At 56.1% G+C, this 138,656-nt stretch overlaps 5 protein-coding genes across 6 annotated transcripts in view; 3 read left to right on the top strand and 2 right to left on the bottom strand.

Annotated features, from left to right (window-relative positions):
• RHBDD2 (rhomboid domain containing 2) overlaps positions 1–2,195 on the top strand; it is an 8,555-nt gene extending 6,360 nt beyond the window's left edge. Inside the window, exon 4 of the mRNA XM_004586987.4 lies at positions 1,802–2,195. Coding sequence (XP_004587044.2) covers positions 1,802–2,159 — 358 coding nt within the window. The 3' untranslated portion in view covers positions 2,160–2,195. The remainder of the gene's footprint in view (positions 1–1,801) is intronic.
• A 22,067-nt stretch (positions 2,196–24,262) lies between these two features.
• On the top strand, positions 24,263–59,711 carry LOC101518551 (NADPH--cytochrome P450 reductase). Its single transcript, XM_058680825.1, has 16 exons — positions 24,263–24,388; positions 47,829–48,020; positions 53,936–53,984; positions 55,714–55,842; positions 55,938–56,087; positions 56,253–56,377; positions 56,542–56,631; positions 56,765–56,863; positions 57,514–57,630; positions 57,714–57,832; positions 58,255–58,436; positions 58,522–58,671; positions 58,760–59,030; positions 59,122–59,267; positions 59,353–59,438; positions 59,531–59,711. The coding sequence occupies exons 2-16, from the start codon at positions 47,833–47,835 to the stop codon at positions 59,673–59,675; spliced, it is 2,046 nt and encodes a 681-aa protein (XP_058536808.1). The 5' UTR covers positions 24,263–24,388; positions 47,829–47,832; the 3' UTR covers positions 59,676–59,711.
• Positions 59,712–60,060: 349 nt separating this feature from the next.
• On the bottom strand, positions 60,061–64,104 carry TMEM120A (transmembrane protein 120A). 2 transcript variants are annotated; one of them, XM_004586985.3, is made up of 12 exons: positions 63,906–64,101; positions 62,684–62,802; positions 62,464–62,580; positions 61,401–61,460; positions 61,199–61,294; positions 61,026–61,115; positions 60,880–60,945; positions 60,740–60,801; positions 60,564–60,656; positions 60,419–60,483; positions 60,264–60,332; positions 60,061–60,183 (listed from the first exon to the last, which is right to left on the bottom strand). In XM_004586985.3, the coding sequence occupies exons 1-12, from the start codon at positions 63,984–63,986 to the stop codon at positions 60,070–60,072; spliced, it is 1,032 nt and encodes a 343-aa protein (XP_004587042.1). In that variant the 5' UTR covers positions 63,987–64,101; the 3' UTR covers positions 60,061–60,069. The 2 variants fall into 2 exon arrangements, with proteins under 2 accessions (XP_004587042.1, XP_058536809.1); XM_058680826.1 differs by lacking the exon at positions 61,199–61,294 and having other exon boundaries at positions 63,906–64,104.
• A 912-nt stretch (positions 64,105–65,016) lies between these two features.
• On the bottom strand, positions 65,017–95,851 carry STYXL1 (serine/threonine/tyrosine interacting like 1). Its single transcript, XM_012927554.2, has 9 exons — positions 95,760–95,851; positions 86,924–87,110; positions 83,744–83,805; positions 80,323–80,494; positions 76,496–76,641; positions 72,776–72,921; positions 71,546–71,643; positions 70,402–70,514; positions 65,017–65,207 (listed from the first exon to the last, which is right to left on the bottom strand). The coding sequence occupies exons 2-9, from the start codon at positions 87,024–87,026 to the stop codon at positions 65,076–65,078; spliced, it is 972 nt and encodes a 323-aa protein (XP_012783008.1). The 5' UTR covers positions 87,027–87,110; positions 95,760–95,851; the 3' UTR covers positions 65,017–65,075.
• Positions 95,852–95,979: 128 nt separating this feature from the next.
• Positions 95,980–105,628, top strand: MDH2 (malate dehydrogenase 2). The gene is made up of 9 exons (XM_004586983.3): positions 95,980–96,193; positions 99,333–99,501; positions 100,291–100,374; positions 100,731–100,840; positions 102,712–102,837; positions 103,722–103,799; positions 104,401–104,500; positions 104,727–104,878; positions 105,327–105,628. Exons 1-9 carry the CDS (start codon positions 96,128–96,130, stop codon positions 105,456–105,458), a joined length of 1,017 nt encoding a protein of 338 aa, XP_004587040.2. The 5' UTR covers positions 95,980–96,127; the 3' UTR covers positions 105,459–105,628.
• Positions 105,629–138,656: the final 33,028 nt, after the last annotated feature.

Raw genomic sequence — 138,656 nt, 5'->3', positions numbered from 1 at the left:
TGTGGGCCCTGAGTCCTACCCAGTGTGGGGAAGGACGGGCACTCGATGCAGTTAGGAGAGCCCCGGCTCACGTTCTACCACACCTCAGCATGTTGACCCAGCGCAGGCATTCAGCTGCTACTGTGTCCTGTGTTGGGGTGTCTGGGTTTGAGTCCCCACTCAGCTTCCTGTAAGGGTGTGGTTACCTGGGTTTCCTGCAGACTGCACACTAGGACCCAGAGCACCTGCTGGCCGGCACGCCTGCCCGTCCCCTGAGCTGTGCCCTGCTGTGCCCTCTGTCCTGGGTCCCTCCCTGGGGAGGGGCATTTCCCAGGATGTGGTCCCCACCCCTGGTCTGGAGTTAAGCCTTCTTGGGGCTTGTCTAGAGGGAAGGGCTGGAGTTCTTAAGAAAAGCAGAAACGGAAGCCTATCCGAACAACTCCCTCCAGATGTGCGGGACACTGTATTGAGGCTGAGTTTTGAGGGGGCTTCAGGAGTATTAGGCACAAAGGCTCAGTGTGGGATCCCCTCGCTGGAACTGACAGTGCAGTGTCAGGGTTGATGCTTGAGACACCCACATCCCATCCCAGGGCATCTGGTTCAAGTCCTTGCTGCTGTGCTTCTGGTCCAGCAGGGAACAGGTGGTGGCTCAAGGCCTGAGTCCCTGGCCCACCATGTGGGAGTCCAAGGTGGCGTTCTGGGATCCTGGGTGTGGCCTGGCCCCAGCCCAGGTGTTGGGGGTCTGTCTGTCTCTCCTCCCTTTCCAGATAAGTAAAAATAAATGTTCTTTTAAAAATTTTTTTTAATTAAATTTTAAAGAGCCAGTCAGTAGCCATAGCCCGGACAACCTTGTAGACTGGTGTGTACTTGCTGGGGCAGTCTGTAGCCAGAAAGTTCTCTGCTTGGCTTTAAAGTCTGAGTGACAGAGACACAGGAATCTCCCATCCTTTGGTTCATTCCCCAGGTGGCTGCCAACAGCCAAGGCTGGGGCAGACCAAAGCCAGAAGCTTCATCCAGGCCTCTTGCATGGGCGGCAGGGGCCCAAACCCTTGGCCATCTTCTGCTGCTTTTCACAGACTGTTAGGGAGCTGGACCAGAGCCGAGCAGCCTACTGCCATGCTGGGGCCCGCGCAGGCACCCAGAACAGAACACACTGCTTGGGACAGGCCACATAATGACACCCCGGTTTTGCGCTGACAGTGAGTTGGTCAGCTGGATTTTCCCACATGCACTTGTCTCTGAGACATGTTTCCCAACATCACTCAAGTGTCACCCGCAGTGTCCCATCCCCGGGCTCCAGCCACTGACCCGTCAGGCCAGGCTGTAGTCCACATGTGTGCAAGTTCCATCATGTTGTCGACCACAGCCCCGCATGACTTGGCACGCCCTCTGTGTCTTCAACTCTGCCAGGAGATCAGAGGACAAAACCCCTCAAGTGTGCCTCCCTTCCTGGTCCCAGCCACATGTGTCCATGGTGGGTTGCGAGCCACCACGTACGTGGATAGACTGGCCTATCTGGTGCCCACAGAAAGGCCTTGCTGTCCCAGTGGGGTTTCAGTGTTGTGTGCACTCCCGACCACTCCGTATGAGGACAGTTGATTGTCCTCATGCACAGGTGCACCCCCAGTGGGGTGACTAAGAGTCCAGGCCCCTGTGCGCCCGTCCCCACCACTGGAGAAGCCATCAGGAGGAGGTCCCAGTGGTGGTCAGTGCCCCCTCCTTCTCTGGTACCAACAGCCAGCAGCCTTGCAGTCCTCGCACATGCCGGCAGGGGGCGCTGTGACATTGACTGAGTGACTGTATTCCCGCTGTTCCATTACAGGTTGAACCCTGTACCTGGCTCCTATCCCACCCAGAGCTGCCACCCTCATCTGTCCCCCAACCGCCCTGTCACCCAGATGCAGCACACCAACAGCCAGAAGCTAGCCGCCTGGCCAGCCTGCACCCCAGGACACATGCCCGGCCTGCCCCCCTACCAGCCCACCTCCGGCCCGTGCTATGTGCAGAACTACTTCGGTCCAATCCCCAACTCCTCGGCCGTCGACCCAACCTCCACGGGGATCTCCTTGGGGATCCAGCTCCCCACCCCCGCCACTGGCCCTGGCTCAGTATATTCTGGGGCTCTGGGCCCCACAGGGGTTGCAAGCACCAAGGAGTCCTCCAGGGTCCCAGTGCCCTGAGAGAGTGAGGGGAGCTGTTCCTTAGCACTGACTGACCGCCTCTCCGTGCCAGGTAGTGTGCGATACTTGAACTGGTGTCCTCGTTTCAGTGTCGTGTGCGCTGCCGACCACTCCGTGTGAGGAGGACAGTTGATCGTCCTCATGCACAGGGATGTGTCCCGGCGTTACTTGAGAGGTGCCTGGCCCTGTGGCTGCTCAGCCCCTGGCCCCAGGCTCCCCCAGGGGCACACATGGGAGAAGAGAGCACGCTGGCGGTCGTTGGCTGCAGCTCCGCCTTTCTCCTGTCCTCATCGTTATCTCATCGTTGTCATTTGTGGTGACTCTATGTCTGTCAGTGACCCTGCCCTCTGGGAGTGACCAGCTGTGTCATGTGTCACACCCCGGCATCCCGGTGGACCGTGGTGTTGCTCACGTTTGAATAAAGAAATAGGCTCCAACCTACCTGTGGCCTGCGACTGCTTCATGGTCTGAGAAGGCAGGACAAGCCAGGGCCACCAGCCCGGGCCCAGTGCATCAAGTGGGGGTAGAGTTTAATGCAGTGAATGGCAAAGACCCTGGGAGGACTGGGTGGTGAGCCGGCAGAGTGGGTAACCTGGAGGTGGGTGAAAGGGGTGGGAATGGGGGTGTCAGCAGAGCAGAGGTCACGAGGTGGCACAGGCATGGTGGAAGTGTCATCAGGAGCCAGAAGCTCCTGGTCCACATCAGTGGGGGCTTGCAGTGGGCCCAGATCATTCAGGCCAGCTAGTGGCCTAAGCCTTGAGGCCTTTCTTTTTGCCCGGAGCTGAATGCCCACCGCCGACTGGCCATGTGGGAGCTTCTAGGTGTCCAGGAGTGGGTATAACAGAACTGCAAACTCCCAGCATGGCGAGGGTAGGCTCACAGCAGACCCCTACACAGGCAGCCTGAGCCGTGAGCTAGAAGATGCCTGCCCTGCGGGGAGAGGGACTGAGGAGTTCATGGCCTGGAGGCAGCTGAGGTCAACCTGAGTCACAGGGTAAGTGACAGGGCTCAGCCTGCAGCTCCTGGCTCCAGCCACACCAGGTGGCACCCACAGAGCAGCCCTGGCGACTGTAAGTGGCTGAGTTGCTAGATGCTTCCTCAACTCCAGCCCTAGACCTGGACCAGACCTGGTGCACGGGGCAGCCTGCTCCCCATGGGGGCATAAACACATCCCTTCTTTATCTGGCCTTCCTAAGGGCACCGTCAGGCTCAAGTTGGCAAAGGCTGCGGGAAGCAGAGCTGTGAGGGTCCCCAGTGGTGGGGCTGATGGGGCCCTAGGGAGGCAGGCCTAGGATCTCTTGGTAAGCCTAGAACCTCCCAGAAGGGAGGGGGACCATTTCTCAGCCCCATCTGCATCTCAGTGGACTTCTCCCCTCTCGCTGGCTGCTGTCAGACTGCCCACCAGCGCATCCCATGTCCACAAACTGTCACTCACACCCCACCTCTGGTTGGGGCTAAAGAGTGGCCACAAAGACAAACACTGCTCTGCCAAGGAAACATCTGTTGAATGAACCAACAGGGAGGGAATGGGAGCCATCTCAAGGTTGGAATGGACCGGTAAATAACTTCTGTCCAGTGAACAATGAAAAGCTAAGCTTGAGGAGCTCAGAGGAGGCCCCAGCTTGACAGGCCTGGGCTTCCGCCTCCCCAGTGTTCTGCCTTCCCTGACCCTCCTAGGACCAGGCCCCCACTGTACTTTATACACACGTCACTCTTGCTCTTTGCCCTAGATTAGATGGCCGGTCTGGCCTCACTCAGAAGACATCCCATACTCCTACCCGCAGCAAGCCAGAAGCCATCCTGTGCATCCAACCAGCAGGCCAGCAGTGTGAGAAGCTGCCAGGTTTGGTCCATTTCCCCACGTCTCCAGCTGGGGGCAGCAGAGTTGGGCTGACTCCCCAACCAGGGCCAGCGGCACTGGGTCCCAGGAAGAGAGTGCCTGGGACCCACCCAGAAGCCCAGGCGGGTGATATCTCTCCTTCCTGCTTGAATCTGGCCATCTTGCCATCTTGCCCTGGGCAGTAGGCTTTATTACTGCTCCTTAATGGTCTCATCCCGGAGACTGGGGAGAGCAAGGTGACAAGGCCAGCACCCAGCCTGGGGATGGACACCCACAGGAAGCCTGAGAGACCCAAGCCCTGAGAGCAGCCAACCCCATGGGACTCCCCTGAACCTGACCAGAAGAGGAGGAGGCATTCTAGGAGATGGTGGCGTGGGAGCCAGCATGATTGTGTCAAACCTGGTGGGAACAGAAAGGGGGTGAGGGTGCTAGAGTCACCCAGGGTGGACAGGAACGCAGGGAGTAGGGTCATCAGCATGGCAAAGGGTTGGGATTTGAGCCTGTGGCTGGTGGGTGCCACGGAAGGTTTCCCAGTCTATCTTCCTGCACGCAGACCTGTGCACCATAGGAGAGGTAAACCCAGCATCTTCTGCAGTTCCTGGCCAGTCACGTGATGGCCGCAGCTGGGCCCTGTGCCCAGCCAGCGGCATTCCTGTGGCCACTGGCTGGGAAGGCAACCCAACACCCTCGGCCCTCCTGTTTGTTCTGGGCCATCCTTGACTCCCAGGTGGGGCCATGCTTTCATGTTAAGAGTAGGTCTCCAGGTGCATGGGAAAGTTACCAGCCATGCCAGGTGCAGGGCAGGGTGGAACAGGGTCGGGGGAGAGGAGGAGAGCCCACCAACCTCACACTGTTCCTCTCTCCGTCTTCCTGAGGGTGTGAGCAGACAGGGACTTCCCCTGGGCCAGGGCACCCTCCTGGCTGCCGCTGGACCCTGGCAGGTGTCCACACCATAATCCAGTGGCCCCCTCTTTCTCCCTGGGGGAGAGGAGAGGGCAAGATCCTTTCTACCCAAGGCCCTGGAGGAGCAGAATGGTGTATCCGATCATAGCGCCTCCCCCTCCCCATCAGCCTTCCTGCCCTGGGAGACCTGGAGTTCTGGTGAGTGTGGCAGCTTAAACAGGTGCCAGGTTGTACACCACTGTGTGCATGCTCCACATGGGAGGAGGTGGACAAGTGTGAGCTCCCAGGGTACCAGCAACCTGATGCCCACAGCTCCCTCCCAGTGATCCCTGCCTGCAGTCTTACCCCAAGCCCAGATGGTGTCCCAGGTCCTATTAGAAGGCGGTGGGTCAGAGACAGGCCTGGGCACCTCACCTCCATTTCCCCAGAGCTCACCCTGGGAGCCACTCTGACGAGAGCCTGGGGCTGGTCGGCTCAAGTTGCAGAACCAGGGAGAAGAGGACTGGAGTCAGGTTGCTGTCACCCAGGAAGCCCAAGCCTACCAGTCCTTCCTGTTATCCTGTTAGGTAACAAGAGTTGGCCTTGGTAGGCCTCAGCTCCGGGAGCCAGCCCCACCACTGCCCCATCCTGGAAGGGGGAGTCACGGAGTCCACGGGGCACTGTTGAGGTGCAGGAAAGGAGGAACCTGGGCCTTGGCTGGTAAAGGCGGTCTTGCTGAACATCCAGGTCTTTTTTTTTTTTTAAGATTTTATTATTATTGGAAAGCCGGATATACACAGAGGAGGAGAGACAGAGAGGAAGATCTTCCATCCAATGTTTCACTCCCCAAGTGAGCCGCAACGGGCCGGTGCTGCGCAGATCCGATGCCGGGAACCAGGAACCTCTTCCGGGTCTCCCACACGGGTGCAGGGTCCCAAAGCTTTGGGCCGTCCTCGACTGCTTTCCCAGGCCACAAGCAGGGAGCTGGATGGGAAGTGGAGCTGCCGGGATTAGAACCGGCGCCCGTATGGGATCCCGGGGCGTTTAAGGCGAGGACTTTAGCCGCTAGGCCATGGCGCCAGGCCCGAACATCCAGATCTTTATCGCTGGGCACCTGCCATGCTCTTGTCACCACCCTGGCTGGTCCGCACTGGGGAGAGGGGCTGGCAGAACCTGAATGTCAGAATGGCTCTGCCGCAGGCCGTCCACTGGCTGAGCTGTCACAGAGCTCTGCGTGCTGTTTGTGCATAGATGTGTGTCATGTGCACTTGTGCACAGATGGGCATGGTGTGCAGATCTGAGTGTGTAACTGCATGTGTCTGTCATGTGTGTCCAAGGTTTGTCACATGTATATGTGCATGCATGTGAGTGTGCCATGTTTGTATGTGCATATCCACATCATGTGTGCCACACAAACATGCATGTGTGCATAAATGTGTAGTGCTGTGTGTCGTGCATGTGTGCACGTGGGTTGTGTTACATACATGAATGTATTGTGTGTTGTGTTCATGTGTGTTTATTGTGTCACACATTTAAGCTTGTGTGTATGTGTATTGTATACACATGTGTGTTTATGCATGCTTGCACACATGTAGGTGTGTGTTGTGTGCATAGGTGTCACATACCCGTGTGCTGTCACATATAAGCCTTGTGCAGTGTGTGTGTTTGTGTGTGTGTGTGTGCTGTTCAGTGTGTTCATGTGGGTATACGTGAAGGAGTATTGGAGGACGGAATTCCTGAACCCCGACCCTCGACCATCTGTGTCTGTGTCCTTGTCACATCTCCTCCAGGAACCCCTTCCCTGCCTGCAGCCCCCTCCCCTTCCCTCTCAGGCACCTGTGCTGCCCACCCCCCTCTCCATTAGGAAGATCCTCTCCCCACTGGGACACATTTGCAGTCCCTGCCCCCTGCTCTGTTCCTCCTCCTCCCTCTTCCCTCTGCTCCCTCCTCCCACCTCCCCCTTTTCTTCCTTTTTCTTTCCCTTCTCACGCTTCATTTGTGTATTTGAAAGGGAGAGACAGATCTTCCAAGCCACTGGTTCACTCTCCAAGTTACTGCTACAGTCTAAAGTTCCAGGCTGAAGCCAGGAACCAGCAGCCTCGAACTCCACCAGGGTCTCCCTCAGGAGCACAGGGGCCCAAGCACTTGGGCCGTCCTCTGCTGCTTTCCCAGGTGCACCCACAGGGAGCTGGGTCAGAAGCACAGCAGCCAGGACTCAAACTGATGCTCAGATACAGGATGCCGGCGTCTTGAACAAAAGCTTAACCCACTGTGCCACAATGTCCAGCCCTGATCTCTGCTCCTCCCCAGGACTCAGAGCTGACTTGGAGCCTGGGCGTGGACTAGGGACTGCAGTAACCACCACCCCCCAGTGCTTCTGAGAAAGAACCCCTTGTCAGGGTGTCCACCCACAGACTGGTGGCGGAGGGAGTGCCCAGAGTGTGACCGTGACACCTACTTGATCTGAGCAAGCAGGAGGAGGTCCCCAGGGTACAAGATAGACAGGTCAGGGGAAAGAGAAAAAGAGAAGAGTGGCCTCCCAGGCCCACTCCAGAGGCTCTGGCACAGGACTTTGAGGCTCAAGGATGTGAACTAACTTGGCCTTCCAGTCTGTCATGAGAGCCCAGCAATCTGTTGAACAATCTGAACAATCTGCTGTCACGTGTTGGCTCCGTTGTGATTTTTATATACTTGGTGAAAGGTGCCAAGGAATCTGTGGGAGTTCTCTTGCCCCAAGTGCTGCAAGGGCCGGAGACTAGCGAACCCACATGTGCAGACGTGTGTTTCTCTGCATGTGTGTGAACATATGTTTCACATGTGTGTATGTGTTGCTTGTGTGTATGTGTGTGAATGTGCGTGTCTGGATTGTATGGATGTGTGCATGTCATGTCTGCCTCATGTGAATGTGTGTGCATGTTGTGTGTGCTGTGTGTCACGTGTGTACATGTGTGGGTGGGTATGTCATACATGCTTGTGTATGTGCACAAACGTGTGTCTGTGGCTAAGAAGAGAAGGCAAACCCAAGAAAGGCTGATCAGTGTGAGAAACGAGGCCCAGGCACTGCCATCCATGGTGGAGACCCTGGCGTGGGCATCAACAGGGCACCCTGCTTTGCTGGGTGACTTTGGACAAGGTCCACAGCGGGCCACCCCACCTCAGTTTGCTCAGTTTGGAAATGGGACTCACATTGCCCACATCCAAGGCCTTTTCTGGGTATGCCAGTCCTGGTGCCTGGCAGAGGTGAGGACCCTTCTAAGGAGAATGAGGCAGAGGTCCTAAGAGAGCTGACTTCAAGGACCTCTATGGTCCCAGCCAGGCCGATGTCCCAATCTCTCCTGCAGTGCTGTCAGACAGATGGAGGGCAGGTGTCGCTGGTCAAGGCTCCCTGCCCTCCTCATCACACATGCAGTGTGGGGGTCAGGGCCAGTGGGAATGGTGATTGGTGGCCAGCAGATAGGGGACTGTTCTGCTGTCTAGCTTAAAGCCCTGGACTTGGTCATCACCCTCATGTCTGCTGGATGGGCTGAGTGTGGCCCTGCTGTCCCAGGAGGCATCCTAGGGCCTCCTTCCCACCCAGTGCCCCTCAAACCCCATCCTGGTCCCTCCTATCTGTGCCTATAACAGTTAATTTTATGCACTACTCCTACCCAGGTGCTGGATGTAATATTGTTGTAGATGTTTCTAAGATTTACATTCGTGCACCTGCTTTATCACATATTCTGTTTTTTCCTCCTTATTCTAGAGACAGAACACTCCCAGCCACTACTTCACACTCCCCCAAATGCCTGCAACAACCAGGGCTGAGCCAGCCTGCAAGCAAGGAACTCCATCTAGGCCTTCCTCAGGGGTGGCAGGCACCAAAGGACCTGAACCATCACCTGCTACTCCCAAAAGGTGCACAGATAGGAAGCTGGAGCCAGGAGCCAGAGCCAAGAACCAAACCCAGGATCACTGATAGGGTGTGTGGGCCAAACGTCTGCTTCTAAATCATTGGTCTTAGAATGAAATAGGGTGGGTGGACCACGTTCCAGCTGTTAAAGGCCTTCACATGGAAAAGCTGATGTTCCCCCAGAAGACAGGAAGTCCTGCCAGCAAATGCCTTTGGACTTGAACTCTTCTCAAAACTAAAAATCTTTTAATTTTCCAGTCTCGTGATTGCATAAGCCAATTCCCTACTATAAACACACACACTCTCTATTTCTCTCACACATGTGTTTACATGTATAAGAAGGTCTTGCCTAAATCAAGGACATCTGAATGAAAAGATAAATTATTTGTTTAAAGGCCCAGCACAGCAGCCTAGCTGCTAAAGTCCTTACCTTGCACATGCCAGGATACAATATGGGCGCCGGTTCATATCCCGGTAGCCCTGCTTCCCATCCAGCTCCCTGCTTGTGGCCTGGGAAAGTAGTCAAGGAAGGCCCAAAACCTTGGGACCCTGCACCCGCATGGGAGACCTGGAAGAGGCTCCTGGCTCCTGACTTCAGGTCAGCTCAGCTCTGTCCATTGCAGCCACTTGGGGAGTGAATCAGTGGACGGTAGCTCTGTCTCTCCTCCTCTCTATATATCTGACTTTGCAATTTAAAAAATCTTTTAAAAAATATGTATTTGTTTGCAATCCATGCCATTTTCCACCACCTTCCAGACAATTGCACCTTGTTCCTCCCTGGCCTGTCTGTCTCCCTGGGGAATGCCAATTGGCACTACAGCCAGCATGTTGACTAGAGAGGGGGGAGGCAGGCTGGCATAGTCCCCTTCGGACACACTCTCGTGCCTCTGCCTGCTCTCCTAGGATGTGGCCAAGGGTTGGGGGAGGGCCAGAGCCAGCCTTCAGGGCCAGTGTGGAACAAGGCAGTAATCTAACAGTCACACAAGTGAATGTCAAAGTACCTCCATGCCTTCCTGCCTGAGGTTGCCTTGCCCCCTGTGATTTCCTGGAAAATGCCCAATCACACCGTTCAACCTCAGTTCTCAAGCCACCTCCTCCTTGGAAGTCCACCTCGCATGCCCAGCCCAACCATCAGCTCTCAGAAAGAGCTGCTACATCCTTGGGATTTTCACAGTGCACTTTGCACGCTTGTGTCACAGCTGGGCCTGACCTCTGGCCACGACCGACCACCGTGTGACTGTCCTGCTAAAACAAACAAACAAAACCCTCTGATTTTCTTTGAAATAGCAATATCCCGGGCCCAGCTCGATAATCTAGTAACTAAATCCTCACCTTGCATGCCTGGGATTCTCATATGAGCTGGTTTGTATCCCAGCTGCCCCACTTCCCATCCAGCTCCCTGCTTGTGGCCTGGGTAAGCAGTAGAGGATGGCCCAAAGCCTTGGGACCCTGCACCCATGTGGGAGACTCAGAAGAAGTGCCTGATTCCTGGCGTCAGATCAGCTCAGTCCTGGCTGTTGCAGCCACTTGGCAAGTGAACCAGCAGATGGAAGAGCTATGTCTCTCCTCTCTGTAAATCTGCCTTTCCAATAAAAATAAATCAATATCCCCAGCTCCAGTGAATGGGAGCGGCTTGATCCCCTTGTGACTGTCCTTGTCTGGCCTCCTTGGCAGGTTAGAGGTGACCCTGGACGCAGTTTTCTGCAGGAATCGTGGGACTAAAGGTAAGATTGGAAAGCTTTGGGCTTTCACCCTCTATTCTACCTTCAAAAAATGAAATGGGTTATCTGTTTATTTTGTTGAAAGGCAGAATTACAGACAGAAAGAGACACAAAAAGAGGTTTTCCATCTACTTATTCATTCTTTAAATGGCACCCATGGCCAAGGCTGGGCCAGGCCAAAGTAAGGAGCCACGCGTTCAAGGTGAGGACTTTAGCCGCTAGGCCACTGCGTTGGGCCCGCAGATGGTAGTTTTACCTACTACACTCCTATGCTGGCCCCCTGGCCTCTGTTTTTATTAGGCCACCAGGATTCAGTCATTAACTCATCCTTCTCACCCCCTAAAAGACCCATCCTCTATACCCCCACCCCATGGGTTAAGTCTCCAGCCCACTAATGCCCATCTCCTCCCTTACCATGGAGCATGGGCGCTGGGAGAAGACGTCCAAACATGCCAAGGCTATGACTGACTCCATCCGGCTGGAACTGGCACAAGGAATGAGGACTGACACCCTCCCCCGTGGAGACAAGTGGCCTGGCCACCCTGGCGTGACCCCCGGGAATGCAGTCAAGAACATTCCGCTCTGTAGTCCTCACCATTGGCTTCAGCCCCACAGGCTGGCCAGTTCTGCATGGGGCTCCCAGACAGCTGAGCAAATTCCAGGAGTCACATCTGGATATGGCAATGTCCCGAGGGCAGAGAGGTGGCCCGTTTCTGATACCCTTCTTCCAGGAGTTCTTCCTTGGCCGGTGCCCAGCAGGACATCCTTTCCCTCCCTGGCCCCTGTCTTTAGCTACACCCAGGGCCACAGGTCACGTTCCAGCCAGTTGCTATCTAGGAGCAGGGACCTCATCTGGGCCCTGTGGGTCACAGCCCACAGTGAGGGAAGGGGCTTGGGGAGGGATCTACACCCACTCCCCCGCACTTCTTCATCCTCATCGCCTTTCTGTTCATTTTGCCTTCATTCATTCCTCCCCTCAAGTAATGAGCACCTGCTATGTGTCAAGTCCCATGTCAATCCTGCAAGATAAAAATTCTTACCAATTCTTAAACATTTATTTGGAGGCTTGTACAGTGGCATCACAGCCTAATCCTCCACGTACAGTGCCAGAATCCCATATGCGCATCAGTTCAAGTCCTGGCTACTCTACTTCCCCATTCAGCTCCATTTATGGCCTGGAGAAGCAGCAGAGAATGGGTCAAATCCTTGGGCCCCTGCACGCACTTGGGAAACCCAAGGAGTTTCCTGGCTTCAGATCAGCTCAGCTCTGGCCATGACAGCTATTTGAGAAGCGAATCAATGGATGGAAGATCTCTCTGTCTCTGCCTCTCCTCCTCTCTCTCTGTAAAGTCTGCCTTTCAAGTTAAATAAATCTGGGGCCTGGCATGGTAGCCTAGTGGTTCAAGTCCTCACCTCACTCGTGCCAGGATCCCATATGAGTGCCAGTTCTAATCCTGGCAGCCCTGCTTCCCATCCAGCTTCCTGCTTGTGGCCTGGGAAAGCAGTTGAGGACAGCCCCAAAGCTTGGGACCCTGCACCCGCGTGGGAGATCCAGGAAGAGGCTCCTGGCTTTGGATTAGCTCAGCTCCAGCCATTGAGGCTTCTTGGGGAGTGAACCATCAGAAAGAAAATCTTTCTGTCTCTCCTCTTCTCTGTATATCTGACTTTCCAATTAAAAAAAAAAAAGTTAAATCTTTTTAAAAATTATTTATTTGAAAGGCAGAGTGGCTCAGAAAGAAAGGAAGAACTCTTCATCTACTGGTTCCTTCCCAGATGCCCACAACAACCAGGGTTGGGCCCAGGCTGAAGACTGGAGCTCCATCTGAGTCTCTCACCTGAGTTCAGGGGCCCAAGCACTTGGGCTGTCTTCTGCTGCCTTCCCAGGTGCATTAGCAAAGAGCTGGATCAGAAGCAGAGGCAGGACTCGAACTGCTGCTCCTATGGGCTGCCCTAGCTTCACCCACTGCACCCTGATGCCGGGCCCTGAGCCCCATTGTCTCTGCTTTGAGACAATGATTAATCTCTGAGGTCCAGGGGTGGGTGGGGCTCAGTAGTTGCTGGTGGCTCCAGAGGCACCCGCTCCCCACACCCCCATTCCTGCTCCCAAGTCCCCACTGGAGGGCTTGCAAGCAAGCTGGGAAGTCCTTTGTTCCAGGGGGCTCTTTCCTGGGGGACCCCCATCCTTACGGCTTCTGTGCTGTGGTGTGAACAGGGCACAGCCCCTCCTAGAAGCTGACCTGGCCTAAGCGGCTGCCTGCAAAACCTCACACACACACACACTCAGGTACCTGCACTTCCCAGGTGTGGTGAACTACACCCTTAATCCGTCCAGCCATGTCACACCCCTCACCCATAAAGAGCCTCAAGCCCTGGGAAGCGGGGACAGCCCTGGGCACGGCACTTGCCCTGCTGGGTCAGCCCTGCGTGGAACCTCCACAGCCCTGGCTTGCCCAGGTGAGTCCCTGTTCAGCAAGGAGACAGGCAGAACCCTGGGGTGGAGGCGGGGATGGGCCGCAGGGAAGAAGGGCAAGGTGCAGGCTGGCCCATACCTGGCAGGTGAGCTGGAACTGAGGGCCCACAAGCCTGGGGCTGGGGTGCTGCTGCTCCTGGCCCTCAAGGCTCTGCCAAGCCTCCCCTCTTGGCCTAGCCGCAGGGGCGGAGGGCCTCACACCCGGAAGCCAAGCCAAGGGCACCTGATGTAGTCTGACCTTTGTTCTTCCGTGTGACCTGTGACCATGGGGAGGAGGAGGTGGCTGGGAGGACCTGAGAGCTGCTGTGCTCAGCTGGAGTCAGGACCATGTGTTGGTCCTCCCACTACTAGTGCACCTGATCCTGCCTGGCCTGAAGTCATCAGTCACTCTCAGCCGTGAGAGACCCCGCCTCCCCCCACAACAGCCATAGGCAAGGGTCACTCAGTTTCTGGCCTGCAGGCAGCCCAGCAGACATTGTCAGCTGGAGGAAGTGGAACTGGAGGGTGAAGGCCACATAACTGGGGACATGCCTGCTTCCTACACAACCGCGTTGGGTCAGGGGCTTCTCAATCAGCTGCAGGTGCTCCTGGGACCCTCTGCAGGGTGAAAAGACTTATAAATTATAAAAATGCCTGTGCGGATTCCCTGCCCTTGGCCTTGTGGGCAGGGCACTCTCCACCTGGGGAAAACTGGAAGCAGCTGTGAGGGGGCAGGGAGAGACACATGGAAGACCCCACTGGCAGCCTGGGAGACCTGGCTCCAGGGCTTTCCATGGGGTGGGCCTGGACCTGGAGACCACCCCCCCCTGCATCCCCACAACCAGGCCAGGGAGTGGGCTCTACGGCAGGGGAAGACCCCTGGGAAGGGGATGCCACTGTCTTGCATCCAAGGGCGTGGGCAGGCTTGCACCTGCCGCCAGCCCAAGGCTGGAAAAACACGTTCTGGGGAATGAGGCCAGGGCTAGCTCCTTCCTGAATTTCAGCCTTGTCTTTTCCTCTTGGCAGAACTCGCAGAGCCCTCCCACCCCCCCACCCCCGTTGCCAAAAAAAAAACGAGATTACAGTAATCCTGGGAGGGTCCGCATGGGGCCAGGAGGAGGGGCCCGGATCGGGTTTCTTTCCTTGTGGGGTGTGATCCCCACCCACTGCACTACCCCCCAAAGCAAAGTGTTCCTCCTCCTGGGCTAGGGAACCCTCTTGGAGCCCAAAAGTGGGCACAGCCCCCCACTCCTTTCCCCAAGAAATTCACCTAGAGCCACCTGGGGAAGAGACTTGCCAAAGACTTTTTTTTTTTTTAATCTATTTTATTGTGTTGTTGTTGACAATCTTTACAGACTTTTTTTTTTAAACTTAAGACCCGAAATCCGCTACTTTGCTTAGCTTTTTTTTCAGATTTTTCTTTTTTTTTTTTTAAGATTTATTTATTTTGTTACAAAGTCGGATATACAGAGAGGAGGAGAGACAGAGAGGAAGCTCTTCCATCTGATGATTCACTCTCCAAGTGAGCGCAACGGCCGGTGCTGCGCCGATTCGAAGCCAGGAACCAGGAACCTCCTCCAGGTCTCCCACACGGGCGCAGGGTCCCAATGCATTGGGCCGTCCTCAACTGCTTTCCCAGGCCACAGGCAGGGATCTGGATGGGAAATGGAGCTGCCGGGATTAGAACCGGCACCCATATGGGATCCCGGGGCGTTCAAGGCGAGGACTTTTAGCCACTAGGCCACGCCGCCGGGCCCGCCAAAGACTTTTGCTTGAAGTTTTTTTTGTTATTGTTTTTGGTTTTGGTTTTTTGGTTTTTGCTTTTGTTTTTTTGTTTTTACTTTAAAGAATTATTTGAGAGGTAGAGAGAAAGAAATCTCCATTCATTGGTACACTCCCCAAATGCCCACAACAGGTTTCCCCACGGTGGTGCCAAGGACCCAAGTATTTGAACCGTCATCTGCTCCCTGCCAAGGTGTGCCTTAGCTGGAAGCAGGGAACCCTGACTTGAACCATAAGCCAACAGGTCAGCTCCAAAGGCCCTCACCCTTGTTTCAGTTAGTTGGATAATGAGTTGACCCACTTCTTCCCTCACACCCAGACTCTAAAAATCCATCTTTAGAAATCAGAGAGTGTCAGGAAAGCCTGGCAGGTTCACTGAATCCTCCACTGGGCTTTGGGAAGTGGGTAGCAGCGGTCACCTGCTCCCCACTCCTTTTCCCAGGCAGGGATTAGAGGCCCATTGAGGGTCAGGGAGCATCTGATCCAGGACCCCAGCCCTCTGAATCTGCAGTTCCTGTGTCCATGGCTTCCCCCAATGGCAATTAAGAAAGCATCTGGGGAGAGGAGATTGCGTTCATAGGGACACACCTGGCAGCATCTTCCCCCTCACCCCCCCACCACCCTAGTCACAGGACTGACTCAACCTTTATGGGGAATCCAGTGAGCTGAATCAACCGGAGGGGGAGGGGAGAGGGGAGGAGGAGTCCAGTCCACACTGGATCTGGTGTGCCAAGTCATGTCCGTAGGAGGACTGGAGGGCTCCAGGCAAACGCTGTGTCCTGATCTGTTCAGGGATTTGAGCCCCCAAGGGATTTGGAGAGGAGGGGTCCTTAGGGAAGGTCTCACACCTACTCTCATGCAGACTAGAAAAGGGTGAGTGAACCCCCAGCGCTTCGCCCATCATCACAACCCCATGCCTTAGCTGTAAGATCATTGTCTTGAGGGAGCCCCCTCCCCTGGAGGCATCAGGTCCCACAAAATGACACTGATAGCCTCTTGGGGAGGACTCGGCCTCTCCCTGTCCTGCTCTCTAATCCCCCACTCCCCACTCCCTAACACCCCACTCCGCCTGGCCTAGAGGTCAGGTTTGAGTGGGTCGGTTCAACCCGCTTCTCTTATCTTTGCTACTTGGCAGAGGTGGGTGGCGGGGTTAGGAGAGAGAACAGTGTTAATCCAGCCTTGTTTGTGGAGCAGCATTACACAAGGTAGGCGTGCCCCGGCGGATGCATTTCGGGTATAGGGCTGTAGAGGCAGCTGTTGCATAAGATGGGGGGTTAGTGGTAAAGCATGGACAGAGACCAACCTTACGTGGGGTTAGGGGACAAGGGACAAGTGACCTTGGAGATGACGCAGGGGAGCCTTACGTCAGCTCCGTGACCCCATCTCTAGGCCAGGTCAAACTCACTGGGTCGGTTTCCTCTTTTCAAGATGTGTCTGTTTATTTGAAAGACAGAGTGACAGGAAGAGTGGAGAATATTTCCCATCTGCTGGTTCACACCCTCCCCCCCATGCCTGCCACGTGCTGGACCAGGCTTAAGCGCTGAAGCCAGGGACTAAAAACTGGGTCTCCTACATGGGTGTGCATTCAAATCCCAAATCCAAGCTGGATTGGAAGTGGAAGAGCTAAGACTTGAACTAGGCTCCTCCCACAGGGCATGCCAAAAGCCAGGAACTCTGGGTTTCCTGTGTGAGCAGCCAGGGCCCAAGGACTTCCCAGGAGGTGGATTGGGAGGGAGCAGCTGGGACTTGACCCAGTGCTCTAATGTGGGATGCAGGCATCCCAGGCTTCTTTATGTTCACCTTGTATCCATGCCCTCTGGGAGCTTGGGGAGCTCGTAAAAACACAAATGGCCCAGCCTTAAGGCCTCCGATTGGCAGATTTGGGAAGTGGCCTGAGACTTGGCATTTCCAACACAGGCCTGCGTGATGCGGACGGTCCTGGTTCAGGCTGGCACACTTAAGGGGCCACTGCACTAGAGTCCAATGAGCAGCCCTGTTCCCACTGTATAACTGGCTGCTCCAAGGCACACAGCAGGAGGCCAGCAAGACTGCTCTTCAGAAGGCTAATCACAGTAGGTGCAGGTTGCCATAGCAACAGACTACAGCACTGGGCAGGTGATGTTAGAAAGAGTCCTGGAGGGGGTTGGGGGAGAGAGTGAAAAGGAGAGACTGAAGGTCCAAGCTCTTGGGGTTGCACGTGGATGAAAATGTGAGGAAGAGGGTGAGAGATAGAGCAGGTGTATCTCTCAAGGGTGTCCCCTAACCCAGAGAACGCCCCCCCCCACATTTCTTCCAAAGCTTGCCCAGGCTCCCACGAGTAAACCCAGGAAGGGTTTAAACTCTGGTTGCATAACAGAGACAGAAACAAAAGGGATGAGGGGTTAGAAGGCCCAAGTACATTTGAGTCAACCACACGTGCATCAGCCTGGCAGGCCCCATGCCCTCCTCACCCACACACCTGGGTCTGCGTTCCCAACAATGCCGCTCCAACCACCCCCCACACACACACACCCCCAGGGTCCCATCCAAGGTCACATACAGGACTTGCTGCCTGCCGCCTGGGTCTCAGAAAACCCAACCGGCTGTTGCCAAAGGCCCTGTTTGTTTTTGGGCTACCTCTGAAGTAACTGAACTTTGGACATGATGGAGAGGACCCAGGCCTGTGGGGGCGGCAGGGAGGCAGGGGACGAAGGTCTGGGGAAGTTCTTATGACACCTGCAAACACTCATCCCCCCCACCTCTCATGGGAAGGAGGGGCAGAAGAGGGGGTGAAAGGAAGATGGAGAGCCTGAGCCACACCCAGGACACCGTCACCCCCACCCCATTCCCTCAGGCAGTCGCACTCGTATGTGAGTAGAATTTGATGCAGCTTATTTAAAATGTCAGCCTTTGGGCTTGCTGCAGTAGCATAGTGGTTAAATCCTTGCTTTGCATGCACCTAGATCCCATATGAGCGCCAGTTCATGTCCTGACCGCTCCACTTCCCATCCAGCTCCTTGCTTGTGGCCTGGGAAAGCAGTGGAGGACAGCCCAAAGCCTTGAGACCCTGCACCCATGTGAGAGACCCAGGAGAAGCTCCTGACTTTGCATCAGCACAGCTCTAGCCTTTGTGGTAATTTGGGTAGTGAACCAGCAGATGGAAAATCTCTCTGTATCTCCTCTCTGTAAATCTAATAAAAATAAATCTTTTGGGCCTGGCACAGTAGCCTAGTATATGCTACCGGTTCTAATCCTGGCAGCCCCGCTTTCCATCCAGCTCCCTGCTTGTGGCCTGAGAAGGCAGTTGAGGGCAGCCCAAGCTTTGGGACCCTGCACCCATGTGGGAATCCCAGAAGAGGCTCCTGGATCCTGGCTTCAAACCAGCTCAGCTCCGGTCGTTGCGGCCACTTGGGGAGTCCGTCAGTGGACAGCAGATCTTTCTGTCTTTCCTTCTCTCTGTATATCTGACTTTCCAATAAAAATAAAATAATTAAAAAAAAAAAACTTGGTTTGAAAGGTGGAATTACCAAGGGGTGAGGAAGACAAGGTCTTATATCCACTGCTTCACCTCTCAAATGATCATAACAGCCGGAGCTGGGCGAGACTGAAGCGAGGAGCTTCTTCCTTCACCTGGATTCAGGGGCCCAAAGACTTGGGTCATGTTCTTTTGCTTTCTTGGACTTACCAGTAAGGAGCTAGATCAGAAGTAGAGCAGCCAGGACTTGAACCAGAGCCTTATATGGTATGTGACATTGTAGCAGTGGTTTAACCCACTATGCCACAGTGTGGACCCTCTGTTTTTCTTTTTTCTTTTCTTTTCTTTTCTTTTCTTTTCTTTTCTTTTCTTTTCTTTTCTTTTCTTTTCTTTTCTTTTCTTTTCTCTTCTCCTCTCCTCTCCTCTCCTCTCCTCTCCTCTCCTCTCCTCTCCTCTCCTCTCCTCTCTTCTCTTCTCTTCTCTTCTCTTCTCTTCTCTTCTTTTCCACCAAAGTGAACATTATCTTTTCCTTTCCTTTTTTCCCGGGCCTATTGAAGTCCCGTCATCTACCATAGTCCTGTCTGAGGCTGCCCCCTCCCCCCTTCATCAGGAATATCTGGCTCTGGTCTCAGTGCTGCCCCCATCTTCCCTTTAGCTGTTTGCTGAGAATGCAGGCTGTTTCCTTGGGTCCCTAAAGCTGTGTTTCCAGACATCCACGCATCCACAGTGGTCACCAGGTGCCTGCTCACCACACAGCCAACAGGGCCACCCTGTAGCTTAGTAAGCCAGCCACTCTGTCTTCAAAGCACCAAGTTCAGCATCAGTCAGGAAAATGTCCGGCAGGGCTGAGCCAGCCACCCCTGACGTCTCAATAGGTGCCAGGATGAGGTCCGAGGTCCTTTACAGAAGGAGCAGGGACAGGGGACAGCGGTGAGACCTAGCAAATTACAACGGTCACCTGCAGTACCAGCATCCAGTGTCCTGGCTGCTCCACTTCCGAACCAGCTCCCTGCTAATGTGCCTGGGAATTCAGTACAAAATGACCCAACTGCTTGGGACCCTGCCACCTGCCTCCAGGCTCCTGACTTCAGTCTGGCTTAGCTCTGGCCACTGCAGCCATTTGGGGAGTGAACCAATGGATGGAAAATCTCTCTTGGTAATTCTGCCTTTCAAATAATTTCTCTCTCTCTCTCTCTCAAAAAGAGGTTGGGGCAGAGAACCATTCCACAGCAGACACTGGGGTGCACCTGCCTTAGTTTTCTCACCTGTGAAAAAAAGGAGACTAGACCCAGTGCTCATCAAACAGCCTCAAGAGGTTCATGGCCCTCTTAGGCATGACATCACATGCGAGGTTTAACCGGGGATTCAGGATTAGGGCTCTCCCACCCTGCCACCCCAGGCTCATCCATGGCTCCAGGACAAGGGTGAACAGGACCAGGATTTCATCCTCCTTTTGCTGATAAGAAAACAGAACAAAGACCTCTGACCAATGTGAAAGCCACTCTGCCACGGCTGGGGAAGGCTGCTGGCCTCAATATGGAGAGGCCATGCCCCTATATCTGAGTGGCTGCTTCAGCCTGGGTTTTTCAGGGGTCTCTGCTATCAGTCCTGTGGGTGCAGAAAAGTGGGGGGCCGGGGTTGCCCACCTCCTATGTTGTCCCACACCACAGCACCTCACCGAAGGGACATGGGGCACCAACGCTGCTGTTCCCTGCAGACTGTATTCAGGCTGAAGCCAGAAGGGTCACAAATGCAACCATGGTCATTCTCTAGAACATCTGTGTGACTGTGAAGGAGAAGAAAGCCCAGCGCCCAAGGAGGCTGGCAAGAGGGAGAGGACTAGGGGGCACCCCTGCCCCCTCCTCTGCCCAAGGCACTTGGCCAGAGCCACTTTGGAGATTACAGCAACATAGCAAACAGCAGGGTCCAAAGTGAACAGTTACTGCCCATGGCAAGGGCAGTAGTGTGGGGAGGGTGTTGAGGGACAGGCCCAGCCATGGCAGGGAGGGAGGCTCAAGAGAAGTGGGCAGTGTTTGAACATGTGTGAGAAGCCTGCGGTTGATGGGCCCCCAGCCTGGCAAAAGAAGGAATAGCTAGCTGGGCACGTTGAGCTGGATCCCGTCAACTGTCTGGGTCTCCACTTTGCTCCTCTGGGCGCAGAGGTCACAGCACAGACCCATGAGAGAAGTGCTGTGATGACAGGTGCAGCAGGGTGCTTGGGGTCAGCACCTTCCCCTGTTCCCTGTCACACACAGAAAGGGACGCTCAGTGTGGTGAGGAAGACCTTCATGGGACTGCAGCTGATAGAAGGGAATGGTGTAGGGCGAACTGGTGGCAGGCCATGCTCACCTGCCCAGGAGCTTCAGCCGGGACAAGTAGCTTGGTCCAAGGGTCAGGCCCTGAGCTCGGTGTCTAGAAAGGACCCCCGCCTGGCGAAGTGCTTCCTATTTAAGGGTAGAGCCAGGGGTCTGTGGGCAACAGCGAGAGCCACACCCACACTTCCCAAGGCTGCCTTAAACCGGGCGCCCCTCACACAGGAACCCACCTTTTCTTCCACTCTGCACTCACTCGCTCGCTCGCTCTCTCTCTCTCTCACACACACACACACACACACACACACACACACACACACACAAGCCTTGGACAGGAATCCTGTAAGTCCCCTCTCCTTCCTCTACTTCAGGGACACCCACTGTCCTACAGTGGTTGGGATCAAGGCCTCCCCATTACATGCATGACCCAGTCTAGCTTCTTAGCGGCAGCCCCACCTCTCCTGACTCCTCTGTGGCTTCACCCAGCATATCACCTGCTGCTTGTCTCAGGCAGGATATAGGAGGAGGAAGCAGACACTCATTTCGACTCTAGATCAACAGGGAGGCCAATATTCTAAAAAAGGGTTTACAGTAGGCAATATGTGGGCTGGATGTTGGCACAGAGGCTAGGGTATTGCATCTCATGTCGGAGTCCTTGGCTGAAGTCCTGGCTCTGTTGCTGACTCCAGATTCCTGTTAAGGCACCTTGGGAGGCAGCAGGGGATAGTTGGGTCCCTGCTATGGACATGGAAGAGCCAGAGTGAGTTTCTGGTCTCCTGATTTTGGCCTAGCCCAATGCTGGCTGTTGTAGGCATTTGGACAAAGGAATTGTTTCTGCTTTTCTCCCTGCCCTTTCAATAAATTGACAAAAACAAACAAACAAACAAACAAATAGGGCCCAGTGCAATGGTTCAATGACTACATCCGTACCTTGCAAGCACCTAGATCCCATATGGGCACTGGTTAGTGTCCTGGCTGCTCCACTTCCCATCCAGCCCTCTGCTTGTGGCCTGGGAAAGCAGTAGAGGACAGCCTAAAGTCTTGGGACCCTGCACCTGCGTGGGAGACCCAGAAGAGGCTTCTGGCTCCTGGGTTTGGATTGGCTCAGCTCTGGCCATTGTGATGACATGGGGAGTGAACTAGTGTGTGGAATATCTTTCTCTGTGTCTCTCCTTCTCTCCATAAATCTGATCTGCCTTTCCAAAAAAAAAAAAAATCTTTAAAAAAATAAAATAAACATTAAGTAGGAAACATGCTGGCCAGCAGTACCCCGGAGCATCACTCTTGTAGAGGAAGAGCAGAGGAACTTTGCAGGGACAGGAAGCCTGGTGAATAGACATAAAAGATGCTCAAGAACAGCATCCCTTACACCTCCTGCCCATTAAAAGGCTGTATCCAGGACGAGTCAAGTTTGTGGAGGGAACGTATGACATTCAAGCCAGAAAGAGAGGTGGGCACAAGCCTCAGAACAACACCCTTGCATTCTAGGCCAAGCTCTGCAAACACCATCTCTCCTGCTATTCTGAGCTAAGAATTCAGCCTGTAGCAGGGGTGGGGTGGGATGGGGAGGAAACCTCTGGGGAAAGCTGGGCAGCACCAAAGCTGAGGAGGAATAGAAGATCCATTTGCTTTTTTTCAAAGATGTATTTATTTATTTATTTATTTATTTTTATTGGAAACACAGTCATAGAGAGTGAGAGAGGGAGAGAAATGTTCCACCTGCAGGTTCACTCCTCAGATAGCTGCAATGGCTAGCGCTGAGCTGATCCAAAGCCAGGAGCTAATTCTAGGTCTCCCATGTGGGTGTGCAGGGACCCAAGATTAGGGCCATCTTCTGCTGCTTTCCCAGGCCATTAGCAGGGAGCTGGAGGGGAAGTGGAGCAGCTGAGACATCAACTGGCACCCATGTAGGATGTTGGCACCTCAGGTAGAGGATTAGCCTTGCAGTGCCACTACACAAGCCCTTCCTTTGAAATCAAGGAAGGGAGCTGCCCCAAGGTGTCCCTATCATCTCAAGAATGGTTGGCTCTTGCCCTGGATTCATCCCAGGCACAGCCTGAGGCACCATAGCAACAAGGCTCATTGACTTTGAAACTCAACCTATAGATAAAGCAAGGAAACTCCTTCCCCAGGTCAGTGTTATCAAGCTCAGCCATGAGGAATACAGTGGAGGTTCAGGCTGCGGAGGCTGGGTGGATGAACCAAGGGTAGGGTAAGGCGGGGCCGAGGTCAGCCTCATCATGCCACGTGGAGAAATATACTGGGAGCCATGCAGGGGTCAGAACAGAAAGGCCCAAGGCTGCCCCTTCCACAACAGCGATGACTAACAGGAGCTCCACTGGGTGTGCACCCAGCGACAACCAGCAGGTGAGCCACGCATTTTGCAGTGTGTACAAGGCAGCCTGCCCTAGTGGGGAAGGATGGAGGCTGACCCCGACTCCATGTGACACTCCCCACGTGCCCTGCAACCTGATCCACATTGGGACCCCAGTGAGGGCACCGCCGGAGGCATTCACTTCCCGGTCAAATATAAATTTTGTTTTGCTAGCTTAAAAAAGTTTTTTAAGATTTATTTATTTTATTACAAAGTCAGATATACAGAGAGGAGGAGAGACAGAGAGGAAGATCTTATGTCCGATGATTCACTCCCCAAGCGACCACAACGGTAGGTGCTGCACTGATCCAAAGCCAGGAGTCAGGAACTTCCTCCAGGTCTCCCACATGGCTGCAGGATCCCAAGGCTTTGGGCTGTCCTCGACTGCTTTCCCAGGCCACAGGCAGGGAGCTGGATGGGAAGTGGGGCTGTTGGGATTAGGACCGGTCGGTGCCCATATGGGATCCCTGGACGTTCAAGGCGAGGACCTTAACCATTACGCTATCACGCGGGGCCCACATTTTACCTTCTGACTTTGCCGGTGAGGCTCTGTCTTGCAAGCATACAGATTTCTCAATCGCCTAATTGATGCCTTCTGGGGTTGATGTCATAACCTCAAAAGGCCTTTTGGAGATGTGTTGCCGCAGATCCACAGATCCTTCCGTGAGCTTGTGATGTTGTTTATTCTTTTTTGTTTTAAATAACTTTTAATATCTGCAGTGATTCCGAATTTATACCTGGAAAGCGGGACATCTTTGGGGGGTGGTGATGGCTGGGAAGGCGGGGAAGGCGGGGCAGCGAGTGTGGGAAAGACAGGGGAGGTGGCAGACACAGCTGAGGTCATCGCGGGGAAAGGTGATCGCAGGTGGGCCTGAAGTAGGGCGAGGGTGGTGGGAGAGGCAGGGCTTAGCGACCGGTGGGGCATATGGGGTGGGAGCAGGGGGTCCTCACCCCTAAGGGGTCCGGTGCCCAGGGCCACATCGATGCCCTCTTCATGGCCTGTTTTGCCATTTTTTACGGGATTTGGTTGTTAGGGGATGACACGGGTAACCAGTTTTTTTTATTTTTCCAAGAGTGTCCCAGAGCTCTGGGGAGAAGTGGGGTCATTCACCCACCCTAACAACAGGTAACAAAGGCGGTGTGGTTCCGGTGACTGGCTTTTCTCATCACCGTGCAGAGGAACCCGCAGCCTCCACGTGCAGGCCTCGCCGCCCACCCCACCCCACGGCCCGGACCACCCGCCCTGGAGCCCGGAGCCCGGAACCGGGAGCCTGCATCGAGTTGGGCACGCCCACCCGCGAGCCGAGGGGGCGTGGCCAGGCTGCGCCGTACCAAGACTCGGATGCGTGGGGGGGGGAGCGTCGGCGAGCCCCGCCTCGGGGGCGCGCACGCGGCCCGGATGGGCGGAGCGGCGGCCCCGAGCGCCACGCCTCCACCCCCGCGGCCGCGCGGCCGTTGGTAGCGCCTCGGTGGTGCGGGCCTGCGTACTTGCCCAGGTGCCCCCAGAGAACTGCCGGCCGCCTGCGGTAAGTGAGTGCGGCCTGGGGTCGCGGGCTGTGGGGAGCGCCGGGCCCCGGGGTGCTCGCCGGAGTGCGGGCAGTGCGTTCCCTGCCTGGACGCTCTGGGCGCTGGGCGCTGGGCGCTGTGGCGGGCCTTCAGAACCGAGGCTCCTCACGTTTGCTCCCGCCCTGGCGCTGCCCCGGGTGGTCCTTTTAGCTGACAACTCGGGGTCCACCTGTCCCCAGCCTGGGACCAACGCACCCCACACCCCCCATTTCAAGCCCTTCCGCCGAGGGGCTTCACAGTGACCGAGGGGCCGGGGCTCCGGGTTTCGCGTGCCGCTGCCCTTCGGCTGCACCGCTCGGCCTCAGTTTCCCCATTGGTTTCTTGGAATCCCGGGCGGCAACGAATTACGTAAAATGATTCGTGCCCCCCTGGCACGAAGGGGACCAGAATCTGGCCTGCAGCCTCAGGAGTGCCCACTGCAGGGCTGAGGGGCATCCTGGAGCCGGTGTCCGGCGTCACTCCCCGTCCTCCCCCTCCCCGGACCGGGGACGAGGTGGTCACTCAGGCTCCTGGCTGGGCAGCCGAGATTTCCCTTAGCTTCACTGGGGGAGCAATGGGGTAAGAGGTCGAGGTTCCTTGGGCCTCAGAGGGGGGAGGGGCACCCTCCGGGGAACTTGACCTCGACTTTAGCTGTTCCTCCACTGACGGTTGGGGTGTTTGGGGGCCGTCACTTACTCCGGAAAGAATGAAATCTGTAATGGAGGACAGAGGTGGTGGTAGGAAAGAACCTTGGGGAATAAAACTGAGAACCCTGAGTACCTGTGTAGGCCCCCCACCACCTTGAGGGGAGGGGGTCCTGGGACACACCTCTGCAGCCATCCAGTGTCCTCAGGCCTTGAGTGTGCTGGTGACATCCCTGGGGAGTGGCTGGGTTAGGATAACGGGGTAGAAGGCCAGGTTGATAAATCAGTGTGTGTGGGGAACAGGTCAGTCTGTGTCCCTGGAAGGAGCTCTTTTCCTATTGAGAGTGGCTCGTGTGGTTGCTACCATCCGGCTTGGGAACCTGTTTCCAGGGAGAGTGCCAGCTGAACTGTTGTCCGAAACGTCTGGAAAACAGGTGTGTGTGCATTTGGGAGTGGGGACTGTTACTGTCTCCAGCTGTGTGTGGTTGTGGTGGTGCGGGAGCTTACCTCTCCAGCAGTCCCGCATCTGGTTGCTTGGGTTTGAACCCCAACAAGCCCCAGGGGTGTGTAGCATCACACCGTGGGTGGCCATCATCCTTTCCTGGGCAGGGCAGGGGACACTCCCACTCCTGGCTGGTACAGGTTATAAACAGCCAAGGGGGTGGGGGAGTGCCGCACCTGACAAACCTGAAGTTTTAGGATCTGCCATCAACTCAAGGTTGGGCCTCCCCTAATCACTTGGAAGTCAGGTTCGCTGAGTCCAAGGTGAGTTAATGGAAGCCTGCTTGGCCAGGCTAGAACGTTTCACTGACAACCCAAGAAAGGGCTCAAAAGAACCTCCTAGCCAGCTTGTCTCCTGCATGGGTGGCGGGGGGTCCAGGGACTTGGATCACCTGCTGCTGCCTTCCCAGGTGCCTTAGCAGGGAACTGGATTGGGAGCGAAGCAGCCAGGACTCAAACTGGTGTCCTGATAAAGAACGAGCAGCAGCTGAACCGGCTGTGCTTCCATGTTGGCCCCCAGAAATGACTTTCTATAAATGTTAATTACAAAGTAATTATAAAAAAAAACCGTTTGCAGAAATAGGTGATGAAGATAGCATCTCTCAGAGTTGTTCCCTGTGACGTGTGTCTAGCAGTGTCCAATCTAAGCTCTAGATGTTTTTCTTCAGATAACAGCACCAGTTTTCTTAGACTCTGTCTTGTACTGAAAGCAACAGATTCGTTACTGCTGAATTTTGTAGCATGAAGCCGAAACATGGTGCTGAGCCTGCCATTTAAGGTCCGAGGGCGACCTTGGAGTCCTTGGCTGCCAGGCTGTGTCTGTGGGGCAGGGTCTCCCGCTTCCTTGTCTCAGACACGATCCATCGATCCTGGGGTGTCACAGGGCAGCGGGTACCGCCAAAGGCCAGTGGTGTTGCGTGCAGCTTTGTCCTATCATGAACTCACGTTAGCTTGGTGTGCCTGTCAAATATTTTTACATCCTGGATTCTGAGAAGGCAAGTAGCCAGAGCAGCATGTGTGGCCTGTGACTTGTATGCGGGCACTTCAAAACTGGGGGTGAGAGATAAGGTGACAGATGTTGAAATCCATGCTTTGGGGAGCAGAAGGCCTTCAGACAAATCCCAGAAAGCACGTGCTGTGAAAACCCCAGGCCTGGCTCTAAGAGTTTTAGTAACAATGAGTTCAACTCAATTTTCCACGAACTTTCTGAAATACCGCGTATTCATTTGCTTGGTAGATGTCAGTGACCTGCAGTGTCCCAAGCACCGTTGGAGTTGTGAGGGGACTAGAGGTGAACGGGTAGGGATGACAGATCCCTTTGGATCTGACCTTGAACTGGGGCAGGCAAACACCACCTGTGTCATAAGGTGACAGCTGCCAGGGAAATCCTGTGGTGTGTGGGTGTGTGTGTGTGGGGGGGCAGTTTATGGATTTAAACATCAGCAGGTCTCATTCCCCCTGCAGTGAGGCACTGGCTTGCAGTGCTGCCATCAGGAACCCCAAGAACGCTTCTGAAGAACGCCCACGCGGGGGGACGTTTGTACCAGGGCACCTCACAAAGTTCCTGGACAGTGTGATTCAAAGTTCAATGCAGTGGCTGATCTAGAAATCCATGGAAAGATTTTTTTTTTAAATAATACTCTTCATGAACTTTTTTGTTTCCTTTTAAAGATTTATTGGAAAGACATATTTATAGAGAGAAGGAGAGATAGCAAGATACAACCTCTGTTCACTGGGTCACTCCTCAAGTGGCTGCACTAGCTGGAGCCCGGAGCTTCGTTCGGGTCTCCCACGCAGGTGCAGGGTCCCAAGGCTTTAGGCCATCCTCTGCTACTTTCCCAGGCCACAAGCAGGGAGCTGGAAGGGTGGCAGTCAGGACTTGGACTGGCACCCATATGGGATCTTGGTGCTGGAAGGCAAGGATTTAGTCACTGGGCCATTGCTGCAGGCCTTCTTCATGCTTTCATAAAAAAGATTTATTGCCCCCACCCTTTTTTTTAAAGATTTATTTTATTCTTTTTTTAAGATGTATTTATTTTTTTATTACAAAGTCAGATGTACAGAGAGGAGGAGAGACAGAGAGGGAGATCTTCCATCCGATGATTCATTCCCCAAGTGACCACAATGGCCGGTGCTGCGCCAAGCTGAAGCCGGGAACCAGGAACCTCTTCCGGGTCTCCCACGCAGGTGCAGGGTCCCAAGGCTTTGGACCATCCTCGACTGCTTTCCCAGGCCACAAGCAGGGAGCTGGATGGGAAGTGGAGCTTCTGGGATTAGAACCGGCGCCCATATGGGATCCCGGGGCGCTCAAGGTGAGGACTTAAGCCGCTAGGCCACACTGCCGGGGGCCCCCCTTTTTTTTAAAATAAAAGAAGTTATTAATTTGAAAGGCAGAATTACAGGTCTCCCACATGGGTATAAATGGCTTCAGGGGCTATACCTGGGCCCCTCTGAAGCCAGGGCCTTCATCTCTGTCTCCCACACCGGTACAGGGGCCCCGACACTTGCACCAACTGCCAGTGCTTTCCAGGCACATGAGCAGGGAGCTGGATCAGAAGTGAGCAGCCAGGACACAAAACCCATGATCTCCGATGGGATGCAAGTGTCGTAAACCGTGTCTTCGCTGCTGTGTCCCGGCTGCCCCTCCGTGCACTTTGAAGGCCTCTTGCGGTGGTACGCCAGCTCTGTGCCTTTGAAGGCCTCTTGCGGTGGTACGCCAGCTCTGTGCCAAGATTGTATTGTGCATGCTGCACATGCACACAGTATCAGAATTCTGGTGACTTCCCTGGGTTGGTGGGTGGCTAGGAGGTGGACATCCTCTCTTACAACCTGTGCGGGTCAAGTTCACGAGGGTCCTGAGCCCCTGTCCCTCCTGTGTTGTGTATTTGTTTTCTGACTGTAGAGGATTTTTTTCCCCCTTTGGTGAAGGGGAAATCTCTTGGTTCATACGATTACTTCATGAGGTGACTGCCCCTCCCTCATAGTCCCACAGAACATGAGTTGAACGCATGTCATCTTGTGTGTCTACGTTATCTAGTAGCATGAGACACGGTAAAGCCAGTGGTGGCCGGCCCCGAGAGACAGGCAACACCAGCTGTTAGCAGCTGTCACCAGGGCTGCAGAAGCCAACTGAGTTTGCTGTGTGGTTGCCTTCCCTGGCATTCTACCAAAACTCAAGGCTCCTGGCAGGTGGGAAAAGGGATTTGGCCAGAGGTGGTGGCTTGCCTGCCTGTTCAGGCCTGGGACTTCATATGTTCATCAGGAAAGTCAGAGCAGACTCCCCTGCTGCACCTGCCTGCCCGCCTCCTGGAGTAGCTCACAAAGGGTGGCCTTTTCAGTAGCCGGCTGATGCTGCCGGTTCTCAGCAGATGCCGAGTGGTCCCCTCAGGCTGTGAACCTCCATGCGGAGGGCCTGGTGCGGGCACTAGAGAGTGCCAGTAGGCAGGGCAGGCAGCAGATGAACAAACAGCTATGCATAGCTCTTCCTGGAGGTGACAGGTGTGAGGGCTCGGGTAACTTGAGCTGCCTTGGGCGATGGGCAGGGTGTGTGTAATACTGTTTATTTGTTCCAAAATGTTTATTTAAAAGACAGCACGACAGAGAGAACTCTGCTGTTTCTGATTCACTCCCCAAATAGTAGCAACCGCCAAGGCTGGACTGGGCTAAAACCAGGAGCCCTGCACTCCATCTGGGTCTCCCACGTGGGTGGCACGGACCCAAGGACTTGGGCCATTGTCTTCTGCTTTCCCAGCTGCATTAACAGAGAGCTGGATCAGAAGCAGAGCAGCCATATGGGATGCTGACATATCCGCTCCCTCTGCTTTGCCATCCCCAAGGTGTCATTGAGTTGGGTCAAGAGTTGGTTAGGAACGCTCTGAGCCCACAAGGCCAAAGTTGCTCAGAGCAGTCCATCTGAAGGGGCATGATGAGCCAATGTGGGGACTGGTGAGGAGACCCTGCTATGGGCGGGTCTCCTGATATTGAGGGTCCAGACTTTCTCAGCGCCCTCTGAGTGAGCTCACATACCCTGCGGTCTTTATAGTCAGTGCACATCTGAGCTCACACAGCATCCTGCAGGCATCTATCCTCCTAGCCCTCGGCCGAGGGCTGTGCACCTGTTGGGCTTAGCACGGTGTGTGCACCCACATGTGTGTACGAGTTGCACATCTGTGTGTATGTGTGTACACCTGTGTGTGGCCCCTTCAGGGGCCACAGCTTTTGTTCCAGTGTTGTAGGAAGGTGAGGTTTCCAGGCTAACCCCCAATCTAATTCTGGGCCACTGGTGCTGGTTGCGGTTGACTAATCTTGGGGAGCTGAGATCTTCAGAGGGCACGCCCGTGGCTGGGAAGCTTGGGCTCACATGTCCTCTGCTTGGGCATTACATAACATCCTTCCATGAGCGGGCAGCTGGCCTTCAGGCCTTCCCTCTGATCTTCCCCCCCCAGCCCCTGTGTGGTCTTTGACTTTTCCCCGTGGGCTCCCCAGCCCACCCGGCACACACAGTTCCAGCTCCACAGGTCCCCCGCCCCCGCTTGCTGCTTGTGTGCGTGACATGGGAACACTGTGATCCCAGTTTCCTCTCCCGCCCCTCCTCTGCTCCGCCCCGGCATCCTGGTCCTCATCGCCTGTCTGGGGTGGCTGGGCCTGGACAAAGGTTGCCAGGGCTGAATAGGAACACATGAACTCCCAATGACCCCTGAACTCAGATGCACTGCCTGTGTGTGTCACCAGAAGTGAGCTATCTGCACAGCAAACAGACTGCAACAGAGGCTCTTACACCCGCAGGACTGCCAGTAAGCCAATGGCGCCGGGGCCTGTGCAGGGGTGGGGCCAGGCATCAGGGGGCATGGTCTGCCCAGGACTAGGCTGTTTGTTGGTTTTGGTTAAGGGTTTCAGAACCTTTGTGATGACTTACGAAATCACACGGTGTGACATGGCCACATCAGCCACAGTCCCTTATGTAACTGATCTGCAAATGCTACAAGGTCTCTGTCCCCAGTTGTGACCTCACTGCCTTCCTGGTCCTGAGGCTCAAACGGACACACCTTTTCCTTCGCTTTCCTGTCTCGTCCTGCACCCCCTTCCACCACCAGCTCATGTGAGTTTTGGCCTTGGAATCTTTCTGCTGCTTGTGATCTTAGGGTAGCCCTGCTGTGCTGGGTGGTCCACAGTCCTTGCTTGCCCAGCCCCTCTCACGATCTGTCCATGGTACCAGTACAGGGTTGGGGTTCAGGCCCTGTTTTTTTTTTTTTCACATGCTTCACTCAAGAACTTGTAGTCACTCTTGCTGATTTATAGTCTAGTGTCTTTTTCTGCTGCTGCTTCCGTAGAGCTAAGAGTGGGAGGACACTGCCTGCCCCTCCCCAGTGTCCCTGTGGTTGGAGTGGACTGGGTTCAGTTAGCACGGCTACCCGTGCTTTCTGCCAGCGGGAGCCAGGGCACAGCGTGGCAGCCAGCAACTGCACCATAGGGCAGGCGTTCAGGGCTGCAGTTAATGTGCTACTGGGGGCACCCGCACTGCGCAGGAGTGTGAGTCCGTGTCTCAGCTCCTGCTTCTGACTCAGGCTCCCCACAATGCACTCCCTGGGAGGCAGCAGGTGGCAGCTCAAGTCCTTGGCTCCTAGGCCCCTCCTCCTGATTCCCCAGCTCCTGTCTTTGCGCTGGTCCAGTCCTGGCTGTTGCAGGCATTTGGAAAGTGAATTAGTGAATGGCAGACCTCTGGCCCTGTCTCTTTGCCTCTTAAATAAAAATTAGTAAACCATTTTTAAAAAATACTAACCGGATGAGCAAGTGAATCTGACATCCGTCTCTTATGGTTATTGCCCAGAGTAATTGATCGTGCGTGTTGGTAGAACTGAGATGTCAGGATTGGATCTGGTCCACGGGAGGTGATTTATCTGCGGACAGAGCGCTCCCAGCCCCCAGAAGGTCACAGTGGTGGTGGCTGGAGCTGGGACTACAGATTCTCCACACAGGTATCAGGAGCCACAACTCGGGCACCTGCTGCTGCTCCCAGGATGTGTGTTAGCAGGGAACTGGGCATCAGAGCTGGGTGCTGAGCTCAGATCCTAGGCATTCTGGCCACTGGGCTAAATGCCCACGGCCTTCTCTGTAGCTTGGAAAGTGATTTGAAGATACAAGATAAACTTCGGGTATGAGTTTTAGTTTTCTGTCTAGGCACAGAGCAGTTTTCTAGGCACAGTTTTCTGTCTAGGAGCAGGCATTTGGCTATGGCGGTGAAGATGCCACATACCACAGGTTCCAGTCTTAGCACGCTCCTGACTGGTGGGGTGGCTCAACAGCCGTCCCAGAAGGGAGGACATGAACAGCAGCGATGCTCGCAGAAAGCACTCCCCGCCCCCCAGCTCCCTTGTCAAGCCGAATGCAGCAGCCTCTGTCCTCAGCTCACGCGGACCAGGCCCCGCAAGTACAGACAAGACCCGCAATGAGTGTGAGGGGCCGATGGTACGAGGCGGAGAGGGCAGAGGCGTGCTCTCCACGAGTGGCCCCAGAGCTGCAGGCTCCGACGTAGTAACACTGCTGGGGCAGGGCCGAGTCAGCCGTGCGCACTGGTGCACCATGGCAGGTGGAGGTGAAGCTCGAGGCCCCGGGAGAGAGGGTGGGCCAGAGTGGGAGGCTGCTGAGTAACTCCACCATGAGTACTGTCCTGCCGCCCTGCGTGAGAGTGGAGTCCGGGCTGCCCTCCTGCCGGGGCACGTGTGGGGCTGTGTTGGGTGAGGTCTTAAGTGTGTGACACACACGGAACCCTCCTGCTGGGCCACGCCTGGTGAGCACAAAGAGGGTGGGCAGAGATGCGGGGGCTTGTGCAATGGGGAGTCATGCTGTCAGCTGATGGGGCGAGCAGGCCGTCGCTTGGGTCATGCCGGCCAGCCGCCTATCTTTGCTTTGGCCTTGTTCTCAGTAAGTCTTGAAGGGCGCACAGCTGGCCAGCGGAGCAGCCCTGGCTTCGAATCTTGTCCCTGCCGCTTGGCAGTTCCCTGGCCTTGGAGGGGCCTTGAGCCCGTGTCGGAGTTTGCAGTTGCTGCACGGCAGAGTGTCAGCATGAGGACGCACACTGTGAGCTCATGGAGCGCCACACTGTGAGTGCAAAACGTGTGTCACAGACCCAGTTAGTGTTGAATCAGGACTCTGGTGACCGAGTGGGTGGTCGGAGTGGGCGGAGGTCTGGGTACAGTAGAGCTACTCAAGGCTCTGCAGGCTTGCTCAGAGTTGCTCAGTTCCAGCTGGGCAGCACCCCGCACTCTTACCCCAAGGGTAAGAGTCCTTTCTGGGGTGTTTGCAGTTAGCGGCCGTGGCTGCACAGTGGATGAAAACCACTGAGTCAGGCCCTTCAAAGTGTGTGTTGCATGGGGTGTGCATGCTAGCCCGGTCTTGAAAGCAAGGTTTGTAGATCACAAGTTTTGCATCTGTGTTTAAAGAGTTATTTAGTTGAGAGACAAAAGTTACAGAGAGGGCCCGGCGGCGTGGCCTAGCGGCTAAAGTCCTCACCTTGAATGCCCCGGGATCCCATATGGGCGCCGGTTCTAATCCCGACAGCTCCACTTCCCATTCAGCTCCCTGCTTGTGGCCTGGGAAAGCAGTCGAGGATGGCCCAAAGGTTTGGGACCCTGCACCCTTGTGGGAGACCCGGAAGAGGTTCCAGGTTCCTGGCATCGGATCTGCGCGTACCGGCCCGTTGCGGCTCACTTGGGGAGTGAATCATCGGATGGAAGATCTTCCTCTCTGTCTCTCCTCCTCTCTGTACATCCGGCTTTCCAATAATAATAATAAATCTTTAAAAAAAAAAAGTTACAGAGAGAGAGATCTTCCATCTATCAGCTAATTCCTCACATGGCTGCAACAATCAGAGCTTGAGTAGGTCAAAGCCAAGAGTCAGGAGCCCCAGCTGGGTCTCCCCTGTGGGTGTAAGAACCTGAGCACTTGGGCCATCTCCTGCTGTGGGACTGAAATTGGCACTCCTATGTGATGCCAACATCAGGTGCTGGTGTAACCTGCTGTGCCACAGTACCACCCCAGGTTCTCGAGCCACTGTGTCCTCAACTCCCAGATACCTTGAACAAGTCCCAGACGCCTACGGTGGACACATGTGCGTGCACAAATGCTCCTGTGCCCTCCACATTCCTTTTTTTTTTTTAAAGATTTATTTATTTTATTACAAAGTCAGATATACAGAGAGGAGGAGAGACAGAGAGGAAGATCTTCCGTCCGATGATTCACTCCCCAAGTGAGCCGCAACGGGCCGGTGCTGCGCCGATCCAAAGCCAGGAACCTGGAACCTCTTCCGGGTCTCCCACACGGTGCAGCGTCCCAAATCTTTGGGCCATCCTCGACTGCTTTCCCAGGCCACAAGCAGGGAGCTGGATGGGAAGTGGAGCTGTCGGGATTAGAACCGGCGTCCATATGGGATCCTGGTGCGCTCAAGGTGAGGACTTTAGCCGTTAGGCCACGCTGCTGGGGGCCCCACATTCCTCTTTTTAAAGAAAAATTTTAATTTATTGTTATATTTGGCGAGCAGAGAGAAGAGATAGACGCAAACCAAGATCATCCATTTGCTGGTCTATACCCCCCTGTTCACAGTGGCCAGCAGTGTGTGAGGAAAAAACCAGGAGCCTGGGACTCCAGCCAGGTGTCCCACAGGCATGGCCAGGACACAGGTACTTGGGCTATCATGCGCTACCACCTTCCAGGCTGCATATTAGCAGGAAGCTAAGCTGGGACTCGAACCCACACACCCTGGTGGGAGCTGTGGCATCTGGATCACAGCTGCCCACCCCCTGCACCCCTCCAGAAGTGGACGTGGACTATGAGAGGGCATGACAAGCATCATTTGTGGATTAGAGTGTGCCCTTGGGCCTTCCCCCCCACCCCATTGCAGCAGCCACATCCTGAGGGTGGAGCAGTGAACACCCACTTGAGGCTCTGGTGGGGTCACCTGATGGGGGCCTGGTGGGCACTCTGCCTACCTGGCGGGGCTCTGCCTGCACAGATCTAGCAGAAACCCTGGTGTGCTCTGCATGCACTCAGGAGAACCCCGGCTCCCACTACAGCAGCGTGGAGGTGCACCTCCTCTGGCCGGGGGTGTGTGTGTGGCTTTCTAACTGGAAGCTGCTGGAGTGCCCAGCACATCCCCACAGCTTGCTGCACCGGGCACTGGGTCCACCATATCCTTGGGGTGACCTGGTGCACCTGTCCTAAGCTACTGGCCTGTCAGGGTCACTCCGAGCAGTGGTGTGTGCTGACAGGCAGTCTCATCAGTGGGGTGGTAATAGTGGAGCTGCTTTTATAGAAGCTGCTTGCCCATCTCCTGAGGCCCTTGTGTTGGGATCTAATCATTACTCACATGTTCGTGCTGGGCTGTTTAAGTCCCAGAGCTGATGCACGAGGTGTGGCCCTCCGGGCGCAGTCACAGAGCAACCTGGAGTTGGTGCCCGGCGCCCTCATGCCAGTCTGAGGTCATGGTGAGATACAAGCAGAGCTGGGAGGGGCGGCCACAGCACCGCTGTCTGAGGCTCCAGCTGGACCTGTGAGCACACTTGGACTCCGGGTTGCTGTGCATCGGTGCTGTGGCACCTGGCAGCTTGCCAAAGAGCTATTGTCAGCCGTGGGCAAGGAAGGCATGGCTTAACACCTGCCCTGTGTGCCCAACAGCCATGCCACGCTGTCCCAGCAGAAATCCGGTTTTGCTGAGTGGGCACAGCCATTGATGGCTGAACCTGGGTAACTTGGCCAGCAGGAGGACCACTGGCACCACGGTGAGCCGGAGGTTGAGGCCCTTCTGGTCTGCAACTCTCAAGTGAGAGCGAGGCTGCCACAGAAGGTGACCGAGACAGAGACCCCCACCCGTCCCTGCCCAGGGTCCTTTTTTTTTTTTTTTTAAATAAATTTATAATGATTACATGGTTGATCAGGGTGGGGAGGATCAAGGTTTAGGGAAAACTGGGTGAATTGATTGCTTCCAAATTTGCTATTTCTTGTTGTTTCCGGGGGTAGGGGAGAGACAAAGGGAGAAACCACTCATGACTTTCCACACGTCCCAGTACCAGGGATGAGGAACCACCTCCTCATATCAACCCAGAGTCTCAGTGTGTGCATATCCCGAGGGTTCTGTCCAGGTGGTTTGGATAGTTCTGAAATGCTGCCGATTTTACCGATCTGAGGATAATGTCACCCTCCCATGGGCTCCACTCACGAGGTTATTTGGCTGTCATTTGTTTGGGGTAGTTGTCCGGTTAGTTCGGTTCTGCTACAGCACCAAATGTGCTGCCATAGTCTCCTTTTACAACAGGGCCTGTGTCCACTGCTCCACCTTTTTCATTAAGTAGGACATGTCGGGGTCGTTTTTTTTTTTTAAAAAAAAAAATGTTTATTTTTACTGAAAAGTCAGATATACGGAGAGAAGGAGAGACAGAGAAAGATCTTTGGTCCATTGATTCACTCCCCAAGTAGCCGCAATGGCTGGAGCTGAACTTATCTGAACCTGGAAGCTTCCTCTGGGTCTCCCACACAGGCTCCCAAGGCTTTGGGCCATCCTCGACTGCCTTCCCAGACCACAGCAGGGAGCTGGATGGGAAGTGAGACCGCCTGGATTAGAACCAGTGCCCACATGGGATCCCAGCACGTGCAAGGCGAGGACTTTAGCCACTAGGCTACTGCGCTGGGCCCATTCGCCCAGGGTCCTTAAATCTCCCTCTGTGGGTGGAAATCTGGCATAGCAGTTAAGGTGCCCTGTCAGAGTCTGAGTCCCCAGTGTGTCCCATTCCAGCTTTCCTGCTACCAATGTGCACCCCAGAGTGCGGGGGGCAGCTATGATGGCTGAAGTCCTTAGCTTCCTGTCACCCACGTAGGGTGGGTTTCCCAGATTGAGGTCCTGTCTCCTGGCTTCAGCTGTTGCAGGTGTTTGGGCATTGTGCCAGCAGATGGGGGTGTGTGTGCGCTCGCTTGCACATGTACTCGTCCGCCAGCCTTTCAAATGAAAAACATCTAAAGGAACTCTCCCTGTGTAAGTTGGTTACCACTGAGATATTTGTCTCTAGAACGAGTGGAATATTGATCTAAATACAGTGTGTGGTACAGACCAGGAGACAGGACTGGGTGCGGGTGCCCAGAGCGGCGCCGGCCCAGCGCAGCCCCGGCCCAGGAGTCCCAGCATTGGTTCCCACAGCTCCTGCTTGGTGAGGCGGCGCCGTGAGCCAGGCGGGCACTGCGTCTGCCATGCTGAAGGCCTTGCTTTGTTTTGTTTAAGGACCTTGTTTCTTGGAGACTACGAGGCAGATTGCCAGTTTACTCAGCACTTGCCTGAATAAAATGTGCACCTGGAACATGAGGCTGACCCAGGTGGGAATGCCGGAGCTGTTCAGAAGCCTCCGGCCTCGTGTTTTGTTTTGTACCCCAGGAGCATTGAATACCTGGCACAAGGAGTCTTCTTGTCATACCCTGCCCTCCCACTTCCCTCATGATATCACCTTCTGCAATCAAAATGGAATGATCCAGAACACGAGTTTAGCCCAACACAACATCCCTAGCCAGATCAGGCGTTGGCAGTTGCTTTTTGGTTTTTGTTTTTTTAAGCGAATGCACCTGGGGCCCGGCATGGTAGCTTAGTGGCTGAAGTCCTTGCCCTGCTTGTGCTGGGATCCCATATGGGCACTGGTTTGTATCCCAGGTGCTCCACTTCCCATCCAGCTCCCTGCTTGTGGCCTGGGAAAGCAATCGAGAATGGCTCAAAGCCTTTTGGGACCGTGCCACCCGCGTGGGAGACCTGGAAGAGGCTCCTGGCTTTGGATCACCTCAGCTACAGCCTGTAGTGGGCACTTGGGGGTGAACCAGCAGATGGAAGATCTTTCTCTCTATCTTCTCTCTGTAAATCTAACTTTCTAATAATCAATCAATAAATAAATCACCAGCAGTTCTGCACATGTGGTTGGAGGCATGGGTGGATGTTGCTATGCTCCCAAGGTCAGCCTCAAACCTTGGTGGACTTGGTCCCCTTTTCTCACTGGTGTCTTTCTCTTCCCGGTTCCTGCCCAGCGAAGGACTCCCAGCAGCCAGAGCCCTCCCTTGGGACCGAGTCACTTCCTCATCTGTGAACTTGTCCTGAAGCTAGGGTGAGCAAGCCAGCGTGGGACCACTCACTCAGGCAGGCGCGGAGCCGGGGACTAGAGAGTCCAGAAATAAAGTCACATGTCCTTGGCTTGGGGAAGGGGTAGTCTTGTGTGTGACCCTGACATTTTCCAGAAAGCCAGGCCTTTGGTTTGTAGGCCGTCCGTCAGTTTGGGATCTGTCTGACGTTTCTTTGTCGTAAGCTCCACTTTGTGTGGTGTGTGGTAGAATGCCCACAGAAATGGTGCCGTGCGTAAGGTGCATTGTGTCCGGGGGCGTGTAACATCACTTCCTTCTTGCACTGGAGCTGTTGGCTTCTCTCCCCGCCGTGGTGGAAGCAGTGCTTGCCAAGGCCTTGGTCTTCCAGAGGCCTTCATTCCTGCCGCAGGGGCTGTTGGCGTCCTGCTGCCCACTGGAAGTGCTCCTCCCCGCGTGCTTGCTTGTTTGTGTCAGTGCTGAGCGGAGGGTTTTTCTCAGGTCCTCTGGGTTCTCATCCACAGCTAATAGCCGCAGGTGGGGTCGGCTGGATGCCGCCACTGCCTCTCCTTGTACTGTATCCAAAAGTCAGCTCCTTTTGGACCCGATTCCTACATGTAAACTTTGTAAAGAAAATATTAAAGGGTGGACCCAATAGCCAGAACACCAAGGGCTGAGCCAGGCTGAAGTCAGAAGCCCGGAGCTCCATCTGGGTCTCCCCTGTGGGTGGCAAGTCCCCAAGTACCTGTGCTGGCAGCTACTGCCTTCCCAGGCACAGTAGCCTGGAACTGGATTCCAAGTGGAGCAGCTGAGCTTCAGCTGGGATTTGAACCCTCCCCTCTGCAGGATGGCAGGTGGCTGGTGAGCTGCGAAACACAGTGTTACTTGCTTCTGAGTGCAACTGTCCATATCTTCCAGAAGTCAGGAACGTAAACAGGCTGCTGTACTCTCCAGTCCGGGACCCGCGCTTTGCCCCATGAGGGGTTGCATAGCAGCGGCACAGTCTCTGCAGTCCAGGGTCACCGGCTGGTAGCATTCTTGTTTCCTTTTGATTGGGAGCAGTCCTCGCTCGCTTTGTCTGGTGTAACCCTGACATTTTCCAGAAAACCAGGCCTTTTGTTTGGAGACTGTCCATTGGTTTTGGATCTGTCTGACGTTTCCTTATCGTCAGAGTCACTTTATGTGGTTTTTGGTGGAGCGTCACAGAAATGGTGCCGTGCGTGAGGTGCGCTGTGTCTGGAGGGTTGTCATGTTGCTTCCTTCTCATGTTGGAGCTGTTGCGCGCTCTCTCTCTCTCTCTCGCTCTCTCTCTCTGCCTGCAGCCAGTTAGTTTCTCATCTGACCCTGTGTGGGTCGGGAGAGGCCCACTCCCCAAGGAAGCAGCGGCAGCCAAGACCTTCAACTTCCTGAAGCTGTTATTCCTGCCATGGGGCCGCTGTGTTCTGCCCCTGAAGCCCCCACTCACACCCCAGTGCTTGCTTATTGTACCCATGTGAATCCTTAGATTTCTCTCAGGTCCTGTGGGCTCTCCTCCACAGCCAATGGGGCCTGTTCTGAAGCTAGGGTGGATGTTCCAGCATGAGCCCCACCAGCAAACACCCACGTCCCTTCCCCCGCAACCCTGCTGGCTCCCCGGCACAGCAGGTGCCCTGAGGCCATGCACCCTTTTCCCCACCCCAGCCGTGGACTCCTCTGCAGGAGAATCCAGGGCACAGTGCTTGGAAGGTGAGAGGCAGGGCTCCAGGTGTGGCTCAGCTGGCCCAGAGGTGCCATTGCCTCTCAGCCTTCATAGTAGAGGAACGCTGTCAAGTCACGTGCACACTTTTGCACCTGCATATCCTTGTGGGAAACTTGTGTACACGAGTGGCCACCCCCGGGCTCTTGCCATCCTGTGTCTGTGTGTGCAGCTTCCCCTTCCAGCCACTTCCTTGTGTGTTGTAGGTTTACCAGGCATCTCTGTACACAGGGACAGACAGAGGTTGTGCCTGCTGCCACCTGCCAACAAACAGCATTCTAGAGGAAAGTTCTGTTTTATTGTCCGTATCCCTCTGGGTTATTTTTTTTTCCCCGAGAAATACCTAGTTTTTCTTCTATTAATAAAAATACAGCTTCCTTTATGTGTGTGTGTATATATATATATTTTTTTTAATTTGTTTTGGCAGTCCTCCCGTAAGAGTACTATGGTCTTATGTAATTATTTTATTTCATTTTTATTTGATGAGGGAGAAACACGGAGCGCCCATCGTTGGTTAACTCTGAATACCTGCAGCAGGTGGGGCTGGCACTGGCCCAGGGTGGAGCCACGAGCCAGGATGGCAGTGCCAGTCTCTGGGGGTGGCAGGAACGCGGCTGCTTTGAGCCAACGCTGTTGACTACCAGGGTCTGCATCAGCGGGCAGACCAGGCATCCCGTCCATGGACTTGGTGTCTTAACCATAGGGCAGATGCCCAGTTCCCACAGAACGGCAAGTCTGCTGCTTGGTGTTCTCTTGCTTGGAAGCGTAAGCGTCTGTTTGGGCTGTCACAAACAGGATTGGAACATAGATGCCTCGGCACCAAGGGAGAGGCATAGTCCAAGGGAAGAACCACTGGCTCCGAGGGCCTGAGTGTTTTGTTTCCCCTGAAGAAGAGAGCTTTAGGAGCTGGCATTGTAGTGCAGTGGGTTTAGTCAGTACCCCCAACAACGGCATCCCATGTGGTCACTGGTTTGAGTCCTGGCTGTTCCACTTCCCCGATCCAGATCCTACAGTGTTCTCTTGCTTGGAGGAAGGCCCGAGTGCCCCGGCCCCTGCTGCCCACATTGGATGGAGTTCCAGGCCTCTGGCTTTGGGTATGGGCCGGCCCTGGTCGTTGTGGCCCTTTGGGGAGCCAATAGATGGAAAATATTTTCCCTCATACTTCTCTAACTCTGCCTTTAAAACAAAATTTTTTTTTGAACTTTAGAAATATTTTTCTAGTTAGATAACATATGTTAATTGTTAACAACAGTTAGCAGATGAGAGGTAGACATGTGGGGCAAGATTGAATCTGGCCCCTTGAATGTTGTCTTGTGCCTACCCTTTGTCGCGTATATATGCTAAGGCACAGCACGACGCTGCCACACTGGGAAAAGCGGGGCCAGTGGCCGGGGCCTGGTGGCCTTGCACACAAGCTCCCAGACCACAGGCAGCTCAGGTCCTTGTCCTGAGCGTGGGCCCTGCCAGAAGTTTCCCTGGAGCCTCTTCCCAGCAGGAGCCTTGCTCCAAGGCAAGCACTGAGAAAAAGAGAAGTCTTGTCTCCCCTGGGTCACTCTCCAGATGGCCTGGCAGCTAGGGCTGGGCCAGAGACCAGCAGCCTGGAGCTCCATCCTGGCTCTCCCACTTGGCATGGCAGGGCCCCAGCACTTGGGCCATCCTTTGCCACCTCCCCGGGAGCATCAGCAAGGGGCTGGATCAGAAGTAGAGCAGCCGGAACTGGAACTAGTTATCTGATGGAGTATGTTGATGTCACAAATGGCAGCTGCCAGCCACAGGGCTTTTTATTTATTTATTTTAAGATTTACTTATTTTTATTGCAAAGTCAGACATACAGAGAGGAAGAGAGACCGGAAGACCTTCTGTCCACTGATTGACTTCCCAAGGGACTGCAACAGCCAATCTGAAGCTAGGAGCCCGGAGCCTCTTCCTGGACTCCCATGTGGGTGCAAGGTCCCAAGGCTTTGGGTTGTCCTCCACTGCTTTCCCAGGCCACAAGCAGGGAGCTGGATGGGAAGCGGGGCCGCTGGAATTAGAACCAGCGCCCATATAGCAGTCCAGCACGTTCAAGGTGAGGATTTTAGCTGCTAGGCCATCATGCCAGGCCCAGGGCCTTTTTTTCCTCTCATCTTTCTTGTGTCGAGATCAATGCTCAACTTGTGTTTAGATGATGAAAAACTGTGGTGGTAAGCCAAGAATATAAGGAAATATCTAACTCTGCACAGTAGACTGTGTGCAAAGCAAATATTATTCTAAAGGATCATTTAGCAACTTGAAAATGTGCCTTAGCTGGCCCACCTTCCCTCTGGTTGTGTAGTTTGTTTACATGTAGACTTAGGTTTATGTATGAGAAAAAGTGAAGGAAAATTCTAGAGAGTAGATAGACGCGTGAGGGGTCAGATTCCTATATCAGATTTTCATCCTAAGTGGAAGTCAGGAACGGTTGCTGAGGAACTTGGAGTAGGGCACCCCAGGGTCTGTGGCTCTGCCTCGCCGCCCCCCATGGCTAAGGTTCCTGGGCCGAGCCCTCCCTCCCCAGCCTGAGGAGCAGCGAGCTGAGCTTCGTCGGGATAGTTGCTCTGGCCTGCATGGACTCAGATGGGTTTGAAGAAACTTAGCGCCTTCATGGGCCCAGGGAGCCGGGAGCCGGGAACCAGGATATGTTTATTCAGCCCTGAAACATCTTGGTGAAACATAGTTGTGTGAGTGGAAGCAGCCAGCCAGCCTTGTCAGAGAACCTGTCCCAGACCCTTCCCTGCCCCCCACACCTGTCCCAGGGGTCTGCCCTGGGGTGGTCACCACGTCCGTCGTCTGCCGTGTCTTTTCCACCATGCGTGTGTGCACGCGTGCGGGCACGTCCACAGTTCGTGGGAGAAGAGCCAGGAATCTGTTGTTAAGCATTAGCCCAGGGCGGAGCCCAGGAGTTGGTCTAGCACCCTGGCTCTCAGCCAGTTCCCTAGCTTGCTCATGACTTTGGCCGGTGTGTGTCCAAGTGCTTGGGGAGGTGCCGGGGCTTGTCTTGTCATTAGGATCCAGTTACCCAGCCTCTGTGGCCACACCTCTCCCACTCCCACAGGAATCATACCTCCCCCCAGCTCGTTCTAATTCCAGACACCCGTGGCAGGCAGCTCGTACAGTAAAACTGTGTCCTCCAGGGTTCCGGTTCTGCCCAGAGAAGGCATCCCTGGCTTCCGTGAGCCAGCCCTCTGAGATTCCTTCTGTTTTTGCTCTTGCGCCCCAGCCCCGCATTCCTGGAGACCTTGTCTGGTTGTATCCTGTTGGCCTTTGACACTCAGGCATGGGTAGGCCTTTGACACTCAGGCATGGGTAGTCCCAGTGGCAGTGGCGGCACCCCCGGGGCACAGTCAGCAGGGCAGGGCTGAGCTCCCCACTGCCTGCAGCCTGCCAGTCATGCTGCCGTGGGTCTCGCCCCCTAGCTGCCTTCCCCTTTCGGAACATTGCGTCAGACACATGGCAGTCACGGGAAGTCTGGGGACAAAGCCCTGGTATGTGGGGGAAAGGGCACCTACTGGGGGTGCTGGGTGGCTGTCTGCCGTGCTCAGTGTTCTCCCAGATGCCCTGGCCGGGATTGCATGGGGCTATAGGTGCAGGTGCTACCCAACAGTGTGCAGCTGCCCATCGTGCCACTCTTTGCCCAAGATAGCCTGGTCTGTGGGTCCCCGTGCCCCCTGGCACATGGCCTCACGCCCCCTGTGAAGTTCATCTCTCACTTGCCACCTGCACACACCCCCGCATTTCCAAACACATCCCCTCGCTTCCCACTGAGGCACCCCAGAGCCTGCAGATCCTGCTTGTTATTGCTGCTGCTAGCAGGACTCTCAGTCCCCCGAGCCCGCCCCTGGGGGCCCCGTGTGCCCTCTTCTTCCTCCCAGCTCTGGTCTCATGTGATGCAGCAGTAGGCAGGACATCAGGAGGCTACAGCAGAGCATCCTGCTGGACTCCCCAAAATTGTGAGAAGGGGATGGGGGGGGGCCTGTTCAAGAATCTCTTGATTCTTCCTTAAGATTTTTTTTATCATTTATTTGACAACAGAGTTCCCTCTCACTGGTCCATTCCCCATATACCCACGATGGCAGGACTAGGCCCGAGCCGGAGCCAAGAGCTGGGAACGCCCTCCAGATCTCCCACGTGGGTGGCGGGCACCCAGGTGCCTGAGCTGTTGCCACTGTCCGCCAGGGTCTGCCCTGGCAGGAAGCGGTGGGAGTCAGGAGCCGCAGCTGGGAATCAGACCGGCCCTCTGCTGCGGCCGTCTCATCTGCTAGGCTGATTGTTCACTCCCTGAGAAGCTGCCAAGTTTGACCAGAGATGCCAGTTGACAGGCAGCTGCATGAGCTGCAGATAAGCCCACAGCAGGTGTGTGCCCACGGTGGCCATCAGCTTCCCCTCTTCCTCCGGACCATCCACTGGAGCTGGCCCAGCAGTCGCTGGTCTGCAGCAGCTTCCTGGGAGCACAGGGCTTCCTTCTTGCTGCCCGCCCTCCTTGCCACTTCCTGCCAGGTGCCTCCTGCCCCCCGACACCCAGGCATGGGCAGTGCCCATGCACTGCCCACAGTGAACACAGTCACAGCCCTGTGACCTCCACTGGGGTCAGCAGCTGGATGGGGAGCAAGCCTTCCCTTGCTGTCACCAATGTCACACACACACAGCCACACACACCTGTATCCTGAGGCTTGGCCTGCATGCGCACACACACACACACACAATCTGTGTGTGTATATATGTATATATACACACACGCATATATACACACATATATATACCTTGAACACTGAGCTATGAACGAGGGAACTTGGAAAGTGTTCCCGGTAAATGCACACTGTGGACAATTCATGCATGGATTGCAGGGAGTTTTGGGGGGGAGAAGAGCACCAAAAGTAGTTTCATATTTCAGTTCCATCCACCACAAGCGTTGAAAAGACCCTTGGGTGAGCCTGTCTTTTTCTGCCGTGTGCTGGGCTGGAGCTGTGGCCAGCTGCCGGAATTCAGGAAAAACAGCGGTCAGGATACGTGTGTGCCACCGGTCCTCCGTTGATATGGGTTCTGTGGCCATCGATGCAGTCAGCTGGAGATCAAAAAGAAACAAGGGGGTGCAGCGGTCGCTGCTGCTGTTTGTCACTCCAGCATCCCATATCAGGGTGCTGTGTCAAGTCCATGCTGCTGATCTTCCGATCCGGCTCCCTGCTAAGGTGCCTGGGAAGGCCACGGAGGATGGCTCCCATGGAGGGAGGAGACCCAGATGGAGTTCCTGGTTCCTGGTTTCTGCCTGGCCCAAGCCCTGGCTGTTGTGTTACTACTGTTTAAAAGAGTAGCAATGCAACATAGTGATGCACAAAGGCTACAGGGTAGCAGCTGTGCCCACAGCACCTGGTCCCCCGGAGGCACTGACCGCAGCAGGTGCGTGCACCGGAAGAGGATGCTTAGGGACGTGTCAACAGATAAGGAGTTTGCTACAAAATAATGTTGAAATCCATGCAGTTTTCTTTTCATAATGCAGATTTTTCACATCGTCTCCAAAAACTCCCTCTAAGCAAACACTGTCTGGAACCCTGAGGGGCGGGCTTTGTGATTCCCCATTTTTTTTTTTTAATCTGTGGCATTTTATTAGAAAAACAGAAACGTGTAGGGGCTTCATTCCTTCCATTGGCCTCCTGGGTCGGACTGCCAGGCGCTCCTGTCGGCCTGGGGAGAACAGAGAGCTTGGGGACCTCCATCCTAGAGGATGGCCAGGCAGACACTCACAGACCATCCTTTTTTTTTTTTTTCCAAGTGATTTATTTCTTTTATTTGGAAGACAGGGTTACAGAGAGTGAGATCTTCCATCTGCTTGCTCACTCCCCAAGTGGCCACAACGGCCAGAGCTGGGCCAGTCTGAAGCCAGGAGCCAGGGACTCTCACGTGGGTACAGGGTCCCAAGGACTTGGGTGATTCTCCACTGCTTTCCCAGGATACAAGCAGAGAACTGGAAGGGAAACGGAGCAGCTGGAGCTTGAACCAGGCACCCATATGGGATGTCAGCACCACAGGCAGAGGCCTAACCAGCTACACTACATTGTGGGGTTTGGGGGGTGGCATGTCTCTTTTGAACTGTCATGCTGTGAGTTAGTGATGCTTTCCCACTTATGTTCCATGCTTCTAGGGTATTTGTCCATTCCTTGGGTAGTTACTGAGCAGTGGCTCGTGGCCCTGCTGAGCTGGGGTCTGCAGGAGGAGGGGGAAGCGAGGGGCAGCAGAGGAGGTCAGGCCAAGGTGCCGTGTGGCTCCTGGGAAATGATCATGATCACGGGCCCTCAGAGGAGGCGGGTGCAGATCCCACAAGGCCCTCCCAGGTGGGCTCCCTGCCCGTGCCCCTCCTGCAGAGAGGGATATGATCTGGCCTTTGGTGACTTTACTGGATGCTCAGGGGTCAGAGCGGAGCTGTTGGAATGTGCTATGCTGTGTTGAGACCACGTGGGTGCTGCTTGGGGACCTCAGGGTGCAGGGGATACAGCCACAGTGTGTGGGGCTAGTGCGCTCACAGTGGGCGGGGCCTGTCAGCATCCTCCAAGTTTCCCTGACAGTTCAAGAGTTTGTGACCCTGACCTTGCACTCGGGGTGCTGTGGGAGGTGGAAAGGACAAGTGAGGGCAGGTGCTAGAGACAGAACAGACAAGAAGAAGGTGGCATGGCCTAGCGGCTAAAGTCCTCGCCTTGAAAGCCCCGGGATCCCATATGGGCGCCGGTTCTAATCCCAGCAGCTCCACCTCCCATCCAGCTCCCTGCTTGTGGCCTGGGAAGGCAGTTGAGGATGGCCCAATGCATTGGGACCCTGCACCCCCGTGGGAGACCCGGAAGAGGTTCCTGGTTCCCGGCATCAGATCGGCGCGCACCAGCCCGTTGCGGCTCACTTGGGGAGTGAATCATCGGACGGAAGATCTTCCTCTCTGTCTCTCCTCCTATGTGTATATCTGGCTGTAATAAAATGAATAAAATCTTTAAAAAAAAAAAAAAGAAGAAGGTGGCCGTGGTCAGCCTCCCAGGCTGCAGCATCCCTGGGAGGGGTGGACTGTGCCTTTGGGATGATCAGAAAAAGCTCCAGGACCTCCTTGCCTGATGCTTACCCGCTGCAGCACAGAGGGCTGCCTGCCGCTTGCTTGTGCGCGAGTTGGTGTAGTTGGCCAGTTCACAGCCGTCGGGGTCTGGCAGTGTCACTGAGCTGGCCACGTCCCAGCAGAGGCCTGACGGCAGGGAAGCAGACCCTGCAGGCAGCAGGGGAGAGTCCTGGTGAGGTGGCTCAGCAGCAGGAGCAAACAGGGCAGAGACAGGCAGCCCGTGAGGAGTGAGATGGGGAGAGTGCTAAGGGGCAGGAGGGGGTTGCAAGGCCAGCTCGAGGCAGACCTGGTAATCGGAGGAAGGGCTTCAGACTTTGCATCAAGTGTGCCTTGAAGCCATTGTGGGTTTCCATCAGGGAGGTTTGAGTTAGATTTTTCTTTTTTTTTTTTAATTTATTGGAAAGACAGATCAAATTTTATGGACAGGAGAGACAGATCTTCCATTCGCTAATTTACTCCCCAAATGGCAACAACAACTGCAGCTGAGCTATTCTGAAGCCAGGAGCCAGGTTCCAAGGCTTTGGGCCATCCTCCACTCCCAGCAGGGAGCTGGATGGGAAGTGGGATCCTAGTGTATGCAACGCAAGGATTTAGGCAGTGAGCCATAGCGCCAGGCCATTTTTTCTTTTCTAATGATTTATGTGTGTATTTGGAAATACAGAGTGTGAGAGAGAAAGGAACAAAGAAATCTTCCATCAGCCACAGTGGCTGGAGCTGGCTGGTGTGGAGCCAAGAGCTTCCGTCTTCACGTGGGTGCAGTGGTCAAAGCACTTGAGCCATCTTCCACTCCTCTCCCAGGTGCATTAGCTGGGAACTGGATGGGAAATAGAGCAGCTGGGACACGAACCTGCACCCGTACGGGATACCAGCACCACAGCCTGCAGCTTTACCGGCTGCTCCACCAAGAGTGTCAGCTAAAACACTGGGCTTCTAGGAGCAGAGGAGTATTGCCAAGCAGGGAAGCCTCCCGGGCCCTAGATCCAGTGTGTTTGTTGAGGGTCAGTTACCCAGCTTGGGCACCCCCTTGCCCCTGAGCTCATGCCCTGGGTCTCCTGTGCTGGTGACATCAGACAAAGCAACGTGATTGGTCGACCCTGGACCTTGGGCACAGGGGCATCCTTACTGCACAGGGCGCTCGGGGGACAGCTCAGAGGAGCTCAGTCCCTTGAGAGGCCTTGGTTTCTGCACTGTGTCGCCCGCTGTATTCCCTGGGCTGCCGTTGGATCCAGGGGGTGGGGGCATGGAGCGCAAGCAAGAACCTGCTGGCCACTGGTCAGTGCTTTGGGTGTCCCCTGTGCTCCCCACTGACGTCTGTCCCCCCTCTCTGCCTCTCTTGACAGCTTCATGATCAACATGGGGGACTCCCACGGGGACGCCAGTGCCACAATGCCCGAGGCGGTGGCCGAGGAAGCAGCGGCCTTCAGCATGACGGACGCCGTCCTGTTCTCCCTCATCGTGGGGCTGCTCACCTACTGGTTCCTCTTCCGTAAGAAAAAGGAGGAAGTCCCCGAGTTCACCAAGCTCCAGTCGACGTAAGTGGCGCTTGGGTGCGTTTGGGGTCTGACAACACCAGCTTCCCCCACCACAGGTCACCTGAGGCCTGGATCTCCTATGGGAGTGGGAGCCTCCAGATGCTCCTTCTAGGGGGCACAGCCACACCGGGTCAGTTTCCCTTCAGTCCCTTGGGGCACGTGCTCAGCACAGCCCAGCACAGCCTGGCAGAGCCCGCTCACCCCTGGGGTCTGAGCCTGGGCCAACATGCAGCCTATGGTACCCAAAGGCTCCATCCCAGCACCCCAAGCACACTGCGGGACTCGGGCCTCTCGGGGCGCTCAGGAGTCTGCCTAGGAGCACCAGCCCCCGCCGCCTGCGCTCTAGATTTCCCTTTCAGGAGTCCCAACGACAGACCATCTGCTGCCTTTGACCCTGTCTGTTTGAAATTGGCACCTATGAGCCTTGTGGAAGCTGCTTGGGACAGTGGCTGCCCTGAGGGCACAGGAGACTTTGCTCTACAGTTCTCCCCTCCCCAGCAGATTCCGTCCAGGCCCCATGGGAGCACGTGGGTGGAGGTGGGGTTGACGAGGCTGAGTTTGAAAGTCCCAGGGGCCTGTCAGGTCAGATGCTTGTGTGGCTCCTGTGCCACAGGCCGGCCCACAGAACAGACCCCCTCTTTGTAGTCTCATGGGGGGCTCTGGTTGGGTGGGGGGCTGGGGATGGGAGGAGGCAGTGGGGATTCGTGGGGGTTCAGTGGTGGCTGGGCCTGGCTGGGTGTGGGCAACAGGCGCAGCTGAGCTGGGAGTGGGGGTTCCCCAGGCTGGAGCTGGAAGATTCTCCTGAGATGGCCAGGAGGGAGAAGGCGGATGGGGCAAGGGAGTTGAGTGATTCTGACTCAGGTGTACTCAGTGGGGAGTGGGAGCCCCCTGACCAGTGGGGGCTGTTTGAGGGGTTCCAAGACAAACACTGGTTGCTGTGGCTCGAAGTGGGGAGGGCCTAGCTCTGGTCCTCAGGGTCACCCCAAGAAGGGAGGGACCAGGGGGTTCAGCAGTGTGTGCAGGGCACAGAGCGCACATTCTATGATGTCCACCACACGGAGGTGAGACCGGATCCGTCCAGTGCTACCCAGTCCCTCCCAGTCTACATAAGCTGCAGGTGCAGGACCAACACCCAGACTTGGACCTGGCCCTTCCTCACACCTCAGAGCCCCTGCTGTCCCCCCTCACTCTCCCCACCCACTGGCCACTGCTGCTCTCTCACAGAGAAATCCTGTGTGGGTCACCATGTCCCCTCTGGGTCCCTGCACTGTCAGGAGATAGGTCCATATGTGCCCGTGGCTCCCTCCCCAAATGGCCACAATGACTGGAGCTGAGCCCATCGGGAGCCAGGAGCCTCTTCAGGACTCTCACGCGGGTGCAGGGTCCCAAGGCTTTGGGCTGTCCTCGACTGCTTTGACCACAAGCAGGGAGCTGGATGGGAAGTGAAGCAGCCAGGACATGAACCCAGTGCCCAAATGGGATCCATATGTGCAAGATGAGGATTTAGCCTCATCTTGCTAGGTTCCTTTTCTTTTCTTTTCTTTTTTTTAAGATTTATTTTTTTCTTATTACAAAGTCAGATATACATACAGGAGGAGAGACAGAGAGGAAGATCTTCCGTCCAATGATTCACTCCCCAAGTGAGCGCAATGGCTGGTTTTGCGCCGATCCGAAGCCGGGAGCCAGGAACCTCTTCCAGGTCTCCCATGCGGGTGCAGGATCCCAAAGCTTTGGGCCATCCTCGACTGCTTTCCCAGGCCACAAGCAGGGAGCTGGATGGGAAGTGGAGCTGTCGGGATTAGAACCGGCGCCCATATGGAATCCCAGGGTGTTCAAGGCGAGGACTTTAGCCGCTAGGCCACATCGCCGGGCCCCTAATATTGTTTTCAAAGAAACTTTAATTAGAAGATTAGAAAGTCAGGCAATTAACCGTAAAAACCGCTTTGGGATCTGGCCTTGCCTGGCCCACTGCCTGAGGGAGCCGAGCAGCAGGCGGCCCTCCCCTCTGGCTGTGTGGGCTCAGGCTGCTGCACCTGTGTCACCCTAGCCACCACCACACACACCCCCAGCTCCACAGGGTGCCCGCTATCCCTGCATCCCTCCTGACGTCAGAGGACACTTGAACAAGAAACAGAAGTATTAGTGAGTGTTCCGTGCAGACAACGGGGGTGTGGGTGGGGGTGGGAGGCCTGGGAGAACAGGCACAGGGGCTGAGCACCTGCCAGCTGCGCTCCCCACTCAGCAGCATCCAATAGAGGATCTAAGCATGTTCCGCCCTGGGACGGGAAAGGATCAGGTACCAGGATGTCTGAGCGCAGACCCCTGAAACTTAGGCATCAGACGCTGGGTGGATGAGCCACACAGGGCAGGGGAGCCCTAAGGGAGGCTGTGGCGGGTTGCTGTCCTGTTCTGTGGACTGCCCTTGGCCCCTGGAGCCCGATCCCATCTCAGTGCAAAGCTGGGAGGCCTGATTGGAACGCTGCAGGCTGCGGGCTCCCAGCTGGCCGTGCCCCAGCTGGCCGTGGGAAGGGGCAGCCTCTTCACGGTGGAGCAGGGGGCTTGGGGCTGTGTTTGGCCCAGCAGTGTCTGAGGCCCCAGGGGAACGGATCTAATTGAATCTGAGGCCTGGCTCCCTGGAGAAGCCGTCTGGCACAGCTGGGCTCAGCCCGCACCACTTCCTTCCTTCCTTCCTTCCTTCCCCCAGTGACAGAAGGGGAGGGGCTGGGGAGAAGGGCTCCCATACAAACAGTTACCAAGGAGACCAAGTGGGGTGGGAGAGGTTTTCTGCTTCCCCAGTTGCACACTAAGGGGAGGAGGAGTGGTGTGCCTGGCCGCAGGGCCTCATGGGAGGCTCAGGCCCTCTTCTCGGTTGCTGCCTGCTGCAACTGCCAGATGTTGCAGAGTTCCCAGGCTCTCGGGCACAGGAAGAGCCCAAGAGGGTGTCTGTGGAGCCGGGCAGCCTGCCCTGCCACGCCAGCATGGACAGCGCCGGACTGCCCACCTGGGTGACCCGCCTGCTTCTTTAAGTCCTGAGTTGGAAGTGAGAAGCCATGGGGTGTGCGTACACATCTCCGCAGGATGAGCCGGCCCGGAGGTCAGTCCAGAGCGGCTCTCCAGGAGGCAGGGGACTGCTGACACCCTTGGTGGTGTGGGGTGGCAGGTCGGGGGCCGGGTGCCCATGGTGGCCTCCAGGAACAGATTCCTGAGGAGGGCTGCCACCCTGGGGCTGGAAGATGCTGCTAGGGGCTGGGGGCTGTATCCCCGTGGTCTGGATTTGCAAACCCCCCCCCTTTCCCAAGGAATGAGTTTGGGACTCTGAGAAGGGCCAGGTTCCAGGGTCGACCCAGATGGAAAGCTATCGGGTGGGAGAGAGCGCCAGCTCAGAGCAGCCAGAGGAGTGGTCCCCACAGCCCGGAGTCTCTGGCTGGGATGTGGGATTCAGGAGAACGTCCTAACAGGTCCCCTAGGCAGGATGGCTGAGACAGCAGGGACATGGTGGCTCCAGGTGGGCTAGAGGCACAGGACCACAGCCCCTGCCGACCTGGGCATGTCAGTGTCGGCTCCTCCTGTTCTCCAGGAGCTGAGGGGTGAAGGGAGCCTGGCTCCAGGCCAGGTGGGCGGTGGGGCAGGGTCTCTCACCTGCCTGGGCCCCTCAGACCCTCCCAGTGCTGCCCAAGGACCCAGGAGCCCATGCACCTGCTCCTGTTGGCATCCATGGTGTGTGTCGTGCCCGGGGTCCTGGTGTGTGTCCCCGCCAGGAAACTGTGACTGACCTAGCAGCTGCTTTGCCCTGTGCAGCCCCACATGCAGGGTGGGGCCTGTCAGGCTCAGGATCCACCACTGCAGCCACGCCAGTCCGTGCTGGGTCTCCTCCCCAGCACTGAGGTGCCCCGGGAGCCGGGTTCTGCCCTGTGTAAACAGAGCCGCCTCTGCCAGCCTCATGGTCACGGCACCAGCCATGCGGCCAGGCTATCCCACACTGCTTGGGGCTACTCGTTGTCCCTGCTGCCAGTGAGCCCCTGGGGGGAGCCAGGGCACCTGTCTTCCCCCGAGAGGAGGTGGGGACATCAGATGCTTGGGATGAGGGCAGGAAGGTAGCCAGTCCCGTCTCAGCTGTCCGTGCCAGCCTGGGGCTGCGCGCATGGCTCAGGACTGCCTCCTGTGGAGCCCGGGATCTGTGGGAAGGAACCAGGGTGCAGTGAGTGGGCAGAGGGGAAGGGCAGGTGTGGAAAAGTGTGTTAGGTGCAGAGGCGGGAGCCGGGGAGGCCAGGGCAGGTGTGACATGGCTTTGGCCCAGCCCAGCCTGCCTGTGGTCTCTGACCCAAGACTTTCACAGCCTGTGGAGCCAGTCCCTTCCACCCACCACACCCCCACAGCCTGAAACTCATCCCTTCTTACCACAAAACCACCACATGCTCCTCGTAGAGAAAAAAACACCGAGCGACTGGAAACAGAAGTTCGCTCCCCATGCCTCCAACCCAAAGAAGACCGCCAGGGACAGGGCTTGGGCTGCCGGCAGTCCGGTCCTAGCTGCAGCTTCGTGCTGACGCACCCCCTGGGAGGCAGCAACATGGCTCCTACTGCCCACACGGGGGGCCTGGATGGAGCTCCTGGCTCCCAGCGTGGCCCTGGCTGTGGTTGGCATCTGGGGAGCAAACCAGTCCATGGGAGACGTGTCTGTCCCTCAGGGACGCTCAGGACTTACACGGAGCATCTGCTGCCGCCCCCACTGCTTTGTCCATGTAGTGGGCAGGGGCTCACCTCCCTGGGGGCCGGTGCACCTGCCTGGCCTCCCCTCACCTGAATACTGAGAAGTAGGAACATAACATAGAAGCAGTCCGTCTGGCAGCAAAGGGAGCTGAAGTCGGCGCCAGTGCCGTGGTGTCCTCTGCGAGTGCCTGCTGCTCCAGCTCGACTGGGGTCATCAGGAGTGGGCAGGGATTTTCAGGGATCCTTGGCTTGTCCTGCCCGTGGTGCCCAAAGGCCTCACAAGCTTTGAGTGTGAGGGAAGATGTGTTTGCTACCCACATGGAGCGCAGGAAGCCCAGCTTTATGCTGGCCCAGGATGGGCCTTGTCCCCAGGGGAACCCAGTGGCTTGGTGTGTTGGTACCACCTGGGGCCTGTTCTGGTTCATGGTGAGCACAGGCAGCGGTGCGGTGAAACTCCTGGGCAGAGACGTCCAGAGCAAGGTGGGCGTCGGGGAAGGGCCTGAAACTTGGCTGCGTGGGGTCATCCCGGCCACTCTGGAATGCCAGGGGCTTGGGGGCCACCCAGGAGCCCTTAGACTTACGTTGTGGCTGTGGCCTGGTACATGAAGCTGCTGCGTCAGCTCATGCCCTTTCCCGGTATCAGCCACCAGCCAGAGCCTGCCTTGGGCTGGGCCCTCGCAGGTGTGTGGGAGTAAGCACGTGCTTGCTGAGAAGCAGTGACATCCTGAAGTTGGCTGCCTGTCAGCCAGGGGGGCTGTGCCCGTAAGTCCCCCTCCAGAGCTACTTTCCTGGGAGGGGGCCTCAGGAGGGCCTGCCCCTGCACCCTGCACATGGGAGCCCCGGTGAGCCCCCTCCTGGGCACCAAGGCCACTATCGCCAGGCCCCAGTTCGGTTTGGGGTCGCCCCGTTCCCTCCCAGCAGAGCCGAGGAGGAAGACCAAGGATTGGGCAGGGACCGGATAGCGGGCAGGGCTGGAGGTGTCCACAACATGATGGGGTGAGACTAAAGGAGGAGGGGCCCTGGGGGCATGAGCTTGGAAACGTGCAGGGTTCACAGGCCTTCAGCATCACTGGGGGGGTACTTGGCACCCTGGGCCTGAACCCAAGTCCTGCGGCTGGTGCAGCCACTGGGCACAGCCCAGGCCTCAGTTGCTGGCTCCCTCCTGACCATCCCCCCACCCAGGCTCATGGGCCCTGTTTTTCCAGGACGGCCTCCGTGAAGGAAAGCAGCTTCGTGGAGAAGATGAAGAAAACGGTGAGTTAGCCCCGGGCCTCTGCCTGGCCGGTGCCTGGTGGCGTGCAGGGCCCAGCCATTGTGCCCTGCTGCAGTTCCTGGCTGCTTCCACTTAATGTCTTTTGCAAGTAACAGTTTTATTGAGATCACTTACTGTGCAATTTGCCCATTTTCTTTTTAAAGATTTATTTATTTTTATTGCAAAGTCAGATGTACAGAGAGGAGGAGAGACAGACAGGAAGATCTTGCGTCCGATGATTCACTCCCCAAGCGACCACAATGATTGGTGCTGCGCCAATCCGAAGCTGGGAACCAGGAACCTCTTCCAGGTCTCCTACACGGGTAAAGGATCCCAAGGCTTTGGGCCGTCCTCGACTGCTTTCCCAGGCCACAAGCAGGGAGCTGAATGGGAAGTGGAACTGCTGGGATTAGAACCGGCGCCCATATGGGATCCCGGGGCGTTCAAGGCGAGGACTTTAGCCGCTAGGCCACGCCACCGGGCCTGCAATTTGCCCATTTTAAAATAAACACACCGGTTTAGTATTATCAGTTGTTGCAATGGTACAACCTGTTTTTCAGATTTATTTGAAAGGCTAAATTAGGGGCCCAGCCCAAGTCCTCACCTTGAACATACTGGGATTCCAGATACCGGTTCTAACCCCAGCAGTCCCACTTCCCATCTGGCTCCCTGCTTGAGGCCTAGGAAAGCATTCAATGACTTCCCCAAGGCCTTGGGACCCTGCACCCACATGGGAGACCCAGAAGGGGGTCCAGGATCCTGGCTGCCGATCAGCACAGCTCCAGTCACTGTAGCCCCCTTGGGAGTGAAATCAGTGGACGGCAGGTCTTCCTTTTTAGTGAAAATCTTAAAAAGGCCAAATTAGAATCTTCACTCACTGGTTCACTTCCCAAATGACAGGAGCTTCTTCTGGGTCTCCCCCATGAGTGCAGGGGCCCCAAGGCCTTGGATTAATCTTGGAAAAAGAAATCCCATGAGAAGACATTGTCTCCTCCCAGCCCCACATGACCACTCACCCTGCCTGGGTAGATTTGCAGTTCTAGGAATGTCACACCAACCGAAGCACATGGTGTGCGGCCTCTGGGCCTGGCCCCCTCCCCGGGCACTAGGCCTGTGACTGCCAGTTACCCGGCAGAGCCCAAGGCATACTCATTTCCCCCACTGCTGCTGGGACCAGCCTGCTGGGGGAGCGCCTGCCCCATGTCCCAGCTCCTCATGTCCCACTCGAGTATCTCACGTGGCTTCCAGCATGTTTTCTTCTGTGTGCTGCATGCTCTGAGCTGGTCTCGTGTCTGACCTGGCTGAGCCTTTTTTTTTAAAGATTTATTCATTTTATTACAGCCAGATATACACAGAGGAGGAGAGACAGAGAGGAAGATCTTCCGTCCGATGACTCACTCCCCAAGTGAGCTGCAATGGGCCGGTGTGCGCCGATCCAAAGCCGGGAACCAGGAACCTCCTCCAGGTCTCCCATGCGGGTGCAGGGTCCCAATGCATTGGGCCGTCCTCAACTGCTTTCCCAGGCCACAAGCAGGGAGCTGGATGGGAAGTGGGGCTGCCAGGACCAGAACCGGCGCCCACATGGGATCCCGGGGCGTCCAAGGCGAGGACTCTAGCTGCTAGGCCACGCCGCCGGGCCCAGCTGAGCCTTTTTTATCGCGAGGGTTACACGGGACACCTGGGGCAGCACCACGTGGGCACCCCTGACCCCCTATGTCTGGCTTTCCACAGGGTAGGAACATCATTGTCTTCTACGGCTCCCAGACGGGCACCGCAGAGGAGTTTGCCAACCGCCTGTCCAAGGATGCACACCGCTATGGGATGCGGGGCATGGCTGCTGACCCGGAGGAGTACGACCTGGTGAGTGCCCACCATGCAGGGCCAGGGAGGTTGGCAGGAAGGCCGGGGGGAGCTACGGGAAACAGCTCACCTGGGGGCTGCCTCCATCCCTGCAGGCTGACCTGAGCAGCCTGTCCGAGATAGACAATGCCCTGGTGGTCTTCTGCATGGCCACTTATGGTGAGGGGGACCCCACCGACAATGCACAGGACTTCTATGACTGGCTGCAGGAGGCCGACGTGGACCTGTCAGGCGTCAAGTATGCGGTGAGTCACTTGGGAGACCTGAGGGGGCTGCTAGGCCCTGAAGCCAGAGGTGGCCTGGGGTGTGTGGCTGGTGCAGGGGCTGCCCAGGGCCTGGGCCAGCTCTGCAGAAACACCCCTACGTCAGGTCCCACTGGGTAGGGCTCTGAGCCGCCCCTGCCCACACAGGTGTTTGGCCTTGGCAACAAGACCTATGAGCATTTCAATGCCATGGGCAAGTACGTGGACCAGCGGCTGGAGCAGCTCGGCGCCCAGCGCATCTTTGAGCTGGGCATGGGTGATGACGATGGCAAGTAAGTGCCACCCCGGCCCGGGCTCAGCCCTTCCCTGGGCTCCTTCCTGACACTGCCTTCGCAGCTCTGGGCACGTATGGGAACAGGAGCGCTGGAGCTCCAGGGGTGACCGTGGGACACACGCGGGCTGGACCCCAGGGCGGCTCATGAGCACTTCTCCCCAGCCTGGAGGAGGACTTCATCACATGGCGGGAACAGTTCTGGCCGGCCGTGTGCGAACACTTCGGTGTGGAGGCCACAGGAGAGGAGTCCAGGTGAGTGTGGGGACCGCCATGTGGACAGATGCCCTGCTGGGGATCACTGATCCTGTCCCCTCTCACTTCCGATTGTTCCCCCTTCTTGGGATTAATCCCCATGTCCCTGGCTCACACTCCGTCTGCCCTGCAGCATCCGACAATATGAGCTCGTGGTGCACACAGACATGGACCCGGCCAAGGTCTACCACGGTGAGATGGGACGGCTGAAGAGCTACGAGAACCAGAAACCGTGAGTGCAGGAAGCGGGACTGCGCTGAGGGTGGGCGGCCAGTGGCTCCATCCCCATCTGCCCTGGGGTCTCATTCTCAAGCTGGGACCATGGAGGTCCCAGTCTTCCTAGCCGGGGCACAGGAGGACCTGATGCCCACAGCATAGGGAAAGGGCCCACAGGGCGGGCGCTGCCCCCACCTGGCCCAGCGCCCTTGGTCTGTGCTGCTGCCCTCCAACAATTGCTGCAGAAGTGCCCTGGGGTACAATTTCCACAAGGGTAGCTTGGCGGGTGAATTTGGCCAGTGCCCATTTCCTGCCAGCTGGCCTCGGTATGTGGAGTTCATGTCCGGAGACACACACCTCTTGTGGGCCCCTAACCTAGACAGGTGCTGGTCCTCCAGGACCGCCCCCCCCAGCAGCCCAGGGCCTAGCCCTACTTGCAGCAGCTCAGTTTCCTTGGCCTGGCCCAGCCCACCACAGGGTGCAGCATGTGCCGGGCCTAAGACTGGGGACGGGGTCCTCAGCTTCCACACCTCCGAGTAAGCGCTGGCAGCCCCACCCCACCCCTGGACTCCACAAAACTACCCTGTCCTGTACCCACCAAGCCCCAACCCAGATGAAGATGGAACCCCCCAGTCATAGGGCTTCTCTCATCTTCCCCACTCCTAGTCCTTTTGATGCCAAGAACCCGTTCCTGGCTACTGTCACCACTAACCGGAAGCTGAACCAGGGCACCGAGCGGCACCTCATGCACCTGGAGTTGGACATCTCGGATTCCAAGATCAGGTAGCCACTGCCGCTGCTTCTGCCCCGCCTCCCACCCCCACCTGCCAGCACTGAACCACTGCCCTCTTCCCGGCCCCCCTCAGGTACGAGTCTGGGGACCACGTGGCTGTTTACCCGGCCAACGATTCTGCCCTCGTCAACCAGATTGGAGAGATCCTGGGAGCCGACCTGGACGTCGTCATGTCCCTCAACAACCTCGATGGTGAGCATCACCTGTCCTGGCCATGCACACTTGGGAGCAGAACAGAAGCAGCTCCCCTGCCGCAGGGCCTCCCTCACCTCTGTCCTGGTCCCTGGAGGAAGGTGGGGTGCCTCGGGCCTGGTGCCCACAGAGTGCCCGGCTCACCCCTGAGTTGCTCCGAGCCATCCCTACAAGAGGCCATCAACACCGTCAGTCCCCAGGGGCAGCCTGGTGGACAAACTCCCATTACTGGGTAGCACTTCCTGCCTGGGCCCAGCCCAAAGCCTGAGGCCTTGTCTTGTGGCCAAGGAGACACCTGAGGGCAGGCCTCGCAGCCATGCCACTGGACACCTACTTCACATTGGGCAGGCCCCAGGCCTCCCCACGCCATGTAGGGCAGTGCTCCTGGCCAGGCGTGCCCACCCACCAGCCTGTCTCCACAGAGGAGTCCAACAAGAAGCACCCGTTCCCATGCCCCACCACCTACCGCACGGCTCTCACGTACTACCTGGACATCACCAACCCGCCACGCACCAATGTGCTCTACGAGCTGGCACAGTATGCCTCGGAGCCCGCAGAGCAGGAGCAGCTGCGCAAGATGGCTTCTTCCTCAGGCGAGGGCAAGGTGCGCCCCCAACCACACCCCACCCCAGGCCCCCAGCCCCCTGGTCCTCCACTGCGTCTCATACATGTGCCCACCCCCCCAACAGGAGCTGTACCTGAGCTGGGTGGTGGAGGCCCGGAGACACATCCTAGCCATCCTGCAGGACTACCCGTCACTGCGGCCCCCCATCGACCACCTCTGCGAGCTGCTGCCCCGGCTGCAGGCCCGCTACTATTCCATCGCCTCCTCCTCCAAGGTGTGGGCGGGGCAGAGCTGTGGGGCCCTGGAGGGGCTGGGGCCTGAGCACAGCGGCCATCCTCACTGCACCCCCATCCTCATCCCAGGTGCACCCCAACTCCGTGCACATCTGTGCCGTGGCTGTGGAGTACGAGACCAAAACTGGCCGCATCAATAAGGGCGTGGCCACCAGCTGGCTGCGGGCCAAGGAACCTGCAGGGGAGAACGGTGGCCGGGCCCTGGTGCCCATGTTCGTGCGCAAGTCCCAGTTCCGCCTGCCCTTCAAGGCCACCACGCCTGTCATCATGGTGGGTCCTGGCACTGGCATTGCTCCTTTCGTCGGCTTCATTCAGGAGCGGGCCTGGCTACAGCAGCAGGGTGAGTGCAGGGCTGGGGCTGGTGGATGGGCAAGGGTAGGACAAGGGTAGGACCAGGGCTGGGGCCCATGCTCAGCCCGCCCGCCCCCCAGGCAAGGAGGTCGGGGAGACGCTGCTGTATTATGGCTGCCGCCGCTCGGATGAAGACTACCTGTACCGCGAGGAGCTGGCCCAGTTCCACAAGGACGGTGCCCTCACGCAGCTCAGCGTGGCCTTCTCCCGGGAGCAGGCCCACAAGGTGAGCCGACTTGCTGGGGAGCAGGCGGGCAGGCAGGGCTTGGAGGGGCCTGGCCCTCACACCTGTTGCCCCATCCCACCTGCAGGTCTACGTGCAGCACCTGCTGCGCAAAGACAAGGAGCACCTATGGAAGCTCATCCAAGAGGGCGGTGCCCACATCTACGTGTGCGGGTGAGGGGGTTGCAGCCCTGCGGCAGGGGGAGGGGGGAGACGGGAGCTGGCCACCTCGTCCAACCGCCCTGGCCCCCTTCCTGCTGCCCCAGGGATGCCCGAAACATGGCCAAGGACGTGCAGAACACCTTCTACGAGATTGTGGCTGAGCAGGGGGCCATGGAGCACGCACAGGCTGTGGACTACGTCAAGAAGCTCATGACCAAGGGCCGCTACTCACAGGACGTGTGGAGCTAGGAGCCGCCAGGGCCCCGTAACCTTCCTCACTCCCTCAACTCCCTCCAGCCAGGGTCCCAGGCCAGGGGCTGCCGCATGGCCCCGGGATGCAGGCCATGGCCAGGCCCCTCCTGGACAGCCCAGGGCCAGGGCTGGCTGTAGCAGACCAGGGGCACAGGCAAGGGGAGCCAGGCTGCAGGCTCCATGAGGCCCACAGAGGTGCCCCTCTCGGCTGGGCTGGGGCCCACCAGCCTCTCTGATTATTTTCAATGAATGTAAATAATTTTAAATAACCCGTGCTCTTGGCTTAAGTCCTGTTCATTTCCTGGGCAGCCCAGGGAACACATGCAGCTCTCTCGCTGCCTTTATTGGGGCATAGCCCAGGGCGCCTCCCACCCACCCTCAGGACCCTGCGTCAGTCCCGCTTGCTTCCCCGACGCTGGCTGTGGAACTTCTGGTGTACAACCCGCAGGGTGGTGAAGAAGTTGCCGAGGAAGAGGAGGAGGAAGGGGAAGCCACACATGAGCACCTGGGGGAGGAGGTGGGTTAGGGGGCTGGGGCCAGAGCAGGGCCTGCCAGCTGTGTCCCCCACCCCAGGGCCAGGCTCACCTGCCACTCCTTGCACTGAGGGTCCTGGGCCAGCTGGAACAAGGTCAGCGCGTTGAAGAGCTGCCAGAACTATGGGGAAAAGAAGCTGCACCCAGGGAACAGGGCCCAGTGCCGGGGCAGAGGAGGGCGGGCAGGCACAGATGGGCAGGACTCACGTGTCCGAAGAAAAGGAAAGGCAGCAGGAAGGTGAGGCCACGCCACATCCAGGACTGGAAGCCCTCTGTGGGGACAAGGGCACAGTGACCGCCAGCCAGCCACAGGAGCAGGCAAGGGAGTGGCCGTGCTCGCTGGCTCGCTCACCCACGGTCAGGTCCATCGTGTGCCTCTCGCCCAGTGCCCGCAGGCGGTACAGGCAGCCGCTCTGGTAGTAGTACTGCAGGAACTGCACGAAACCTGCAGGGGACGCTGGTGAGCCACAGCACCAGGCATCCCCTCCACACAACACACACACACCAGGGGACCCCTGAGACACTCACTCTGGTACATGGAGAAGGACAGAAACTGATTCCGAAACTTCTGGTACATGAGGCCATCAGGCCTGAGGAGGAAGCAGGGGAAGGGTTTGGGGATGCTGTCCCCTGCCCCCACCTACCTCCCAGAGGACCCCAGCACTCACCATGTGAGCATGACTCCCGACAGGAAGGTGGACACATAGTGATGGAAGACCCACCAGCCCTTGATCCTGCAGCAGGGAGCCACGGTCAGCAGGTGGCGCCCTCAGCAGGCCGGCCCGGAGGGGGAGGGGCTCCCCGCCCTGCGCACCGCGAGCCGTTGCTGATGAGGATGTTCTCGCGGATGGTGAGCGTGCAGTAGTACCAGACCAGCAGGAAGTTGAAGGCCGCGTCGGTCACCCTGGGTGGGCGGGAGGACAGGGTGGGCGCCCGGAGCAGGGGCAGGACCCGGCACTAGGCCCCCACAGCCAGACACCCACCCACCTGGAGTTGAACAGGAAACGGCAGGTGAAGGAGATGAGGATGAGGATGATGGTGAGGTAGAGCTTGAACTTCTCATACTCATCTTTGTAGGCAAATCTGGGGGGGGCAAGTGCTGCTGGGAGGCGCTGGGGGGACCCACCTCGCCATCCCCCCTTCCCTGACACTACTGGGGGCGGGAGCCCGGCCCCGGGCAGTGAGTTACTTAGCCTGCTTGCTCAGGAGGGTCACGTTCACATTCCCCAGGACCAGGCTCAGGTACAACCTGGGGGCAGAGCAGGTGGAGAGGAGTCACACGCAGGCCAAGCGGCACAGCCCCCCACCCCAGTGTGCTGGGCTCCCATCTCTGCCCCTCGACCTGCTGGCCCCATGCCCATAGCCTTGGTGGCTGCTGCAACCCACCCCACACCACACCAGCCCTCCTCCCCTGCCTGTTTTGGGATGCTGACCAAGAACCAGGTGGCACCTTCCACTTTTCCCCTCCTGCGACCACCTCAGGGCCTCAGGGAAAGCCTGACCCTGCCCTCGCTGGCCCTGGCCCCCAGGGAGATTAATGGCCCTGTGCCCCAACTCCAGGAAGCCCGGGCCTCCATCACTGCAGCCTGCACACCCTCAGCCACCCTCTCGACCCCCCAGCCCAGAGACCTGGGCGGTGGGACTGTGGCCCCAGCCCTGGCGGCACCTTGAGGCTCTAACATAGCGCAACCCCGACCCCAGGCCTCCATTGTGTCTCCCACAGCCACGTTCTCATGGGCGGGTGGGTCACCATCACCGCTGCCCACTCGGTTACCCTAACCTCCTGTGCCAGGGAAACCCCAAGGACTCATAGCAAAGATAGTCATTTGGTCTAGCAGTGGCCACCCACATGAGGGCTCGCTCTCACTACCATGTGTGCCACGTAGGTGGGCACCCCACACGTCTCCCCAGATGCTGAAGGAGAGAGGACAGGCCCAGCCCTTCATCCTGCCCGCAAGGTACCACTCATGCCAGTCCAGCACCAACCGCCTCCCACTGCCCCCCTTCCGTCTCAGATGGAAACCTCCCACCAAACCCAATGCCACCCCAACTTTACAGCCTCCAGGCCCCTCTCCTAGGGGGCTTCCAGCCCAGTCAGGGGTAGCATGTGGTACCAGCAGCTGACCTCTGGGGGCAGCCGGGTGCCACCTCCCGCCTCCGCGGGCACCTACTCCTGCCCCCCATCCTGCAAGGCTCACTCTGCGCCCTGGGTGGGCTGAGGTGGGGGCTCTGGGTGGGGACGGGAGCCTCACCCGTTCTTCTTGGGCAGGTAGGCCTCCATATCGAAGAAGAGGCCCTGGCGCTCTTTCAGCTGGCTCTCGAGCTCATGCGCGGCCTGTGCGGCCTCTGATGGGAGGGAGGGTTTGCATCTGCAGGGGGGCCAGAGTCAGAGCAGGGCTCCCAGTGCCCCCCATCACCCTGCCCAGGGCCACACACTCCCCCTAGCCTAGCCCAGCCCGCGGGAGCTCTTACTTCTTCAGGACGAGGCTCAGCTGCTGCAGCCGCTTCTTCTGCCGGGAGATGGAGCTGGTGCAGGCAGCCTGTAGCTTGCTGAGCTCCTCGAGCTTCAGGCGGTAGAGCCGGTGCGTCTCCTGGGGGCCGGGCCGCAATCAGGCTGGTGCAGGGCGTGAGCTGGCCCAGGCTCCCTGGGCAGCACTCATCAGAGCTAGCTCAGGGATGTCCCTCAGGGGTCAGGCTCCCACATGACTCCGCAGTTACTGGCACCAGTTCCCTGGCATGTTTTGTCCAGCCACCCCCATCAGGCCCCTCGGGGGCCACCTTCTGGAAGCCCTTGACACCCCTCACCCCTTTAGCCTGCAAAAAATGGGGGGAGGAGGGAGCCAAGCCCGACGCCTTCCTCCCAGGTTAAAGGTCATCAGCTTCTTAGAACACCCCCACGCCTGGGCACCTTTGGCCTGTGACTTCCGCAGCACTTTGCCCAGGTGGGTGAGTGGGGACGGCGCAGCCCAGGGCCTAGGCAGGGGTGTCACGGACAGCCGGGCCAAGAGCATGGGTCAGGACTGCCCAGTGATGCACGAAGCCGAGTCCAGGGCCAGGTTTCCAGAACAGTGCTGGGCGTTCTCTGCCTACCTGCTTCTCCCACCCAGGAGGGGCTAGCCAGCCACCACCTCCGGGGCTCTGCAGGGAGCCCCACACCAGCCAGCCAGCCGCCTGCAGGCTTCCCACTGGACCAGGGATACCACAACCCCAGCAAGCCAGGAAGTCCCTGCTGGGTCCCATCCCGGCCTCTTTCAGCTTTTTCTCCTCCCAGGAACTACCTGGGGCTGCTGAACCTCCCCCATCCCCTCCCCGCGGTGGAGGCTGTGCTGTCCCCTCTGCCCACTTGAGGACCTTCCTCGGAGCCTCGGGCGTATGTCTCCCCAGCATCTCACATCCTAGCGGGGCCGCCGCCTTCAGGTCGGGTGACTGTTTCGGACTGGGAGTGCGGGAGGGCGGAGATGCGGGGGTACCCCAAGGTCGCGGCATCTGAGACCCTCGCGGGAGGCCGGGGTCGGCCGGCGCGGTGGAGTGCCGCTGAGGCGGCTGCGGCCACTGGACCCGAAGGAGTCCGTCTAAGGATGCTGGGACGGGGGGCCTCACCGCCCTCGCCCGTAGGGTCGCGCCCCCTGACCCTTGACCCCGAGCCGGAGAGCGCCGGGGCTCGGGGCCAGGGGACATCTGCGGCCGCGCTCACCTGGATGCTCTGGAAGTCCTGCTGCAGCTCCTCCCAGTCCCGCAGGCAGTCGCCCAGCGGGCCCGGGGGCGGCGGGTGCATGGCTGCCGCAGCACCTGGCCGTGGGGCCCGAGCGAGGAGGACGGAGGACACCGCTAGCCCGGCCGGCCCGAGGCGCCTCCGCCGCCGCCCGCTTCCGGGCCCGCGCCCGGCCGCCGCCAACTGGAAAAGGCCCGGCGCAGGCCGCGCGCTGGCCCCGCCCCCCGGCGCGGCCAATGGGAGCCCGGGGCGGGGCGCGGACACCCGGCTTCACCCCGGGCTTCACCCGGCGGCGCCTGCAGCCTCCGACCCGGGCACCCCGGCCGCCGCCCGGAGCGCACCTCCTGGGGCAAGCGGGTCCCCGGCTGTGGTCCGGCTGGCAGCCAGCGGCCTCCGGGCTCACCTCCTCCGCCCTTCCTAGAACACAAGGCCCCGGGCCTTTCCAGGCGAGCTGCGCAGCGTGGCGGGAGGCTCCTCGCTGGCCCGGCGCTGCAGCCACCCGGGCAGGGCCCAGCCAGACCCGGCTGGCACGGACCTTTAGGGCACAACCCACTCCCCTTGAGGCTTGCTGTCCTCTGGGGTGGGCCTGGGGGATTCTGGGGACCCTCCCTCCCTCCGCTACCCGCGGGAAGGTGTCTGTCCCACATCTGGTGAGCAACCTATCCTCCCCACCAGTCTCCTGCCTGAGTCCTTCCCAGGGACAGCACATGCTTTTGGGGACCACTGCCCTCTGAGACTGGAGTTTTCTAGAACCCTGGGTGTTTGGGGTGGGGTAGGGAGGGGTGAACACAGGCTGGAACAAGGGAAGAAAAAATGCACCACATAATCAGGAGATGGGCTGGGGGAGCACACCAGGAACCCTGGGGTCAGTGCACCTCCAACACCCCCGGGTGGGCATTGTGACACTCCTCTAGACAGCGCACCCAAGAGTGCCCGGCTGGGGGGGGCAGCCTTGAGGTACAGTGGGGGTACCAGGTCTCATCACGGGGAGCCAGAGCAGAAAGTACCTGCTTTGTGGCGTCAACAAGGGGCCCCAGAAGAACCAGAGCAGGAGTCTAATTTTGGGGATTCTGGTGGCAGAGGCCTTCTCCTTCCAGACCTATCTGGGTACACACTCCAGCCTGCCACCCACAGGCAGTCCCCAGGCACCCATCAGAAGAGCGGGTCCGAAGTGTCAGTGACGCTGTCGCCCAACACAATCCTCTCCCAGTCCAGCAGCTGAGCCACCATGGCCCGGTTAGGGTGCATGTTGTTCTGACACTTCCGGACGTGGTCCCAGGACCTCTGTGGGTACAAAGAGAAAGCAGGCCTCAAGGTTGGGCCCCGGGTCCTGTACCCCCTAGAGCGGAGCCAGCTCCAAAGAGACAGGAGAGAGCAGCAGCCTGGTACACCGGTTTCAAGTGCTGCCTGGGACACCTGCATGCCACGTCCTGGCTCAGCCTCCTGCCAGGGTGTGCTCTGGGACAAGCAGGGGGCAGCTCAGGGGGTTGGGTTCCTCCCTCTCCCCAGCTTCAGACTAGCCCAGGCTCGGCTGGGACCAGCAGGTAGAAGACAGGAGATGGCTCTCAGGGCCGACAGAAGGAATTTGGGGTCCATAATATGGCTTAAAGCCTGGGGCTAAAGGAGTCCTTGGGGCTGGCTGTCTTCAGGGACAGGAAGAATTCCTAGTTGACCCTGGACCAAAACCTGGCATGGGGGGGTGGAGCAGGGGGGACAGCCTCCACAAAGGTCTCCACTGTAACTGGCAAATTCATGGAACAGGAAACAAGGCTGTGGGCGACTTCCCTGAGCAGGAAACTAACAATGCCTTGGGGGGGGGGCAGGCATTTGCCCTCCAGGGCATTACCTAAGGTGGACAGGGAAGGTCTCCTGGGTTGAAGACAAGGACAAATGCCACAGGGGTACCTCACTGAGCCTGGCCTGGTACAGGAGGCTGCCTCAGCCTAGCCAAGGCCCCCCATTCCACAAGGAGGGGCTGTAAGCTCTACCCTGAGGCCAAGAGCTAGGCAAGCGACTCCTCCCCTCCTGCCACTGAAGTTCCAACGATACTGGGAGGCCCAGGGAGGACAAGTAGGTGAGATTAACTTAATGATCCCACTGACAAAGGGAAAAGGAAAATTCTCACAAACACAAGGCCTCCTATAGAAACGCTGTCACGCTTGCTGTGTGACACTGTTACACACTGATACATTCACATGCATGCTCTCATATTTGGTCTCACATGCCGTCACACACGGATACATTCACTCACACACAGGCTGTCATTCACACCGACACACACTCGCACACCTGCTCACTCACACTGTCATACTGTCACACTTGCTCACTTACATGATCAGTCTTGCACACATCTCCATCACGCACCGCATTTGCTTTCATACACACACTTGCTCACTCACATGCTGTCAGTCTCACAAACACCCTTGTAACAGTCACACACTTGCTCTTCTATTCAGTCTCACACGTACACCCCCTAACACTCACACACACCTGTTAAAGGTCACAAACGAGGTCAGCAGAGTCCCGGACTACCTGCTGCAGACACAGGCGTTCAGCACACTGACGAAGCTGCCTTGTGGAAGGCACACATCCCTAGTCAGAGTGCCTAGGCCCTCCATTCCAGCTTCCTGCTCATGTGCACCCTGGGAAGGCAGCAGGTGATGGCACAGGTGCTGGAGTCCCTCCACGCCTGTGGGAGTTGTGGGCTCTTGGTGCCAGCCTAGTCCCGTCTGGCATGTGGCCATGTGGGAGTGAACCAGGGATGAGACACCTCTACCTCACTGCCTTTCACATGGAATTGCATTTTTATGTATGAATCAGTGAATGACCCAAAATAAAACAATTCCATTTGTAATATTAAACTAATGACACACTTAACCAAGAAGGCAAAAAGATTTGTATGTGGAAAATGACAACATCGCTGCGAGAAATGAAACATCACTAGACAGGAAGATATCCCATATTCATGGATTGGAAGACTTAATACTAGGTGATGTGAATGAAATCCCACTGCCTTTTTCACAGAACTAGAAAAAAAAAAATCCATGTGAAATCTGTAGGATTCCAAATAGCCAAAATGATTTCTGTAAGAAAAGCCAAGTTGAAGGCCTTGCATTTCCCAATTTTGAACTTCACAGCCAAACTATAGTAGTCAAAAACTGCGGTACTGGCAAAGACGAAAGAAAGCCAGGAAGAGGACAGAGCTCAAAGATGACTTCTCCATGCTTTTCCATAGGATGACAAGCCCCTTTGGGAGGAAAACTGTCTTTTCAATAGAGGGTGATGAAGAAAAACTCGACATCCGTGTGCACAAACGTGAAACAAAATTGGGAAATTGATGGAGACAATCATTGTGCCAAAAGCAATTTCTTTGAGGAGAGCAATAAAAGCAGCATGTCTTCAGCCAGGCTAAGGAGGTGGGGGAAAGACAAGACAAAGTTGCTATCAGAAAGGAAGAACATCACTGCAGACTCCATGGACACGAAAATAGCACGAACTACTGTGCGCCCAGAGATTTGTCCAATTTCTTGAAAGGAAAAAGAAAAAAATATATAAGCAGGCGATATGAATAAGCCTGTATCTATTAGAGAAATCAAATCTATAATTTTAATTAACAATCCTCCAAAACAAAGCATCTGGCCTGGATGGGCTCAAAGGTAAAACCTACATACAATAGAATCTTGTCCAGCTTGCTGTCATGGGATTGGGGATGGACTGTGGAGCAGGTAGCAGACCAAGGTTTCACCTGTGGCATTGGCATCCCATGTGGGTGGACAGTTTGAATCCTGGCTGCTCCACTTCAATCCAGCTTCCTGTTAACACACCTGGAAAAGCAGCAGAGGCTGACCCAAGTGTTTAGGTCCCTGCACCCATGTGGGAAAAGCTCCTGGCTCCTAGCTTAGGCTCAGCCCAGCTATGGCTATTTGGGGAGTGAACTAGTGGATGGAAGATCCGTCTTTCCTTCTCTCTAACTGTGCCTTTCAAATAAAAAGTTCTTTAAGAAGTCAGAAGAGGGGCCCAGGCACAATGGCTCAGAGGCTAAGTCCTTGCCTTGCACATGCTAGGATTCCACATGAGCACTGGTTCATTTCCTCAGCTGCTCCACTTCCCATCCAGCTCCCTGCTTATGGCCTGGGAAGGCAGTGGAGGACGGTCCAAAGCCTTGGGACCCTGCACTCATAGGAAAACAGGAGGAAGCTCCTGGCTCTGGCTTTAGATCAGCTCAGCTCTGGCTATTGCGGCCACTTGAGGAGTGAACCAGAGGATGGAAGATTTTTCTGTCTCTCCTCCTCTCTGCACATCTACCTTTCCAATAAAAATAAGCAAAGGAGGAGGAGGGGAAGGAGGAAGAGGAAGCAGCAACCAAGAGATTATAGACAGTACCTAGAGCGGTCACATTCAGCAGGACAGACGGCAGCCGGCTGTCAGGGCGTGGGCTTCGGGGAGGAGTGGGGGGTTGTGGCACTACTGCAGAGTTTTAGTTTTGCAAGATGAGAAGACTGTTGCACAACCACATGAATACACTTTCCACCACTGAACTGTACACTAAAAATGTTGAGATGATACATTTAACATGTCAGCATTTTCCAGTTAAAAAGTAATGCTGTGGTAGAGCTGCCAAGTCCTGGGCAGACCCACTGGGCCCCCTGAGGAAGAACCATAAATCGTGTCCCCGACAGATACCCCTTCTAGGTCACACAGCAGGTGTGGCAGGCAGTCAGGATGGACGGAGCTGTTGGCCCCAGTGTCCCTCCTGCAGAGAAGGGTCAAGGGAGGTGCCCAGGCCACACAGGGTGAGGGGCAGTGCCCAGCTCAGCCTACAGGGCCAGAGCCCAGACTCCCCCAGCCAGGCCACTAGGCTCCAGGACAAGGACAGTCTCGCTGCTGTGGGGTCACCATGCAAGTTCTTCCCACACAGAACACACTAAAGCAGTCTGGCACAGTGGCCGCGCTGGCCAACGTCAGCTCTTTGAGTGTGTGAGGAGTTCCAGGCTTTGTCTCAATCCCTGGAGCGGACCATGCTACTCCAGGTGGTTTAAGGCCCTGGGACTTGGATTCTTAAGGGCTCGCTGGCTCTGGGCTCCCAGGCGACCTCGCCTAGGCGCTTGGAAAGCCTAGGTCAGAAGTACCATCACTCACTCCCTGTCCCCACTAGTGTGGAGCCCAGGGTGGTGCCTGGCAGCAGGAAAAGCTAGCCACCCCAAAGGGAGCAGGGGCAGGGGCAGCCCTCCCTGACCACAGGCAGCCTGCACAGCTGCTCTGGCCAAGGTCACCCACCCTCTTCTTTGGGCAGCAGGCAAGGAGTGCCAGGGTTCCTCCAGGGAGCAGCAGCACCTGGATCTCAGAGGGCATAGCACCCCCGGTGGCTGTCCACTCGCTGACCACTGGCCAGGGCCGCCAAGCCGACAGGATGGACCCTGCGGAGGACAGGGGAAGCCTGGCTGCCAGAGGTCACAGGGCAGCTGGATGGCAGGAGGAGCCTCACTTTGCTCTTGCTACCTGCCCCGTGACCTCTGCCTTTGGGAACGGCCAGGGAGATGACCGTGACCTGCCAGAGAACCCGCTCAACACCAGGGGCTGGAGGGTGGGCTGGCAGGCAGGTGGGGCCAGCCCCAGCTGCTGCAGCCATTTGAAAAATGAATCAGTGAATAGAAGACCTCTGTCTCTCCTCTGTCACTCTACTATTCAAATCAACATTCAAAAGATATTTCAAGTTTCCCATTGTGCGCAATCACATCTGTATGTCCATCTGCGGGATTTCCACTAGGCATTCCAGCCTGCTGGCAGTGGGGAATGCTGCAGCCATGAACTTGAATGTGTGAACACCTGTGAGCCCATAAACCTACAAGTGTGACCTCTGGAACACCAAGAGCCTCTGTGTAGCATGCAACTTCATCCCCCAAGAGAGCTGAGCTGATGTGCAGAGCCACTAGCCAGAACCATGGCTGGCTGCAGGCCTGACACACACCTCTGGGGAAAACTGGAGGGCCGAACCTCAGCACTGCGAGTCCAGGAACGGGGTGTGACCGGCAAGATGGTGACCCCTCTCCCATGTCCCCAAGCAGGAACTGCCTGGGCATCAGCATTCCTGTCCCCCACCCCACCCAGTTCTCTTGCCTCTCCTGGCAGGTGAGGGCCGGAGGGAAGGAGCTGCTGTGGGGAGTCCAGCGGAGCCTCCAGTTTCCCCCGCAGGGTGACCCCAGCTGCGTTCTGGCGACAGACTGCCAGCCGCTGCTGCTGGCTGAGTCCCTAGGCTGGCCCTGTGTGCCCAGCCTCGGGCCTGTGAGGTCACACAGCCCAGGACCTCATCCTCAGGTTCCACCTACTGCCCCAACATGTTCACCTCCCCCATTCTTCCTCTTCTCCTTCCCCAACCCCTTGTCAGGGCCCCAGGGCAATGCTGGAACACTGGTCCAGTTCCACCCTGCCCACTCCCCAGGCCTCTTGTGGGTGGCCAGGCTCAGGACTCCGTGCGTACCTTCAAGGTTTCCTGGTTCTCATGCATGAGGAAGGCTATGACGGCTGCACAGCTGCGACTGATCCCTCGGGTGGAAAAGACCAGAATGACAGAGCCCATCTGGAGGTGAGCGGCTGCAAAAGGGTGGGCAAGGGGAGGGCGAGATGGTCACACATGGCCCTTGGCGCTGGAGACATGGAGTGGGCAAAGAATTGTGCTTCCTTGTCCTGCCTGCAGGGGGCGCTCACACCCTAACTCCAGCCTGTTTATCCATCCACCAGGATCTGTGACACAGGGACCACAGGGCAACAGGCCAGCATCTACCCTATGGGCTTTTGCCTTGCCCTGTGGCACAGATGTGTCAGCTGCAACCCCCATGGCCCTGGGAGGCCTTGAGTTTCACCACGCTGGCCGCTGGACTCCTGGGCTGCTCTCATGAACCCCAAGAACAGAGGAAGAATACGCTAACCTCAAGATCACAGACCTTCAGAGCCAGTCATTTTATCATATAGAGAAGGCAACAGGCACAGCACAGGGCACCCAGGAAGTGGGGCTGGAGAGGGGCCTCTGTGTCCAAGGGCTCTGCCATCTTGGAATATGGGGCACGTGCCAGGATGGTGTCACCCCTGCCCTGCTAGCCCCTGGGCAGGGCTCTGGCTGGGAACTGGACCCGTGATGCCAGGCTAGCCTCCTGCCCGGCTCAGCTCTGTTCTCTGGGGACATTGTGCTGCTGTGACAATCCTGAGCAGTGCCTGAAAACTCGGCCCTCAGTGAAGGTATCCTAGCAACAGCAGTTCCCTGCACGAGGGCCGTCTCACAGCTACTTCCCTCCATGTACAGCAGAGACGGGGCTGGAGGAACACATGCCAGTCATGGCAGGGATGGTGGGGGGTGGGTTCTTCCTTCCCTCCCACCCACTGACTAAGCTGAAGGCAGGGGAGCAGCAAGACTCAGCTCTGCCTCCCAGCACCCAGCAACCTGCCAAGAACTGAGTGTGCCAGGAATGTGTGCACCACGGCTGGCCAACGCCTTCCCAGGGGCCCGGAAGGACACAGCAGTCAAGCCAGAGTCTGGATGCAGATGGTGCCACCACCCTCCAGGATCAATACGAAGTTGTCCAGGGCTTGCCCATCCCTGACCAGGCACCAATAAGGGAACCCCTTACTGATGAAGTGGCAGAGGTGGCGGAAGGAGGGGAACATCTTGGCTTCCAGGGAATCCTCGATCGGGATGTGCAGCAGCCTCTCGGGGTCATCTCTAAAACTAAAGAGAAAAAACGCAGTGTAGCCAGGGGGCCAAGGTCACGGCCCCAACTCATGACACCTCCCTGCACAAGGGGCTGGTGGTATCAGCCAGCTTTGGATCTTAGAAAGCCAGCACTGTGAGCCAGCGCTGCGGTGGACTGGGTAAAAACTGCCGTCTGCGAGGTCAGCTTCCTGTCTGGGTGCCGGTTCCAGTCCCAGCTGCTCCACTTCTGATCCAGTTCCCTGGTAACACGCCTGGGAAAGCAGCAGCAGATGGCTCAAGTCATCTGGGTCTCTGCCATCCACATGGGATGGACTTTCTGGCTCCTGTCTTCAGGGTGAACCAGCAGGCAGAAGACCTCTAATTCTTCCTTTCAAATAAACAAGTTTGTTTTTATGTGGAAGGCAGAGTTACAGAGCAGGAGAGAGAGAGAGATTTTCCATCTACTGGTTCACTTCCCAAATGGCTGCAGCAGCCAGAACCAAGCCAATCTGAAGCCAGAAGCCAGGAGCTTCCAGGTCTCCCACAGCTGTGGGTGCAGGGTCCAAGGACTTGGGCAATTCTCCACTGCTTTCTCAGGCCATAAGCAGGGAGCTGGATTGAAAGTGGAGCAGTTGGGCACGGCAGCGTGGCCTAGTGGCTAAGGTCTTCGCCTTGATCCCATATGGCTGCTGGTTCTAATCCCGGCAGCTCCACTTCTTCTCTATCTCTCTTCCTCTCAGTATATCTGACTTTGTAATGAAAATAAAATAAATCTAAAAAAAATAAAAATAAAAAAATAAAAAAAAAAGTGGAGCAGTCAGGACTACAACTGGCACCCACATGGGATGCTGGCATTGGCAGCCAGAGGATTGGCCTACTACATCGTGGCACTGGCCCCAACAAATAATCTTTTGCAAGAAGCAAGAAAGCATCTGGCACTGACATACGCAGTGGAAGCTGGGTGATCTGTATCACGCAGGAAACGTGAGATTCCCAGCCACGTCCATAGGTTGGCAACAGCAGTGCATCCTAAGGCCAGGACCCCAGGTCAGCCAGCGCCGAGCCGGCCGGCTCAGGGTGTGCCCTCTCACCCTGGTGACCGCGGCCCCCAGGGAGCCCGCAGCAGCTAGCGCTGCCCACCCAGCCCCGCAGCCCTTCCTCCACTCACAAGGGCCCCGTCTCCATACAGACATTGACGTGTGCCTTGATTTTCAGATCCTTCTGAATCTTGGGGTCGCAGGCCTGTGAGAAACTGCCCAGGAAGATCCTACCTGGCAGGATTTCAATGGGGTACGGCTGGAAGGCAGCCAACTCCTGAGGGTCGGGATAAAGGGGAGAAAGCTAGTGTGAGCACCCAGCCCAGGCAACAGTGCTTCTCCATCCCTGGTAATGTGGTACCACAGCCCCTCCCAGGTCAGGGCACAAGACTGCAGCCCGGGCTCCCCATGAGACTTGCAGGGAGCCAGGTGCAGAGGAGTGCAAGGGCTGGGTGCAGACCAGGGGCTTTGAGCTGGCAGCATCATGGCACAAAGCACCAGGTCGCTGTTCAGCCTGTGATGACAGCATCATCCCTCCGCAGCACCTGCTGGCCCCCAGCCATGTGCATAGATGTTCGAGTCATAGATCTGGGGACCACAACTAGGAGGGGTGGGTTTGTTGGGTTTGCATTTCCCAAAGTGGCCTCCTAGAAACACTGGTTTTCCCAGCATGCACCATGAATGCAGGGCCCACAGAACCGAGTCCATCTGGACAGCAGGCACTGGCACTGCATCATCTCATTGCTCCCTGGGAAAAGTCAGAACGACCACAGGCTCTGGGAAGCTGGGCCACAAAGATGGGCACTCCCACTGCCCAGCCTGATGCTGCCCCATGAGCCTGCCTTCTGCCAGTGCCCCCCGAGGCATCCAGACCCAGGCGTGGATATTCCACCCAGCAGTTAAAATGTGCGCTGGCCCAGCCTGTAGTGGAGTGCCTGGGTTCTGCTCCCAGCTCCAGCCCCAGTCATGGTGGGTAGGTGAACCAACAGACAGCTCTGCATCCGTGCCTTTCTGATGAACCAACAGAAAATTTAGAGATGTCTAAACCAGTTCCAAAGCCCTCGGATCCAGGTCTGAAAGAGTGTCTTTACAAGCCTCCAGCCCCCATGTCCACGTTGGACCCCCTGGCTGGACTCAATCCTTATCTCCCCTCCCCCATGGTGAACTCCCCACAAACCCAGAGCAGGAAGAGCTTGTCCAAGATGGGCCAGTGTCCCATGACAGCTCAAAAAAATATCAAACCTCTGAAAAACCACAAACTACATCTCATCTATCAAACAACTCTTCCTGCTGCTCTCCAACCTGCTTCCTGTTCTGTGCTTGACTGGGTCTGCCTGGGAAAGGGGGTGGGGGAGTGACACACACAGAAGCCTGGGACTTTAACAAGTGCATGTGAATGCCATGAATGACAGGTGACTCCAGGGAGGAAACCCAGCCACACAGCATGTCCCGCCCCGGGAGTGACCCACAGCCCACCTGGGAGGTGGCAGCTGATGGCCCACCCTAGTACTTGGGTCCCTGCCACCTTCAGGGGAGACCCCATAGAGTTCTTGGTTCCTGCGTTCAGCCTGACCAGGCCCTGGATACTGTGGGCATTTGCGACAGAGAACCAATACATGAGGTCTCTGTCCTTCATTCAGGTGACTTAAAACGTGAGAGGAGGCAGGCGGCAAATGATCAGCAGGGAAATGTTTGCAGATCAGAGAGCAGAGGCCCACACGCTACAGAGCCAGGGTGGGGCAGGGCTGACTCAGAGCTGGGCCATGTTCCTGTGGAGAGTGTAGCTGGGCAGCTAGCTAACCTACATGTCAAAGAGGGACCAAAGAAAACGATAAGTGTTAAGGAAAAAAAGGTCTGTACCATGGAACAAGGAAACCCATTCTGAGGCAGCTCCCAGCCTGGTGTCTGTCCCTTGTCACCAGAAATGCACTCAACTGACAGCCACCTAGCTAGTCCCACATGGTCAGGGTCACCAGGCTGAAGGAGTCACTTGCTTCTCCCACAGAAAGAGCCTGGATGGGGGCCTGGCGTGATAACGTAGTGGTTAAAGTCCTCACTTTGAACACGCCAGGATCCCATAAGGGCGCTGGTTCTAATCCCAGCAGCCCCGCTTCCCATCCAGCTCCCTGCTTGTGACCTGGGAAGGCAGTCAAGGATGGCCCAAAGCTTTAGGACCTTGCAACTGTACAGCAGACCCAGAAGAGCTCCTGGCTCCAGAGTGGCTCGGTTCCAGCCACTGAGGCCACTTGGGGAGTGAATCATCGGACGGAAGATCTTCCTATCTCTCCTCTTCTCTGTATATCTGCCTTTCCAATAAAAATAAGCAAATCTTTGAAAAAAAACCTGGATGTCCAGAGGGATTTGTTGAGGGGAATTTTACATCCAAAACTCCCACACTCAGACTTTCCCAGAAGAGAGAGGAGGGGAGGAAAAGGTGGGAGACCCACAGTTACGTTCATTAAAACCCCTTCTGAATGCAGACTGCACTCAGCACCTTCTGGAGACGCCCACTTGCTCTGCAGGGACTAGAATCCGTCTCCTCACCTTACTCAATGAACTGCTACAGCCGCCTTCTTGCCTGTCATTCATCACCTCGTTGTCATCGGTAGAGCAAGATCCAGAGGTGTGAATCAACGAGATGAGCCCCCCAAAGCATGGCCTAGCTTGGGAGATGGCTATGACCCTGCTTGATCACAGGGGCGAGGTGGAGCGTGGCAGGCTGGGTGTGGGGGAGCACCGGGCTGTCCAGGGAAGGGGTGAAGTGGAGGAGCCAGAGGGGAGTCACAGCAGTCTTAGGCAAAATCTGCAGTGAACCAAGGGATCTGGGCGAGGCCAAGAAACCTTATGGCAACTCACAGAAGTCACCAGGGCCATAGGGAGAGCGACACTTCCCCTTCACGCACAGGCCACAGTCACATAAGGAGGCAGCCCCCACATGCCCACGCCCACCCAGGCAAAGGGACGAGGCCCAGGGGAGGAGGCTGGCTCCACAGCACTGAGACAGACCAAATCCAACTCCAATTTGAGCTCAGAATAGTAAACTGCCCTGGCTTGTACCACCCTCACTGTTTTCTTCCCTTTACAATTATTTCTAAATACATAATTATCATAAGACTTGTGGAAGAGACTTTCCATCCAGCACTCAGCTTGTCCCATCAGCAACTCCCAGTTCCACCCCCACCTGACTGCTTGACCCAGCCCCGGCTGTGTGGAAGGAGCTTGCTCAAGCCCTGCCTCTCCCCGCAAGGAACTGGATTCAATGCTTCTGCCCAGCAGGAGCCGGGGATCTTACACAGTAACCGTGGTCACACCCTAACACCTCACAGGAGCACAGCTCTGCCCCGTCCTCACACCGCCGGCCCCCAGTTACCACCTCCACTGGAACGTAAACATTCTTCAGATGGGATCCACTCCCAACACGGGTAAGAACGGGCCTCAGGAGGCGGCCAAAGGCCACTGCTGCAAGAGGAACACTGACCCTCCTCCACGCTCCCATCGCCTTGGGTTCAGGATCATCATAAACCAAGTCCATCGCTGCATCACCCTCCGGGGACTAGCCCTGGCCCACGGCTGCCGAGCACGTCTCCACCGTGTTTCTTCCTTGAAAACCCCCGGCCCTCAGCTTGGGCTCCAGCAAGCTGTGCACCCCACCTCTCCTGCTGGGCTCCATCCTGGAGTCGCCCCTCACCCATCTGACTAAACTTTCTATGCTCTGCCCCCACCCTGGCCTCCGGTCTGCCCTTTGCCATACCGGACAGTGAGGCATCCAGCACAGAGAGCTGGGCTTCTTGGCTGTCCCCACTTTGTTTCCCCAGCCCGTGTCCCACCCCGCCCCAGCTCATCCACCTCACCTGAGGCATCCAGATGATCTTTTGTGTCCGGAAGAAGTGGTAGTAGGCTGAGAAGCGCTCGTAACCACCGTTCAGGACGAGGATGGGGTGGCGGGTGAGATGCGTCAGGGTTTGAGCATACAACACAGCGGCTCCAGTGGACAGCCCTGAGAACAGAGAGCATGGGGGGGGGGGGTGTGGTGGACAGCCCTACTGTGGGCCCACCGTGCTTCGAGAGTGGCCACTCTTCCAAAAAAGGAAGGAGCCGAGACGAGGCTGAGGATCCTGGATCCAGCGGCTGGTGGAAAATGGGCCTTGGATTGCACGTTGGGGGCTGGTGACACAAGCAAATGCTGCTGTCGGGGGTGGGAGGGTGCAGCATCCCACATATGGACACAGGTTTGAGTCCCAGCTGTTCCCTTTCTAATCTGCTTCCCTGCTAATGTGCCTGGCAAAGCAGTCCAAGATCGCGCAAGTGCTTGGGCCCCACCCTCCACACGGGAGACCTGGATAAAACTCCTGGTTTTCAGCTTAGCTCAGACATAGCGGTTATAGCCACTTACGGAGTGAACAGAGATCTTTCTTTTAAACGTTTGAGAGGCAGAGTTACAAAGTGTGAGCTAATTTGGGTTCCAAAAAATGTTGAAATCCATGCACAGGTTTTTTTTCAGAGTACATATTTTCCATGTAATATGGAGAAGAAAAAAAAAACTGAAGTTTTTGCACCAAGGGCCTGGCGCAGCATCCTAGTGGCTAAATTCCTCACCCTGCATGTACCAGGATCCCATACAGACACTGGTTCACGCCCTGGCTGCTCCACTTCCCATCCAGCTCCCTGCTTGGGGCCTAGGAAGGCAGTGGAGGACGGCCTAAAGCCTTGGGACCCTGCACCCACGTGGGAGACCCAGAAGAGGCTCCTGACTTTGCATCAGCTCAGTTCCAGCCTTTTTGGTCATTTAGGGAATGATCCAATGGATGGAAGAGCTTTTTCTCCTCTCCATTAATCTGATTTGCAGTTCCAATAAAAATAAATCTTTAAAAATAGGGCCCAGGAGTGCGGCCTAGCAGCTAAAGTCCTTGCCTTGAATGTGCCGGAATCCCATATGGATTCTGGTTCTAATCCCAGCAGCTCCACTTCCCATCCAGCTCCCTGCTTGTGGGAAAGCAGTCAAGGACAGCCCAAAGCCTTGGGACCCTGTACCCGTGGGGGAGACCTGGAAGGAGGTTCCTGGCTCCTGGCTTCAGGTCAGCATAGCACCAGCCATTGCACTCACTTAGGGCGTGAATCAGACAGAAGATCTTTCTGTCTCTTCCTCTCTGTATATCTGACTTTCCAATAAAAATAAATCTTTAAAAAGAATCGTTAAAAATAAAATTAAACCCTCATACTTGTAATTTAACATGCAGAAATTGATTTTTTGATACAAGACAAACTTCACTTTTAATTCCATTTCCCACTACTCTTTTGCAAGACCCTCACACGTGTGCGAGTGTGGATTCCCGAGTGAGCCCAAGAGCCCCCTAGTAACCTGGAGGTCAGTCATGAAAGGCAGAAGGGCTTATCGCTGCTAACCAGTGGCCTAGGATTTCAGAATACAGACTGAAATCCTAGACAAGCGCCCAGTGAACTAGTTTTGCCAAGAATGGTCAATTCACAGGCTAGGACCCACAGGCAAGGGAAGCCTGGGGCTGGCTTGATCAGACGGAGGATTAGCGCCACCCAGTGGCAGTCAGTGAGACAGCCTGACCTCTGGAATTGCACCTACACTCAGTTACAGCAAATCAGATTAATGGAGAGAAGGAAAGATTTTCCATCCATTGGATCACTCCCCAAATGGCCACATTTGCTTGTGGTCACCAGCAGTCACCCAAAACTAGGACCTATGTGGACAGCAGGCGGAGCCTCTGCCTTATAGGGGCCCAACACTCCGCGTGGTGATGGGGTGACTGCACGGACCTCCAGCATCACTGTCAACTCTTGGGGATACAGGATGGAGTCAAACAACCTCAGCTTGAATCCTACTCACTGGGTGAGGTGGTTTAGAAATGCCCCTTACAAATGCTGCCTTTTAAGCTCAAGCCCACACATATTTCTAGAGCAATCCCAAGCCTACCTGTCTTGGGGGAGCAGAATCTAACAGCCAGTTGGCTGGAAGGTCAGGCAGGGGTTCAACCAAAGGGGAATGGGGGCTGGCCCTGTGAGGAGGTGGCAGAAGGGACGAGGCCAGTGACAAGGCCCATATTCTCCCTTCCAGATCCCTTGCTCTAGGGGAAGCCAGCTGGTCCGCTGGGAAGCCATCTGCATTGTCCCAAGGAGAGGTGCCCGTGGCAGGGAGCCAAGGCCCCTGGTTAAGTCACCTTGGATGCCAGGCATCCCAGCCCAATTCTGCAGATGGTGGTGGCCCCAGCTGACATTCTGAGGACCACTGAAAACTCCCGGCCAAGTAACTCCTGACTTCCTGGCCCACAGGAAGTTTAACTTGTTGCGTTTTGGGGATAGACCAGAACCAGTTCATTAAGTGTGGGACTATGGGTAAATTATGTCACGTTCCTGGGCTTGGGCGACACCAGGCAGGGAATGTGGGGTTGTTACATGTTAGGGAACCAATCCTTCAAGGTCCGTCCGTCCTATTTCTGTGTCCCATGACACAGCCTGGATGGAAGATGGCCTCTACCTGTCTCCTCAGTGCGAGCCTCGGGATTGGGCCAGGAATGATGGCTCAGTGGCTAAATCCTCTCCTTGCATCTGCCAGGATACCATATGGGTGCCAGTTCTTACCCCAACTGCTTTACTTCCCTTCCAGCTCGCTGCTTGTGGCCTGGGAAAGCTGTAGAAGATGGCCTAAAGTCTTGGGACCCTGCACCCACAGGGGAGACCCAGGAAGAAGCTCCAAGCTCCTGGATCAGATCGGCTTGGCTCTGGCTGTTGCAGCCACTTGGGGAGTGAACCAGTCATAGAAGGATCTTTGTTTCTCCTCTCTGGAAACCTGCCTCTTCAATAAATTTGTGGCCCCAGCGCAGAAGCCTAGTGGCCAACGTCCTTGCCTTGCACGTGCCAGGATCCCATATGGGTGCCGGTTCTAAACCTGGCAGTCCCACTTCCCATCCAGCTCCCTGCTTGTGGCCTAGGAAAGCAGTCGAGGATGGCCCAAAGCCTTGGGACCCTGCACCCGAGTAGGAGACCCAGAAGAAGCTCCTGGCTCCTAATCGGCTCAGCTCCGGCCATTGTGGCCACTTGGGGAGTGAACCACAGATGGAAGATCTTTCTCCGTCTCTCCTCCGCTCTGTATATCTGACTTTACAATAAAAAAAACTCAAGCTTGATAACAAATATTGGGCCCGGCAGTGTGGCCTAGTGGCTAAAGTCCTCACCTTGAGCGTGCCGAGATCCCATATGGGCACCGGTTCTAAAAAAATTCAAGCTGTCACTTTGTGAGGAGGGTGACGCCTCAGACCCCCAGGGCAGTCCTGCAGATTGCTCAGGTCGGGCTAGGGGAGCCCCTGGCACATGGCACCCCAGACTGAGGTAGAGGTAGATAGTAACTTGTGAAGCCATTTCTCTTGGTGCGGCTTGGGTCAAAACCCGCCTTGTAGTTAAGCACATTAAGCCACTGCCTGCAATCTGGCAGCCCCTATGAGCACTAGTTCAGGTCCCAGCTGCTCCACTTCTGATGAAGCTCCCTGTCGTTAACGTGCCCAGGGAAAGCAGCCTAGGATGGCTCAAGTGCTTGGAGCCCCTGCCACCCAGGTGGGAGACCCAGATGGAGTTCCGGGCTCTTGGCTTCAGCCTGGCCCAGCCCCGCCCAGCCCCAGCCACTGTGGCCATTGAAGGATGGAAGGGCTCTTACTCTGCTTTATGAGTAAATCCTCAGAGACAGTGTCTTCTTCCCTGTCATCTTCATCTTCGTTGTCACCGTCTTTCAAGGGACTCTCCAGGGAGCTGGTGTTACTGTCATACACCACACAGTACCTCACGCACTCCAGCTCCACTGATTCCGGTGCCAGAAACTTGCCATCCTTCTGTGGAAAGTACAGAAAGGCCTGTGGGTGGGCAGGAGGGCCCCACAAGTCCTCCTGCGTCCTCCAGGGAGCAACCTGAAGCCCTCTGACCACAGGTACACTGGAGAGGGGCCAGCAGGTGTGGTAAATGCCAAGGATTTTCCATACCCACGTCCACAGCCCACTGGGTCAGGGATGAGGGCACGGGTCTAGCTGATCAGCCTCCAGCCACCTGTTCTGGCATTAGGGTATCCATGGCCAGCTCTGGCAGTGACAATCCTTTGGAGAAAATAGGCTGGCACAGGGGCAGGGCCTAGGATTCCCTGTATCCCCCTGTAAAGGGACAGTGAGTAAGTGGTTTAAGTCAACAGAAGCCACAAACAAGCAGAGGTGATGAGATGGACTCTTGTATCACATGTGATTAGCATCCACCATATGGTAGGCCACCGATGTGGTTAAATGAATGAAATGGACACAGCAGCAGCCACCGTGGGGCAGAGGGGGGATGACCGAGGGGTGGGGAGGGGCCGAGTCATTGTCAAGGTGGATCTCAGGGTGGGAACAGGCGAGGGAGGAGGCCTTGTGGTGCCAGGGGCAGAGCACACAGGACCCGAAGGGGTGGTCAGAGCTCAGGGAGCGCTGGCGGCCACGGCTCTGTTGCATTACCTCATGGGTGAGAGCCCCAACAAGGACTTTAAATGATTATTTGAAAGAGTGACAGGCAGATTGACCTTCCATCTGCTGGTATAACTCCCTGGATGGCCCCCAACAGCAGGGGGTGGGCCAGACCAAAGCCAGGTGCTTCATCAGGGTCTTCCACGTGCATGCAGAGACCCAAGTACTTGGTCCATCCCCTGCTGCTTCTCCAGGCACATTAGCAGGGAGCTGGATGGAAAGTAGAGCATCCAGGACTCGAACTGGCACCCACATGGAGGGTAGGGAGCGGTTTTCCCCACTACACCACTATACCACACATCTGGCTGGTGCCTGCACCAGCAGGATCTGACAGAGGTCAGACCCAGGAGAGAGATCCTATCTGCCAAAAGGAACTAGGCAAGCAGGCAGCAAGATGCCCAGTGAGACAAAGCCTGGAGACAGAGCAGGATTAAGGAAGGTAGCATGGTGGCACAGCGGGTAAAGCCGCCGCTTGGGATGCAAGCATCCCCCAATTGGGCACCTGTTCATGTCCGAGTTGCTCTGTTTGACCCAGCTTTTGGTTAATGTGCCTGGGATAGCAGTGCTGGAGTCCCTGTCAGTCTTGTGGGAGACACAGAAGAAGCTCCTGGCTTAGGCCTGGCTGCCATGGCCACCTGCGGAGTGAACCAGTGGATCAAAGATCTCTGCCCAGTACCAACAACTCAATATTTAGAGTGAGCGACAGAGTGAGAAAGATATTCAACTTAGTCTGGAAGATGCACAAAGGCCCATCTGGGATTGTGAGGACCACAAAGCAAGTTCCTGGGGAACACGCCAGGCCCCCAAGGAGCAGCTTCCGCCACTAGTTTGAGTCAACATGTCACTGGGCACCCGTGTGATGCCGGATGTGACAGCATCCACGACATGCCTACCTCCTGGCTCTCAGCACAGGCTTGTGAGGGCCCCACACGTGCAGGCGGCAATAGGGAGGGGGCCGAGTCACAGGGCCTGTGGCCCAAATACCCCAGGCAGGGCAAGGCAGCAGCTGGCCTCCAGCAAAACCCGAACCAGCATTCCAGGGCCCACACCCAGCCCGGCTGTCCTCCTTCCCTGCCTCTCCCTAGGGGCCCGCGCTCTGGATGCTTCCTTAGGCAGTACCAGCAGGTGCAGTGGGAAGAGGAGGAGCCCCCTCCCAAAATGGTGGAGAAAGAGCGACAGCCATTGCCTCCCACTTCTGTTTTTTGGGGAGAAATGGAGACCTACAGGGAAATTTGTGTCTTGGAACCCAAGTGAACATGGTGGAGCAAGGTTGCTGGCGTGGCAGGTGACAGCGTGCAGGTGAGAGGTGGCAGGGGGTCGCCCACATCCAGGAAGACAGGGTGGGCCAAGCTGGGAGACTTCCTATGCTGCCGAGCTGGGGTGTCCCTGAAGGCCTCCACCTGCTACGTTGGGTACAGGGAGGGGAGGCAAGAGCCCCGAGACCTGAACACGAGGCTGGAGGTGCTGAGGACAGAGCACACCTGTGCCAGAGTCCAGCAGGTGCTGAGGCCCCCGAGATGGGGGACTTGCAGTGGGGTACAAAAACCAGGATTCGGAGCCACAGGACACAGCTAGGGAACCAAAAACCCAGAGAACGGAAGAAGGGAACAAATTACGCGGGAAACGCATGTAGTCAGGGAGCTGCCCTCGAGGACCTACGTCAGGTAAAGGGCACGGAGGGAGGACGGGGAAGGGGGAGAGAGGCTGGGAGGACGGGGAAGGGGGAGAGGGGCAGAGAGGCAGGGAGGACAGACAGCCCAGTGGCCGAGAGGAATGGGCCCGGGCTGGGAAGAGTGCCAAGGCAAAATCTCCGAGGTCAGCTTGGCAGGGCTGCTGGCTCACCCGTGGACGGACCGAGTTGTGAGCCTGGATGAAATCTGGGGAGCAGCCATGGGAACAGGTGTGGGGGAGATGAGGGCAGCCCCGCAGGCACCTGCAGGTGACAGGCGACGGTGAAGCAGGACTGGAGAGAGAAGCACCAGGGACGGCGGTGGGGGCTAAGGCAGCACCTTAAAGTCAAGGTGGGGACTGCAGGGGTCAGGAAGGAGATGGGTCATCCCTGGCAAAGGTTCTAGAGAACAGGGCCCGGCGGCGTGGCCTAGCGGCTAAAGTCCTCGCCTAGAACACCCCGGTATGGGCGCCGGTTCTAATCCCGGCAGCTCCACTTCCCATCCAGCTCCACTTCCCATCCAGCTCCCTGCTTGTGGCCTGGGAAAGCAGTCGAGGACGGCCCAAAGCTTTGGGACCCTGCACCCGCGTGGGAGACCCGGAGGAGATTCCTGGTTCCCGGCATCGGATTGGCGCAGCACCGGCCCGTTGCAGCTCACTTGGAGAGTGAAACATCGGATGGAAGATCTTCCTCTGTCTCTCCTCCTCTCTGTATATCCGGCTTTCCCATAATAATAAATCTTTTAAAAAAAAGGTTCTAGAAAGCGGACACTGCAGAGGTCAGGGGAGATGGACCTTGTGGCAGGAGAGGGTCTGGGGTGTCCATCCCCTTATAGGAAAGGCTGGAGAACTGGACAGGAGAGGGAATCCCATGGCAGGAGGACCCCTGGGATGGAGGGGCACATCTACCCCTGCTCCCCACCCTACCTTCTTTACACGGATGGCTGTGATCACGTGGCTTTCATCGTACTCCCGTTTGGAGCGAACATCTGTGGAGGGAGATGTGGTTTCACTGAGAATCAGCCTTGCAGAGGAAGTGGTAGCCTAAATCCCCCCACTGTCACCACCAAGGGCATGTTAAAGAGTCCGTGGAAGATGGGATGACAAGTTTAGGGGGCCAGTGCTGTGACAAAGCAGGTTATGCTACTTCCTGCAGCACCAGCACCCCATAATGGGCACTGGTTCAAGTTCAAGTTGCTCCATCTGCGAGCCACCTCTTTATTTAATGTGCCTGGACAAGCAGTAGAGGAGGGCCCAAGTGCTTGGGTCCCTGTACCTGCGTGGGAGGCCTGCAAGAAGCCTGGACTCCTGGCAGCTGCCTGGCCTAGCCCTGGCCACTGCAGCCATTTGAGGAGCAAATGGACAAAGGACCTCTTTATTTAATGTCACATGCATTAATCCCTTAAGGAGAAAACCAAACACTGGCTTTTACAAAGGCTTCGTGCTGATCTTCACTGCGATCTGATTACTTCCTGGACATGCCTCTACTGGCAGAGGGCCCTTTCACTCCTACATCGCACGACTCCCTCTGGCACTTCCTACACACCTAATCAACTCCCTCGGTTTTTGTTAGCTGCAAACAGCTTATTTTCTCCCTTGCTTTTTATTATTAAAGACATTTACTTATTTGTAAGAGCAGGAGAGAGAATCTTCCATTGCCTGGTTCATTGCCCAGCTGGGCTGGTCTGAAGCCAAGAGCTTCTTTTGGGTCTCCCATGTGGGAGCTGGGGTCCATGCAGTTGGACCACCCTCTGCCACTTTCCCAAGTGTATTAGCAGGGAGCTGGATCAGAAGTGAAGCAGCTAGGACTCAAACAGGTACCCATATTGGATGCCAGCACTGCAGGCAGTGATTTCACCACACAGCCCCTTCTCTCCTGCTTTGGAAGGGCAAGCTTACCAGGCATAGGATTCCTGGTCGATGTTTTCTTTTAGCACTTTGTATCGGTCTATTGCCCAGGCCTCCCAAGTTCTGATGAGAAATCCCAATAACCTTATGGAGGAATCCTTACTTAGAGCAAGTCACTTCTTACAACCTGCAAGTTTCTCTATCAGGGACTGGTGCTGTGGCATACATAGCACTCAACTACCTCCTGTGGGAATCCCATAAAGGTACTAGTTTGAGTCCTGGCTGCTCCAATTCTGATCCAGTTACCCAATAATGTGCCTGGAAAAGCAGCAGAGGATGGCCCAAGCCTTGGTCCCCTGCTGCCCATTTGGGAGACCCAGAAGAGGTTCCTGGCTTCAGCCTGGCTCAACCCCAGCTATTCATTTCATCTGTGGTGCAGTGGGTAAAGCCACTGCCTAGGACAGATGCCGGCATCACATACAGGCACTGGTTCGAATCTCAGCTGCTCTACTTCTGCTCCAGCTCCCTGTTAATAGCCTGGTAAACACAGCAGAGAGGGCCCCTGAACCCATATGGGAGACAGGGAAAAGTATCTTTGCTTTGACCTGGCACAGCGCTGGCTGGCCATTGTAGCCATCTAGGGAATGAACCAGTGGATGGAAGATATCTCTTTGTAGCTCTTTCAAAATAACCCAACGCAGGAGGAGGAACATGCCCCCACTCACAGGGTGGGCCTCCCTGTGATGTCACGGCCAGAAAGCAAAACCTCAGTCCAACATCCTCCTGCACATGGAGGCAATGTTCCTCAGAGACCGACCATCGAAATCCAAGAGCACACAGGATGCACTGTGAGTGACCTGGTAAGACTACCCCTTGGGTGCAAGGATGGTTCAGACTGCGAATACCAGGCCCGGAGCGGTGGCCTAGTGGCCCAAGTCTTCGCCTTGCATGTGTCAGGATCCCACATGGGTGCCAATTCATGTTCCAGCGGCCCTGCTTCCCATCCAGCTCTCTGCTTGTGGCCTGGGAAAGCAGTCGAGGATGGCCTAAAGACCCGGAAGAGGCTCCTGGCTCCGGATTGGCTCAGCTCTGGTCACTGCGGCCACTTGGGAAGTGAACCAGTAGATGGAAGATCTTCTGTGTCTAAATCTGATTTTCCAATAAAAATAAATTAGGAAAAAAAAAAGACAGCAAGCATCAATGTGAGACACCAGAGAGGAGAGGCAATGTGAGAAGCCCATCTCACAAAGCTGCATACTCTGCTGGTCCCCACAGCGCTGCACACTAGAGACACAGCAAGACAATGTAGATGAAACTTACTTCAACCCGAGGAACATTCTATATGGAAAGCCATGGCTAACATTAACGCAAGTACTGAGTACGTGCTAGGCAGAACCAACTTAGTCTGCAACACCCACGGGTTCCAGAGCAACTCCAGTCCAAAAACAAATCAGCTCAGGAACTGCACCTACAAGCTGATTGTGGCGATGACCAGCTGGACTCAGAACCCTAGCCAAGAAAAGACAGAGGACAGAACGGGTCAATCAACCTTCTCAGATATATGTTGGCAGCGAAAACTGGGCGAATGAAGACTATGATGGACAGTGTCAACCAGTGAACTCTGCAACAACCTCATCGAGCTGGGAGTGGCGAGACTGGCAGTGATTCATAACTAGAGAAATATTAAAACCACTAGGGGTTGATTGCAGCTAAATAGTCTCCCCAATAAGCTGTTCAATCCATCTGGACAATGAGCAGCTGGACTATGTGCATGGCATTTGTTTGCAAGGGAAGAATCTTGATTGAATTTGAACTGTAATGCTGCAACGGGGTGGGGGGGGTCCACCGTGGGGGAAGACCTTCCATCCGATGATTCACTCCCCAAGTGAGCTGCAACGGGCCGATGCGTGCCCATCCGATGCCAGGAACCAGGAACGTCTTCCAGGTCTCCCACTTAGGAGCAGGGTGCCAAGGCTTTGGGCCATCCTCGACTGCTTTCCCAGGCCACAAACAGGGAGCTGGATGGGAACCGGGGCTGCCAGGATTAGAACCGGTGCCCATATGGGATCTTGGTGTGCTCAAGGCGAGGACTTTAGCTGCTAGGCCATCGCGCCAGGCCCGATTCCTCTATCATATTACAGCAGCACTTCATGCTGAGGAGCCTACCAGTCTCCTCATAGTATTTTCCACCTCCCTTCCAGTGTTAACTCGGGCTACAGGGCGCCGTCCCTCAGCACAGCCGAGTTTTGCAGTACTTACCCAACAAACAGAGATAGTTGGGCTCCGTTAGTCTGGAGAACTGCGTGACCTGGTTCAAGATGTTGTAAAGCTCCGTCGGTTCACACAAAACCAGGTCAGCCATCCTGTGGGGAGGATCCACGCTGGACAGGCTGAGCCTGCCAGTGCTGAATTCAATCAACTCTTCCTAAATATCCCACAGACACATCTGGGGAGTGAAGCAGCGGTAGAAGATCTCTCCACCTCTTCTAACTCTGCCTTTCCAGGCAAATGAAATCTAAGAATACCAAACAATAAAAACACAGGTAGTGAAATGTAGAGCTGAACAGAATGCTTGAAACAAGATGCTGAGCCAGTGAATACTGTGCTTAGAGGTAGCGTGTAGAGGAGTCCGATTTGTTCGCACATTTAGCGGATGATGAACATCTACTTGATGTTGGAACATCTACACACGTTTGAAGTAACTGAAATAAGACCTGTCCTCAGGGAGGTTATAGTCTATCAAAGAATCTGTCAGAGAAGTAAAAAGGAAGAGGAAATACTTACACAGGAAGAGCACTCTAAAAGGTAAGCCCCCGTAGGTAACCTGAACCAAGTGCTCACCTAGCTGGGGGAGGGGAGTGCTGGGCGAGGCGGAGTGAGGGTGGGGGGATGGAGAAGGTTAAGACCAACACTTTCCCAGGGGCAGGAGCAAGCTCAGGCCCCCGAGGGAGTGGAACTGGAGCCTCATATGGCTGCAGCTGAGAGTCACAAGAGGGGGCACCTGACGAGGCCACCATGGGTGAGATTGGGGGAGCCCTGGAGGCTGCTGGGAGAAGAGGTGACAGCTGAAGGACAGGCCTGTATGTGGAGCTGGTCCCTGGATACTGCCTTGAGCAGATGACTCTATAGATTCTTGGCCATTGCTGAGTTTCATACGTGTCAGTTATTTCTACCAAGCTGCGCTTTCCTGGCATCATGGTTCAAGATGGTAGAGCAGGAATGGCAAACTGAAGGCCACTCCTTTTCCTCTTGCCTTGCTGCACCTACCAGACTCCCGGGACCTCAAGTGCAGGAAGAAGGGCGGCGGGGGCAGCGGGAATACCTGCTCAGGGATCCAGCTGAATGGACCTAAGATGTAGTATCTTTCTATGAACTTGACCCCAGTGGGAACATCCTCAGTCTGTCAGGAAAGCAGGTGCCAGCATACATTTCAATCCTGCATACTGGACACCCACCAGTAGGGGAGGCTCAGGCCTGCTGCTAGGGTGTAGTAGGCTAAGCCTGTGCTTGTGGTGCCAGCAGTCCAAATGGGCTCTAGTTCTAGACCTGGCTGCTCAACTTCCAACCCAGTTCCCTGCTTTGGCCTGGAAAAGCAGCAGAGGATGGCCCAAGGCCTTGAGCCTTTTTCTCCTACGTGGACCCAGAAGCAGCTCCTAGCTTTGAACAGGCTCAGGTCCGGCCATTGCAGCCACTTGGGAAGTGAACCAGTGGATAGAAGAGATTTCTGTGTCTCCTATCAATCTGACTTTCCAATCAAAATAAATTTTTAAAAGTCTGACTGTCCCCTACGCAGCCCACCCAGAGCTCTGCTCCAGCAAGGGCAGGTGCCCATGTTCATGGCCAGAGTGTTTTATTGGGGTTGCCAGGACCTGAGACCAGCGAGTGAGTCAACCAGATCCAGCTCCTCTCCCTGGGACCAATGCCTGGGGTCGACCATTCTGATAGCAGGAGCTACGGGAGGCTGGACCTGACCACTGGCTGACCACAGGCCAAGAAACCCCTTAAGTGCCCACAGTGGATACCACTGGGAAAAGCCACAGCGCAAGCTTCACTTGGGGATTTCAGCTGCTGGTTTGGGTTGAGCCCAGAACAGCAGAAGTGGGGGGAGCTCACTGCCAATTTTACTCCCGTCTTACTTGGCTGGGAAAGTCAGGCTTGCCCGGCGGCCCAAGGCTTTGACCAAGCCGACAGGCATCCACGCCCCTCCCCCATGAACTCACACACCCTGGCAAGGCTAAGCAACACTAAAGCGAGATCACGGATTTGGGGACAAGTGTAGGAACACCACAGGTTCAACTGATACCTGTGGTGCTAACATCTCATACTGGAGTGCTGGTTCAAGTCCCAGTTGCTCCACTTCCAATCCAGGTCCCTGCTAATGCACATAGCAGAGCAGCAGACAATGGCCCAAGTACGTGAGAGATGTGGATGGAGTTCCAGGCTCCTGGCTTCAAGCCTGGCACAGCCCAAACTGTTGCAGGCATTTGGGGAGTGAATCAACACATGAAGATCTGTTTTTCAGTCAATGATGGATGCTGCTTGCCTTGCACTGGACCTTACAGTGTTCAGGAAAGTAAATTTCCTTTGTGCCTAACCTGTCTAACTGCATCTAGGACCCTTGGATAGTTTACAAGTCCAGTGTGCAGAATGCACCACCCAGAGAGTAGTGGGTCAAAGACCAGAGCAGGCGTTGGTAAGGCCACGTTGCTGTCCTGGGGCAGGCTCTAAGGGGATTTTGAACAGTCTTTCCCACACCCCAGCTTGACCTCTGCTGGGTGGCCACGTGACGGCCTCAGACCATAGCACCCCAGACACGGGCCTTGACATGTGTCACTCAGTTCAGACCCAGGTCCACGGAAGGCCAAGGACCATGGCAACCTCTTCCCTCTGCCTTACCCATCGTCAGGCTAGCCTGGGGACCACAGCTGTGGATCAAGGATCTAGACCAAGTTGCCCACATCCTGGCCTCTTGGACTCCACCTGTACTTCCCCAAACCTAGGCCTATACCACCCTGGGGCACCCCAGTGGTCCTACAAGGACAACAGGCCTACTGGGTGTCAGAGGTGGGGGGGATAGTGAATGGTACCACCTGCTGACCATGATCGCCACTGCCACGCCTGGTCTCGCCTCCCTTCAGCCTGTCGTACTGCTTCTCCCTGCTGAAGCCCTGCTTTCCACTTCTCAGACACACATCCTACGCCCTGCCCAGGCCCTGCATGCCCTGCCCGACCTCCAGCTCGGATCTGTCCAGGCCCACAGCAGCCACCACTGTTGATGTTCTGTTTTTGTGCATGTGTGCATCCCCCATGTGGGTGCAGGGTCCCAAGACTTTGGGCCATCCTCAACTGCTTTCCCAGGCCACAAACCAGAGTCCAAGTGGAATGCCAATACTGGCAGGTAGAGGATTAGCCTGTTGAGCCACAGCACCAATGATGCTGTTTCTTAGGAACTCCTCAATGGCAGCCTCTTGGCCATCGCCTGCCCCTGACCTCCCAGTGGTCCTACTGAAGTTAAGACTTTGGCAAGGTCAATTCCTTGGCTTCTAGCAGATATGGGTCACCAGGGAAAGCTATGGTTGTTTATTTAAATACAGTTGTTTTAAAATTTGCATTCCTGGGAATCAGCATGGTAGCCTCGCAGCTAAAATCCTCAACTTACAAGCACTTGGATCCCATATGAACACTGGTTCTAATCCTGGCAGCTCCACTTCCCACCCAGCTCCCTGCTGCGGCCTAGAAAAGTAGTAGAGGACAGCCCAAAGCCTTGGGACACTGCATCTGTGTGGGAGACTTGGAAGACGCTCCTAGCTCCTGGCTTCAGATCAGCTCAGCTCTGACCATTGTGGCCATTTGGGGAATGAACCAGTGGATAAAGAACTCAGCTTTCGAATAGACTAACCTTTTAAAAAATGAAAGTATGCATCAAAAGATGGAGTTGCATGTTAGATGGAGCAATCAGCACTTTCAGCTAAGGAGGCCCCGCCTAAGACATGGTTTCAGGGTTGAGTGTGGGTTGGCATACAGTATCTGTACATCACACTAATAATTCTGGGAGCCCATGATGTATGTCAAAGTGACTGGCACACATCAGCATGTGGAGCTAGTGTGAGTAGGCGTTGCTGGACTCATGTGGTTGTACATGAGGAAGGCTGGACCACACAAGTGAGTGGTCCAAGAGACAGTGAAGACAACATACTGCAATCTTTGGGAAGGAAGATAACGTTTCACAGTTCAGGTGGTGGTACCAAGGACCTACACTGCCCAAACCGATTAGAACCTTTAAGACCTCTATACTTGACTGCATGTAAACTAAAGATCTGAAAAAAACAGTTAGCAAATACAGGGCTGGTGTTAAGCTGTGGTTAAGCTGCGTCCTGCAGCACCAACATCCCATATGGGTGCTGGTTTGGGTCCTGAGTACTTCACTTCCAAGCCAGCTCCCTGCTGATGAGCCTGGGAACAGCAGCAGAGGATGGGCTAACTCCTTGGGCTCCTGCCACCCGTGCATGGGGAACTTGAGAGTGTACCAGCAGATGGAAGCTTTCTCTCTCCTCTTTGTAGTTCTGCCTTTCAAATAAGTGGTTAAAAAATAAATCCCTTCCACAAATCCACATATGCCCATGTTGCTTCATGATGTAAATCCAAAAGGGTGTGTGTGTGTGTCTATGACCTTGGCACAGGTCGTAGGCACAGGCCTGGGCCCATAGGAAGCCACATGAACGTGTCATGTTCTGCCCTGCAGCAGGACTTCCCGTTGGCCCTGACCTTGAGTCAGGCAACCCGCTTCCCATCTCGGCTCTTCCCAGACCTGTTTGGCCCTCCTCCACCTTCCAATAAGGCCTCTGGGTGTGAGTCACCCTCCAACAGCTGCCCACTGGAGGTGCACTGCACTTCCAGGGGTCACAGGGTGGTAACTGCCCTCCCAGACCTCATCCTGTTCTTGCCTCTTGCCTAGCACCTCGAACCTTCTCCCTACCAGCATCTTTCTCTAGGATTTCCAACACAGACACAGGCCTTGGTTTTCTTGAGTGAATTTGGGAAGTCAGAAGCAACCCCTCTGAACAAACAGGTTACATACACGAAATTTGGAAGGCAGAGCAATGGACGAGAGTGGGAGAAAAAGACCTTCCACTCAGTGGCTCACTCTTTAAATAGCTGCAATAGCCAGGTCTGGGTTAGCTCAGGGCCAAGAACAGAACTCCATCCTGGCCTCTCCCACGAGTAACAAGATCCTGTATCAGGGAGCCTAGTTGGAAGCAGAGCAGTGGGGACTTGAACTGGGACTCCAATACGGGATGCTGGAGTTGGAAGCAGAATTTAAACTACTGTGCCACAACATGGGCCCCTGAATCAAATTCAATTTTAACGTGAGGATGTTTAAGCAACTGTGATGCCTGCTTCGTAACCACATCGCTGCTTGTGCGTAGCCCTGCTTGGTCAGTGTCACCACTATACGGGCATAGTGGCTGCCACCAGGTCAGTGCACAACAGCAGCAGCTGTTAAGTCTTGTTATTAGAGGGCCCAATATGGTAAACTAGTAGCTAAAGTCTTTGCCTTGCACACACCAAGATCCCATATGGGTGTTGGTTCATATCCTGGCTGCCCATTTCCCATCCAGCTCCCTGCTTGTGGCCTGGGAAAGCAGCTGAGGGATGGACCAAAGCCTTGGGACCCTGCACCAGTGTGGGAGACCTGGGAGAAGCTCCAGGCTCCTGGCTTTTGTTCAGCTCAGCTCCAGGCGTTGCAGCCACTTGTGGAGTGAACCAGCTAATGGAAGATCTTTGTCACTCCTCTCTGTAAATCCAACTTTCCAATTAAAAAAAAATAAGTGAATCTTAGTAAAATTACGTGGTTCCAAAAGATTCTTAAAGAAGACTTATTAGGGGGACTGCTGTGTTAACTTAACAGGATAATCCTCCACCTCCAAGCACCAGCATCCCATATGGGCACTGGTTCACATCTCAGCTGCTTCACTTCCATCCAGCTCTCTGCTTGTGGCTTGGGAAAGCATCAGAATGGTTTAAACCCTTGAGATCCTATACCTAGAACAAGCTTCTGGCTTAGCACCAGCTCAACTCTGGTCACTGTAGCCATTTAGGGAATAAATCCGCAGATGGAACATCTGTCTCCCCTTCTCTATAAATCTGCCTTTCCAGTAAAAATAAATATTTACAAAAAAAACCTGCCTATCAAATCTTTTTTAAAAATAATGTAGGGTCTGGCACAGTAGCCTAGTGGCTAAAGACCTCACCTTGCACATCACAAGATCCCATATGGGCACCGACCAGTCCTAATCCCAACAGCCCCACTTCCCGTCCAGCTCCCTGCTTGTAGCCTGGGGAAGCAGTTGAGGACGGCCCAAGACCTTGGGACCCTGCACCCGTGTGGGAGACCCGGAAGAAGCTCCTGACTTTGGATCGGCTCAGCTCCAGCCATTGTGGCCGCTTGGGGAGTGAATCAGATGCCAGATCTTCCTCTCTCCCGAATTTGAGGCTTTGCTCAGATTGTTTGGGATGGCCCCCATAGAGGACTAGAGGGGTAGTCCTTTTTTGTATTTTCACTGGAAAGGTAGATCCACAGAGACAGATCTTCCATCCGCTGGTTCACTCATCAAATGGCTGAAATGGCCAGAGCTGAGCCAATCTGAAGCCAGGAGCCAGGACCCTCCTCCCATGTGGGTGCATGGACCCAAGGCTTTGGGCCATCCTCTGCCGGCTTCCCAGGCCATAAGCAGAGAGCTGGGTGGGAAGCCGGGACACAAACCGGCTCCCTTATGGGATCACAGCCTTGGTGGTGGTGGGTTAGCCAGTTGAACCATTGTGCCAAACCTATAGTACCTCTGAGAGGCTGACGTACCAAAAGAACTGAGCCCCAGATGTGAGGGGACCTGGGGTTCTACACTCTAGTCCCTCCTCTGTAGGGATGACTTCAGCTCTGGCTACCCCTTTCCTCTTGGAGTCACTCCCCTCCTGCCCACTGACCACTCACTCACCATCACTCCCACATCACTTTCTCCCCTGGCGAGCTTGCTCTCTCTCCATGTTTTCTGCACCCCTTTCATTCATCCCTCCAGCCCCGAAGGGCACCAACTCTCCCCACCCACAGGCACTGGGCCTACCCTTTCCACTCCCAGGCCCACCATCACATTCCAGATGTTACTCCCCTCATTCCTTGGCCTCCCGGTCTAGCTCCCTCATCCCCCCAGGTGTTCCCCCTCAGTCCTTCACGCATAGGGTTCGTGTATCCCTCAAACACATGGCCAGCAAGTGCCGTGGAAACTTAAACACCGGCTGCCCAAAAGTAAAGACTTTTGCAGCCAATACTCATATGCAAAGATCTGTTTTGCTTGTATTTTTCCCAACTATTTTTGAACAATTTATTTTTATTGGCAAGGCGGATTTACAGATAGGACCGACAGGAACATTTTCTATCTGCTGATTCACTCCCCAAAAGCCACAATGGGTGCAGCTGAGCTGATCCAAAGCCAGCAATCAGGAGCCTCTTCCAGGTCTCCCATATGGGTGCAGGGGCCCAAGGACTTGGGCCATCCTCTGCCACTTTTCCTGGCCACAAGCAAGGAGCTCGATGGGAATTGGAACAACCAGGACTAGAACTGATGCCCACATGTCATGCCATTGCCTGTATGTGAAGGATTAACCTGTTCAACCATCACTTCAGCCCTTTCCAACCTATTCCAAAAGCATTCACCTCTTTCCCCAGACGCACCAACCAGCCACAAGTGGGACAACAGATGGTAGGTGTAGTAGCTGGTCTGTTTCTTGAAGATTTTGATAGGCAGATTTACAGAGAGAAGGACAAAGATCTTTCACCTGTTAGTTTACTCCAAGTAGCCATAACAGCACAAGCTTAGCTGACTGGAAGCCAAGAGCCAGGAGCTTCAGCCACACAGGTGCAGGGTAGAGGGGAAGTGAAGCAGCTGGGACTAGAACTGACACCCATATCAGCTCACCTGTAGGCCTTGGTGTCCAACTAAGCCATGCTGCTGGCCCCCCAAAGTGCTCTTCAATTTTTTCTCTATTGCCTGGTGCAGTAGCCTAGTGGCTCTAGTCCTCACCTTGCATGCCTGGAATCCCATATGAGTGCCGATTCATATCCCAGCTGCTCCCTTCCTTTCCAGCTCCCTGCCTGTGGCCTGGGGAAGCAGTCGAAGACGGCCCAAAGCCTTGGGACCCTGCACCTGAGTGGGAGACCTGGAACAAACTTCTGGCTCCTGGCTTCGGATACGCTCAGCTCCAGCCATTGTAGCTACTTGGGAAGTAAACCATCAGATGAAAGATCTTAGTCTCTTTTATTCTGTAAATCTGACTTTCCAATAAAAATGAATCTTAAAAACTGCTCTAAAATCTCTAGAAACGCTTCTCATTAGGGCCAGTGTGGTGGTACGGCAGGTAGTCCTCCACCTTGTGGCAATGGCATCCCATATGGGTGCCAGTCCCTGCTTATGGCCTGGGAAAGCGGCGGTGGATGGCTCAGTCCTTGGGAACCTACGTCCACATGGGAGATCCAGGAGAAGCTCCTGACTCTGAATTGGCTCAGCTGCAGACATTGCAGCCACCTGGGGAGTAAACCAGAGGATGGAAGATCTTCCTCTGTGCATCTTTCTAATAAAAATAAATCTATTGGACATATTGACACCTTCTACTCCCATAGCACCTACTAAGCCGGCAGGTTCCCGGGGCTGTGCCCTCCTGTCCCTCCTACTAACCTCTCAAACTCCCCTCCCCAAGGGGGGGGCTGCTGGTCACACCCCAGGGTGCTGGCACGAACAAACGAAAGGGACAGAGGAGGTAGTGCACGCACGTATGTTCTGTGTGGATGTTTCCCTCCCTGCCTCACGGGCCCGTGTCCAGAACAAGCTGGAGCGAGGGCTATCTGCCAGGGGCAACGGGGGTCCCCTAGCCGGATCTGTGTGACCTGAGGCGGCAGCCCTGGCTTCGGGAACGCTTCTCTCAGCCGGCCCGGAGTCCGGACCACCATCTCGCTCCTCTGCGGAGATCCTACGACTCCCCCATTTGCAGGGACACAAGGGGCGGGGTGGGGCCGAGGTTTTGGGGAGAATTCACTTCGCCTGACCTGCGGCGCGGCCTCGGCGGGGCGCACCAGCCACAGCAGGGTCTCCGTGTGGAGCCCCACTTGGAAATATGGCTCCTCTCCAGGCGACCGCGCGTCCTCGTCTCGCGGGAGACGCCTCTCCCTGTCCTCCTCCTCCTCCTCTTACTCAAAGCTCCACCAGCAGCCTACTCTGCCCCCGGATGTGGCCGTGGTATCGCGAGATCTAGGGAGGTTGCGGGTGGGTAGGGGCGGAAGCGGGTCCGGTCTCGCGAGGCCAGGGCCGCGGCGCCGGGAGCTGCTCCGCCGTGTGGAGGTCGTTGGAGTCACTTGCTGCAGCCCGCCAGCTCCTGCGCCCGTCGGCCCCGCGGCCCCTGCCCGTGCCCACAACCATGCTCTCCGCGCTCTCCCGGCCCGTCGGCACCGCTCTCCGCCGCAGCTTCAGCACCTCGGCCCAGGTAGGCCCTGCGCGCGCTGTGTTGCGTGAGCCCACGAGCTGGCCCCACGTGCAATCCCCCAAGCCACCACCCACCCCGGCAGGTCTGGCCGCTGCCACACCGCCCTGGGCGAGGCTGCAGCGCGCTGGGCCGGGAGGGCCGAGGGGAGAAGGCGTGGGAGAGAGCCAAGGATGGATACACGACCCCACGCTCCCCCGAGGCTAAGAAACTGCGACTCTGGAACTTACTTTTTTTGTGTGCAACTTTCCTTTGATTCTGGCAGCGTCCTTGGGAGATGTGCGTGGATGCGTGGTAGGGAGCTCCATCCCCACCGAGGGTAGAGAACCGGTCCTGAGGTTGCAGGGTCATCGGGCCAGTGGCCTGCTGATGGCCCCTTTTAAGGAACCTGGCCAGAGGCCGCCTTCCTGCCACGGGGGAAGCCTGGGCCAGCGCCCAGGTGTGCTGACTTGGCCCAACCCGGGACCACTGAAGGCCAAGCTATTTATAACCATGTCGAACAGGGAATCACCTGAAGAGTATTTAAGGGAGGAAGAACAGGCCCTGTTGGCCCTGTTTTGAACAGGTGTTACGCTTTCCGCCCCAATGAGACAAACTGCATCGCAGTTTGAGGCATTGCCTTTCAATATCACAGCTGTGGTGTGGAAAGAAGTGATTTTCTTTAAAGGGACTTCAGTTGCTGGTCATGGAACTTTGAGACCTTCCACACCCCGTGCGCTCAGTTCATTTGAAAGTAAATTTAAAAAATAATAATATACAGATACACCAAATATCTGCTTGTTGGCATCTGCGCTGAGTAGGGGAGATACCAGGAGGAGCAGTGGTACCTGACACCAGCCAGCACCGCCTACACAGGTGCAGGCGATGAGTGATGCTGAGGGGCCCAGGAGTGGAAGTTGGTTCCAGGGGAGGTGCTAAGGGGTGAGGGCGTGGTGCAACCTGGGTGGTGCCTGTGCGGTGACTAGAATCCTAACAAAGCTCCCCGCTCTTCTAGAACTTTCCATCTTGCCTCCTACAGTGAAGTATATCTTGGGGGACAAGCACATAGGAATAAACCAGTAGGGATTGGCAGGGAAAATAGTTTCCATCTTAGATCCTGCTGGGGTAGGGCGCCCCTCCATAGGATGCCCCCCAAAAGGTAGCATTGGGTGAAGTTCCCCAACTAGCCTTCCCATACGAAAAGGGTGTCTTCCCAAGAGTTGGGGCTGTGCCTTGAGTGGGTGCTAGGAGAGCAGGGGCAGTAGGGGTTAACAGTAGGATTTGTGCAATCCTGTGGGGCACAGCAAGGCCTTGATCTGAACTCACAGAATGGTCCCCCTTGTGTCAGGTAACTGCTGCCGAGGCGGCAGGATTGGCCCAGGAGCAGGGTTGGATGAGAAGGGGAGAGGATTGATTGTAGGTGATCCTGAGGTTTGGGGCAAGAAATGTTGCAAGAGAAAAGAGAAGGCGTGGGTAGGGGAGAAGTTATTAGGGCCCTGGTTTTAGATTTATGGAGTCTGGAATGCCTACTAAAACAGGAAAAATTACTGTGTATCCAGGCTCTGTTAGACCCTGTTGGTAGCAACTGCTCCTCATTTTGAAAATACTAGGGAAGTGACAGCATTTTGCAGTGTGTACAAGGCAGCCTGCCCTAGTGGGGAGGGATGGAGGCTGACCCCGACTCCATGTGACACTCCCCATGTGCCCTGCGAATTGATCCACGTTGGGAGCCCAGTGAGGGCACCGCCAGAGGCATCCACTTCCTGGTCAAATATGATTTTTGTTTTGCTAGCTTAAAAAAGTGTTTTAAGATTTATTTATTTTTATTGGAAAGGCAGATATACAGAGAGGAGAGGCAGAGAGGAAGATCTTCAGTCCAATGGTTCACTCCCCAAGCGGCCGCAATGGCTGGAGCTGAGCCAATCTGAAGCCGGGAGCCAGGAGCTTCTTCTGGGTCTCCCAATGTGGGTGCAGGGTCCCAAGGCTTTGGGCTGTCCTTGACTGCTTTCCCAGGCCACAGGCAGGGAGCCAGATGGGAAGTGGAGCTGCCGGGATTAGAACTGTCCCTCATATGGGATCCTGGTGCATGCAAGGCAAGGACGTTAGCCATTACGCTATCATGCCAGGCCCTACATTAATCAAACTTCCATCATCTCCTCTTGCAGCCCCGCTGTGGACCCCTAAGGTGCTGCTGGCAAATCCCATTTCCCACGTCCAAGCCTCCGTCCCTCTGGGCGTCCCATTCAGGTTCCTGCTAGGAGGCAGGTGCTGGGGTTCCTGCTGTCTCGCTCCTGCCTAGCCCAGCCTGTTGGAATTCAAGGCCTGGCTACAGCGGGTCCCTTTAGAGAACCATTTCCTAAGCAGAAACACTCCAGGCGCTTCGTCTGGGTTTGGTGCTGGCTGACATCACTCATCGTGGGATCCAGCCTACTCAGTACTTTAGGTCTCTGCGTCTGCCGGGGACTGCTTGGGACTGGCAAACCAGGCTGGCCAGTGACCAGGCAGCCAATTTGGGGAGCAGTCTGGTATTTGCTTGAACTTGGGAGTAGTGACCACATGACTTGTCAGTTCTACTGCTAGGTGCAGGTCCAGGAGAACTAAAGTCACGTCCCTGTATCAGTTTATATGTGAATAACCGTCATAGCAGTATTATGTTTCAGCCAAACAGTGGAAACCACCCAGGGGTCCCTCCGTGAGTGGAGGGTGACCTGTGTGGTCTCTTCGATGCCTAGACCCACTCGGGGACAGGACAGGTGTGGATAGGGCCAGGTGGTGACGACCGTTAGATATGCGGAGCTCCGGGGATAGTCAGGTCTAACTTCATACGCTAATAAACTCATAAGGAGAAGCTGACTCATCCCGGCCCCGGCCTTTTAAATGTGAGGCAGGCCAGGCGAGTCTATCCTCAGCATCGAGGGACTTCTCTAAGCCTGTATCTGTCTTTACTGCAAGCCGTAACACCCCAGACCAGCTGCCACTGCTTCTTGGCGGCTCTCAAGTCCGGCAGGTCCTCACCCTGCCCCGGGCTGCAGTAGGGACCTGGGCATCTGGCCTTGGTCCCACGCAGGTCAGAGGTCCAGCACAGAGTCCAGCAGGTTCCGGGTACATGCGTTTGACACCAACTCCACCCCAAGAGTCCTTTCCGTGTTGTGCTTCCTCTCAGACCAATGCTAAAGTAGCCGTGCTCGGAGCTTCCGGGGGAATTGGCCAGCCCCTCTCGCTTCTCCTGAAGAACAGCCCCCTCGTCAGCCGCCTGACCCTCTACGACATCGCACACACCCCCGGCGTGGCCGCTGACCTGAGCCACATCGAGACCAGAGCGACTGTGAAAGGTACTGGGAGACATGGGACAAGGCAGTCTGGCTTTCCCATAGCCGGCGTTTCCCAATTTGAAAGGTGGTGGAGGCAGCGAAGGGGGAACCTCTGCGGGGAGTCACAGGGCAGCAGGGGGCGCTGTCTCCGGGAAGCTCTTGGTAAATGCCCAGTGAACCTATTTCAGGAACTGTCCTGTAGTTTTATCAATGATTGGTTACACCCACACTGTTCATCATTGGGCTGCTACCCATTTAACTTTGCTTTCCATAAAAACAAACCCAGGTTGTGATAAGTAACTCTCCATACGTCATCTTTCTCGGTCTCCTAAAGTATAATGAGTAGCCAGGCCTGCTTCAGCACTTGCACTGTGCAGCACCAAGTTGCTGCCCGGATGTTGGGCCCTGCCTTGCCCCACTGACCGTGGGAGAGAGCACACACTTGATGTTAAACCCCATCCGGGAGGTTGGCTAGCAGAGCACATGTGTGGTGCCCTCCTAGTTGCTCTGAGCCCTCAAGCTGCCTCCCCTCCTGAGCTGTTCAAGATCAAAGACAGTTTCCCGAGGTCTTGGAAAGCCGAGGAGGAGATGTGGGTGCTACCATCTGGGTCAGGCCTTTTCCCCTGCAGCCTTTGGGCCCACTTGGAGCTGACTGCTCAGACCTGGGCTGGGGCTAGAGCGATTGGGAGGAGACCCCATCACAAGTGGGGCCTCTAGCTGGCCCCAGGAATCCCCAGGCTGTGTCCCCAAGAAGTGTCAACCCCCAAGGTTAGGACGAGCAACATGATGATTCTTAACTGTGTTTTCCAGGCTACCTCGGACCTGAGCAGCTGCCCGACTGCCTGAAAGGCTGTGATGTGGTGGTTATTCCTGCTGGGGTCCCCAGGAAACCAGGTATGGGGGTGGGGGCAGCTGGAAAGGTGGCTGTCTGTCAAAAGTGGATCCCACCCTCTCTCTATGACAGACCAATCCCAGAGGCTTCCATTAACATGGGGAGACATGGGGTCCCCTGCCTTTCTCAGCCACATGGCAAAGCCCTGTCCCCTCCCTGACCCAGCTCCACTCCCATAGACTCTTGCAGCACCCCCGTCTCACTGTGGACTGTTCTCCCCACCACGTAGATGGACCCAGAGCAGGAGCCCTGTGAGCCCCCAAGGCCGGATTTCTGGCCACAGCCTAACACACGGCACTTGACAGCCTAGCTGGGAGTGCCTTGCGTTCCAGTGAACATCTGCCTTGGATCGTTTCAGGCATGACACGAGATGACCTGTTCAACACCAACGCCACGATTGTGGCCACCCTGGCCGCTGCCTGTGCCCAGCACTGCCCGGAAGCCATGATCTGCATCATCGCCAACCCGGTGAGTGGCGGTGTGCTTACAGATAGGAGGGCCCACAGCCCAGTGTGCTGGTGTGTGCCATGCCTCCTTCCTGAACATTCCTTCTGGAGCAAAGGGGTCAATTATGTTAGCGTCTTACCTCCCTCATTCTGTGTGAAAGATGACAGACACGGAAACATAGGTCTGTCACCTAGTGGGTTGCTCCTCAAATGCCTGCGACAGGTGGGGCTGGGCCAGGCCAAAGGGCAAGACTCCATCCACGTCTCCTGTGTGGGTGACACAGAGCACCTTGACCACTGCCCCAGGCACCTGCCCCTCAGGAAGTTCTTCCTGCAGCTAGCTAGGTGCCTGTGAGCAAGCCACACCTCTTCCCCAGCCCTGTACCGGCCCAGCGAATAAGCCCATCTAGAGGCAGCGGGGCTGCCTTCTCCCTTGCATTCAGCTTGGGTCGGCACTTCCTGCCCCCACCACCCCGTCTGCTCATCTCAGCACCCCCAGCCCTACTGGGCTGTGGTGTGCAGGAGGCTCATTCTACTCCGACCCTCCAGGAGCTGACCCATCCTGGGGACGGCTGTGGTCCCCAGGGCTCACCAGCACGGCCTTGGATGGCATTGAGCAGCAGACCCCCAACAACAAGCTGAACCCACGTCCTGGTGTCTGGGAGGTGGCGGTGATGCTGAGGGTCGTGGCTGCTCACAAGCACCCACAGTCACGCTCCGGGCACCTGCCTTTCCCTACCTGCCCATCCTGGGCAGAGCTGGCACTTAGTTAGGGGTTGTTTCTTTTGCTAGAGAACTAGTGCTCAGTGTACATCTAACAGTTTTGTTTTTGCTAGAAGGTTCCCGGGAGGGTGGCATGAGACACCTGTTAAGGTGCCTGTGTCTAGGATCCGAGTGCCTGGATTCACTCCCCAGCTCCCCCTCCTAGTATTAGCTTCTCACTGACTAGACTCGTGGGGGCGGCAGGCAACAGTTCAAGTTCTTGGTGCCTGCCACCCCTGTGGGAGACCTGGATTGAGTCCCTGTCTTCTGACTCTTCAGATCTGGCCCAGCTCCCACTACTGAGGGCATACAGTGAATGATCAAATGAATGGCTTCTATCTCAAGTGAAGTCCAGGAGAAGATAGAATGAAAAGTTCAGGCCCGGCGCGATAGCGTAGTGGTTAAAGTCCTCGCCTTGAACGTGCCAGGATCCCATATGGGTGCTGGTTCTAATCCCGGTGGCCCCACTTACCATTCAGCTCCCTGCCTGTGGCCTGGGAAAGCAGTCGAGAACTGCCCAAGGCTTTGGGACCCTGCACCCACGTGGGAGACCTGGGAAAAGCTCCTGGCTCCTGGCTTCAGATTGGCTCAGCTCTGGCCATTGTGGCTGCTTGGGGAGTGAACCATCAGACAAAAGATCTTCCTCTCTGTCTCTCCTCCTCTCTGTATATCTGCCTTTCCAATAAAAATAAGTAAATCTTTTTAAAAAAAATGAATGAAAAGTTCAACTGTTCTGATGCCAAAACACTTTGAAACCCGTGGCTGTTTTCATGAAATGCCTTTCCCATGTACCGAGTACCTCATTAAGCACTTACCCAGTACTAAACCACTTTAATCATCACAACCATTTCACAAGGCAGCAGAGATAAAGAAACCAAGTCCTAGGGAGTGCAGGTGACCTGGCCACGGTCAAGGTCTCAGCTGTTCTTTGCTCTGCCCCAGCATCAGCCCAGGGAGTGAGCGAGCGCCCCCTGCAGGAAAGGAGGTGCCAGGTTTACCTGGAGTAAATAGGTGGCTGAGGCAAGGTAGCTTCCTATGCTGTCCTCTTGGCCCTTGACAGCGCGCTGAGAAGCTTCTTCGCAGCTTCCTGCAGGGCTGTGCACCCCACTCACGCCCATCTGGCCTTCCCAGGTTAACTCCACCATCCCCATCACGGCGGAGGTCTTCAAGAAACACGGAGTCTACAACCCCAACAAGATCTTTGGCGTGACCACCCTGGACATCGTCAGAGCGAATACTTTTGTGGCAGAACTCAAGGTAAGGGCTGCAGCAGGCATTGCCCAGAGCACCCAGCCAAGCCCCCTGACCCCATCCCAGCCCTTGCCAGTAACAGACAGGAAAATAGGGCCCACATGTGCCCTGAAGGCTGGCGCGTCTGGCATTCTCCTCAGAGTCCATGCAACACGGCCCCTGTAGATTCTGGGGCTCGCGGCCACCAGGCTGATCCAGGGTGACGGATGAGGCAGCCTGTCCAGGAGAGCCCTGTGATGCTAGGTCTTCCGTGGCAGGCTGCAGGGCGCCAGCTTCCTGTAGCAGAAGTACGGGAATGCGGGTGAGGAATGACATCAGCCCGGGCAGAGGGATCCCCGCTTCTGAGCAGCTGTGCGCTCCTGACGAAGGGACACCCTGCTATGACATTGGCCAATTGCAGGCTGCTTCCTGGCCATGCCCGCTGTCTCAGCATCCCCTCTAGGAAGGCCTGAGATCTGCTCAGAGCCATAGCAGTGCCTGTCCCTCGTCTTTGTTGTTCTACCATGTATTTGTTTGAGGGAGGGACGGAATGGAAGGAACAGAGCTTCCATGTGCTGGCTCACTCCCCAGATTGGTTCAGCAGTCAGGGCTGGACCACACTGAAGCAAGGAACCAGGAACTCCCATCCAGCTCTCCCATGTGTGTGGCAGGAAATCCAGGCACTTGGGCCATCCTCTGCTGCTTTCCCAGGCACGTTAGCAGGGAGCTGCATCAGAAGCAGAGCAGCCAGGAATCGAACTGATGCTGTGACATGAGACATGGCTGCAAGCAGCAGTTTAACCCATTGTGCCACAGCACTGGCCCCCTGTATCGTGTGGGTGTGGCCAGGACCCATGCTGTGGGTGGCCCCGACCTGCTGAGAGCTAATCAGGCCTCCCTCTGATGACCAGGGCTTGGATCCGGCTCGAGTCAACGTTCCTGTCATTGGTGGCCATGCTGGGAAGACCATCATCCCCCTGATCTCACAGGTGTGTCAGGAAACGGTGTGGGAAGCACCAAGGTCAGGTGCAACCAGTAGGTACCTTCCTAGAGCCCCCCCAGACTGGTGGCAAAAGATGGTGCCAGTGTTGTCCGCTGTAGTCTAGAAGGAGAAAGGGCTCAGAGGGGGGCGTGGGGCAACACACAGAGCAGCCGGGAGGAGCTTAGTGTAAAAATGAAGGGAGACAGGGCCGGCAGCAGGAGAGTCCCATCCCTGAGCCACAGGAACACTCTGGATATGCATTCTGACCAGAACATGGGGTGGGCGTTCCTCACAGGGAGGGCTGGGGAACTACCCCCACCCCCAAAGAGTGGGCTAACTATGCTGTGCAGACATTGCGGGGGAAACTGCAGCGGGATCTGTGGTTGGTTTCCTGGCACACCAGGACCCATCTCTTCGTCACCTTGTCGGTGGTCATGGGGAATGTGAAGGTCATGGTCAGGGCTGCCACTGAAGGGAGTCCACAGTGTAAACCTCACTTTACACGGCAGAGGGGGTGGTGATGAGGGAGTGCAGGGGCAGGTTGGGGGCTGTGCACACCACGGGGGGGGGGCACCAGCTCCTCACACGCCCTTGACCTTGGCTCACAGTGCACGCCCAAGGTGGACTTCCCCCAGGACCAGCTGGCGGCGCTCACGGGGCGGATCCAGGAGGCCGGCACGGAGGTGGTCAAGGCCAAAGCCGGAGCAGGTAACGTTGGAGCATCCATGTGCAGGGCCCTAGGCAAGGCCAGGGCTACACTCGCATTTGCCTGGTGAAAGGCATGCCTCCTGGGGTGGGGTGTTTTTTGAAGTTGGCAACTGCCTGCCATTCACGAGTGAATAGACTTAAGGGGTACCCCACCCTGGATTCTTGGCGGGCAGACTGGACTCCCCTGGCACTGAGCTGCCCAGCTAACGCCTCCGGGCCACCCTAGGCTCTGCTACCCTGTCCATGGCCTACGCTGGTGCCCGCTTCGTCTTCTCCTTGGTGGACGCCATGAATGGCAAGGAGGGCGTTGTTGAGTGCTCCTTCGTGCAGTCACAGGAAGCCGACTGCTCCTACTTCTCCACGCCGCTCCTGCTGGGGGTAAGTGTGCTGGGGCGGGGGGGCACCACACAGCCCCAGAAGGACACAGTTTAGGGAGGTGAGAATGGGACCACCAGATGCCTGCTGTTTGTTCCTGGCTTCACACAGTGACTCACTGAATTGCACTGGATTCGGGTGGATTTTTAAAAGTGTCTCTTTGGTGCTTTAGCACCTTGGGGAAGAGATTAGAACTTTGAGGTGTGTGCTGTCAGGTCTAGTGATGCCCATGGCTGACCAACCGAGCAGGCTTCCCAAGCCTGGTCACCCTCCCTGTGCACTGGCCCAGCTCCAAGGGCGGGCAGGAAGGACGGAGCGTGACGTGACGGTCGAGGATGCAGCCATAGGGATTACCAAGGCCGGGATCCTCACCTCGGCTAAGGGCTCGGGAACGCCTCGCCCGTCCTAACTTCTTGCCTCTTCCCCCTCTTCCCCCTGCCCTATCCTGCAGAAAAAGGGCCTGGAGAAGAACCTGGGCATCGGCAAGGTGTCTGCCTTCGAGGAGAAGATGATCGCCGAGGCCATCCCCGAGCTGAAGGCCTCCATCAAGAAGGGCGAGGACTTCGTGAAGAACATGAAGTGAGCACGGCACTGCCGCTGCCACCGCGTCCCCTAACTTATGACAGCATCATGTCCCCGACTCCCGCATCCCCTGCTTCAATGATGGTCGTGGCGTGCCCGGGGCCACCCCTTCCGGGTGGTGGGCTGATTACTGGTGCATCAATAAACGCAATCTGATCATCTTTTTCAGGACCCCCTCAAGCGGCCTACTTTCTTTGTCCCCCAGCCACTCGACTGCCTCTCCCCATAGCTCACCTTTGTGGCCAGGTGCCATCCTAGACGGAGCGAGGGGCTTTAAGCTCGCCTTCATGGTTAGACAGAAGCAGGGGGCTAGCCTGGGCTCTTGAGAGTTTGTTCCTGCAATGGGGTCAAGAGGTGAAGTTTATTGACACCTGCTCCTCCCCACCCTGCTGTCTGCACCCTGTGTCACACAGCTGTGGGACTGGCAGGGCCATGTCCCCTTAAGAATGTCCTCTTGCCCAGATCGATCAATCAGGAGCTAAGCCATTTCCTGGCTCCAGTTGGGTCATATTTTCTGGCTCAGCAAACATCACTGACTTGGACTCTGAGCTGCTTCTTCCCTCCTCCACCCCATCCTATAGCCTCTCTTACTGCACCCCCAAAGTCTGTACCAGTGGAAACACACAGAGCTGGCACTATGAGGCCATGGGAGCGGGTTAGGGTGGAGTGTTGAGCATGATGCCAAGGAGGCCTTTGAGGATGGCCACACCCCGGGTCACATGGCCCCGTGTCTGAGTCCAGCTCGTTGCTGCCCACCCCAGGGGAGGGCAGTGATGGCTCAGCTCAAATAGTTGGGTCCCAGCGTCTCCCTCTGTCTCACTCATAGTAAAGTGACATGGAGGAGCAGGCCTTGCACTTAGCGGCTCAGTATCGGAGGTGTAAGTCCAGCTGCAGCGAGCCCGGAGAGGCCTTGGTAAGGGTGAGGGTGCAGGTGATGGGGTGCCTGCCACTCCCCGTGGGAGATCTGTGCTGAGTGCTCCCCCAACTCCTAGCTCAGCCTCACGGCCTTCTGAAGAGTGGATTAGCAGACAGGAGGCATCTTTCAGATGAATAGCACGACATGGGAATGTACAAGGCTGCTTAGGGTCTATAGCCACTGTGTCCCTTCTCGCAATGTACCTGAACTTCACCTCATGACTCGCTTTAGCTCACGCAAGGAGGGCCCAAGGGATACTGAGCCAGTTTAGGGCTAAACCATCAAGGAATCTATCCCCCTTTCTGTACAGCCCACACAGTGAGGCCCAGCTATTCCAGCTGAGCCAAAGCGGCCAGAGGGACTTGCCCAGCCCAGCCCTGGCTGTCTGCACAAACCTGGAGAAGGAAATGCCTGGAAGCAAGTCGAGTGGGGAAAGTGGGGAGTACTGTTAGCAATGGCTGACCAGGAGATCTTTGAATGTTGAGATTTATAGAGAGGAAAGACAGATTTTCCACCCATTGGTTCACTCCCCGAGTGGCTGCTACGGCCAGAGCTGAGCTGACTTTCCACATGGGTGCACGGTCAAAAGGCTTTAGGTTGTCCTCTGCTTTCCCAGGCCATAAGCAGGGAGCTGGATGGAAAGTGGAGCAGCTGGGATACAAACCGGTGCCCATATGGGATCCCAACACATTGAAGGCGAGGACTTTAGCTAACAGGCTACCGAGCCAGGGCCACCCATTTTTTTTTTTGTTTTGTTTCAAAAATATTTTTCAGTGACCCAGCTATTTGAGAGCCACCATAGCTTCCCCCACAGGGTGTACAGAGAAGATGGATTTGTGACTTACTGGGGGAGGGGGAAGAGGAGAAGGTATTACAGCTGGGTGCCAGCAGGCCAGGTGAACCTACGCCAGCAGCAGGGCAGGGCAGACCAGGCGGGCCCTGAAGGACAGCCACCTGGGGACAGGACCCGCAGGCCACCCGGAGAGGTGGGGACAGGATGTCACAGGTCCTGAACCCAATAGTGACGCCATCCTAGGGTGTGGTTTCTCGGGCAGGTGGTGGCAGAGGAGCCCGTGGCACCTGTCCCTGTGTTGGCAACACGCTCCTGGGTTGTGCCTTGGCCACCAGCAGTGAGCAGGAGGGGAAGGGCCCAGGGCCTTTGCCCAGAAGCTCCACGGCCAGTTGCAACTATAGTGGAGCTCATCTGGGCCTGGCTTCTAAGCGCCCATTGTCTACCTTGCCAGGCCACAGACTGGACTGTGGTCCTGCCTGCAGGCTTCTAGCATGGCTCCCATCCCCTCCACCAGAGCTAATACACCCTAGCCTGCCCGGGTGATATCGGTGACCTACACAAGGCCCCTGGGCACTTTGTTCCTGAGAGCAGAAGAGGCAGCTGGGGTGGAGGCAGGGGTGCCCGTGGGGACACAACTGGGGCCAAAGGAGCCATCCCGCGTGCAAGCCGTGCTGGCTGCTCATGGGGGTCCTCTGCCAAGGCAGATGAAGTGAACCAGCTTAAGCTGGAATGACTGACCTCCAATAGGAGGGACTTGGCCACTGCGGAAAACACTTCCTCTGCAGTTCCCTCTGTGGCCTGGAGGGGGAGCTAGAGGCTGCAGCAACATGGTTGGCTCCCAGCCCTGGCTAGTTCAAGGGCACGCAGTACGGATTAGATTTCCAGAGCCAAATCCAGCTCCCACTCCGTCTGTTCTGCTCATGCCAGGCGGGGCGGATGACAGCTGCCCCGCTAGAAGGGGGACAACGAGAGTGGGGGTGAATCCAGGGAGGGATGTGGAAACTGGCTGCCAGATTCGCCTCGGTGTAACAGGCTGGGGTGGGCTTGAACATAGGTCTGGGAAGACCCCCACTGGCAGTGCCCAAGAGGTGAGGTAACCGTGAACCATGGGGTGCTCCTGGCTCCGGGGCTCTTTTAAGTACAGCAAAGATGGGTCACTGCTAGCCAAGGTGACCCCAAGAAGGGGGTGACCCCAGGATGGAGTGAGCAGGAAGAGAGCAGAATGACAGCTCCTCCCTCCAGCCAGGGGACCTGGGACCCCTTCTGCCCAACCCACACCCTCACATTTGCCTGCTCCTGGGCTCGCTGCTTAGGGCGCACCCGACAGCAGCCAGAGCCACACAGCCCAAACAGCCATCCTCCTCCTCTCCGGGTTGCAGGAGTTGCTCACAAGGCCTAAGGTCACCCTGTGCAGGTGTAACCTGAAGCAGGCTGGTGCTTGGCTGGCTAACCACATCACTAGGACGCTGATCTGGTGAGGGAGAACCAAGAATTCAACAGCTGCTGGGCCCCAGTTTCTGGTCCCTCTCTAGGGACCCCAAGCACACCTCCCACTACTGCCCATGGCAAAGGAGTAATCCCTGGCAGCTTGGGGTTCCCCAACCAGGTGGCCAATGCCCAAGCATATCTGGAGTTCAGTAATGCCCCCCAGTGGGCCAGTGCCCCTTCTATAAAAGAGCTCCTGACACCAGCTTCTTGCTAACTCCGATTGAAGCCAGGGCCAGCCCAAGCCGTTCTGGTCCCCAGCTTGAACCTGGTCCAGGGCTCTTATGGGTGTGTGGGGAGTGAACCAGCAGGTGGCACTATGACTGTTCTCCATCTGCCTCCCCAATTAGAAAAGACTGAAGTGGGGAAGGCCTTAACACAGTGATTGTATTGTAAAAAAAAAAAAAACAAAAAAAACAACAACAACAGGTTGCGTAGTAGCCCAGTGGCTAAAGCCCTTGCCTTGCAGGTTCCGAGACCCCATACAGACAGCTCCACTTCCCATCCAGCTCCACTTCCCAACCAGCTCCCTGCTTGTGGTCTGGGAAAGCAGTAGAGGACGGCCCAAAGCCTTGAGCCCCTGCACCCCCACAGGAGACCCAGAGGAAACTCCTGGCTCCTAGCTTTGGATCAGTGCGGCTCTGGCAGTTGTGGCTACCTGGGGAATGAACGAGTGGACAGAATCAACAGACAGAAGATCTTCCTCTTTATCTCTCCTCCTCTTTGTAAATCTGACTTTCCAATAAAAATAATTTTTTTAATTGGGTGTGTGCAGCAGGATGAGGCATAGGTGGGGTGCTGGGTGCACCAGCCTAGCAATGGCCAAGATGGCTGTAGACCCACAGAAGCCAGGGAGGGTGACACAGGGCAGGATCCCCACTAGGGGATGCAGAAGGGACCAGCCATGCTAGGATGGTGGGTTCACACTTGCAGGACACAGCTTTCCGCTTTTCAAGGCCCTCTGTGCACGGTTCTCTGCACAGCCACCCCAAGGAGCAATGCACATTGTGTGATTAGATATTCTACAATCGATTCTTCCTGACAGAGGGGTCAGAATGAGCACTGCTTGTGAAGCGAAAGCGTGTAGGGGCAGGCATCCGTTTCATCAGTGAAGGTGCCACATGAGACACACATGTCCCATCCCAGTCCCACATCCCCACCAACTGCCTGCTGATACCTGGGAAGCCACAGGCGACAGTCCCAAGTACCAGGATGGGTCTCTGTCACCCACATGAGAGACCAGACCCCAATTCTTGGACCCTCACTACATACAGTAGGCACCTGGGCAACCAGCGGACGGAAGCTCTCTGTGGCTTGGCTTCTCAGGGGAATAAAATAAACCAGTTTTTCCAAGTTCAACGTGTACCTGCAAAAGCTTGCCTTGCGGTTCAGCATACACTTCATGTTTGGGCTTAGGCTGCATCACATATGTGACAGATACTTATAATAGTGGCAGGAAGAGGGGGCTAGCTCACAGGAACAGCACAGGACTAGGGCCCTGGCTGTCCAATGGGGGTGTTCCTCATACTTCCAGGGATGCAGGGGGCTTCCCAGCTTCAACCCGTCATGTACTGGTCAGTTGGGATGGGTGTGATGGGAAGACCCCCGGACCTGAATGCACCTGTAAGAGCCTGAGACCAGCCCTCCCCCCTTATGAGCCTGTCTCTGCTCCCACTCCGAGCCCACGGCCAGCCTTTCGCAAGCTGTCCAGGGCTGTGCCCCAGAGAGTGGCTGTCACAGCTCCAGACCCTCTTCTTGCTGGTGATGCTTTATGCTGACCAGAGGGTCAACTTCCCCAGCAGCCACCAGGGCCCCTGTCCAGATGTGGGAGCTGTGTCTCCCCTCTGGGACCAGGTACTGGGGGCATTCTGTCCTCTCATGTTCACTGACTACTCGTGACCTCCCTGGACCCTCTTGCAGGAGGTGGAATGGAGTGACGGCTGGGACACACACACACACACACACACACACACACACACACACACACAATGTCCCCTGGAGCCAGGGGATGCGTGACGTTCTCTGGTCACTGGGATTTTGTGACAGAGACTTCGTTAGAGATCTCAAGATGGGGAGATTATCCTAGATTACACAAGTGGGCCCAGTGTCATCACTAGGGCGGGCTGGGTGGGGGCCTGGGGGGGTAGATATTCAGATGAGAAGTGAAACAGACCAAAGACAGAGAGAGGTGTCAGAGCCTAGAGGGTAGGGGGGAGTAGAACAGGCAGTTTCTAGGAGCTGAACGCACAAGGAAGGAGACAGGGGACAGCAGAATGTTCACGAAAAGGCTGGTGTTGTGACACAGCAGGGAAAACCACTGCCTGCAATGCTGGCATTCCATAGGGACACCAGTTCGAGCCCTGGCTGCTCCACTGCTGATCCCACTCCCTACTAATGTGCCTGGGAAGACACTGGAGGGTGACCCAGGTACTTGGGCACCTGCACCCATGTGGGAGATCCTGATGGAGTTTCTGGCTCCAGGCTTCAGCTTGGACCAACCCTGGCTGTTGCAGTCATTTGGGGAGAAAACCAGCAGATAGAAGTTTGTTCTTTCTCTCCCCACACACAAACTCTCTCTCTCTCTGATGCTTTGCATTTCAAGTATCTTTTTTTTAAAAAAAAAAAAAAAAGGAACAAATTTATTTTGGCACAAAACAATTAAAATCCATGCATAGGAGGGGGTCTTCAGAAAGTTCATGGAAAAATCTGTTACCAAAAAAAAAAAAAAAAAGATGGATCACGAGTCGTTATTTTTTCAATAGAAAGGAACGTTGTCTTTTCACGCCATTTTTCCACCAGCTTTCTGAAGCACCCTTGAGAATGCTCCCCGACAGCCCTCGCGAGCAGCCAGCGCTGGGACACTTTTGAATGTGCCTGGGCCCCAGGCGGCCCACACTGTCACATTGCGGTGGCAGGAGCCACTAAGCTCGAGGTTGCTGGCTTTGACAGCAGCCACAGGGAACCACAACAGCCCAGCAGGTGTCCCCTCTCATCCACATCACAATCCGCCCCCCGCCGGGGAGGGGGAGCGAAAACCCGATGAGCACCCCCACTCTCCTATCCAGGTAGCTGCTGCCCAGATTAAGGGACCTGTCAGTCAGAGGCCACACAGTGGATGGGGGTGGGGCTCGGATTTGAACAAGGGGCAGTTTGCCAGGAAAGTCATTTCCACCTTCAACAAGTTGCCATAAGGTTGGCAGCCCAGGGGGCTCAGGGCTGCTCTTGGGTAGCCCCCACTGGACAGACTCTCTGTGACGCCCTGCCTCCAACCACCCCTGACTTCTGTCTCCAGCAAACAGAATCCTCGGATTTTTCTGATCCCACGCTAAAAGAAAGTGGGGAGGGGCTGACCCCAGGTCAGGGGCAGCTGGTGAGTCTGGCTGGTGCAGTCCCATTCTGCCTCTGCCTGATGGTCCTCAGGGGCTGACCACAGAACCACCCTGGGTGTGTGTTTATGTGTGCGTGTGTGCCTGTAGGTATGGTTTACGTGTGAGTATCTGCATGTGTGTGGGGGATGGCTATCAGTGAGAACCAAGCCTTCTGCCCGTTAGAGCCATTTCCTGTTCTCCCCTGTGGCTGCTCAGGGACCAGGCATGGAGTGTGTGGCTTGCCTTGGCCGCCAGGCCCAGCAGGGATGGTCATGATGGAGGGAGTTCAGCTCCCTCCTTCCCTCTTGGGAGCCCCAGGCTGTCCCCAGGCCCTCACAGGAGACATTCCCACCCCAGGCAGCCCTGGCTGACCACCCCCACCACCTGAGCCACCGAACGATTTTGTCAAGCCCCTCCTCCCAGAGCCTCCCGTTCTACCTCACCCCTAAAAATAACGCCTGTGCCCTAGTCCCTCCCGGCAACTCCTGGTGGGTGAGGTGGCTGCTGCCTGCAGATCCAGGCCAGTAATCACTTAGGTCTGCTGGCCAGGAACCCAGGCCGCCGGGGTCAGGTGGAGCCAGATAGCGGGCTTTGGAGAGCTCCCTTTCAGGGGCAGGGTGGTGACTCTGTGTGTGTGAAAGAGAGAGAGATGATGTATTTGCATATGTTGTGTGCATGGATGCGGTGTGGGTTATGCATGGGGAGTGGGACAGATCCTATAAGCTTTGGTGGCTGCAATCCATGTGCAAGCTGAGCTGGGCTGGGAGAAGGCTCTAACTCAGGATAGATACCGCGGCATGGGGTGGGGGTGGGCGGAAAGGGGAGCAGAGTTGACTTTCCAAGCACCTACTGCTTTCCATTTGGAATAAATCCTAGCACCAGTCCTTTTCCAGAACCTTCCATCCTACATCTCACAGGAGGTCTCCGAGGAGGGGCATTCAGGTGGGAAAGCAGGAGGGCTGCTCCTGCCAGCCCTGGGTCTCAGAGCCAGGCCAGGGCAGCCACAGCAGCTCCTGGTGAGATGGGTCAGCCTGCGGGGCAAGGAGGTGAGGCTGGGGGATGGGACACTTGTCCATGAGGCTAGAGAGTCTTAGCCAGGAGGCAAAGGCCAGGCCTGGTGCAAGCCTCCACAAGGGCACATCCCTTGACAGACAAGCATCTGGGGCCACCATTGTGCTACAGCAAGTTAAGCTGTCACCCGAGATGCTGGCATCCCACAGGTTTGCCGGTTTGAGTTCCTGCGCCACTGCTGTCTCAGCTCCCTGCTACTGCACCTGGCAAAGCAGCAGTAGACAGCCCAAGTCCTCGCCACCCACACAGCAGATGAGATGCCGATGGAGTTCCAGCCTGTCTGTTGCAGCCCTCTGGGAAGCGGAGCAGCAGGTGCAATGTCTGTCTCTCTCTCTCTCTCTCTCTGCCTTCCACGCTCTAGGCAGCTCTGTTCAGAGTCAGGCTCAGCCCTGATCAGAATAGATTGATTTGTAATTTACTTTCATGGTATTTGGAAAGTCGAGATCCAGAGGCCCGCCACATCTGGTTCACTCTCCAAATGTCAGGACCTCCACCCAGGTCTCCCATGGAGGGGTGGGGCACTTAGGGACCCGAGGACCACAGGCTGTCACCTGCTGCCTCTCGGGGATGCACAGCTAGGATGCTAATCCAAGCTGTGATCCGGGATGTTCCAAATGGCTTCTTCACCCGTAACAGGTGATCCCCCCCCGAAAGGGGAGCAGATTCAAAGAGAGTTCTAGTTAAGTCAGCACACAGGGGGCACCTCATGGAGTGGTATAGTGCAGCGAGAAGGGGAATTCCCCAACTTCCATTATAAAGGACCCTGGGCTGTACTGTGCATGTAACTATAAACCATCCCCCGCTCACACACCAGTGCAACAGAACCTTCCAGGAGGAAGTGGCCCTAGAACATGAGGGAGGTCGCCTCACTCCTCTCTTGCCGTGGGGTCCATCGATCCCCTACTTTCTCACTTGGAGCCCTGGTGCCAGCCCTCAGCCTGGCAAAAAAGCACATGGCACATGGTCAGTGCTCAATAAGTGGTGACTGTCCTCATGTGGTCCCTTGCTTGGAGAAAAACACACTGGGGCTCCAGGGAGCAGAGCGGGCCAGGCCAGCAGGGACCGGATGGCTGCTGTGTACAGCAGAGGGTCAGGGCTTATTTCAGACCCGACATGTCACTCCGGCCTCAGCCCGGATCCGGAAAAGGCCACATGAGCCAGACACGTCATTGTCATTGGACAAGCGGGATTCTAGCCAGCCAATGATGAACCTAAGCCAACATTGCTTACCTTATTAGGGCTCATGCAGAGCCTGTGACAGCACCCACGTCAAAAGAGATATAAAACCCTCACCACACCACTCTGCCTGCCTTCTCTCCACACCTCACTCTCCTTCTTTGGGTGCAAAGAGGGGGCCCGAGAGTGAATCTCATTAAAAGTCTCTTTATATCTTTGGGGCCCGGTGTGATGGCCTAATGGCTAAAGTCCTCGCCTTGAACGCCCCGGGATCCCATATGGACGCCGGTTCTATTCCCGGCAGCTCCACTTCCCATCCAGCTCCCTGCTTGTGGCCTGGGAAAGCAGTTGAGGATGGCCCAATGCATTGGGACACTGCACCCGCATGGGAGACCTGGAACAGGTTCCTGGTTCCCGGCTTCGGATCAGCGCGCATCGGCCCGTTGCGGCTCACTTGGGGAGTGAATCATCGGACGGAAGATCTTCCTCTCTATCTCTCCTCCTCTGTGCATATCTGGCTGTAATAAAATGAATAAATCTTGAAAAAAAAAAAAGGAATGCTGGGGTGTGTGGACACAGCACTTCAAGGGGTGTGGAGGGTGCGGGAAGGGGCACACGTGTCACTGTGGGTAGGCATGCAGGTACAACACACCTCAGATGACATGAGTGTCCTGTGTGGACACACACTGTCATTCTGTCCTGCTGCATGCCGGACGCTGGGGAAAACACTGACCAAGTCACATCCTTCACAGCCACCTCCACAGCCACCCCTGCCTGCCTCGCCCCCAGCAGGGACACAGACTCAGATGCGGGTTCCAGGCCTCAAGGGGAAGAGGGTCCCCTGGTCCCTGTGTACCTGCCCAGGGACCCTGCACACAGTCAGGGCCCATGGTGGGTGGCACAGGGAACGTGGGTGGGTCAGAGCTGCCCAGGAGAGTCAGCAGGTACATCCCAGACCACAGCTACGGGACCAGGGAGCAGGGCTGTCCACTGCCCCACATCTCCTCTGTTCTCAGCTCATGTTCTCTGCTCTTCCTCTTTATTTACTGAATTCTTTATTTGAAAAAAATCTTCCATCTGCTGATTCACTCCCCAAATGGCCACAACAGCCAGGGCTGGGCCGGGCTTGTAGCTCGGGCCTCCCACATGGGTGGCAAGGTCCCATGCACTGGGCACCATCACCTGTGGTCTCCATGGGCTCATTATAGCAGGGGGCTGGAACCCACGGATCCCTCGACGCGGGAAGTGGGGGTGCCATAACTGCTTGGTCAAGTGCCCCTCCCGCGCGGTCACCCCTCTCCCAGGACACCCGCCTGAGCCACGGGGGGTTGGGAGGAAGCTGGGACGGGGGCCACCTGTCCTCCGGCCTGTGTTCCCCGGCTGCAGCCCCGAGCCTGGAGAGGACGTCGGCCTGGACCTGTCTCCGGCCCAACACCGAGTGTGGGTGAGCGTGTATGTGGGGACTGTGCGAACCACCAGCCGCCATAACCCGCCACGCCGCGGGGGCTCCTTGCTCCGCACTATTTACCACAGCCTTAAGCTCCTGACGGCACGCAGCTCCCTCCACACGCTACTTCAAGGACTTGGCCGCCTTCCATCTCGGGCGTCGCACCTCCCCAAGAGCCCTGAAACGTTCGGAATCCTTAGGGAAAACAGCGCGGGGCTGGAGAGGTGGACAGCCTTTCCGGAAGACGGGTGCCTCTGTTCAAATGGCATTGGTGAGAAGGGGTCACGTGCTTCAGCTCCGTATATACAAGGAATGCTGGGAGATGTAGTCCCCTGGTGATCTTCGCCTTGCATTGATGAGAATGTACCGTATGGGTCTATGTCTATGTCTATACGTGTCCTGCTGTTGGGCCAGGGGGCTCCCAGCTTAGCGAGGTGAAGGGAGGGGCCCGGGCCGCCCACTCCAGGGAAAAGAGAGAGGGAAGATGGCACACAAACCTGAAGCCCACGGCTCAGGGACAAGCTGGGCTTTTGGCCCTATAGATCCTGGCTTAAGTCATTGCCCAGATAACTGTGTGCAAGTCCTGAGCTATTCCAGTCCTCAGTGCTTGTTTAAGACTGATTCATTTGAAAGGCAGAGTAGCAGAGAGACAGTGGCCCATATCATTCGCTGGTTCACTAGCCAAGTGACTGCAACCTCCAGGAACCAGGAGCTCCATCTGCGTCTCCCCTTTGAGTGACAGGATCCTAAGTACTCGAGCCATCTTCTGCTGCCTTCCTGAGTGTATTGGCAAAGAGCTAGATGGGAAGCAGAGCAATCAGGACTCTAACCAGTGCTGTGCTACGGGATGTCGGGATTGGAGGCGGTGACTACCTGCTACTACGCCTCAACACACTCCCTCGGTGTTCTTGTCTGTAGGATGGGACACAACCATTCTCAAAGATGCCTGCCACTGTCACTCCAGGGCCAACACTCAAAATGGACCTGGGGCTGTGGTGGGTTTGAGTCCTTGAGTCTAGGAGGGGGACTGAGCCCCTAGGATAGTGGGAGATCAGAGAGTGGGAGTCGTTCCATTCACAGCCTCAGCACCTGATACAGCAGTACTTTCTGCATCTTCCAAACCTTTGCCCAGTGCACTTCAGAAGACCCCAGAGGAGGGCAGCGGGTGGAGGGCAGAGGGCTGGCCTGTCCCAGAGCCCTGGCTTCTTCCAGCTCAGCTTCCAAGGGAAGGGGTGGGGCGGGCAGAGAAAGAGGAATGAGGTTGGGTAGGACAGGGGAGGGAAGCAGAGGGCGGGGAGGCTGTTACTTCTGCTCATTTTTTATTAATGATCTGCTTCAAGGTCAGCCCTGCCTGTCTGCCACAAGGGACTCCTCAATTTCCCAGGCTCTGCAGGCAGAGAGAGAGAAAAAAAACTGGGTACCAGCAAGGGAGAAGACACCCATGGGAAGGCTGGGTGGAGGAGGTGCGGAAAAGACACAGAGAGAGAGAGAGAGAGAGAGAGAGAGAGAGAGAGAGAGAGAGAGAGGAGCAGCTGGTTCCCATTGCCCCCACCCCCTCTAGTGCTCTGTACCCAGCAGGAGACTGGTCTCTGACAGAGAGGCGGGCGGAGGGAGGCCGTGGCAGACAAAGCCCTGGTGGGTGTGGGTGGGGCCCAGAGTTAAGGGGAGGGACCTGGAGGCGGAGCTGGTTCATTCATTAGGTTAAAGGCGTCGGAGGGGTGGCCTTCACACCAGCCTCCAGCAACGGAGAATTTGGGTTCAGTCCCGGATTCCAGCTTCCTACATCTGGGGAGTGAACCATTAGGTGGTAGTTCTGGCTGTTGGGCTCTCCTCTCTCTGGCTATCTTTTTTTTTTTCCTTCTTTTTTTTTTTAAGATTTATTTAGTTTATTACAAAGTCAGATATACAGAGAGGAGGAGAGACAGAGAGGAAGATCTTCCGTCCGATGATTCACTCCCCAAGTGAGCCGCAATGGCCGGTGCGCGCGGATCCGAAGCCGGGAACCAGGAACCTCTTCCAGGTCTCCCATGCGGGTGCAGGGTCCCAAGGCTTTGGCCCATCCTTCATTGCTTTCCCAAGTGCATTATCAGGGAACTGAAATAGAAATGGAACAGCCTAGATACAAACTGGCGTGCATATGGGATCCCGGCCCTTGCACGGCAAGGACTTTAGCCACAAGGCTGTTGCACTAGGCCCCTAAATATAATTTTTATTTTTTAAAGAAAGGGACTGAGGCGTTCAAGGATTAGGGCTCTAACCTAGGAATCAAACTTGGGAGAAGGATAGTGAATGGGTGAGAAACCCCGAATGACACAGACAACATCCCTTCTGCGGGGGCAGATTTAAGTAAAGAGCTTGACTAAGGGGTCATGCACCAATGAGAAAGGACTGAGAAGGGATAGAGAAGTCGCCAAAAACCGAGAGCAGGATCGGAAGTGGTTCTCTATCCACTGCAGATACACCGGGGAGGGAAGTACATGCCAGAGCTCTGGCAGCAGGATGGGCGCCAGTGGACATCACCGGGCCAGAGCGGGAGAGGGGCTCAGCCAGGGAAGAGACCCCAACCCACCCCTGCTCACTCGCCCCTGCTAGAGCGAGTCCTCATGACTCCAACCACAAGCCACCACAAGAGAACCTGGGTCATCTGTCCACAGAGGTGGCCACCTGAAGCCCGGAGCAGGGCAGAGGACAGACCCCGGGGTCAGTGGTGATGCCATTTGCAGAAATGAGCACGTTATGACTGAGGGAAAGATCTATCCCCACAGGAAGGAAATATCAAGCCAGGGAGGCAGCCCAGCTTTCCAGGTGCAGTACTGGGGGCAGGCAGTCAGCAGGTGGGCCCCCACCCTGGCTTCTAGGAGCAGCTCCCACTGTGAAGCCAGCCATGAGGCAGGGGCTGCCATGCCGGTGGAGGGCCTGGCGCAGCCCTTGATCTGCTTAGGAGGCCCAGCTAGACAGAGGGGGTAGTGCCTCGCGGGAAAGTCCATGGTGCTGGGCTGTGTGGATGAAATATTCATGCAACCAGAAGGTGAGAGACCAGTGGAAGACTCTCCCTGCCCCCACCCCACCAGCCATCAACCACCCTGAGCTGTGGTCCTTCAGCCCTGGCAGCAGCTGTAGCCCACGCGCTCGCCTCCATCTCCAACCTTTGTTCTGAAGGCCCTGCGTGGATCCTGGCCATGCACACGCAGGCACACACACAAATGCCACACAGACTCACAGCAAGGGTCCACCAGGACCCAGATCTTGACTGTGCCATGCAAACACTTCAGTTCCAGTGCACCTGAGCCCTGGGCCAGCAAGGTCAACTTAACTCGGACTTTTTTTTTTTAAGATTTATTTATTTTTATTGCAAAGTCAGATATATAGAGACAAAAGGAGAGACAGAGAAAAAGATCCTCTGTCCGATGATTCACTCCCCAAGTGACCACAATGGACGGAGCTGCGCCCAACTGAAACCAGGAGCTCTTCTGGTCTCCCACATGTGTGCAGGAACCCAAGGCTTTGGGCTGTCCTCAACTGCTTTCCCAGGATACAAGCAGGGAGCTGGATGGGGAGCTGGACTGCTGGGATTAGAACCGGCACCCATATGGAATCCCAGTGACATTTTTTAACAGTGCCCTGACCCCTCTTTATGGAGGCCACTACAGGGATATTGCTAGTGGGTTTGAAGCAAGGCTCCCTCCCTACTCCTTCTTTTTTTTTTTTTTAAAGACTTATTCATTTTTATTACAGCCAGATATACACAGAGGAGGAGAGACAGAGAGGAAGATTTTCCATCCGATGATTCACTCCCCAAGTGAGCCTCCGAAGCCGGGAACCAGGAACCTCCTCCAGGTCTCCCACACGGGTGCAGGGTCCCAAGGCATTGGGCCGTCCTCGACTGCTTTCCCAGGCCACAGGCAGGGAGCTGGATGGGAAGTGGAGCTGCCGGGATTAGAACCGGCGCCCATATGGGATCCCGGGGCGTTCAAGGCGAGGACTTTAGCTGCTAGGCCACGCCGCCGGGCCCTCCCTACTCCTTCTTAACATCCACTAGGGAAAGGCCTCCAGGTCCCCTCTACCCCCACTCATTCACTTGGCTTGCTCACTAAAGGGAGACCAGCTGCCAAGGTCAGGAAAAGAATAAACCCGGGGAGGAGATTGGAATTCTGGACACCGGATTCCTAACCCAGCAAACAGGGAAGGTCCAAATCCTGCCGCCTAACTCACTCCCCCATGGAAGTCAACCTCCTGCCCCCCTCGGCCTGGCCTATGATGACAAGGGCATCCTAGGAAACCTACGTGGACCCCAGCGCCCCCTTAGGCACGTGCTTGCGAGGACAGTGTCCTGGCGAGGACTCTGTATACGGAGGGCCGCTCCTAAAGCCAAATCAATGACCCTCCGCCCTGCCCCCAGGCGCCTCTCAGAATTGGCCTGGCCCCGCCCACAAGGACGGGGACAGAGTCCTTTCCCGGTACAGCTGCGTCCTTGGCCTTCGGGGCGGGCGGCCCTCCACGCCTGCGGAGGGCGCTGCAGGCACCGGCCGAGACTCGAGCCGCTCTGGCCAGACGGCGGCCTCCTCCATGGTGATGCGCTGTCCAGCATTTCAGCAGGCGGCGGCGGCGGCACCTGCGGGGAGACGGAGGGCGCGGGCCACCGGGCACCCCGAGCTGCCCCGCCGAGCCCAGCCGAGCCGAGCTGAGGAACCAGGCAGGGGCCGGAGAACCCGGCTCCAGCAGTCGGCAGAGCGCGGCGATCGGCGGGAAGGTGAGAACCCCTGAGGGGCTGGGGCTGGGCTGCCCGGGGGCCCTGCAGACCCCGGAGCAGAGACTGGGTGCGGGGTGCAGTGGGGCGGCGGCCTGCTTGGATTGTCTGTCCCCGGTGCGTTAAAAGCTGGGGAATAGGGATGAAGGATCGTTGTTGGTTTCATGGGGAGGGATGGGAGACAGTGAGATTCGTGCGGGATCATAGGCAGGAATCCCCTGGGCATAAAACGACCATGGCCTGCCCCAGGAGGGGAGCTGGGGAGACCCCCCAAGCGCAGGCCAGGTGTCCTCCCGGCTAATGAGAGGGAAGGACCCACTCCCCAGGGAGAAGAGAGAGCCATGCAGGGACCAGGGACCCCTGTGGAGATGCTGGTCTCTGGACGCTGAGCCTGTGTCCAGCAGGGGGTGCCTGCCTAGAGGACATAGTCAAACCCCTTTCTTGGATGCCTGATGCCCCCTGGCTGGGGGTGGGAGGAGGATGAGGAGGCAGGCGCTGACAAGGAGAACTGGGTCTCACACAGGATGGCAAAGGATGAGGGCCACAGATGGGCAGAGCGCCATCCGTAGGTTGAGGGAGGGGCTGTCTGGACCCCCTGGAGTTTCTAGAACTCAGAGCAGGCCTTTGCCCGCCCCCCAGGGACGGGGCAAATTCTGGGCAAAGAGGAAAGGTGGGGACAGAAACAGCCTGCAGCTGGCATGGTCCTCCCCCTCCCTGCCAGAGCTCTGCTTGGACTGTGCAATGCCTCCTGCAATCCCTTTCGTTGGCAGCAGATCCACAGTGAGGATGGAAGGGAGGGGGGTAGACAGGGAAAGCCCTCACCCCCATCCAATCCAGCTGTAACTTCCCACTCCCCAGAGATGTCCCTGCTGGCTCGTTCACTGGCCCATTGCTGGAATGAGGGGGGCCTGGGCTGGCCTTTTGTCCTACATCAAGGAGAAAGGTGGGTGCCTTGATGGGAGCAGTACAGCAGCTGGACAACGTCCAGGTCTCGTGGGGTGGGGGCATATTAAGGTCACAGCCTCAGCCAGGAATAGGATGGAGCCCATGGCTCGCACACGGCAGCAGCAGCAGCAGCTCTCTCTTGCTTGACTTGATGCCCCATCCCACTCTCTCAGTGCAGGCTGGAGGAGGGGGAATCCTGGAGGGGTGACTCAAGCAGCGACTGGGAGAGAGATGGAGGTGGGTGGGTTGGGTGTCAGAGAGAAGTGGGGTCAAATCCAGGTTGCCTGGTATTTTGGGGAGCCGCTCAACCTCTTAGAGTGCTGTACCCTCCCACCGGTAACACAGCTAGCCACAAGCACCATGCTGTTGCAAGAAGCCATCCGGGTAATTAGCGAATGGGCACCTACGTGTGAGCGGTGAGACGCTGGTTGAGTGTTAGTAAATAGGAATTTGTGAGAGTGGCTTCAGGCAGAGCCAGCGAGTAGGGTTGGAAGCTTGCTTCTCTCTGCAGAGACAAGAGAGTTGCTGGTGTGAGAACCGTGTGCGCCAGGCTCCCATGCTGGGCCCAGGGCTCCCGTCTGGTTCACTGTAGTGTCTCCCTCAGTAGCTACCCTGCAAGGCCATCTCTGTCCCCATTTCCCAGCTGGGAGATGAGGCTTAAGTGACTTTGCCAAGGTCATGAAATCGCTCGGTTCACCCTCTCCTGGCAAGGTGCAGTGAGGTACCTGTGTCTTGATTCCATGATGCCAGCTTCGCAGGTGGGAGCACCCCGGGCTGTCCAGGTGAGGTCACTGGCAGATATGGGGATGGAATGTGCTTTAATCTAGCCAGCTGGGCACCCTCACCATCATCATCCCTACCCCCATCCCCCGCCATCAATGTCCTGTCTGCCAAAGGCCTGGAACGGCGGGGGAGGTTAGAGCCTGGGTCTAGCAGGCCCATCTGCTGGCCGCCGCACCCCCTGCTAACTACCAGCTGGGCCTGCCTGTCTCCTTCCATATGCAGAGGCCCTCACTTGCCGAGGTGCCCAGCGGTCAGTGGCAGCTGCTAGCACAGCCAGGGTCAGCCACCTCTGCTGACTGTGCTCCTGCACCACCCCTAGGGACGTGGTCACATTTTGCACGGAACACTGGAAAGGAAGTTGGAAAAGCCCCCCACATCGCCACTGGCTGTCTCCCCAGTTCCCAGCCACATCCTTGGCACTCCTGCATGTGGGCCTGCCCTCTTCCAATAGGTGACCTCACTCCAACTTCAATCTGTCTCCCTCCCACCAAAGTGCCACCAAAGTCCAGGTCACAGAGCACCCCAAGCCCCTGGTCTTGGGCCTCTGTGGGGCTCCCCAGTTTTGTCCCCAGTTCTGCAGCTCCCCCAAGGGGTGATCAGCCAGGGCGCTGAGGAGCAGAAGGGACTAGGCAGCTGGGTGGTGGGGCCTCTAGGACAACAGTCCAGCATCCTTCCTTCTGGCCCCAGCTTTGCTCTTATCCCTTCTAGGTGACCTTAAACATGTCCCTGCCTCGGTCTGGGTGTCAGGCTTCATTAGGTGACCCTGAGTTCCCTGGCAGTGTCCAGACCTGTCTGGTCTACAAATCCACATGGGGTGTCACCCCAGTTGCCTCCTGTATCTCTGGGTTTGATTTATTGATTAGAGTCAAATCCACCTGTCCGTCCCTCTCCGGACCCAAGAGCCTATCTACAGGTTTGGAAAAGCCCAGCCGTTCACCACCTGACTGATGAGGCCCCAAACTCCCCATGACTAGAGAGATATCAGGGTCGAGGAGGCCACCAGGATGTCCCACCCCTGCACAGACCCAGGGGAGCTGCAGGGGTGTGGAATGACAGCTCTATATGTGGGAGTCTGGGTGGGAGAGGTATGATTTGACTGTGCTATGAAGAGAGAAGGCCGGGTCCCTGGAGGCTTGGAGCAAGGTGGCCAGCAGTCCAGGCAGAGGTGCAGAGAGAAACAGAGAAGGGATGTCTCCATCCCAACATCTTATCTCAATGGGAGGGAAGGGCTGAGAGGACAGGAGCTCAGGGGTAGGCTGAGGGGCAGGGGGCCCCATGGAGGGAGGAGTTGGAGGAGGTTGGGGGGATTGGCAAGCGAAGTGAATAGAGAGGGCCTGTGCACCCAGCCCCATTGATCCCACAGCATCCAGGAAGTGATTCTTGCCTACTCCCCGTCCCACCCCTGCTGTGAGCTGCATAGACTGACTTCTGGAGATGGGAAAGAAGCCTCCCTGGCCATGTGTGCCGTGACCCCCAGAGCAACCCCCACCTGCTCCCAAGAGGCACCCCCCTTTTAGCCAGCAGCCGCCAACCCATCAACACTGCTGCGCTACTGCTTCCCTGGGCGGCCAGCCTGGCCTCAGCCTCCTGCCGCCCCCGCCCTGGCCTCCTGCCTACTGCAGAGGGCTGCTGTGCCAGCTGAAGCTGCCAGACAGTTCCCTCAGCATCCTGCCAGGGCCTCTTGGGGCTCCAGGGAGGGTGGAGTCAGGGGGAGCAGGCCCAGTTCCCCAGACTCAGCAGCAGGGTTGGGTTGAGGGCAAGGCAGCTTCCTCAGGCAGAGGGCTGTGGTCTTGGGGCCCCCTCCATCTCCTCCACCTCCACTCCCCTAAGCTCCCCCAGGGTACAGACGGGTAAAAGCCAAGTCTGACAATGAATTCCAAAGCCAAGTCTGACAATGAATTCTTTTGATTTTGAAGAACAGCTGTCTTCCTTAAGACATGCAGACGCCCAGAGGCAAAGAGAAAGGCTGGGTGGTAGTTCTGCCACCCAGCCTCAATTTAGGAGGAATAGGGTGGGGTTGGGAGGGGTGCTTCTGAAAGTTCATGCAAAATAGGAGTAAAATGAAGTGCATTTTGGGACATTTTTAGAGATTCACTGTGGGAGTGAAGTCTTCAGAAAGCTCCAGGAAAGGAGGTATTAAGGGGAAAAAAAACGTACCTAGACTCCAAAATTTTCTTGCACCAAAATAAACTTTGTTTAGAAAGAGTGATTGATTTGAAAGGTCAAAAGTTCAAGAGGGCCTCCCCACCCCCCGCGGCGTGGCCTAGCGGCTGAGGTCCTCGCCTTGAGCGCCCCAGGATCCCACATGGGCGCTGGTTCTAATCCCGACAGCTCCACTTCCCATCCAGCTCCCTGCTTGTGGCCTGGGAAAGCAGTTGAGGACGGCCCAATGCATTGGGACCCTGCACCCGTGTGGGAGACCCGGAGGAGGTTCCAGGTTCCCGGCTTCGGATCAGCACAGCACCGGCCGTTGCAGCTCACTTGGGGAGTGAATCATTGGACGGAAGATCTTCTTCTCTGTCTCTCCTCCTCTCTGTATATCTGACTTTGTAATAAACTGAATAAATCTTTAAAAAAAAAAGTTCAAGAGGGATCTTCTGAGAATTCACTCTCCCTTTCACACACCCCAGCCCACCTGACCCACAGGGTCACAACAGCCAGAGCTGCACCAGGCTGAAACCAGGAGACAGGGACTCCATCCGGGTCTCCCACATGGATGGGCCATTACCTGCTACTTTCTCAGGTGCATTAGCAGGGAGCTGCATGGGAAAGCGGAGCAGCCAGGGCTCCCCCTGGCATTCCCATATGGGATGGTAGCTTTGTAAATGGTGGCTTAACCTACTATACTACAATATCATTCCTGAGAAAAATACACTTTTATTTATTTATTTATTTATTTATTTTAAAGATTTATTCATTTTATTACAGCCAGATATACACAGAGGAGGAGAGACAGAGAGGAAGATCTTCCGTCCGATGATTCACTCCCCAAGTGAGCCGCAACGGGCCGATACGCGCCGATCCGATGCCAGGAACCAGGAACCTCTTCCGGGTCTCCCACACGGGTGCAGTGTCCCAATGCCTTGGGCCGTCCTCAACTGCTTTCCCAGGCCACAAGCAGGGAGCTGGATGGGAAGTGGAGCTGCCGGGATTAGAACCGGCGCCCATATGGGATCCCGGGGCTTTCAAGGCGAGGACTTTAGCCGCTAGGCCACGCCGCCGGGCCCGAAAAATACACTTTTAAAAAAAGGCAATTAATTGGGAGGATAAGAGAGTACCAAGTGGCACGACCCAGTGTGGCACAGTGCCAGCCCCAGGCAGCATGTTTTTGATGAGCACAGAAAGGTTGGGTATGGTGGGACATGCCTCCCAGGGAAATGGCACCTGCCCTGGAACCCCTCTTATGGATGTCTCATTGAGTCCTGCTGGCTGTGGGCTTCCCTTGGGGATCATGACTGTCTTGCTTGGTGCAACCTTTGCTAGGGACGACAATGAGGAGAGACCCAAACTGCTGGGAGATGAGGGGCAGAGGGCCTCGCCTCTCTGGGAGAGTAAGCAGCCAGATTTTAGGTGTTGTTGTTTAAGATTCATTTAGTTATTTTGGAAAGGCAGATTTAGAGAGAGGGGGAGAGAGAAAGATCTTCCATCCGCTAGTTCACTCCCTTAAATGGCCACAACAGCCAGAGCTGAGCTGATCCAAAGCCAGGAGTTTCTTCTGGATCTCCCACATGGGTGCAGGGTCCCAAGTCTTTGGGCCATCCTTAAGCTTTCCTAAGCACATTAGCACGGAGCTGAATCAGACGTGGAACAGCCTAGACACAACCCGGTGTGCCTATATGGGATGCAGGGGCTGCAAGATGAAGAATTAGCCAGTTGAGCCGTTGTACCAGTTGTGACTTGAGTTTCAAAAGCACTCAGGAGGGCCAATGTCATGGCATACTAAGTTAAGCTGCCACTTGCAATACCAACATCCCATATCAAAATGCTGGTTCAAGTCCCAGCTGATTCATTTTCGATACAGCTTTCTACTAATGTGCCTGGGAAAACAGCAGAAGATGGCCCAAAGCCTTGGGGCCCTGCTTCCCATGTGGGAGACCAGGATGGAGCTCCTGGCTCCTGGTGTGTGTGTCTGGGGGTGAATCAGCAGATGGAAGACTTCTCTCTCCCTGCTGCCTCTGTTGCTCTGCCTTTCAAATAAATAAAAATTTTTAAAAGATTTATTTATTTTTATTGGAAAGGAAGATATACAGAGATGAGAAGAGACAGAGAGGAAGATCTTCCATCCGATGTTTCACTCCCCAAGTGAGCACAACGACCAGTGCTGCGCTGATCCAAAGCCAGGAGCCAGGAACCTCCTCCAGGTCTCCCACGTGGGTGCAGGGTCCCAAGGCTTTGGGCCATCATTGACTGCTTTCCCAGGCCACAAGCAGGGAGCTGGATGGGAAGCAGGGCAGCCGGGATTAAAACCGGCGCCCATATGGGATCCCTCGCATTCAAGGTGAGGACTTTAACCACTATGCTATTGTGCTGGGCCCAAATAAAAATTTTTTTTAACAAAAAGAAGAAAGTACCTCGTAGGATAAAGCCCAGTTCTGCCCTCCTAAGAGACAGCAGTCCCCGTGTGAGTAGGTGACACTCTTGCCATCATAATTTGTGAAAGCCTTTGATCTTCTGGGTATAGGCTGAGCCCCGGATACCCCAGGGGATGAATCTGATACTGACCCTGACCTTGGGTGGAAGGCAGGCCATGGGGGACCGATGGCAGTGACCCTCTGAGAACTGGCATCAGTGATGGGGACAGCCAGGGAAGGCTTCAGAGGGTAGAGGACTGATGCCTGAGAGCGGAGTGGGCAGGGACAAGAAGGGGGTGGGGTGTGTGGATTCCTTAGGGGGCTGTGCTGCTCAAGGCAATGGTAACCTGGGCAAGGCCATGGAAGGGTCTTGCCAAGCATCGTTAAGAGCCAGGAGTTTGTTTGGGAAGTGATGGGTGTCCCAGGATGGGTGTCATGAAACGGCCAGGTGTGCACACTGGGGAAACCCGTGTCCACTTCAAGATGCAGGAGTGACAGGGGTGGGGAGCGGCTCTAGCCAATGGGCTCTGGGAGATTGTGTGGGCTTCAGGGAGCAAGCCTGCGGGCAGAATGAGAGGTAGGCAGCCTTCCCCTTCACATCCATGTCCCGCAGGCAGCACAGCCCTTAGAACTAGGCAGAGAGGAAGCAGTCGGATTGGAGGAGTAGGCTTCGAGTTGGCAGAGCAGCCGAGCCACTCAGGGGACCTTTGGAGCTGGCACACCTACCAGGACCTGCGCCTTGTCCCCTGTGCTGCTGGCTGCCCTGTGTTACTTAGTCCTTGTGACCCAGGCTTTTATCTTCCCTGAAACATCTCTCTCTTCTTTACCTCTAAAATTCTTTCTCTGTCCCTGGCTCTTTGTACGTCAGAAAAGGAGGTGGTCCTTCATTCATTCACTCATTCATTCATTCACTGCTCTCCCCAACATTAGTTCAGCATCATCCGTGTTCAGGGTCAATGCGAAAGCCCCTGGAGAAAGGGCACTGGAGAAAGGGGAGAAACAAGATCGGGGGACAGGGGCATGTTTCTAGGTAGTTGATGGATGAAGTGGGAGAAGCCAAGAGCTGCGGGACCCTGGGGAAGAGGGAAGGGCTGCTGGCCTGCTGGACACGCTAGGAGGGCAGCAGAGATGAGATGGAGGAGGAAAGAGGGCAGACATTGGGGAAGGATGTGGCTGGAGAGTAGGGGTTGGATGGGAGGGTTGGAGGGCTTGTCTGGACAGGGTTGCCTCGTGGTGTTGGTTGGGGGAGAAGGGGTGGCCCAGTCTTGGTGCTGGGTGAGGCAATCTGGCCTTTCTCCTGTAAAGATGAGTACAGGGCCAGTGCTGGCTTAGCAAGGTCACATCCAAGGGTGGGTGTGGGCAGATGGGAGAGGACAGGGGACTCGCCATGGTCACACGGCCTGAGCCTGCCCACCTGCAGCTTAATTTGGTCCAACCCAGGACAACCCAGAACCCCAGGGGCAGAGAAAGCCTGCCTCCACAGTTTTAGAACTGTCTGTGATAAGTAGATTGCCAGGAGCTGGGGGAGGGGATTGGTGGGGAGCCCTCAGGGGGTGCTGGCCTCCCTCGCCCCCCCCATGCCCTGCCCTGGCAGTCCTTTGGCCCTGGGGTTCCCCTTGCCTGGAATGCACTTGCTCCCTCTGCTTCAGTTGCCTTGAACTCCACGGGGCTCTCCTTGGACACTGTCCTCCCAGCCATGTCTGGTGCCCAGCGCTCTCCTTCTGCCTTGTCCCCAAATACCTGGAGCCACTTTTCCCTTGGCCCTACCTATACTGCACCCCACCTGGTTGCTTACCTGCCAACTCACTTGGATTTCCATGGGCTGAGCACACCATCTGCACAGGGAGGCCAACCCTGGCACACCTGTCACCCAGCTCAGAAGGGATGGAGCCATGTGGGAAGACCGCCCTGCTCTGTGATACCCCTAGACTGGCTGCTTGTGGCAGGCAGGGACCCTGTGTTGTCATGGCTGTGAGTCCCTGGTGTGGAAAAGGTGCTGGGTCTCCCACTTGTAGGGTGGATTAAAGGGTGACAGGTCTCTCCCAGGGGTGCCCATGACCGTGACAGCTGAGGGGGTGCTTCATGTCAGGCCTCTCCCCTCTTCCACCATGCCAAGCCTGGGCTTCTCCCCACCACCCAGGGCTCCAGGCAGGGCTGGGAGCTGGAGTGGAGGAATCAGACATCCTGATGGAGATTCCAGGGCTCAAGGGTGAGCAGGGTGGAGACCTACAGCTGCTCACAGGAGATACACCCCTTCCCAGAACTAGGAGCCTCCCCGCAACATACGCCATACCCTGTCACTCCTGCTCCTCACCCACAGTCCAAGAGACCTGGGTTATTGTCAGTGATGTTCTTCATTAACTGCTTAATTAACTATTGAGGTGAATCCGATTAATTGATATTAATTGGGTACCATTTGTCAAGGACCCTGAGAAGCTGTGCCTCTCAGAGTTGTGTGTGTGGCTGGTGCTGGACAGAGGAGTCACAGAGGAGCTGTTCCTCCTCTGGGCTGTGGGACATCAGGCTAAGCAAGTGGTACCCAAGGCAGAACTGGTGCCCAGGGACCCCCACACACACCTCCCAGCAGCCAGCACTGACCTTTCACACCTGGGCAGGTGCCTCATGTCTTCCCAACTGCATTAAAAAAGAAAAAAAAAAAATGTTTAACAGGGACCAGGGGAGAAGTGCGAAGAAACTTCCTGTGTTCCCAAGGGCCTAGCAGACCTCAGAGGGGAGAGACACCTTACAATCCCAAATAAACCGTGCTGTAAGTAGGTCACATCATAACAACTGCTGAGCCGAAGCGCATATGTCCAGGAGAGGGAGAGAGAGAGAGAGAGAGAGAGAGAAAGCAGTTTAGGGCTGATAAAATATGCAAAATATTAAGCTGTGATAACATGATCAGATTTGCATTCTAGAGTCCGTTGCAGCCCCTCCGGTCCGCAATCCTCTTGGCTGCCTATTTCACAGCACGCACAACAGTGGCTGAGTGCTGGGGAGGCAGCTGCTGGAGTGGTTTTATTTTTGGGGTTTTTTTTTGGGGGGTTGGAGGGGCGAGGGTGGGGTGGAGTGGGGAGCGAGATGGGGGTGGGGCAGGGACACCCATCACCCACTCACTCTCAAACTGGGCTAATATGTCAGAGGCCCTCCCTTCCCCCCTCCCGCCCCCAGGCAGTGTTAAGTTTCCACCAACTGCCCCACCCCTAAGCTTCTGGTTAGGGACCCCTCCCCTCCCTGGATCTCAGCTTCTGATGGGGTCCTCCGGAGGGAGCATGGGCACGCGTGCACACATGCACATGCACACACTCACACGTGGAGCAGGGGAGTGGTGGACTGCCCAGGGCGTGCCACTGATGCACGCCAATTGGAGGGCAGAAAAAGGGCTCCTTCTGGCAGGGAGGGTCCAGCTCCCCACCCCAATGGGGACAGGAAGTGCTTCTCTGGAAAGGGATGGGAATCCCAACTTGGTAGCTGATCTCTAGCTAGGTAAGGGAAGATACAAGGGGATGAGTGGGGTATCTCTCTTTCTCCCTTTCTCTCTCTCCCTCTTTCCTGCTGGATCCTGCAGCCCCTGGGGGGGGGGGAGGAAGGACCGGGAGAGACTGGAGGCTGTTGCCTAGCAACGAAAGGCCGCATCTGGATCGATGGGCGAGGCAGGCGGATGCTGCTAGCCCCCAGCCTGGCCTCCCTTTGATCTCAGCCAGCCCAGCAGGAATCTGGGGGGGATGCCCAGGGCTGCCGCCTGATGAGAACTGAGTCAATAGAGGGAATTTTCCATAATGAGATTGTGTGGGCAGCGGACTGAGGGATGGAGACAGTCACCCACCCCTGGCTTGTCTTGTCACCCTCCCAGCTGTCTGTCCTATATGTACCCTTCCTGCTGGTCAAGCCAGGGGAGGGAACACTCACACCTGACTTGGGACTCCTCTCCATCCCACTATGCACTGCCTGGGACTCCAAACCCCTCCCAGCCTTGCCCCAGCTGCTCACGCAGCTGCAGCCTCTGAGCTGGGTCTTTGCCTTGTTCAGTCAGGCTTCTGGGGCCAATGAGCAGCCTAGCGGGCCAAATGGGGCAGGGGGTCCTTTGTTGCACCACTTCTTTGTCATCTTCCCTATCTCGGTCCTTGCAGGTCTGGGATCTGGCTCTATCCATCCTGCTGGCCTGCATGTCACCCAGAATTCCCTGGGCTTTTGTTGACTCCTGCTTGGACTGGCTCAGACTCACTTCCAGCCAGGCTCTGGGTGGTCTTGTCCTGGATGCCTGTGGCCAGTGCCGGTCCCACCTGCCTGTCTTGTGAGTCCCAGCTATGGCCTTGCTGTCTCTCCAAGCCCAAATCCAAGCCAGCAGGGGACAGGGGCCCTGGGGACTGTGAGCTAGGAGCCTGAGTGCCTGAATAGGTCCTTCCTGGTTGTTCAGAGGCAAAACTGGACTAGGAACTAGGGTCACAACGAGGGGGGGCCCATCCCACCTCTGTCCTGGCCAAGAAGCCATCATCACAGCAGAATGTCTACCCAAGGCAATCAGGGAAGGCTTCATGGAGGAGGTGATGCTTGGCTTGACTGGTCTTGTCTGGAATGAACGGATGTGGAATGGCCTGGGCTAGTACCTGGGGCTGCACAGATTTCCTGGAACCCAATATGGAGCTCAGCCTCCACAGAGAGGGGCCTGCACTGCACCCCTTGCCCCGTCAGGGCAGCCTGTTTTTGTTTTGTTTGTTTGTTTGTTTGCTTCTGGAAAGGGGCCTGCTCTGGGGTTCGCTACAATGCTCCCCTTTTCCAGGCTGGCCAGCACCAGCCCTGGGGGCTCCCGTAGGGGTGCCTGGAGGCTCCAGCTGCTGAATAATTGAAAGGGCTGCGCTCTGCAGCGGCGCCTCCCTCCCCCAGGCGGCTGCTCCAGGGTTGGGTAACAAACAGCCGCCAGCTCCTGCCGAGAGTCGCTTCCCTTGAGGCTGGGGAGGAAGCCTGCTCTCTCCCCGGCTCTCCCGCTCCCTCCTTCGCTCCTTCCCTCCCTCCCTACTTCTGCCAGCTGCCCACCCGCCCCCCCAGAATCACTGGTGCTCTTCACAGGTTTGCACGGATTTGGTGCAGTCACTTACCCCCAGCCCGTCCTTTTTAACACGAACTGCTGCTGGTCTTGTATGTTACACTTTTATCTATTTCTTTAAAAGGCACAGAGAGAGATATCTTTATCTGCTGCCTCACTCTACTACTACCCCACAATAGAGAGGAGGGACAGAGCGCACGGTCAGGCTAAAGCCAAGGAGCCTGGGACTGCATCTGCATCTCCCACGTGGGTGTTAGGGGCCCCAGGACTTGACCCACCACCTGCCGCCCCCCATCCCCATCCTGGAGTGTGCATTAGCTGGAAGCCAGGTTGGGAACCTGAGTCAGGATTTGAACCCAAGTGCTGTGTTGGCATGTGGGTGCTCCAAGTGGCATTTTGCCTGCAGCCCCAAATGCTGGTCCCGGCCCCCAGGTGGGTATTTCTGGGTGGTCCAGGTGCTGCCCACAGTGGCAGAGACTCACTGTGCACCCAGCACTGCTGCTCACCAGCCCCACCTCCCTGCGAGGGGATTTTTGGGCTCCTCCCATTTCACTGATGAGGAAACAGAGTTCACAGTGGGTCTGAGGGCAGGTGCATGGGGTAGGGGTGGAGTGTTCTGGTTCCTGCGGGATGTGCCAGTCTTTAGATCTGACCCTCCTCTGGGCATCAGCAGAGCCCCTTCCCAAAATGCAAAGCCGACCACACCCCTTGGTGGCCCAGCCTTGGCTCCCCTCCTGGACCTCCGGGTACAGCCATAACCAAGCCTCTGCTCGCTCCTCTCCCCTTCCTCAAGCCTCCCCACTCTGCCAGGGCACCCTTCCTCACCTCCTGTGCCCTGCCCACCCTGACTTGTGGTTCAAGATGCCTCCTCCAGGAAGTCCTCTTGGCTGAGCTCCTTCCTGCACACAAATGCTATGATTCCCCACTGCTAGCTGCTGCTTCTTTTTGAAAGAAAATACTTATTTAATTTTTTTGTTGGAAAAGCAGATTTACAGAGAGAAGGTCCTGTGGCTATGGCCCTGACTCTGTAGGCCACCCCCAACCCCACATGGGCAGAGGTCACAAGGGAGTATCCAGCTCATGTGGGCCCCTGTGGCACCACCTCCCCATGCTTGGGTTCCCTGGTTGGAGGTGTGGGGAGTGAGAGGTGGACAGTAGAGTGCCCAGCCAGGGGACCTGCAAATGTCAGGGTACAGCCAGGCCTCCATTCCCAGGCCACTACAGGGAGCGGGGGTGGGGGTGGGATTCTTGCCTCCAGCTTCTTGGGGATACCTGGCAAACACAGCTGTCCACACTTACTGTCACCGAGGCCTAGTTCCATTTCAGGCAGGTTTGTCAGTTCTGTCGCATTTGGGACAAGTACATTTGGGGGCAGGGATCACAAAAGGAGTGGTTTAGGGAGGTGCTTGAGTTATGAGATCACAGATGGAGAATTTGCTGAAAGCGATGGAAAGCTGTACCTGTCTTCCTCTTGCCCTGGGGAGTCAGGGTCAGGGAAAGGAGCTGCCCACCACAATAATGGGGCGAATGGGAGCTTCCCGCCCTGGGATGGGGGTGTGTGTCAGAGAGAATCACCCCATGGACACAAAGGTGGCCCCTGGGTGGGTAGTGCAGGTGCTCTCCGTGGTGTTGGAGAGTGGAGGGCTGTGGTGGGGAAGGGGGAAGAATTGGCTGAGGCCAGCAAGAGGGGCCTAGGGAGGATGGGCCCAGGTCTTCCCAGTGAGGTTTCTGAATGCTGTTCACCTCTGGTCTGGCCCCTTCCCTCCACATGCCTCCTGCCCCCACTCAGCTACCTGTGGGCTCTAAGCTTCATGTACTTTCCAGCAATGTGATAATGGACCCCCCAACACACACACCCGATTCTGCCCAGACTTAGTGACCAGCCAGTCTCATAAGCAAGGGCCTCTCCTCGGGCGTCTAGGGCTTCCTTGAGGGCACCGCAGACAAAGTATGACGGATAATGATGACCAGCAGTGCTGTTCAGTACGCAGGGCACTGGGGGTGGCATTCCACCTGCTTTGGAATTTGCAACATATACCTGTGAGGAGGGCTGGTTCCCTTGGACAGACCAGACCACCAAGGCACAGAGAGTTAAAAATTTTATGCCCAAGATTATTGAGCTCATAGTTCTATCTCCCCGCCTTGAATCAGGGACTCCCAGGGGAGGACCGGGCCACCTCCTACGACCTTTCTCTGGCTCACCAAGCTTGCTCTCTTTCACTCAGACCTGGCCAAGACACTCCTGACACCCTGGAGGCCCCAAGGTGGAAATGACTTCATTAGGTGTCTGTCAACAGCTGAGTTGCCAGAACCGACTACACCATGCAGGTCAGATGGGCAGTTGCACCTTCAGGGACTCCAGCAGGTCCCTGTGCTGTTTGTGGCCTGCTCAGGAGACACTGGCTTGTGCCTGTAGGAAGGAGGCAAGACCAGGCACCAGAGGATAAGGCTTCGAAAGCAGACCCATTGACCCTTGAACACTTCCTGGCTGGCGGCAAAGGGAGGGCTCCCCTGTGGGCAGGCACCAAAACTTCCTGTCTCTGCGTGAGCTTGCTAGGCTCCTCACCCAGGCTTGCTCTTGGGACTTGATCCAGGGCTGGGGACAGCCTCAGCTGAACTGCAGGAGCAGGTGGTAGCTCTGGCTGCTGGCTCCAATGGCGGTGGGGGATGGGCTGCAGGTTTGTTGGTGGGCATCAAAGTCAGTAGGAAAGGACCAATGAGGTCTTGGAGTCCAACATCCTCTTTGTCCCCTGGTGGAAAATATGATCGGGGAAATGGGGAGGAATGGGGCTCACAGGCTCTCAACTAATCAGGAGGGATTTGATCAGGGCTCCGGTTAATCAGCAAGAGAGAAAGGGCTTCTCCCACTTGCAACTGTGCTCCCAACATATGCTAAAGCATCCATGGAACAACCAGCTGGGGTTAGGGATGCGTCTCCAGGTGCCACACCTGCCTGCTGAACCCCCGTCAGCCCTTCACGCTCAACACACACCCGGTTTTCCTTCTAAGTTCCTCCTCCACCTGTCAGCCAAGCACAGTCCCAACCCCAAGTCTTGCCAAATGGACCCATTTTCTTCTTGAATCCTGGTCCAGGCCTCACCCACTCTGTCACCGTCTCCTCCTGCCCTGACCAAAGGCACATGCATTCCACATTCTGTGTTACACTAAAGAGCTACCGATGAGTGTTTGTTGAGTGAATGAGTGATGCGGTGTCCGCCTCTTGTTCAGCTAGCTCCTGGGATAGGAAGTGCATTCATCCTAGCAGGACAAACCTCTTGGCTTTTTAAAGCATTTGAATCATTAATCAACCCAACAATCCTTCCCCGAAGACGGGTTGCAGCTGCTGCTTCCTGCTGAGTATGCTCCAGGGACCCACAGCCTCGAGGTCCCACAGGAATTTACTCGAAATGCAAATTCTCAGGCCCTATGCCAGGAGCTGGGCGTGGAATCCAGTGCTCTGTGTGTTTGGTTAGTTTATTTATTTATTTATTTATTTTACCTTTTTATTTACTTTTTTTTTTTTTTTTTTTGAGTTAGAGACTCAGAGCAAGCACCCATCTTCTGGGTCATTCCTCAGATAGTGGCCCAGGCTGGGCTGGGACTGAAGCCCAGAGTTGGGCACTCTCTCCTGGGTCTCCCTTGTAGATGACAGGGATGCAAACACTGGAACCATCATGTGCCGTGGCCTCCCAGCGTCCACCAGAGCCAGAGCCAGCGCTGGACCTAGGCCCACTGACGTGGGAGGCTGACAGGCTCAATGGCATCTGAACTGCTCATCCTCAGGCAAGCCGTGCAGTCGGCTTTGGACACAAACCTTCCAGGAGCTGTCATCGTGGCATAGTGAGTTTAGCCTCAGCCTGCAGTTCTGGCATCTCTTACAGCCACCTGTTCAAATCCTGGTTGCTCCATTGATCCAGCTTCCTGTTAATGTGCCTGAGAAAGCAAAGAGGATGGCCCACATCCTTGGACCCCTGTACTCATGTGGGAGAGACCTGGAAGAAGCTCCTCGCTCCTGGCTTTGGATGTCAATAAGCCTTCCAGGCGATTCTAAAACCTACGGAAATTGCAGAAGCGCTGCTTGGGCTGCCTGTGCCCATCATGGTGCCCAGGTGAAGTGTACCAGTATCTCCTGGGGAACCTCAGCATACACACACACACACACACACACACACATGATCACTATACAGGAGATCTGGGTACGGCCCATGTGGGATTGAAATATCAAATGTAGGACACTGAATTAAACTTGAATTCCAGAACAACAAGAAATAATTTGAGGGGAGTTGAAGTACGACCCAAATATGAAATTCAGTTTTCCATTGAACTGGGCATTCTGTATTGGGATCGGCCATGCTGGCCCAACCAGCATACACTTCTCAGCCGATTCAGCTCTGCCTGCCCTAAGTTCTCCTCTTCCTTCTGCTATTTAAAGGGGAGGATTCCAGCTGCCTGTGTGATCTTATATTCGCTTTTGGCTGCTCAGGATAGCATGCACTTCCAGCAGCCACACCAGGATCTCAACTCGTGCTGATCTGTGATGGCAAAAAAGCCAAAATCTGTCCTAAAAATACTGCTCTCCATTATATGGACTCCACTCCCCTTTTAGGAAGTTGGTTTTAGACTCGCTGTCCCACTCCCCCTTCCCAACTCTTTTTGCCTGCAAGTCCTGGGTCTGATATTGCGGGTTCCAACCCCTCTCCACACTGGGTCCCCAGTGAGTCTGCTCATCAAGCTACAATTGCTCCATCTCCTGTCGGGCATGAACATATGGGATCAGACATGGGTGAGGACAGGGCCCCGTGCTCCATTAAACATCTGGGTCTAGCATAGCATGGCCCCACTGTTCCCCTCTTTAGGAGGATGGGTTTCACCAATCAACCAATCATAACTGCAGGAATATTATTGCCCTGCATACACACAAGGTCACCTTTCTTTCTGAACTCTCACAATGAGCTCATAAAAGATAAAATGGGGCAGAGTAGGGGAGTTGTCACTTAGGATACTGGCAACCCACATTGGAATGCCAGTTTGAGTCCTGGCTGCTCCACTTCCTATCCAGCTTCCTGCTAACGTACCTTGGAAAGTAGCAGAAGATGGCCTAAGTGCTTAGGCCCCCGTCACGCAGGTGGGAGACCTGGACAGCATTCCAGGTTCCTGGCTTCAGCCTGACCCAGCCCTGGTCCTTACAGGCATTTGGGGAGTAAACCAGCAGATGGAGGATTTCTGTGTGTCTGCAAGGTGCAAGGTGAAATGGGTAGACTCCTGTGTGTCCTAGCCACGTGCAGACAGCATCTACCAGCACCTGCCTTCATCCCATTTTCCTCAGTCAGTCCTGCAAAGATGACCCGTGGCACCCAGGCAGTCAGTCTCACCCCCTTGCCCACGTGGGACTATGGAGAGACTTGCTGTGGGGCATGGTGGTTGGAGTGCTGGGGCTGAGTTCTAGACTGCAGTAGGTCAGAGGGAAGGCTGGTAGGGTGGTTCCAAGGGCTCTCGCTGGAGCCTTGGCCTTCTCCCTTCCCTGGCCCAGAGCAGTCCCCACATTGCTTGCTCCAGGGCTCAGAGGAGCCTGAAGGTGGAGCAGGGTGAGACTTCTTCCCGCTGAGAGCTCACCACTCTAGAATGCCATCCAGGACCTCGAGCTCTGAATGTCCTGTGAGAAGGAGTGACTCCTGCTTCCTGGAGTAGTGACTTCTGGGCCCTGAAAGATGAGTTGAAGTCCTGTTGCTTAGAGGAGCAGGGAAAGGGAACTCCAGCCCCCAGGAAGGGGCTGGTTTTGAGGACTGATGTCCCCAATGGGATTGGACTAGAAGGGACAAAACAGGGTTTCCAGGATAGCTATAACTAAAGCTGATGGTATGTGAAATTGATGACCCAAATGGAGTGGATTTGGTTCTGGAAGATCTGTGCTGCTCCTTCGGAACGATGTTGTTCACCAACACACTGAGTTCCCTAGGTGTCACATGCACATTCAGCAGTATGTGCTGCCAGAGCAGTTGTTCTCAATGGTAGCTGAGAATGGCTTGGGTGCTGAACTTCTCTCTGGATGTGGAGTTCCTGTGGGTTGCAGGAGGGGCTGCATCAAGCAGGGAGGGTGTGAGACAGTGGAAGGGGTCACCCTCAAATCCACTTCCTCTCACTCCGTCTCTGATTTTCAAACCATGCGCATGCTGGGCACCACACCTGCTAGGCACATGGCTGGTACTGGGTGTTAAGAACCCATGGGACACCAGCCTGGGAAATGCAATGACAATGGGCAGGGGACAGTGAGAGTGTGGCACCAGGCAGGATGGGCGAGTGGGTGAGGGAAGGCCTGCAGGCAGCATGACTACTCCAAGGACTGCAGGAGTCAGGCAGCAAGGACCCTCCCTCCTGCGGACAGGATTCAGGAGAGGAGTGGGTGGAGCTAGCCAGGTCCATGGGCTGTGATCCAGAGCACAAAGCACACCAGGTGCTCTTGGACTGACATGCCAAGTAGCCAATGGGGAAGGAGAGGCTGGGGAGACCAGGTAGGACCCCATGCGGGGACTTAGATTCAGGTGGCAACAGGGGAAGGGCAAAGGAGCCATGCTTTGAAGAAGGGTGGAACCAGATGATGGTGGGGAAGGAGGGCCGGGGCAGGGGTGGCGCGTGCACCTGTCTCTGGCAGGAGGGTCCGACATGTGGAGGGGTTTGCCCAGGAGCCAATGCCAGCGCAGGACCCAGGGCCCCCAAGCTCTGTTTAGGACACAGGGAGTAGTGATGCTTGCAAGGAATCCAGGGAAAGCAGCTGGCAGCAGGGTGGAAGGCTGGCGGGGGACAGGGACAAGAGACGTTCGTGTTTGTAGAGGGAAGGCTGGTGGCTGGAAGGATG

The sequence above is a fragment of the Ochotona princeps genome, chromosome 24, assembly GCF_030435755.1.
Source record: "Ochotona princeps isolate mOchPri1 chromosome 24, mOchPri1.hap1, whole genome shotgun sequence".
In the NCBI taxonomy this organism is placed as follows: Eukaryota; Metazoa; Chordata; class Mammalia; order Lagomorpha; family Ochotonidae; genus Ochotona; species Ochotona princeps.
The sequence above is the reverse complement of the archived record's forward strand: the minus strand, read 5'-3'. Positions and strand labels throughout refer to the sequence as shown.

Bases quoted from the DNA above. Each gene is read 5' to 3' on its own strand.
- LOC101518551 (XM_058680825.1), top strand. From the start codon at position 47,833: ATGATCAACATGGGGGACTCCCACGGGGACGCCAGTGCCACAATGCCC. The intron at 56,088-56,252 runs GTGAGTCACTTG...CTGCCCACACAG, and splicing joins TGTCAGGCGTCAAGTATGCG to GTGTTTGGCCTTGGCAACAA. The intron at 56,632-56,764 runs GTGAGTGTGGGG...TCTGCCCTGCAG, and splicing joins GCCACAGGAGAGGAGTCCAG to CATCCGACAATATGAGCTCG.
- TMEM120A (XM_004586985.3), bottom strand. From the start codon at position 63,986: ATGCACCCGCCGCCCCCGGGCCCGCTGGGCGACTGCCTGCGGGACTGG. The intron at 61,461-62,463 runs GTGAGGCTCCCG...CTCTGCCCCCAG, and splicing joins TACCTGCCCAAGAAGAACGG to GTTGTACCTGAGCCTGGTCC. The intron at 60,657-60,739 runs GTGAGTGTCTCA...CGTCCCCTGCAG, and splicing joins GTCCTTCTCCATGTACCAGA to GTTTCGTGCAGTTCCTGCAG.
- STYXL1 (XM_012927554.2), bottom strand. From the start codon at position 87,026: ATGGCTGACCTGGTTTTGTGTGAACCGACGGAGCTTTACAACATCTTG. The intron at 72,922-76,495 runs GTGAGGTGGATG...CCCGACCCTCAG, and splicing joins AGATCATCTGGATGCCTCAG to GAGTTGGCTGCCTTCCAGCC. The intron at 71,644-72,775 runs GTGAGTGGAGGA...TTTTCTCTTTAG, and splicing joins TGTATGGAGACGGGGCCCTT to TTTTAGAGATGACCCCGAGA.
- MDH2 (XM_004586983.3), top strand. From the start codon at position 96,128: ATGCTCTCCGCGCTCTCCCGGCCCGTCGGCACCGCTCTCCGCCGCAGC. The intron at 100,375-100,730 runs GTATGGGGGTGG...GGATCGTTTCAG, and splicing joins TGGGGTCCCCAGGAAACCAG to GCATGACACGAGATGACCTG. The intron at 103,800-104,400 runs GTGTGTCAGGAA...CTTGGCTCACAG, and splicing joins TCATCCCCCTGATCTCACAG to TGCACGCCCAAGGTGGACTT.